At 40.5% G+C, this 144,179-nt stretch overlaps 1 protein-coding gene and 2 pseudogenes across 1 annotated transcript; 1 reads left to right on the top strand and 2 right to left on the bottom strand.

Annotated features, from left to right (window-relative positions):
- Positions 1 to 21,743: 21,743 nt before the first annotated feature.
- Positions 21,744 to 22,021, bottom strand: LOC142100174 (zinc finger protein 706 pseudogene; annotated as a pseudogene).
- A 33,284-nt stretch (positions 22,022 to 55,305) lies between these two features.
- Positions 55,306 to 117,527, bottom strand: LOC142100173 (protein FAM3A-like). The gene is made up of 9 exons (XM_075184117.1): positions 117,433 to 117,527; positions 116,644 to 116,712; positions 105,816 to 105,860; positions 103,824 to 103,956; positions 89,661 to 89,719; positions 88,643 to 88,693; positions 83,799 to 83,880; positions 65,992 to 66,118; positions 55,306 to 55,999 (listed from the first exon to the last, which is right to left on the bottom strand). The coding sequence occupies exons 2-9, from the start codon at positions 116,654 to 116,656 to the stop codon at positions 55,925 to 55,927; spliced, it is 585 nt and encodes a 194-aa protein (XP_075040218.1). The 5' UTR covers positions 116,657 to 116,712; positions 117,433 to 117,527; the 3' UTR covers positions 55,306 to 55,924.
- LOC142100171 (zinc finger protein 706 pseudogene) lies at positions 68,364 to 68,641 on the top strand (annotated as a pseudogene).
- Positions 117,528 to 144,179: the final 26,652 nt, after the last annotated feature.

Here is a 144,179-nt window from a genome sequence, read left to right as displayed (position 1 = left end):
CGCCGAATAGCGACGACTTGCAAAAATCAGAAGTTATTGTCGTTTCCTTCAACATCCAATTTATATCCACTATCCAATTTATCAACTGCTATAGCTTGGGATGTACTAACCTTTTAAAAGCTGTGTGCAGGCAAGACTTATAGAAGCATAGCCATGATCATGTTACTATTTATAGCATAGAAATGCAAGTTTATATTTTTTTTCAGTGTAGGACTGGCCGAAATGGGAAGACTTTGACATAAATTGGTCAGCTTAGCATGTATTGCAACATGTGGAACAAAACATTCCTCATTTTTAATACAGAATATAGCTTTACTGTAGAGTACAGCTTGAAAAACATTAATAGTGTCTTTGGTGAGTGCAGAGGATCCTATGAATTTTTGCGGCACCACAATTTTTAGTTCTTGATACTCTTCAATATTTAATGTTTGTGGTAAACTGCAATACTTTGTTGTACTTAAGTAGCTTTCCATTACCAGTTGGAGGATCTGGAAATGTTGGGGGGAAAAGAATGTACAGTATGCTTAAAAGAAAATTGATATGACAAATGTAATTGCATTGCGTAATTATGTTTTATGCAAAGCCATAGCTAGACATGTTAGATAGGGCGTCAAACCATGTGTTACTCTCTTCTACCTGTTCATGCAACTTTAACTACCTGGTGCTGCTGTGCTGTTGGTATCTTAAGCTCAGTTGCTGCTTGGCCATGTACTGTGATATTGGGGCCCTGTTTGGAAAAGAGATCAGTACTATTCACCTCCTGGAAAGCTTAGTAATGAGTGAACTCTATAGTTCTCCCTTTCCCCCAACCAATCCAGCATTAGATTAATAGTACTCACATGTATCAATTCCACCTCCTTTACCATAACCAGCACAACATTAAATTAATCAAGTTTTTTTATTTAATAAATAGGCCTCCTCTCCCCCCAACTAGCTCCAATATGACATTAATAGCATTCACATTTTGTAAAACTGCATATTTTCCCCCTAAACAGATTGGCATTAAATGAATAGCACACACACTTAATATTTAGACCGACTTCCCTCCAATCAACCTGACATTAAATTAATACTGTTTATGTTGAATAAATAATAGATGTATTTTATATTATTTTCTCTGAGTATGGCGGTAAGGGATTTGAATTATTGCCATTGTTTGTGAGGGTGATGGGGAAAATATCTTGAAAAATTTTGTACAGTGTCTCTCTCGCAGTCCACAGATTTTCTTTGACTCCTGGTTTATTGCTTCTTCTGGACTATAATAATGCTTTCTCAAGATTACACCTCAGGGTGAGCTAGATCTTGTGACCTTGGTCAAAGTGCTTAAGGGGGCATGGGTTAGATGCAAGTAGTCTTCAGAAGTAGCAGGAGAGAGTTGGGAAAATAATTTCTTTATGTTTAAGTACAAATGGGTCATCTCCATTGTTTCTGTGATACCTCTTATAATAACCATCTTAGATAATTAACAATAGTTTTAGAAGTATGGATATGAGTTGGAAATAAGGGGAACCCTGTTGCTAAAATAGATCTAGTCAAACAGGAGCTCAGTGCAGATGAAACTTGTCTCAGTGTCCACCAAGCAACGGCCCCTCCTGTCTTCATGATTTAGTTTAATTTAATGTAGATTAACATATTCATTGCATACATGTGTTATACATCACAGATAGTTATTATATCTGGACATTATAAAGCACTGCAAAAGAATATTGTAGGATGCCAGCACATAAGGGTTACTGTTTACATACATTTTGTGTATTATTAGAACCATATGGAAAATTATATTTCAGGAGTTTAGCTGTAAGATTACAAATTAATCAAAGCTGATCATTTCCACACAGCATCCTAACATGTCTTGCATGGATGCACAATGCAAGGTACATATAATTTCATACACAATCTATAAGCTACCATCTGTGCCTTGCTGGTGATTACCATACCATGTACATATCTATATCACATTATTCTAGAAGTGAGTTAGTGTTATGTTTCTGGACTCTTTAATTCTACCTCTAACTTTTAATTGTGATTTGTCTTTTAGCAAGTATTTTATTAGCAGTAAAATGATGTTTTTCATTTACATCCCATTTAATCCCACCTAACTCCCAATGATATAGAATGTAGGAACAGACACATCACTTTCTTGTGCCTAATATTTCCCAATGCGATTACTAGAAGGCAGGGTGGAAAAATGCTTCTTAACGTGGATGTATGTCTAAATTGCAATTATCCAGGCAATTCAAAGTAAGCAAAGGCCAGTATTCAACCTAGTTTCCTATGTCATCTGGGCAACCCCCTCCCTACATATATGAACACAAATTGTATAGTCATCGATTAATTTGATTTTGAGTTGCAAATGTGAGCAACCTAAATCCAAGGGATGAGCGACAGTACCGTAGTTCATTTTGATCACTTCTATAGACAATTCAGGCAAGATCCTGACATTCAGCAATGGACAAGCAGCTGGATCACTTCTGGCTTTATTGTGGCCCAACTGTGCAATCGGAAGATAACACACAGCTACATTCATAGACACATTATTTGGCATTACGCTGACACTTTGGGATATCTTGCCAAATGCCTGATATGAAATGTAATACTGCAACGTGTGCAGCCAGCTTAAAAGCTCCCTCAGTCTGGTAACAAACTGTTTTATTTAAAAAACAATCCTAGTTCAGAATGTCCTTAGGAGAAAGAGGATGTGTATGTAGTCCAGAAACTGTGTTATTTTAGTTAAGATGTAACTAGTATGTTCAGATTCTGTTGTGGGATACAGCAGTTCTCAGGGATGTATGTGACAGTAATGGTTCAGACAGGGCCAGATAGATTGCCTTCATTATTTTAGGGTCAGATATTTCTAGTTTTGCCCACCAACATTATTTGTGCTTATTATATTACCAATATATTAATTAATTTTTTCTTTCATTTACAATTCCAGTCTAGTCAGTGACGCGCTACGTAACACTGGAATAGGACTGAGTTTGGCCCTAGTAAATGGTAAATAATAAAAAAAAAAATCTATATAATATTTTTGACTTGTTGTGATATATTTTGTCTTAACTCTCTGAAATATAATTTTTTTTTTTTTAGAGTCAACTGAAACAAAAAGATCTGGCTTATTCACAGTCTAGCCTCTAATAAAATAAAAATGACCGCTATGGAAACTTTATGACCAATATACTGAGCTCTCCTAGAGAAGTTTATTTATAAGGCAAAAATGAAAAAATGATGCTGAGATATTTACTGAGGATCCTGGTTTGAATTCTGCTGCGTGATTTTATCTGCTATAGACAAATCACTTTTATGACCCACTGTCACAACTAGGAAAAAATTAGATTGTAAACTTGTAGTGACTGCTTCCAAAAAGGTCAACTTTGCATTAAAAGGTCGCTCAGTTTACTCTAAAATCAGGTTCTAAATCCTAGGGCTCACCTTATCATTAGGTCCCCAAATGTGTAGATAAGGCCAACTTTTGATATTACAGTTTACTGTGTTGATAAATGATCCCTTATCAATGTAATTTAGATAAAAAATATTGCTGGGACAGCTGTTCTTACCTTAGATTCTATACCTATTTGTTGTTCCGTTTGGTATTATGTGGATGGATACTGGTGCCGGGCCTCTGTTTCTTCCTATAGTGTCACAGGTAATATGGCTTTTCCCCCTGAGATATATCGACCCCTTAGTGCTCCGGGTTTAAGGAAGAGTATTCACAATAAAATGTACTTTATTTTAATTTAGGATTTATTTTGGCCTATGTGAATTCAGCAGTCACCTCCAATAGTCAGTCAGATATGACTTAATAGTTACTGCAGATCACACTCATCCGAGAACCTCCTCCATATCTGCAGTACTATTTAATGAATACACATGAACTACCCATAGTGAAGGATGCCATATTTTGGACTGAACTAATGTGTATGAGACTACATCTATCCCTAGGACATAACTGAATTTGCAAAACATTTAAAAAAAAAAAAGCAACACTGATTGTTTCAAAAAAGCGTTATATCAGGATTTTATGTTATGTTTTCCTTTATTTTTAGTCAGCACAGCAGAAGTTTTAGGATCATGCTATTTTAACACGTTCGTTGGTGGTAAGTAAGAATTTATTTTATATTACACCTATCTGACATGTGTAGCTGCCATTTTGTATGTGATTATGGGGGCAAGTTAATTAGGTGCAAGTTACCTTTCAACTAATTTCACTGTATGTAATGTGCTTGGGAGAAATTCAATTACAGGATCCGTGGTATTGACCCAGCCTGGAAATAGGGGTCAATTTCATTAATTTTTGCTTGCACTTACTACAAGATAGGACATATACTCCCAGGAGAGCATACAATTCTCCTGCATCCAACCCACTTCCTAGTGAAGTCAGCCGGACGGGAGCCTCAATGACACGATGTGCAGTGAATCGCGTCATTTTGGCCTTGTCCCCCGTGACAAAATATTGATTCTGTCTTTGTGGCGGGTCCAAAATGACTTGATTGATTGGACCGTGCCCCACCTTCTTCCACCATCCCAACACGCCCCCTGTCTAGGATCATCCGAGTCTCCATAACTCACTGTTGGCATGTATGATGTAAAATAACTGGTGATCTACTATTGTGAAATGCAGAATGGTAAAAGTTACCAAGAAAGGCTCCCATATCTGTCAGGTGTAATTGACAATTTGCCACTAAACAGCTTCAATGAGAGCCCCAGTGCTTGTAGGCTCAAGACACAGAAGATCCAAGCCTCCATTTCATTTTCCATTCTAAAGCTCTGTCTCATCAACCTCATGTCAAGCCATGGCCCATTGCGTTTTGTCATCAAGATTTTGTCAGCAGAATGGCTTGATGTTATGGGGGTCAATTCATACAGCACTGGGCCAGCTGTCCACAAATCAAAACTCAGTGTATTTTTATAATGGGAAACATTCAGTTTTCGAATTAACAATGAAACAAAATGTTAGAAAGTAAATATTTTTCTTTATTAAAAAAAACTTTCTATTTGTACCCTAGTTCTGTTGCATATTTCTTAGGATCAAGACCCCCTACTCTCTAATGACATCATTACGTTTCTGTTAAGATGCACACACTCTTATTAATTCTTCTAGCTTTTACAGCTCTTTTTCTACAATATTTTTAAAATAAAATTATTTTTTATTTTTAATTCTTTTTCATAGAAATTACTTTCAGTGGTCACTTTATTAGGAACACCTGCTCGTTAATGCAAATATTTAATCAGCCAATCATTTGGCAGCAACTCAATGCATGAAAGCATGCAGACACTGTCAAGATTTAAATAGATCACAATTCTTCTCATTCTGGTGTTTTAAGCAACTTTGACTGTGGAATTATTGTTGGTGCCAAACAGAGTGGTTTGACTATCTCAGAAACTGCTGATCTCCTGGGATTTTTAGGCACAACAGTCTAGAGCAGTGTTTCCCAACTCCAGTCCTCATGCACACCTAACAGCTCATGTTTTCAGGATTTCATTAATCATGCACAGGTGACTTAGTCTACTTGGCTGTGTCAGTAATTTTCCCACCTGTTTCCACCAACAGAAATCCTCAAAACATGATCTGTTGGGGGTGCATGAGGACTGGAGTTGGGAAACACTGCTCTAGAGTTTAGAGATTGGTGCAAAACAATCCAATGAGCCTCAGTTTATTGGGAAAAAATGCCTTGTTTATAGAGAGGTCAGTGGAGAATGGCCAAGTTTGTTCACGCTTACAGGAAAGCAACTGTAACTTAAATGTAATGTAAACATACATTACAACTGTGGTATGCAGAAGAGCATCTCTGAATGTAAAGCACATCAAACTCTTGAAGTGGATGGGCTACAGCAGCAGAAGACCACATTTGGTTCCTCTCCTGTCAGCTATGAACAGAATACTGAAATGGGCATTAGGCACATGCTCACCAAAACTGGACAGTTGAAATGCAACACCTGTGGGGGAACAGGACAGATGCACACAGATATCTTAACTTCCAAACAATGACCACCTTCAGTCCGCTTCAGATTCACCACAGCCGCTTTTCATCTCTGCACCGTCTTTTTCCCCTTTCTGGCAGACCAGCAACTGAACCGCCATCCGATCACTCGCCTTCTGTATGGGGAGAAACAGAAACTAAGTCCCATGCCTTCCAGAAAGGGACCGTCCAAGGCTACGGCAAGGAGAAGAGACCTTCACTCAACCCCCATTCTGCCAACACCTCGTTTTGCACTCGCCAAGGGCACGGGACTACGAGTATTGGGGACCAGGAACAGTCCCGCCCCAAATACTCCACTCACCCCCTCGGTGAGGGCCTAACCAGAAGTAGGAATTGAGAGCGATTCTAACCCGGGGCACTCCAACTTCCGGTCCCTGCTCTCCTGCTTCACTCCGTCACCTGTGGAAGACAGAACACAACACGTCCTTCGTCTACTCTACAGGTGAGGCTAAATATACCACCCAAACAACTAATGCTAGCTAACAGGCGCCCTGACTCTACAACAACTAATGGTGGGTTAACGCAACTCCGCTAAGTACTGGGTGTAGTGCACTTTCTAGACCTCCTCCCTCTACATGCGGGGAACACCAGCCGGTGTTCACCTTCTACTCCAGGGCTGACCCTGTTCCTCACCCAGGTCGTACCGAGAAGACTATCTTCTCAATATGGAGTCACTCACAAAATCCAAAGGACCAGTTGCCACCTGAACGACCGGGGCTCACTGGAGCAACGCACCAACAGAGTAGCGGCTTCCGATCGGAACCATCAGTGGCCACTGCCGGAACTCGAGATGGTCGGGTTCACCCTAGTGGAACACCGCCCCATTTTGGAACCGCCAGGTAACCTGCCAGAACACAGACTGCGACACCCAATTGGAACCACGGGATGCACCCCTGGAACTCAAAAGGGCTGTGCTGCACTGCCAGTGAGGTGCCCAATTACTGCCTCAGGAATTCTTGTAACCCCAGGGACCTACGGGACGGGAAGACTACCATGTGTCCTAACCCTCACTACGTGTGTCCTCTAACCACCCCTTGTACCCACAGACTCAGAGTATCACAGGATTACAGTAAGGAAACAAGAGCATACCTTTAATGGGGGCCTGACGTCTTGCACCTGGAAGGAAACATACACAGCACAACCAAACACAATACATGATACTGTATTTCACCACACAGGCTCAATAACACTTTTCTACTGTATATGGAAGGCTGACAACAGAAGGAACTTACCTCTACTCCCTAACCAGGTGGTTTTGTAGAGCAGTAACAGGAGCCTCCTGCTCAACTGTTGCCTCAGGACTATCACCTGAGATCCACTTACACCTCTGGGTCCTGCACCCTATTCTAACTATGGACTCTCACGCCTGCTCTAGCTCCAAAGGCCTTGTGCCCTGACTCTAACTACTGGGGCCTTCTGCCCCTCTCCATACAGGCCCTTGTGCCCTTAACTACCTCTTTACTATGGCGACCTCTTTACTATGGACTCTGAGCCCGACTAGCTAGAGCCTTGTGCCCTTCTAATTCCCTACCCATACCTAGCTGTGCCAGGGCCCTGTGCCCATTAAAGTGCCATGGGCCTAGTGCTCGACAGTGCCCAGTGGCCTTGTGCCCGACCTAACCACACAGGATATACTTACCTGCTCTGCGCTGGATACTCAGCTTGTCCCAATGCCTTCTTATCCAGGTCTTCCAGACCATCCAGCTGACGGCGCCAGGATTGGCCCACTCATCCGGCCGCCCATTGACCAGCAGGGGGAGGAGAGCCCTGATTGGCTCACTTGCCCTCTGCTGCCGGGACCTGCGGAAAAGAAAGAGAAGTAATCACCGCTGGAACGCGGGACCGGTGAGTAGATTTTCTTCTCTTCTGTCTCGCTCCATGTATTTATCCTGCCTTGTGTCACTTGTGCAGGCTGGTGATGGAATAATGGTGTGGGGAATAATAAAATACTTTTTATTAGGCCACTTAATATCATTGAAAATTGTTTAAATGCCACAGCCTACATGTGTATTGTTGCTGACCACGTGCATTCATTCATGGTTACAGTCAACCCATCTTTTTATGGCTACTTCAAGTAGGATAATGCACCATGTCAAAAAGCACAAATCTTCTCAAGCTGGTTACATAGATGACAATGAGTTCAGTATGCTCCAATGACCTCTACATCACCAGATCTAGTGAAAAGGGAGATTTGCTTTATGAATGTGCAGCCAACAAATTGCAGCAACTGCGTGATGCGATCATGTCAACATTGACCTGAATATCTAAGGAATGTTTACAGCACTTAATTGAGTCCATGCCATGAAGAATTCAGACTGTTCTAGGGCAAAGGAGGGGTTCTTCCCAGTACTTGAAAGGTGCACCTAATAAAGTGGCCACTGCGTGTATATTTCAGTGAATGTTTTTTCTTCCAATCTATTTTCATTGCAAAACTCTTAATGTTGCTCTGTCATAAATATTCACCAGGTTCTGGCGGGAGAGCTGACTCTGTGTGAGGGCTATGATGTGGAACATTGAGAGGTAAAACAAATTTGAGGCTTGGATAGCCCATGTAGAGTCTTGGGCCTACAAGTATTGTAGTTATCTCCAGAGCTATGGTGTTGAACTTCTGGGAAGAAAATTTGAAATTGGAAGTTACTCCTGACAGAAACAGGAGCCTCCAGAAATTGCTTTCACTGATCTGCACTCTATAACAGCTTTTATATACAGTGGCATAACTACAACTCTAGCAGACTAATGTGCGAAATTGCTACTAATGCATTTGGTACTCTGCCCTATTGGGTACTGACTGCAGCAGACATTGTAGTAGGCATGGTGCAATAATGGTGTGGTAGGCATGGTGCTATGATGGTGTGTAGTGGGCCCCATCACTATTTTGCAATGGGACCCAGACATTTTTCATTATGCCTCTGGTATATAATACATATATTTTAATTTCAATCTCTGCCATTTTATTCGTTTGTAATCTAATTATGTGTTTCTTATTTTTCAAAGATAAAAATCTACCTAATCTCTTGTCGTCCTTGGCAAATGGTACCTTGGTGTTTGCTGGAACATTCGATGAACCATCCTATAAGTGAGTAAATTAGTGTGTGAAATGTAATTATATGCCGTCATACTTAAGTAAGCTTTTTTCTAAGATAGATATGCTTTTGAAGTTGTATTACCCTCATGAGACACTCAGGAACATTTATGATAACTGTTTCACAGATAGCCATTTACAAGAGCTTGTGCTGAAACCAAGAACCAATCACGTGTTAATTCATATAGTTTTGAAAACGAAAGCAGGCTTTCTTCACCGTTACCCATGGAACAATTTTCACAAATGTTCTGCATGTTATTTGTGACAGGATGGACTGCCTATGCCACCCTGTCTGCTGTGTTGCTGGGGACCGGTTGGGCTTGCCTTGCCAAAGCCACCTTTCTTTATCCTAAATGCACCCTCTAACCGCAATAGGAGGGGTTTAAGCTACTGCCACCACTGGACTCCTTTGCAGCATCCAGGACCGCGTCCTTCTGAGTAAAATTTAGCTGCTAGTGTAGCACCTTCTGATACTTCTGGGCTGGTAACCCTGACCTCTTGCCTTCAGATCAGGGTTGCTGTGGGTGGTTCCCTCTGGCCTATCACACTGGCCAGAGCTGCCGGTAGCAGGCAAAGCATTGGTACTGGAGTGCTGGGTCCAAACCTTAGAACAGCCAGATAACGTAGTAGATTTTTTCTAATCTGCAAGCCACAGGAATTACACTCCCACACACTTCAAATTTGCCACCACCTATTGAATACGGGCAATAGGACCCCAATATACTGTCCCACACTGGAACACAAGGCTTCTAGTTGCTCACAGACTAGCAAAACCCACACCAGCAAGCAAAGGGTTAACTCTTCACACCTCCAGACTGTTACACAAATATAAATGCAGGCACACACAGCTTGTTAATGTTAAATGTATCAACAAATCACACACTGGCATTCAAAGGGTTAACTTGGCCAAGCTATTTTTTTTAACAGGCTAATGGATTAGTTAGAGTATCAAGGACGCAACATATTAAATTATAGATTTAATATACAAAAGTACAGGGCATTCAGATATAAATAAAAATAAGGAATAAACAATAGAGTTGCATTCAGAATAGCACTTACTTGAGTTGCCTAATCTGTGCCATGGGAATTGGCTAGGAAGATAGACAGCTTATCAAAGTGAATTCATGACCCCTTTTCTGTGTCTAGTCTCAGCATTTTAAAGACACCTTTACATCCTGTCCCTGCCCCCAGGGGGTTGTGGACTGTGACATTTTTTCAATCACCATTTGCATGTTGTCTGATTTACTACTCAATTCTGTTATGTGACCTAGCTTTTCTGTGGAGCGTCACACAGAGCCAATTTTATTATTAATAAATCCCTAGAATCTGTCCATCTTTTGATATCAAATAGCCCTAAATACAGTGTATTTGCAGAGTTTACACTCATTTCCTTCATTTCTCTGTGGGGCAGAATTCTGAATTAAAGATATGAGCTGCTCTTCATGATGCTATTGAGGAATATGTGGTTGATCACTACTTTTATTTATTTTATGTGGCATATTATAAAACTGAATTCTTTTTGTCTATATCACATATTGCCTATGTCAGCTCATGGCCTCTTTGAGCCAGACCACATGCTGAGCGGTACCTAAACGTCTATTCAGGTGACACAACCAGTCTATATCTCACCACAGGAACTCTTTGAAGCTGCCCCAGGTGACACTCCTATCTTCTCACACTGGAATGTGCAAAGCCATCAAATATATTTACATCAGACTCTCTGTCTTCACATTTTACACTTTAGCTAAACTTATCATTGGATTCATTTGATATAACATATTTACACTGCCGATATGATTTATCCCTTATAAATAAATGTAAGTACTCTATGTTCAAGACAGTGCTTCATGTAGTTTTCCCATAATTTAGCCTGGAGGGGTTTAACACCTTTTTACATTGCTACTAGCGGTGCCACTACGTCTAAAGTTTTCTATTGAATGTTTACCATCAGGATATAACATTTCTATTATCTTGCTTTTAACACAATCTAACTTGCAATATTCATCTGTGATCATTTGCATCCTGCGTATTGCAATCCTAGGGAGTCTACCAGCAAGTCAAATGACCACTGCCTGTTCTTTCAGGCAAGGCAGACGTGTTGGACACTGCACATGAAAAAACTTAATTAACATGAGATTACCTGTCTCCAGACACTTGCAAGACCAAAACATGACATCTGTCTCCGATGTCAATACATTTCCATACCAAACACATACCAATATAGAAAGATAAGTACATTTGCAATGATATACTGTACATTGGTGCACCGCGCTAATAATTTAAATATATTTATACGATAAGTTATTTATAAGTGATCCTTACAAAATATTCAATTCAGTGGTGAAAAATGATTATAGTTTTCTCACGGTTATTGTGCAATATATGGTAGAGATGTGCGCAGATCCCCGTATATTTTGGTTTTAGTTCTAAAACCATCTGCATGTTTTGACTTTGGCCAAAAATCCTCATGTATTTTGGTTTGGGATCTGGATTTCATAAAAAATTGTGAAAAACAGGTAAAATCATGTAATTTTCAGTTGGTTTTTGTTTCTCCATTGCTATTTATATCATTAACAAGTTAACCCGTGCATGATACTCATGCATTCTAGTCAAATCAAGTTACTTAAGGTGTTAAAAAGGTTCTTGTCATGCATTTGGGCCATAGCCCAGGCCTCAACCACCAACCACTCCCTACTGTCACCCCCGGCAACCACCAACCACTCCCAACTGTCACTTCTCCTTCAAGAAATATATATATTTTTTTTTTAAATCTTTATAAACACTTTTAACAATTAACAAATTAAATTAGCAAATTAAAAACATCTTAGTATACCAAATTTCAGCCCTTTCTGAATTTTTTTTTTCACACACACTAAGAATTTAGTAGGTCAGTGTATAACTCCGCCCAGCAGGTGGTGCTGCAGCTTGGTTTTATTTTTTCCACACACACACACACACACACACACACACACACACACAGACAGACAGACTAACACACGCCACTAGACATTTATATTATAGATATTCATTTACAGTCTATTTTGTAATGATCTCTTCACAACTGTCAACATTTTCACCAATATTGGTCAAATGCTGCAGCGAGCTGGCTGACTAATATTAGTGATAGAACAGGGGCACAATACATGAGAGTTCAATAAAATATTCAACCCCTTTGAAACATAGTGGTGCAGCAGGGGCAGACAGGATGGCAGTTTATTGGCGAAAAGAAAGAACTGTTGCACTAGACCAGACTAAAATTTATGTGGATCCTGCCAGATCTACTTCCCTTGTTATTTTCAATATTGATTGTTGGGAGGTGCTACCATATAACATTGAGATTACAAGAAAAAGAGAAGTGAAAAATGTGTATTTGAAAATGGTGCTCTTGTCTGGCCAATATGTATGTCTTACTCTGTTCAGAATGAGTGACACTTTTTTCGATGTACAAATTCCAAAGATATATTAAAATATTTTTTTTATTAATGATTCAAAGATAATAAAATTGGATAGCAGCAAAAATACTATTAAAAGTGTATGTGGTATATTAAATAAACACATTAGGACCCAAAAAAGGTTACTATAATAAATCCTCTTATTTGATCATTCTTATTGTTACTAGCGGGGTCACCCAACGTTGCACCAGTGTGATGTGTAATGTGTAGCAATTTATATAAGCCAATTATTTGGTAAATAGACCATAAATTGTCACGGGCACTAGGAGTCTTTACCCAGGGATCACCAGGTGGTAAGCTTACCAGAGCAATGTAGATGGTAATAGTGTACTCTGGTAGCAGGGTGATCACGGAACAGGCAATAGTAGATGATGAGATGCTCAGGAAAGTCTATGACTAGCAGCACTGGTAATATGGAGGTAATAATACACGAGGAACTGTATGGACAAGGGCAAGTGGAGGTAGTCAGTGGTCTGCGTTAGCAAGTTGTACCACTGCTATAGTGAGGAGGAATGTCCAACAGAAACGAGGAGGTGATGAGAGTCAGCGGTCTGCGGATAGCAAGTGGTACCGCTGTCTGAGTGAAGGAATGGAATCCAAGTGGAGGTATCCGGGAAGTCAGTGGTCTGCGGTAGCAAGTTGTACCACTGCTATGTGAGAGGAATGGAACAGGTGATACCGGAACAGGAATCAGTGGTCTGCCTTCAGCAAGTTGTACCACTGAAAATATATGTGAGGAGGTGTACGGGGAGAGACTGCAACACAGGATGTACACGGGCACATTAAACACGATCCACAGTAATATGCACAATATATATAAATGACTGAACAGGTCTGCAAATGTAGGAAGTCTCTGAAGTAATCCAGCACAAGGTAACACAGTCAATGATGGCAAAAGACTCAGCGGATTGCAGACTCCAGAGGAGAACCAACACAGTCCAGCAAGATATGCAATACACCAGCACAGTCAATGAGAAGTATGCATACCGTGGTTCAGAAGGCAGTCAGATAGGAGTGCAGTGATACCTGGGCGGCAGGAGGCCGACAGGATGAGAAGTCCCTGGATGTAAGAGGCAGGAGTCTAGTAGGTGCAGCGCACAGGTAAGTAGACCAACAGGGACACGAATCCACAGGAATCAGTAAAACATGGAACTGGACTCATGGAGGACCCAGGAGAATGGAGATGATCTAGCAGAGGAGTAGCTGATGAGATACGAATCCAATGCTGACAGGAGGGTAGAGACCAGGGGAAACAGGAAGGCGTGGAGAGCGGATCAGCAGTAGATGGACGATAGGACTGGCAGCGGCAGCAGAACTCTGCGGACCCACGGGAGAGATGAGATGAGGCTGACGTGCACAGGAGCAGCGGATAGGAATCAGCTAGCAGTCACGATGATGAACACAGGCGAGTTGCCAGCTGGAGGCTGTAGTGCACGGAGGCAGCGGATAGGAATCAGCTCACGGTCACGATGATGAACACAGGCGAGTTGCCAGCTGGAGGCTGTAGTGCACGGAGGCAGCGGATAGGAATCAGCTCACGGTCACGATGATGAACACAGGCGAGTTGCCAGCTGGAGGCTGTAGTGAACGGAGGCAGCGGATAGGAATCAGCTCACAGTCACGATGATGAACACAGGCGAGTTGCAGCTGGAGACTGCAGTGCACGGAGGCAGCGGCTAGGAATCAGCTCACAGACTTGATGATGAACAGGTGAGTGGATAAGGAGAGAAGGCTGTAGTGCACGGAGGCAGCGGATAGGAATCAGCAAACAGTCACTATGGAATATAATAGCGTTGAAGCGGTATAGGAGACTGTAGTGCACGGAGGCAGCGGATAGGAATCAGCAAACAGTCACAATGGAATATAATAGCGTTGAAGTGGTATAGAAGACTGTAGTGCACGGAGGCAGCGGATAGGAATCAGCTCACAGTCACGATGATACAGTTGATGGTAGAAGTGGTTTGGGAACCACAGTAGTAGAAGTGGTTTGGAAACCACAGAGGTAGAAGTGGTTTGGAAACCACAGGAATCAGCAGCGCTGAATACACGAGGAAACACAGGAACACCTTCAGAGGCTCATGGGGAATGAGACTCCAAGATCAGGCAACGTGGTGTTGACCACAGGTGCTTAATATAGGGAGTGTTGCCTGATCTGCCAATTGAGTTAAAGGGACATACACTGAAGTATAGGAAAGGGCTGCGCATGCGCAGACCCTCAGGATGGAGGACGACCACGGTTCCTAAATGTCCGGGAAGAGGCACTCACGGTCCGGTGAGTGACATAAATGCTATTTAGAAGATACAATTTGTTGCATTGTCATTATGTCGTGTTGTGGCGAGGTTTCCTTTCAGCAATGAAACAATTGTTGTGACAGGATGGACCGCTTATGTCACCCTGTCTATTGTTGCTGGGAACCAGCTGGGTTTACTTTGCTACCGTTCCCTTTTGTTATTCTAAATGCGCCCTCTAACCGCAGTAGGAAGTGCTTACAAATGATGCCACCACTGGACTCCTTACCGGCATCCAGTACGGGGTTTCTTCTGGGAAACTGATGCTGCTAGTGTACCCTGTTACTGGTGTACCTGGGCTGGTACCCCTGACCCCTTCCTATGGATCAGGGTTGCTGTGGATGGATCCCCCCTGTCCTATCACACTGGCCAGAGCTGCTGGGTAGCGGGCAGAGCAGTGGTACTGGAAAGCTGGGTCCAAATCTCATAACGGCCGGGAACAGATTAGAGTTGGGTCTAATCTGTAGGTCACAGGGATAGAGAAGTTTCCAAGCAGGTCTTTGAGGCAAGTGATATTTATTTGCTCACCGTGGTTGAAGGTACCAGTGAGCAGGTCTGATGAAACAAGAAGTACAATTTTCAATACAAAACAGTGCTTTTTATACAGTTTTGGACACAGTCTCACAGGGTAAGCCAGCAGGGGAGGGCTGGCAGACTTTAGCCAGGGCGGCAAGCACACAGCACTGGCCCATTAGTAGTGGGCCATCCTTAAAGGGTGGTTTTTGTAACAATATATATTTATCTATTTAAAAAGAGGCTATTTTAGTGTTTCTTAATCCATATATATATTTTTATGCCCAGGCCCCATGCTGGATTAAGGCTCTGGGGGGCCTGGTCACTTTAGACAGGGTAACCCCCTATTATGTAGTATAGTTTTAGACAAATACACAGACAATACTGTGTACACTACTGTTAGGTGCGCACACTTCTGCCTTCACGAGCAGTACACAGTAAAGCGGGACATACCTCACAACTGACCTAAGGGAAACAGTCACCCAAATTCGGGACTGTCCCACTAGATTCAGCACAGTTGGCAGACTGTCCTGCTCTCTCCTACCTGTTCTTGACAGTTCCACCACTTGTGGGTGCTGGTTACTTTAGCTCATTTGCTGGTTGTCTGGATCCTGGAATATTGGAGGCCCATTTGGAAAAAATAGTACATGAAATTTAGAAAACTCCAACTAGTCCCAGTGTTAAATCAATAGCACCCACGTTTTATAATTAGGCCTCCCTCTAGCCACAACATTAAAATAATAATATTCACATTTGCTAAATAAATCTCTTTCCCTCCAGCCAGCCATGACATTAGATAGCAAACACATTTAATATATAAACCTATATCCCTCCCTCTAAACAGCCCCAGCAATGATTTAAATAGCATTTCCATTTAACAAATTTTATTATTTCCCACAACAATCACAAGCATTAAAAAATACATACCGGTAATCACATTTAACAAATAGACCTAATTTTTCACAAAAAGCCCACAATCAATAAATAGCTCCCAAACCACCCCAGCATTAAATTTAATGTCCAATTACCATATTATAAATTCACTAATTCACTATTAAATTAAATTGCCCCACCATCACCCCACAAATAAAATAGCACCCAATAATTAGCCCCGACCTGCACTCCACAATTAAATTAATAGCCTAACTCCCACATTATATTAAGACTCCCCCTTCCTCCCACACTCCATTCATTTACTGCCCCCCCCCACACACACACTACATTCATTTGCTGCCCCTCCCACACACACACACACACACACACACACACACACACACACACACTACATTAATTTACTGGCCCCCACACACACACTCACTACATTCATTTACTGGCCCCCACACACACACTCACTACATTCATTTACTGGCCCCCCCACACACACCCACTACATTCATTTACTGGCCCCCACACACACTCACTATATTCATTTACTGGCCCCCACACACACAAACTACATTCATTTACTGCCCCCCCCCCCACACGCACACTACATTCATTTACTGGCACACACACACACACACACACACACTACATTTATTTACTGCCCCCCACCCCCACACACACACTACATTCATTTACAGCCCCCCCCACGCACACACATTACATTAATTTACTGGCCCCCACACACACACTCACTACATTCATTTACTGGCCCCCACACACACACTCACTACATTCATTTACTGGCCCCCCCACACACACTCACTACATTCATTTACTGGCCCCCCCACACACACCCACTACATTCATTTACTGGCCCCCACACACACTCACTATATTCATTTACTGGCCCCCACACACACATACTACATTCATTTACTGCCCCCCCCCCACACACTACATTCATTTACTGGCACACACACTACATTCATTTACTGCCCCCCCCACACACACACACTCCATTCATTTACTGCCCCCCCACACACGCACACACATTACATTAATTTACTGCCCCCCCCCCCACACACACACACATTACATTCATTTACTGCCCCCCTCCCACACACACACACGTTACATTCATTTACTGCCCCCTCCCACACACACACATTACATTCATTTACTGCCCCCTCCCACACACACACACACTACATTCATATACTGCCCCCCCCACACACACTACATTCAATTACTGCCTTGCCACACACACAGTACATTCATTTACTGCCCCAACACACACACTTCGTTCAATTACTGGCCCCCACACACACAAACTACATTCATTTTCTGCCCCCCCACATTAATTTACTGCCCCCACACACACAAACTACATTCATTTACTGCCCCCCCACACACACTACATTCAATTACTGCCCACCACACACACAGTACATTCATTTACTGCCCCCCCCACACACTACATTCAATTACTGCCCACCACACACATACAGTACATTCATTTACTGCCCCCCCCCACACACACTACATTTAATTACTGCCCCAACACACACACTCTGTTCAATTACTGGCCCCCACACACACAAACTACATTCATTTACTGCCCCCCCCCCCCCCCACACACACACTACATTAATTTACTACCCCCCCCCCCACACACACTACATTCATTTACATGCCCCTCCACACACACACACAGTACATTCATTTACTGCCCCTCACACACACACTGCATTCATTTACTGGCTCACACACACATACACAAACACACACACACTACATTAATTTACTGGTCCCCACACACACACACATTACATTCATTTACTGGCCCCCACACACACTCACTATATTCATTTACTTCCCCCCCCCACACACACACACACACACACTACATTCATTTACTGGCCCACACACACATACACATTACATTCACATTCATTTACTGTCCCCCTCCCCACACACACATTACATTCATTTACTACCCCCCCCCCCCCCCCCCACAAACACTACATTCATTTACTGCCGCACACACACACTACATTCATTTACTGGCCCCAACACACACTACGTTAATTTACTGCGCCCCCCCCCACACACACTGCATTCATTTAGTATGCCGACACACACCTTAATTTAGTATACTGTCTCTCACACACACACACACACACACACACACACACAGCTTAATTTAGTATACTGACACATACACACAGTTTAATTTAGTATACTGTCACACACATTATTTTAGCGCACACACACACAGCTTAATTTAGTATACTGTCACACACACACGGCTTAATTTAGTATACTGACACTCATAGCTTAATTTAGTATACTGACACTCATAGCTTAATTTAGTATACTGACACAGCTTAATTTAGTTTACTGACACACACACAGCTTAATTTAGTATACTGACACATAGCTTAATTTAGTATACTGACACACACACAGCTTTATTTTAGTATACTGACACACACACATACACCTTCATTTAGTATACTGACACACACATTATTTTAGCGCACACACACACATGAATTTAGTATACTGACACACACACAATTAATAATACTACAAACCCCCACTTACCTGGTTCCATCCAGGCGCACAGTATAGTCTCTTCACTCATGGGACGGTACCTGTCACATGGTGCGCGTCCCATGTGACAGCAGTGGAGGCACACACGTAATGGAAGGCAGGGAGGGGGGACAGATCAAAGGATCCGCGACCAATGAGAGAAGGTGGCTGGTCCCAGGTGAGGGACCAGCCACCAAGTAGAAACTACGGACCGACCCAAAATCATCTTTTGTTGTCCGGCCCAGCCCGCCGCTGTAAACAATATCAAAAATAAGTACATTTGTAATTATATATATAAGGGCCCTGCGCTTTATCCTTTAAATAAATTTATACCTTAAGTTATTTATAAGTGATCCAGTCACACTTGTTTACAACCAATAAATGATGTTTTCACTATTTGTCACTCTATCGCTTTGTTGTATTGTTGATATGTGGTCTAATAGGCTACTTTTTCAATACAAAATAACTATATAAGATTGGCAACTTTACCTTGAGAGCTGTGTAAGATATTCGCAAAAAGATTGCACTGATGTTGCCCATTATACATATTGAGTGCAGTTGTACATGATAAGGCTACTTTATAAGACTTGATAATTAATACACACAAAATAATAGGTAAGTGGATATAAAAGTGTATATTGACAGAGGGATATGTGAGATTTATAGGACTTATACTGTACTGGTAATACTGACCTAATCTGGAAAATCACACAAACATTTCATGAGTCCTGCAGAGCAAGTCTTTATTTTATGATTTTATTTTACTTTTTCTTTACTTATTTACTTACTTTATTTTATATTTTGCCTTTGGAGACCAATGTATACAATTGAGTATTTTAAGATGAAACTAATAAAAATGATTGTATAAAAATAGATGGACTGGAGTGCTCAAAAAACAAACCCTTTCTTGTGGTTTTTACCACAAGTATATGAAATTATGCAATTACTAAGTTTAGTTGGATGAGCACCCCCTCACTTTACATTATGTGTTTATTTAGAATATGTTTTAAGTGAGGTACCCAATCCCTAGAGCGGATCTAATTTTATCTTTTGGTTCTTTTTTTTGTTTGTTTTAACTAAGAAAGAAACTAATTTATTTTACTACATAGCGCTGCCCCTCTCCACTGGAACCAGCTCCCCTGCTCCATCAGAACTTCCCCCAACTTGTCCAGCTTCAAACGGGCCTTAAAAACCCACCTTTTCCTTAAAGCCCTCCAGTCCCCCACCTAATTGACCTCCTCCCGGTGTCCCCCTAGCCCCCTCCCACTCCTGCCCTCTCTTCTGTCCCCCTCTTACCTCCCTCCTTTTCTTTCTCCTCTCCCCTCCTCTCTGTCTCAGCCTCCGTTCTCCCTATTTCCTACTCCTACCATTGCGTCTCTGTCCGTCCTACCCTCCCCTTAGATTGTACGCTCCTTCGAGCAGGGCCTCCTTCTGTTCTCCACCACCTTAACTCTGCTTTCCAGCTCCTTGTCTCTTCCGTGAGGTTCCCCTGCCCTTCTACCCCCTTCTCTACCCCGCTGGGGGCTCTCACCTCTCATCTAGCTGTACATCGAGCTTCTGAGTTACTGTGCTTTTTGTTAACTGTACAGTGCTGTCCCACCCTGTATCGTGTTTCTGTCTGTCTCTGTACGGCGCTACGGATTCCTAGTGTCGCCCTATAAATAAAAATTAATAATAAATAATAATTATGCATTGTATTTTCAGATATGACACATTGAGGGGTATTTAATTGTTGCTCCGGCCACCGAAAGAACGAGCGCGTTAAAACTATTATCGTTTATACGGTAGTTACTTGCTGAATTTCATCTCGCAGCTCCCTGAGCTGCAAGATGAAATTCAGCGAGTAAACTACCGTATTAACGGTTTTTATGCGCATGTTTACCGTATAAACGGTAATAGTTTTAACGCACTCATTTTTTTGCGGTCCGGAGCAACAATTGAATACCCCCCCATAGTGTGATGTGGGTGAAATGATGTTAAAGGATAATTTTTATTAATTAAAGATTATATAATGAAAACAATTTGCTAACAGTACAGTTCAAAACTATTAAGTCCTGGAATATAGAGCATTGACATTACCGTTTTCTTATCCTATATCCTATATCATATTGCATTATTTTAGCCTTATCTTAAGTATTTCCACAAAGTCTATTCTCAACGTAACTTCTCCTTGAAACTTAAAAGAATGAAATGTGTTTAAGAGGTATTTTGTTTAATATACTGTACTATTTGAATACTGTATTTTTGTCATACAGGTGGTATGTACACACCCTATGAGCTAAATGATCTGTTTCCAATTAGGAGACACTTGTGAATAAACAAAGATAACATAACCAGTTTTTCTGAAAGCAGCGTGAGTTGTTATAGTATAATAGTTCTTGTTGCCAGATCTGATTCTATCTTGTTTGGACCTGGTGATTATTTCTGGAATTTTATAAAATATCTTTATCCAGTACAGCCCCAGCATAGACTAGATCAGGGATAACGATGTTAAAGGATCGTTATAGGCATCTGCATTGGAATGCAATAAACAAAAAACAAAGTTACGCTGCTTAGATGAAATATGTGAATGGAATGACCCAGTGCGTGCTAATAAAATGCAGAAAAATAAATAGGAAACATCCAAGTTGCTTTTGGTTACAGCGCTAAGGAAACAGTTTAAGACGGCACTTGGTTTAAATGTGCGTCCAATTTAATCTTCAAACCAACTCATAGCCCATCAGCGCAAGAGAAAGTGGACAAATATGGGGAAGAAGTGTTCCCTTTGTTGAAGAATAAGAAAATAATCAGAGTATAACCCATGTGTAATTGCATATAAAAATCCATACTGTGAATTTTAGTAGTTGCTGCAACATCAAAGACCAAATATTCCCAAATCACTCATCTGTGACTTAACTTAAAGGTATGCCCAGAATTTGAGAAGTGTCTTTTAGAGATGCCCAACCCACTTTATTCAGTGCATTCATCAGCTGAGGGTATATCTTTACTTATGTTACGCTTGCACATCCGCTAGTTCTGGAGGCATTGGAGTCTTAAGGTGTTTGCTTTCAAAGTGCTGCTTGAAGGTTTTGGGATCTGGCATCTGTGTCCTGCACACAGGACATGTGAAGACCAGTGCTGCTTAAGCAGCAACTTTCTGATAACTTACATGTTTCTTCTTCTCAGCCTGTTTCTTGGCATTCTTCTGTTGGGCCTGCATCTTTTGCTGCCCACGTGCCATACTGCCAAGTCACTATTTTCCCTCAAGGCACCGCTGTCTGTGGCCTCTTCTGTCACGATATCCCAATCACGCAGTGCCGCAACACCAGGTGGCCTTCTCTTTTTGTTCTAAGGCTTAAGTAGCCTGCAGAGATTCTAAATCAAACTGTATTTGTTCAGTGATATGTATGATATTTACCATTTTCCTCAAATGTTACTAAATCGGGCTATGAGTTGAAAATATCATTAAAATATACACCTCTATTCTTTGCTGGCATGATTTGAGGTTGCAATCTTTAAACTGCTACTGTGTTATTGGCACTATATAGGTAACATTGAAATGAATAAAACTGATTCAATGAAACGGGTGGTTGTAGAACACCTATCCTGTCTAGACTCAGGTAGACACTCTATAACTGTGCTGCCCTAATCATAGATAATGTTCTTTAGTTGTACGGCCCTACACATCCGGTGATAAAAGATATAATTATTAAGATTTCAGGAGGATATTAGCTCCTAGAATGAAACGTCAACGCGCATTTCGCTGTCAAGCTTAATTACTCTTGCTTCAGTTGGTGTCATGGCAGGTCATTTTTTTAAGCTGGTGCAGTGATCTACATGCATCACCTTTAGCAACCCCCTTTCCCATGCAACCAGATAGGTTCGCCAGTACTCTGTTGTCCCCAGGACTACTTAACTAGTGATAACTTAATTTAGGTAGGTGGGCACCACAGATCACTTGTCAGTGGGATTCTGAGCAGAGATTAGTTATACAGGATGTATCTGAACCACATAAGGCAGATATACTGAGTTGCAGTAGGATGTAGTACCAATCTCCACCAGTACCCTCATATAGGACACCATACTAGTTCCTAAGAGCTCCTGCCGCACATGAGCACTTACCGGCAAATCGATAATATTTATAACATTGGGATTTCCAAGGCCTAAATGGGGGGCCCGATCTCCCTAGGAAATCCATTCCCGTGCTGACAAGCTTAGGTTTGGTATGGCATTATGGCAGGGGGACTCTAAGCTGCAGATTTCGCTGCTATAGTGCCACCAACCCAGGCTGGCACACCCTAGTGCCAGTAATAGTACATTTGGGAGGCAACACTAGGTTTGGATAAACTATGTGGGGGGGAAGGGACACATCGTTTTATGTTGTTGTTTTTTTATATTTATTGCTGTTTTATTTTTCAATTTATTGTCTTATTTTTTACATCTATTTATTTATGTTGACATTTTGAATGTCAACATTACAACTCTGTAGATATTATGACAGCATTGTGAACACATGTTACATGTGGATAAACCATGTTACAATGCAAGGGGTGCAAATTAGTTTTATTTTGCACATAAGATATATGTCAGTTTTCTTCATGTAGCACATAAATATTTGATAGCTTATTTGTACACTGAAATTTAAAGTTGATCTAGGATATGCTCTACCCCAGTTATAAATCTGTCCTCACATTTTAAATTTACCTCCCCCTCCAAAGCAACATGGTTTTGCCAAGGTTCAAAGTTATTCAATTTTTTTGCTTTACTTTCCTTAATCAATCAGGCCCAGTAATTAAGTATAAATAAGTATAGATAAAGCAATTAAATAATCCTTATGGTTATAACCAATCAAGTTAATTTAAAGTAAGTTTTAACTCTGAATGTTTTTACTTTAGTCTGGACAGCCAAACCAGAGCGTTATTTGCCAGCCTTGGAAGTCAATATTCCAAATCAATCGCTAACCGAGACGGCTGGGTCTTTGCTGGTGGAAAAGGAATAGAGAACTTTACTGCCTTTGAAAAGGTACTGTAAACATGTTCTTGGGTTGACTTATAGGTGAGTTCAAGAGATGAGATACCAGTAAACTCTGTGAACAAGATTATCCTGAATTTGGAAAGATACAGACACAGGTACTTGTAGTTAATAAAGAGGACAAGTCGGATTTTCTGTACAAATTAATTTATTTCCATCGTTGTTTTATTTAACACTTTATCTAAAATGAAAATATGACTTGTTAAAATTCAGTCAAATATAGAATGTATGGGATGGGCGCAAAGGGGAAATGGGGAATAAAACATAAACAATGGATGGATCTTATGACGGGTGTATGAATAGTATGACGTAATTAGAAATCGACAATATACATAAATGTTGCTGTGAATTTTTGTCACATATAAGATTAATAGCACTATAAACTTATAGCATATATGAAATCTGTATCATAAAAATAGCATAAACTGAGTGCATAGATTACCCACTCATACATCATCTGTATGTCTTAGTGTAAAGAGATGGTAATGGTGACAACATATATTGTACAATAGTGATATGGAATGTTCAAACTTCAAAATGAATGTACCAAGTCTGTATCAAGTAGTGATCTAAATTCCCACTCCATAAGAGGGTAAATCCTCCTTGTAGATAGGATTCCAAACGTGCTTTGATCTAGTTGTCCTCACATCCCACCATCATGTATGGCAAATCGCGTGCATATATGAGATAAACGATATAAGGGGAAGGAGGACAAAAACAGCACCTGATAGTGTAGTATATCTTAAAAAAACAATTTATTTATAAAATACACCTTAAAATAAACTCACATTTGAGTTAAAAGACAGCTCATCAAAAGGTATCTTTGGTAGAGGCTTTCTATCTACGGGCTGGCATCCACTGACCCAATAGCATTTCTGTCCCGCTGCGTGTGTAAAACCTCGATGATCGCAAAGCTTGATGATAGCAAAGCTCCTGACCTTCCGGGAACTCCCGTGACGTCAGGAGCCGTGTCTCGTCAGTGACTGGTTCCAACGCGTTTCGTCACTATTAGTGACTTCATCAGGGGGTGTGGTGTTATTCCGAAGGCTTACTATTTATAGTCTATATTCAATGGGTCGTAATGAGCAGCTTGATGTGCATAAATAAACATGTATTTTCAACCTAAAAGCGCATAGTAAAACGCCTAAATGCTATACATTTACAATGGTAAGTATTTTGTTGGTGAACAAATTAATATAGACATGTGGCGATACACACAGCTAACACATGAAAAAGTTGACATAAAGATTTGAAGGAACATGCATTCTCATTCTAGGAATATATTATAGAAAGCCTGAATACACTTCATTTATAATAGTTAATATTACATTTCTAAGCATGTAAATATAATAAATCAGATCTCACATAGTTCAAAAGAGAATTATCATAAAAGTGGAGAGGGGAATATCCCCAAGTGATCATGATATATAGTTACTATTCCTAAATATCTTTTAATGAAATAATACTAATTCTATATTGAGCAAACTCCATTGGGTTCTACAATTAAGAAACCTTCTTTTCCAAAGAGAAAGCTATCGCTATGCAAAAGTACTAAACCCATAAAAGAATTTATATAAAACAGTACTAATATAAAATATCAAATTAATGAGAATATGTCATGTGAATCTATGGGAGTCGTATAGCTGATAAACTGTCCATGTGGATTGCAGTACATAGGGCAAACTGTAAGAAAATTTAAAACACGAATTGCTGAGCATATCAGGAACATTAAATTAGGAGTGGAGACACATAGTTTGTCCAATCATTTTAAAGAAATCCACAATAAAGATCCATCAGGGATAGAATTCTGGCTATTAAAATGTCTCAAAAAAGATTGGAGAGGAGGAGACTTTGAGAAAAGACTCAATCGTGAAGAGACAAAATGGATCTTCACCATGAACACGTTAGCCCCATCAGGTCTGAATCTAGACTTCGAAATTGCCTCATTCTTGTAGTTACTATAATAACAAACTATGGAACACTACTGTTCATTTTAGTTTGCATAGCGATAGCTTTCTCTTTGGAAAAGAAGGTTTCTTAATTGTAGAACCCAATGAAGTTTGCTCAATATAGAATTAGTATTATTTCATTCAAAGATATTTAGGAATAGTAACTATATATCATGATCACTTAGGGATATTCCCCTCTCCACTTTTATGATAATTCTCTTTTGAACTATGTGAGATCTGATTTATTATATTTACATGCTTAGAAATGTAATATTAACTATTATAAATGAAGTGTATTCAGGCTTTCTATTCTATACAGTCTAAATTCCCTAACATACACACACAGACAGAGAGAGAGAGAGACTAGGGTCTAATTTGATAGCAGCCAATTAACCTACTAGTATGTTTTTGGAGTGTGGGAGGAAACCGGAGCAACCGGAGGAAACCCACGCAAACACGGGAAGAACATACAAACTCCACACAGATAAGGCCATGGTCGGGAATTGAACTCATGACCCCAGCACTGTGAGGAAGAAGTGCTAACCACTTAGCCACCGTGCTACCCTACAAAAGAAAATATAGAAGTATAAATATGACTGACAAATATGGGGAACCAGAGGGCTAGAAAAAGTATATGTTTTTATAGTCCACAGTTTGAGAAACGAGGTGCAGACTGTTTGAGGTGATATTAATACCTCGTTTCACCACGTATATGATGATTTGAAGGTTGATTTTCTTATACAGATGAAGGGTAATATTTTTAACAATGTAATAGTACTGTGATGGGTTCATCGTTGGCTCTGTCTTATGCCACCTGTTACATGTTTGAATTTTAGTGGAAACTATTTTTTAAGAATAACATCAAAGCATATATTTTATGTTATAGGCATTACATTTATGACATTATTCTTTTTTTGGATTGCAGTGGCTATTCACCCAAAATTATTTGTAAATTTAATTAATGACGTAGCTCAAATACAGAGGACGTCATTGGTAAAGTCTGAAGTTCAAAAGCAGAAATGTGATCATAATGTGTTTCCAATTAGTTACATTTATTCAAAAACATCCAAGAACACTGCACAGTCATCAAGAAATGATAGACTTTGGTATAATCAAATCATCTTTAAAATCTCTGAACTCATGTAGATCAATATTAGGCTACAAGCGAGGAAGGAACCTCAAGGACATGTTGGTCCATCCATAGTTCCATTTACCAGAGGACATATTTCTATTTAAGGAACTGAATATCAGATGCAAGGCATGTTTCAGGTGTGTTCACTGTACCACCTGCTAGTTTTTAGGGATAGTTTTCTCCAACACATAGAAGGATTTCAAGTACCTGAAGTAGATCTGTAGTGCCTGGGTTAGCTATAGTCTGCTTAGAAGATAAACTTTTTCCAGATGCTGTAATAAATTATGGATGGATTCTTCTTCCTAGCTTGTGAAAGCAGTTCAGTTACCTTATTGGATTGCCTTTCTGTTTGAACAGCACATGCTCAGTCTCCAGCCCATAAAAGCAAGAGTGTCCGGTTCTGGCTGACAAATTGGGCCTTTACATAGCAGATATGGCTGAAAATGTAGCGTTAAGGGCTGCTCCCAGGATATCAAGGACCATGGCTGGCAGGGCCAGAAAGGAAGAACCACTATTAGGTCCACTTCCTTCCTCCTGATTTGACTCCATACTTGGCAAATGAGGGGAAAAGGAGGGAACACATACCCATATTGATGAGCCAAGGTCTCATTAAGGTGATTGTTTGAAAATATTTTCAGCTGTTTGCACCAAATACTATGTTGTGTAACATTGCTTTTCAGACAGCTCTCAATTCTAGGATGTTTATAGTGAGATTAATTTTGTCTGCATACTTAGTATCACTATTTTGTTGCAGTATCCGTTCTGTGGGCAAAAATGCTTCGTTTAATGAGAGCGATCAAAGGAGAATGGCCAGATTGGTTCAACCTGACAGGAAGGCAATAGTAATGCTATTAACCATGTGTTAAAACAGTGGTATGCAGAAAAACATATGTGAATGCACATGTCGAACCTTGAAGTGGATGGGCTACAGCAGTACACTGGGTTCTACTCCTGTCAGCTAAGAACAGGATATTTATGCTACAGAGGGAAACCAGTGCACCAAAACTGGACAGTTGAAGACTTTAAAAACAAAACCTGGTCTGACGAATTTTGATTTTTGCTACAAAATGCAGATGGTACAGTCAGAATTTCATGAAAACAACCTGAATTCATGTGTCTATCCTGCCTCATGTCAACAGTGCAGAGTGGTGGTTTTTTTTCTGCAAGAGCTATGGCATCAGCAGCAGTTTCAAGGAGAGCCCTATACTTACACCCTTGGGTAGCAGACACCCAGTCAAATAACAATCCTCCCAGCTGTAGGATACTTCCTTCATGTAGTTAGCGGCCACATGACCACCTTACATGAATAGATTGTGTGTATGGGGGGGTGGGATTGTTTTTAATAGAACATTCTGTTTCATCCTTAGTAGTTTAAATGGCAGAAAGTGCACAGCCCCCCTTCTGGCTATAGCGTTTCTGCCTCGTGAAGCTTTCAGTCCTCTGTGACTGACCTTTTGCAGGACTCTGGAATTCCCTGTCTGGAATTCCTTGTCTGTCTGACCCTTGGCTACACTACAGGATCTCCATAATTGTTGCCCGCCCTGACCTTTGGCTTGTCTTATTGGATCTCCATGGATGCTGACCGCTGCATTGTACCCATTTATGGTTTTGTGGATTCATTCAGTCGTTCAGCAGGAGCCTTAACACATAGAATTTCAGGATTCTTACTTTCGTAGAGCGCAGGAAATTTCTCAGATTCTGGATAATGGGTCATCATGAAGGAGTCTGCAACTGGAGCTCTTGAAGACATGGGATCACAAAAAGTTCCCATTGAATCGAATAATAAAATTGTCAGAACACACCAAGAGATTTCTGTCTGGTGGACCCAAAATAAGTGACAAGAGAAATGTCAGTTGCAGAGCCAGAGTAGTTGATACAACAGAATCCAGTGCAAAAGGATGGGGAGCACATCTTCAAGAACAAAATATGACAAGGTGTGTGGTCACAGAAAGAAAGGAAATTACACATAAACTTCTTGGAAATGAGCAGCTTGGAAAGCCATCCAGAATTTACTGTACCAAATACAGGGAAAACATCTAAGAGTATACTCAGACAACAGAACCCTGGTGGAACTAGAAGCAGAGCAAAGATAGCAGGAATTATGTTTTGGACAGAAAAGAATGTAAAGGCGCTATCAGCATTACATGTAGCAGGCAAGCAGAACATAGTAGCCAACTATCTCAGTCACACACATATCCATCCAGAAGATTGGAGTCTAAATCAGGAGGTTTTCCAATTATTTCAGTCAGAACTTTTGTGGTTGTATGGAACCTCTATTTAGTTCTCACTATGCTTATGGATAACCCCAGTCAACCACTATAAAATGTGCTGGTGAAATGGGTGACTTTAAAATTGTTATTTTTAGTAGTTGTGACTTCTGCCAGGTGTATTTGGGAGTTATAAGCACTATGCTGAAAGGAACCTTTTCTGAATATATATTTAGATAGAGTGGCTTTGACAGCCAATCCTGCTTTTCTACCAAAAGTAGTATATACTTCTTGTAGTGCTACCAGCTTTCCTTCCACAACCTACAGATGAGAAAGGAAAATAAGCTGCATTCACTAGATCTGACCAGGGCCATTTTTATATTCTTGTCTAGAACACAGGAGTTCAGCAAAAGAGAACAACAGTTTGTGATACATGTAGGCCAATGTAAAAGATATGCTGCATGTAAAATAAACATGTCTAGATAGATAAGATAAGTGATCACACAGGTGTACAAGAGGAGTGGACAACCAGTACATGAAATACTGAAAGCCCATTCAATATGAGTTGTAGCTACATTTTGGGATAGGAAGGCTCAGGCATCTGTGACAGAGTTCTGCAATTCAGCTGGATGGACATCTTTCCATTACTTTTCCAGTCATTAGTACTTTATTTAATCTTCGGGATAGTCTCAATTTGGCAGACATATCCGTAAGTCAGCAATGAAATACATTCTTTACGAAGCACATTGTGACTGATCGGCTCTTTGCTGCTGTCCCCCTGCAGGGGCGCACGGAGAATTGTCGGGGGGGGAGGGTTTCCCCCGACCCAAAAAACAAACAAACAAAAAAAAAAAACAACCAACCCGCGCGAGAGCAGCTCAGTTTAGGCAGCGCTGTCCTATACAGCAGCCGCGGCGGTGCTGTATACACTACAGCACCGCCGCGGACGCTTCTTTGACAGCGCTGCGGCTGCTGTATAAGACAGTGCCGCTATAGTGGCCATTTAGTTAGCGCAGGGGGGGTTTCTGGAGACTCAGAAACCCCCCCTGCGTGCGCCACTGCCCCTGTGCGCTGCTTGGGTCCATCCCATAGTAAAAGTTGTCGTGGAGGAGTGAAGGGGTAAAATGTGAATTATATTACCATTAATTCCTTTTCCTCTAAGTACTTCATGGCAACCTATTGTATTCCCTCCGAAGTTGTCTTTATATGTTTCAGAAGACCGCATGGAAGTACTCAAAAGATGTGGAGGAAGGGGATGAGCTGGCTTATATACTCTCTCTGAGGGGGTGATTTTGTTAGACCTATTTTGAACTAAACAGAATGGAAACAACCCCATAGTGAAGGCTGCCACGGAGTACTTTGAGAAAAAGGAGTTGACAGTAAGATAACTTGTGTTTTTCCTTATATGTGACAGATAACTACTTGTGATGTGAGCCACACATAGTGTGAACAGAGAATCTAATGCTTTGATATATTCAATAGCAGAGCACTATAATGAAATATTTTAATTACTGCAAGCGCATTGGCCAGTCATACAGTTCTTATGTTTTGCCATTTAGCTGTTTTTTTTTGCTAATGAACATTTCTTTACATATACATACATATATATCATCATCATCATCATCATCTATTTATATAGTGCCAGCAAATTCCGTAGCGCTTTACAATTGGGAACAAACATTAATAAAACAATACTGGGTAATACATACAGACGGAGAGGTAAGAGAACCCTGCTCGCATATATACACACGGACAACATTTTTGTATTGTACGCTCCAAATTAACCTGTCACAGTTTTGGCTTATGGACAGGTATTTTAGTGCAATTTAATTGTAGCCAAAATTAATTGGCAAAGACAAAAAATGACAATAGAAAAATCGCTTAGCAAACATTTTTCGTAAATATTGGCCTGAATTCCTGTGGATAGGCTCAGACTGCTTCATAATATCCCTCCATATTCTACATGTTTGGCCCAATCTGTGCATATTGTATGAAGCTAGGAGGAAAATTATTTGTTTGTCTAGACAAATTATAGTATTGCTAGTTTGAATATAATGAAAACAATGCTTATTTATCAAAACTACCTATTGTACTGTAAAATTAAATAGATATAAAAAATGATTGAGAAAAGTAAAGGATGGTATAAACAAAGACACCGCCCAATAAAAATGAAATGTGGCTTTTTCACTGTATAATTGACATACCTTGCTTGATTTTGGTTTCAAATGCAATAAATCAAACCCTATCCCTACTAGCCATGCAAATCTAAGCTCATAAAAATTTCAGCAAAAAATATGAATTCTGAAGGTTATATTGTACCAAGGGGACCTGGGAAATAGACGCATTTTAGCCTATATTAGTCTAGTGCGCACTAGCTGGAGCGATGCTAGAATATTGGTTGCTATAGTTACAGCACTATTATTCCATTTGGACTATTTGGCCAATTGATTCAATTAGATCCCCTCCCCTTCCCATAAAAACTAAATGTATTGGCCTAAATACCTACTGCATCTAGAATTTCATAATTCCTCTTTTGCTCTCTCACATACTTAATGTGAATTATTTGAATTAAAATTAGAAGGAATGTTGAACTTGTTCAAGGTGTGATTTTTGAGGCGGTGGGATTGCTGTGGCCAAATTTTGGGTTTGATGTTTATATGTTCAAGTTGGAAAAACAAAGTTTCAGTTCGCATCATGTAGTTAAAGCAAAATACATTAAAGTAAAGTAAATTATAACATGTTGACTGAACTTAAATGGCTACATGTTATGGTATCTTTAATTTGAACAGCGAACAATACTGTGTTTGAACAGAAAACCGTTAAAATTACTAAACAATGTAACTATTTTAGCTTGAAAATGGCCAAAACTCATCTGTCTTGCTCGAACTTAGCTCATATTTTTTAGTAGATGTAAGAGAGACCTATAAATAAAAATAAAATTCACAGATCCTATTTGTTTCTCCTGTATATGATAAGTTAGAGGTGTGAATTTACATTGCAAAATTTAAAATATGACACAAAATATAATTTCACATTATGTTTCCTATACAGTACATCAAGAAACCTGCTAACAGCGGCTGGCCTGCACAGATAACGATTGAAGGCTGCATTGAAATGAAATAGTAGAATGAATGATATATGTGATTGTAACTGTGATTTGTTAGGACCTAGTACTGTTCAGATCTATTGGGATAGTTGTTTCTATGTTGATATACATATTATTTTAGTAATATTTAGTTTACCAAGGGATACATTGATGATCTTGTCATGGTCTGGAAGGACACAATGGAAGATCTTTTATGTTTTATGGATTTTGTTATTGTAAACTATTTTAATCTCAAATTCACACACAGTATGTAATCAGTTTTTGGATTTACTGCAAAAAATAAAAATAAAAACTGTATAAAAAAATGTGGACACGAACAGCAACTTGCAATTTTGTAAAATTAAAAGGAACTTAAGTGACACTTAAATTTGTGATGAACAATTTGTACTTTACGCAAAAAGAGTTTGAGATAGAAGTTATCCAGATGCCCTAATCCAAGAGGCTATTAATAAAACTAGGAACCTAGAAAGATGGAATTTGATGGAATATCAAAATAAAGCATGGAGATCCCATTCATTATGAGAAACGTATGCTAGAAAAGACATTTCAGAAATACATTAAATGCACATTAGGATAAAGATAGATCCGAACTTGAATGAACTGACCAAAAAAAAAAAAATCTAAATTTTTTTAAAAAAAGTTTAAAAGTGATAATTAAAACTAGAAATAACCCTATATCATGGCAGAATAACAGGGTACTCTATAAGTATGGTCATTGTAACATTTGTAAATATGATGAGAACTCAAAGAAAAAAAATTCTAATTTCAACAACAACAAAGGAAATTCCGATTAAGGGCGCTTTATAGCTGTATGAAAACCCATGTAGTTTACTTTGTGGGATGTACATGTGGCCTTAAATACTTTGGCAAAACTGAACATAATTTATAACTGAGAATACAGGAACATATACGTAATGTTAAAAATAATGTAGATAATCATTCAGTTCCTAGAGACTTCTGTGGGGAAAAATAGAAGGAATTGACTAATTATTGTTCCAGATAAAATTGATTAGATTTTCCAACTAAATACACTATGGACATAGGGGCTCAATGAATAATTTGAAATAACTGTTTTTGTTTTATGTTTCTTTTATGTAGTTCCATTATTTTATTTGATTTCATTAGATTTTGGAGATAGGGTTTCTATGATAAGGCCACTGAAATACAGAAATGTTTTTGTTATATGATGTAATCACCTTTTACAGATTTTAATAGCATTTAAAATATATTTTAGGCTTATTTTATGTTTAACATACCTTGTACTATTTATTTTATTTACCATTACCTAATTAGGTTATGGTCATTGAAGTGTAACCCCCTTTTCCTCTTTTTAGTATTAAGGAGCATTATTGATTTAATTTATATGGGTGTTTTATTCTGTGCAGCATTGTGACTGTTAGTTGGCTATCTTAATATGCATAGACTTCTATTATATAACACTTGTGGACTTTCCATTGTATACTAAGGAAGCAGAGACACACTTAGCTCTAAATTAAACAGGAAAACCTTCTTTGCCTGCTTTATTTAATTTACCAAAAGAAAGAAACAGATAGGAATTTAATACAATGCTAAGCCAGCCATCAACTCACATGGTTTACTGCATGTTTAAAATATAGGGATTGATGCAAAGTGGGATGTATGGCAGGTAGCTTAGCATATCTTGTGTAAAATTGCACTGCACATGCCCATGAAGTGGGCGCACTCACATGCATCTATGCAAACTTGCACAAGTATGTAACTTACAACCGCCTGCACCTTGTAGAGGTTGGGAATGGGGAGGGAACAGGCCTTCTAATGTAGGGTGAGTACAGTAAAGATGTGTTTATGCAAATGCAGCTTATGTAGACCTGCAACAACACGCATGTACGTCTGTTAGAAGGCATGTTCAAATATATACGTTGATGAGGACTTTTCATAAACTAGGTGCATAAGCAGCATATGGATGAAATATGCTATTTTTCCGTAGTCTTTTATATAAAGTACTTTATGTCCAGTTTGCCAACAACAATGGATCAGCACCACAGTCCACTGACGTTTATGGTATAGGTTTATACTATGGATACAACTGTCATCAAAATCCCCTCTTTTAAATGTGCCCCCCCTCCCCCTGATCATCACAAATCCGAGAACTTTCCTGCTTCCTCGAAACTGAAATAAAGGCAAAAGGTCATTGTAGTGCCGTCTGATCTAGTGGGTTTTGGAATCCAAAAGTACCTCCCTACAGTGGCGATCCAGCGCCATTTCTCAGACAGACACAGGAGGGGTCACTCTCCAGTCTCCAGTGAGAAAGCACTGTGCTTGCCACTCTCCATTGGCATTGCTCACACAGAAACAGGGTTAGCAGTGTTCTTGTCACTTTCCAGTACCCATTGACATTGCTCAATGCCTTTGCTCACACAGAAACAGGAAGGGTATCAGTGTTGTTGTCACTCTCCATTGGCATTGCTCACACAGAAACATGAAGGGTATCAGTGTTGTTGTCACTCTCCATTGACATTGCTCACACAGAAACAGGGGTAGCAGTGTTCTTGCCACATTCTAGTCTCCAGTGACATTGCTCATTGCCGTTGCTCACACAGAAAGAGGATAGCTAGCAGTGTGCTTGTCACATTCTAGTCTCCAGTGACATTGCTCATTGCCGTTGCTCACACAGAAAGAGGATAGCTAGCAGTGTTCTTGCCACATTCTAGTCTCCAGTGACATTGCTCATTGCCGTTGCTCACACAGAAAGAGGATAGCTAGCAGTGTGCTTGTCACACTCCAGTTTCTAGTAGCATTGCTCACTCAGAAACAGGGGTAGCAGTGTTCTTGTCACTCTCAGTGCTCATTGCCATTTCTCATACAGAAACAGGGGTAGTGTCACTGCTGACAAGGCTGGATATTGGATACCTAGGCTCTGCTGGGCACTCACGGGCACGGAGTCTAACAGGAAGGTGGTTTTCACCAGGCACCCCCGCAAGGAGATATGGTCTTAATGGCACCAAACCTGCAGGTCGCGGTCCCGCATGCGAGTGGACAGCAGAGTGATGTGTAGGAGCCAGGAGATGCTAGGAGGCAGACACTGGTACCAGCAGGTAAGTGGTAGAGACACTGGAACTGTGGTAATACAATGTCGGCCGCAGAGGTGGATGCAGCGGTTGTGACTCTGGACTACAACAGAGGAGTCACAGGAACAGTAGAAGGTTGAGAGGCAGTAGAGAGAGAACCGAGGCTGACATGATGTAGTACTCAGGAGGTGGTAACCGAGATACTTGAAACAGTGGTAATTCTATACTGGCCACAAGCTGAGGACAGAAAGAGGTAACTGTGATAACTCGGGACAATAGTTGAGGAGTCACAGGAACAGTAGCAACTCTGATAGGTAGCAATGAGAGAACAGTAGCTGTCACAATGTAGTACTCAGGAGATGGTAACAGATACTTGGAACAGCAGTAGTTCAACACAGGGCACAAGCTGAGAGCTGGCTTTTAGGAACAAATACAAACTACGAGGAAGAAAGGAACAAGAACCACAGGCTGCAGGAAGTGAGCTTAAAGAACAAGCATCAGACAGGTAAATCCAGGAGCTTTAAATAGTGCTCCATAATGAGGGAAGAGAGGAGGTCTTGAAGGAGAACATCACTCTCAAAATAGAGATAACTATTCGTATCCACTGTTTTGATATAATTCTTAGTTACAACTATATTCCCTACTCTTGACAGGACCAAATCTAGGTATTTTATTTTCAGCCATGCTTGGCTGTTAATTTCAAATTGTAATAGTTGATATTGATATATGTGAGAAAATAATTTAGTGAGCCTGTATCACCATTCCAAACCACTATATCAATGTATCTCTTTAAACATTTTTATATGGTTCGAGTAAGGATATATTCTTCTTCCCAACTGACCATTAGTAGAGTCGCAAAGATTGGTGCGAAACTTGTAGAACTTAGCAGAAGAGGTCTTCACCTGTAGCAGCCACCTTTCCCATAGAGACTGGTCATGCACACAGGTACTCAGATGCCCCCAGGACTTACACTCAGTGTAGTACAAGTTTATGGTCACACGGTAGCACTCGGGTACAGGAGGTAATACACGGGGTAGCGACAGGCCAGAGGTCTGCAGACTGGACAGAGATGATAACGTTGGACTGGCCTGGCAGAGCACAGGTGGAAACGTCTGGTACGAGCTGGGTCAGGGCCACAGGCAAGGGCTCAGGGTCCTGATACAGGCAGAAGGTCAGGATCACAGGCAAAGGTTCAGAGTCCAGGTATAGGCAGAAGGTCAGGATCACAGTCAGAGGTTCAGAGTCCAGGAACAGGCATACACGGGAAAACAATCCAAGGTTAAACACCAACACAGCATAGAAGCAGGTAGCAGACTGGAACAGAATGCTATAACCAGCAGTGAGGCTCAGTCCTCACTGCCTTAAATAGTTCGAATAGCCAATCAGGACAAGGCTCTGAAAGTATCCCCAGGACCTGCCTAAATAATTAATAGCAGTGGGGCCAATGAGAACTAGAGTGCCCAGCTGTATAATCAAATCAGGCTGCATCATAAACAATTAATCAGCCATGGAGAGCTGGGTCAGAACAACCGGGCGTGGCGGCAGAGAGCTCCAGGCGTCCCGGCTGTTGCCTAGGCAACCAGGAAGAGAAAGCCGGAAGTGACGTCCGGAAGTGAAGAGATGGCCGGGATGCCAGCAGCAGTGGTGAGAGTCGTGTCGATGCCCGCGGCCACCAAGGCTGCGAACAGGCAGTCCGTCCCACACATCTGGAGATAAAAGGTGTCTATGAATTTAAAGCTGTGTGTTGAAAAAGTACAGAATGAGTTCACAGTAGAAGTCTCTATGGGCTAGATTTACTAAGCTGCGGGTTTGAAAAAGTGGGGATGTTGCCTATAGCAACCAATCAGATTCTAGCTTTCTTTTATTTAGTACCTTCTACAAAATGACAGCTAGAATCTGATTGGTTGCTATAGGCAACATCCCCACTTTTTCAAACCCGCAGCTTAGTAAATCTAGCCCTATGTGTGTGTTGGTACGAGTAGGGTCAGTGTTTAGAAATGGCCTACAAGCTGTGAAACCTTTTCTATGTTCAAATGAGGTATATAATGGTTGGACATCGATAGTGACCAAGATGTAATTAGAGTGATATTCAAAATGTTGGAATATTTATAACACACTGGTGTTGTCCTTTTAAATACGATTCTAATTTGGCAAAATATTTGCTTAAAAATGATAAATCTATTTTGAGATATATGAGCAGAGTGATTCAATACCTGCTGCGATGGGTCTACTTGGGGGATTGATCAAAGTTTTGTGGATTTCTGGTAAAAAATAAAAAATGGGAATGATTGGGTTAGAAACCATCAAATACTGGTACCCATCCATCTCATGGAGTCTTTTTACTAAGATGACTCAAGGAAACCTATTCATTCGTTGGCTCATTGCATAACTTAGTATATGAAGATTCATCTTCGAGGATCCTAAGGGCTTCCTTGATGCAGTCACCTCTGTTTAATAATACTACACTGCTGCCTTTATCAGCCTGTTTGACAACCAGCTCTTTGTTATTTTGAACATTTTTTTATGGCTAGCGATTCCTTTTCAGCAAGGTTATTATTGTGTGGATTTTCGTAATTATAGTTACATAAATCTTTGACAACTAATACGTGAAATAGGTAAATGTGGCAACTTTTGGGTTCTAGAGGGTAAAATTTGGAAACAGATTTAAGTCCAATTTTTGATTTATTTTCATAACTGTTCTTTTCTTGCACAATGTCTTTTTAGAGTCAATTTAGTAGTGAAGGTGTTTATCAATATACATTTGAAATGTATTCTTTTTTTTTGTGAGGGCAAATGTGAGTCCCTTTTTTAGTAGGGAGTATTCATGTTTAGTAAGGTTATGGTGGGAAAAATTAAAAATGCCACAATCTAGTGGAATCTGTCACAACTCTGAATGATTTTGTAGATCCCTTGCCTCTGTTTAGATGGGACTTGCCCAGGAGTGCGGAGTCTAACGGATAGGTGGTATTCACCAGGTATGCTCGCAAGGGAATATGGACTCTGCTGCTCTTATTCCGCAGGTCGCGGTATCCCAGACAAGAACTTACAGAGGGTAGTGGAGGCAACACACAATGAACAATGAGGATGATGATATTCACAGGATTAAAAGTTCACGGCTCACAAGCATCGCTAGTAATAATAACAACACTGAAGAAGGTAGTAATGCTGCATAGTAATGTATTGGCTGATGGTACAGTAGATTGAAGAATATATATCGGCAGATACTAAACACACGGCAAATTGGTCAGAGTACAAAATGCAGATATATCATGCTACTTCATAGTTGGTAACCCTTGACAACGACATGGCACGAGTAAAACAATAGTTCAAACGCAAGGATGATGAATGGAGAATGCTTGGATCCAATAACATAACACACGGCAGATAGAAATGAATCACTGGTACAGCAATAGTCCAGACAGAGTGATAATGTAGAACTGGCTGATCCGACAACAATGATGATTCAATGTAGCAAGTGGTTTACTGGTATCACGGTAATTCTCTTTATAAAAAGCAATAAGCGTTGAACTTGTTAGTTCTACAGATGACAATCCCAAATGACAAGAATGAGCATAAGTACATCAGACAGTTCGTTACCTAGAAGTAGCAGAGGAGCGAAGTGTATCCGAGCCGTGCGTGGAACTACAGATGACAGGTGAGTTCAGCAGGAGACACATCAATGAAACGTAGCGATGCTGAATCAGCCGGGTTGATATGGAAACTTGAGCCGTAAGAATAACCACCGGTGCAGCAAGTAATTCGCCGTAGAAGTTCAGCGTGCAGGTGAGCTGCAGAGTGGAGTCTCAGATGAGCCCAGCGTGGAACTACAAGGGACAGGTACCTTCAGCAGTAGGTTATCAATGAAGTAGTAGCGATGTACACCGGACGGGAAGAAACTGAATCTTGAGCCGTAGGATTAGCCACAGGTGCAGCAAGTAATTCACCATAGAAGTTCAACATGCAGGTGAACAACAGAGAGGAGTTTCAGCAGTAGACAAACAGGAGGACAAGTACTGAGAGCCAGATCCAAATGTAGACTGAGTAACACAAAGAACAGGCAACTAGCCAAGGACCATGGATAGTTTAAATAATACTCCAGAACCAATGAGAATCGGAAGGAGGTCCAAAGCAAGGTAGCAAGGAACACCTGTGTAAAAATAGTGTCTCAGAAGCAGGAGTAAACTCAATCACGTTCCTAGAGGAAAGTCACAGCGCCGGCACCTATCTCTGGGACCGGCGTGTGACAGTATCCCCCCTTTTAAAACTGGCCACTGGACACTTAGCGATAATCTTCCTTGGGAATTTGATATGAAATTTCCGTAAAAGTGCTGGAGCGTTGATGTCAGAGGCATTTACCCAGGAACGCTCTTCAGGGCCAAAACCCTTCCAGTCCACTAAGTATTTTATCGTTCCTCGAACCACTTTTGAATCCAGAATTTGGGTGATCTCAAAGTCCTCTTGTTGAGAAAATTCCAGTACAATTGCAGAAGAAGTAGTAGCTGAAAAACGAATAAGAATCAATGGTTTTAATAAAGATATGTGGAAGGAGTTTGGGATATGGAGTGCTGGCGGGAGCTTTAATTTGAAAGAAACTGGATTGATGACCTTCAAAATCTTATATGGGCCGATGAATCGAGGAGCAATGTCACTGGGATCTGGAGAGTGACAAGAACACTGCTCCCTCTGTTTCTGTGTGAGCAATGCCAATGGAGAGTGACAAGCACATTGCTACTCCTCCGGTTTCTGTGTGAGCAAAGGCATTTAGCCATGTCACTGGGGACTGGAGTGTGGCAAGAACACTGTTACCCTTGTTTCTGTTTAAGCAGTGGCAATGAACAATGTCACTGGAGAGTGACAAGAACACTGCTAACCCTGTTTCTGTGTGAGTAATGACAATAAGCAATATCACTGTAGAGTGACAAGCACACTGCTACCTATCTTCTTCCTACGCGAGCAATGGTACACAGCAATGTCTCTGGAGAATGGCAAGAACACTTCTACCCTTCTTGTTTCTGTGTGAGCAATGGCAATAAGCAATGTCACTGGAGACTGGAGAGTGACAAGAACACTGCTACCCCTGTTTCTGTGTGAGCAATGTCACTCGATACTGAAGAGTGACAAGAACATTGCTACCCCTGTTTCTGTATGAGCAATGTCAATGAGCAATGTCACTGGAGACTGGAGAGTGACAAGAACATTGCTACCCCTGTTTCTGTATGAGCAATGTCAATGAGCAATGTCACTGGAGAATGAAAAGTGATGAGAACACTGCTACTCCTGTTTTTGTGTGAGCAGTAATCGCACTGAGCAATGTCACTGGAGACTGGAGAGTGACCCCTCCTGTGTCTGTCTGAGCAATGGCACTGGAGAGTGACAAAAACACTGCTACTCCTGTTTCTGTATTGGCAATGAGTTATGTGACTGGATAGTGACAAGCACACTGCTACCGCTGTTTCTGTATGAGCAATGGCAATGAGTTATGTGACTGGATAGTGACAAGCACACTGCTACCTATCCTCTTCCTGTGTGAGCAGCAGCAATGAGCAATATCACTGGAGACTAGAAAGTGAAAAGAACACTGCTAAACCCTGTTTCTGCGTGAGGATTGTCACTGGAGACTGGAGAGTGACAATAACACTGCTATCCCTGTTTCTGTGTGAGCAGGGCCGCCATCAGGGGGGTACAGGGGCTACTCCTGTACCGGGTCCGGCGGCAGGGCCCCCTGTCTGGCCCGGGCCCTCACTGCCCACATTTCTTTTTTTTTAACTTTTCGCGTGCTAGCACCAGCCGGGGGGGGGGGGGGGGGGGGGGGGGCGCCGCTGGTGCTGGTGCTGGTGCTGGTGTTTAGGGCGGAGCAGGGTAGTGGGAAAAAAAAAACCCCACATACTCACCTGTGATGACAGCACTGGCGTCCCTCCTTCTTTCTCCCTGCACTATTTACACTGACTGTCAGGCGTGACATCATCAAGTCACGCCTGACACTAAGTGAGGAACTGTGCAGAGAGGAACAAGAAAGAAGACAGAAGACAGTAGAGAAGAGAGGGAAAAAAGGTAATACAAAGGTAAGTAAATAAAAGTAGAAAGTCACACCATGAGGAAAAAGTAGGGAAGAGAGGCACAGACACCATGAGGGAAGAGAGGCACAGACACCATGAGGAAAAAGTAGGGAAGAGAGGCACAGACACCATGAGGAAAAAGTAGGGAAGAGAGGCACAGACACCATGAGGGAAGAGAGGCACAGACACCATGAGGAAAAAGTAGGGAAGAGAGGCACAGACACCATGAGGAAAAAGTAGGGAAGAGAGGCACAGACACCATGAGGGAAGAGAGGCACAGACACCATGAGAGAAGAGAGGCACAGACACCATGAAGAAAAAGTAGGGAAGAGAGGCACAGACACCATGAGGAAAGAGTAGGGAAGAGAGGCACAGACACCATGAGGGAAAAGTAGGGAAGAGAGGCTCAGACACCATGAGGAAAAAGTAGGCAAGAGAGGCACAGACACCATGAGGAAAAGTAGGGAAGAGAGGCACAGACACCATGAGGAAAAATTAGGGAAGAGAGGCACAGACACCATGAGGAAAAATTAGGGAAGAGAGGCACAGACACCATGTGGAAAAAGTAGGGAAGAGAGGCACAGACACCATGAGGAAAAAGTAGGGAAGAGAGGCACAGACACCATGAGGAAAAAGTAGGGAAGAGAGGCACAGACACCATGAGGAAAAAGTAGGGAAGAGAGGCTCAGACACCATGAGGAAAAAGTAGGGAAGAGAGGCACCAACACCATGAGGAAAAAGTAGGGAAGAGAGGCACAGACACCATGAGGAAAAAGTAGGGAAGAGAGGCTCAGACACCATGAGGAAAAAGTAGGGAAGAGAGGCACAGACACCATGAGGAAAAAGTAGGGAAGAGAGGCTCAGACACCATGAGGAAAAAGTAGGGAAGAGAGGCACAGACACCATGAGGGAAGAGAGGCACAGACACCATAAGGAAAAAGTAGGGAAGAGAGGCACAGACACCATGAGGAAAAAGTAGGGAAGAGAGGCACAGACACCATGAGGAAAAAGTAGGGAAGAGAGGCACAGACACCATGAGGAAAAAGTAGGGAAGAGAGGCACAGACACCATGAGGAAAAGTAGGGAAGAGAGGCACAGACACCATGAGGAAAAAGTAGGGATGGGGAGAGGCACAGTATGAAGAAAAAGGGGGGGGGGAGCAGAAAGTCACCGAGTGATGGAGAGGGGGGCAGGAAGGCACAGTGTGATAATGGGGAGCCAGGTGAGGGGGGAAAAGCAGCATGGAGGGCGCAGTGTGATCATAAGGGGACAAAACATGGTGATGAAGGGGCACAGTAATGTGTGTGTGTGATGGTACAGGGGGCTTGTGGCAATATAGTGTGAGGTAGGTGGTGGCTAATTAATGGGTGCAAGTTTGTTTGTGGGGTAATGGTTGGGCAATTTTATAGTGCAGACTATTATTTTAAGATGGGGTGGTTTGGGGGCTACTGAATGTGGGGGAGAATGAGGCCACTCTATTAAATGTGACTATGAATTATTTAATGTCAGTGATAAGTATATTTCTGAAATGTAAATACTATTAATTTATTGCTGGGGCTGTTTGTAGGGAGGGAAATAGGTTTATTTGTTAAATGTGAATACTGTTATTTTAATGTTGGGGTTGGAGGAAGGCCTAATTATTAATCGTGGGTGCTATTGATTTAACACCGGGGCTGGCTGTCATTTTCTAAATGTAGCCATTTTTTCTTTACAAATAGGGCCCCCAACATTCCAGGATCCAGACAAGCCGCAACTAAAGACACCTGCAGCCACAGGTGGGGAAAGTGAGAAGAACAGGTAGGAGAGTCTGTGAAATGTTGTGATTCTAGTAGGGACAATGCCAATATTTGGTGAGTGTGTGTGTGTATATGTATATATATATATATATATATATATATATATATATATATATATATATATATATATATATATATATATATAAAGTGGCCCCCTTAATTTTCCTGAGCTTAACTGATTAAGTTCAGTGATTTTTTTTTCATTGCCATGGGCCTCCTTTTCCCCTGGGCCCCCGGGCACCTGCCCATCGTGCGCAGTTGGAAAAATGGCCCTGGTTCATTGTGGGGGAGGTGGTCATCGGGGGAGGCCCTGCCTGCTTCATTTGTACTGGGCCCCACGATTTCTGATGGCGGCCCTGTGTGTGAGCAATGTCACTGGAGACTGGAGTGTGGCAAGAACACTGCTACCCGTTTCTGTATGAGCAATAGCAATCAGTTATGTGACTGGAGAGTTACAAGAACACTGCTACCTGCCACGCTCTGGTCCTGCATACGGGCACCTGTCTCGTTACCTGCCTCTCACAGACCATGAAACCGGCATATCCTGGCATCAGACTCACACCATACGTTACTCTGCAGTCAGATGCGCAGGTGCAGAGTCTGTTCCCCTTCAAGACCTCTTCTCTTCTCTCATTGGCTATGAGATTATGGAGCACTATTTAAAGCTCCTGGATTCACCTGTCTGATGCCTGTTCTTCAAGCTCACTTCCTGCAGCCTGTGGTTCTGGTTCCTGTCTTCCTCGTAGTTTGCATTTGTTCCTAAAAGCCAGCTCTCAGCTTGTGCCCTGTGTTGAACTACTGCTGTTCCAAGTATCTCTGTTACCATCTCCCGAGTACTACATTGTGACAGCTACTGTTCTCTCATTGCTACCTATCAGAGTTGCTACTGTTCCTGTGACTCCTCAACTATTGTCCCGAGTTATCACAGTTACCTCTTTCTGTCCTCAGCTTGTGGCCAGTATAGAATTACCACTGTTCCAACTATCTCGGTTACCACCTCCTGAGTACTACATCAGGTCAGCATCGGTTCTCTCTCTACTGCCTCTCAAGCTTCTATTGTTCCTGTGACTCCTTTGTTGTAGCCCGAGTCACCACCGCTGCATTCACCTCTGCGGCCACCTCTGCAGCCGACATTGTATTACCACAGTTCCAGTGTCTCTACCACTTACCTTCTGGTACCAGTATCTGCCTCCTAGCATCTCCTGGCTCCTACACATCACTCTGCTGTCCACTCACTTGCCGGACTGCGACCTGCAGGTTTGGTGCCGTTAAGACCATATTTCCTTGCGGGGGTGCCTGGTGAAAACCACCTTCCTGTTAGACTCCGCACCCGTGAGTGGGCCTAGCCATGCCTAGCAGAGCCTAGGGATCCAATATCCAGCCTTGTCAGCTGTGACACTACCCCAGTTTCTGTATGAGCAATGGCAATGAGCAATGTCACTGGAGAGTGACAAGAACACTGCTACCCCTGTTTCTGCGTGAGCAATGCTACTAGAGACTGGAGTGTGACAAGCACACTGCTAACCTTCCTGTTTCTGTGTGAGCAATGGCACAGAGCAATGTCACTGGAGACTGGAGAGTGACAAGAACACTGATCCCCTGTTTCTGTATTAGCAATGGTAATGAGCAATGTCACTAGAGAGGGACAAGAATACTGCTACCCTTCCTATTTCTGTGTGAGCAATGGCAATGAGCAATGTCAATGGAGACTAGAAAGTGACAAGAACACTGCTAAACAATGTTTCTGTGTGAGGGATGTCACTGGAAACTGGAAAGTGACAAGAACATTGCTACCCCTGTTTCTGCATGAGCAATGTCAATGAGCAATGTCACTGGAGAATGGAGAGTAACAAGAACACTGCTACCCCTGTTTCTGTGTGGGCAATGTCACTCGATACTGGAGAGTGACAAGAACACTGCTACCCCTCCTGTTTCTGTATGAGCATTATCAAAGAGCAATGTCACATGAGACTGGAGAGTGACAAGAACATTGCTAACCCTGTTTCTGTGTGAGCAATGCCACTGGAGAGTGACAAGCACAGTACTACTCCTCCGGTTTCTGTGTGAGCAATGTCAATCGAGACTGGAGAGTGACAACAACACCGATACCCTTCCTGTTTCTGTGTGAGCAAAGGCATTGAGCAATGTTACTGGGGACTGGAGTGTGGGAAGAACACTGTTACCCTTGTTTCTGTTTAAGCAATGACAATGAGCAATGCCACTGGAGAGTGAGAAGAACACTGCTACCCCTGTTTCTGTATGAGCAATGGCAATGAGCAATGTCACTGGAGACTGGCAAGAACACTGCTACCCGTTTTTGTGTTAGCAATGCCACTGGAGACTGTAGAGTGACAAGCAAACTGCTACCTATCTTCTTCCTGCGTGAGCAACGCTACACAGCAATGTCTCTGGAGAATGGCAAGAACACTTCTACGCTTCTTGTTTCTGTGTGAGCAATGGCAATGAGCAATGTCACTGGAGACTGGAGAGTGACAAGAACATTGCTACCCCTGTTTCTGTATGAGCAATGTCAATGAGCAATGTCACTGGAGACTGGAGAGTGACAAGAACATTGCTACCCCTGTTTCTGTATGAGCAATGTCAATGAGCAATGTCACTGGAGAATGAAAAGTGACGAGAACACTGCTACTCCTGTTTTTGTGTGAGCAGTAATCGCACTGAGCAATGTCACTGGAGACTGGAGAGTGACCCCTCCTGTGTCTGTCTGAGCAATGGCGCTGGATCGCCAATGTAGGGAGGTACTTTTGGATTCCAAAACCCACTAGATCAGACGGCACTAAAATGACGTTTTGCCTTTATTTCAGTTTCGAGGAAGCAGGAAAGTTCTCAGATTTGTGATGTTCAGGGGGAGTGGGGGGGGGGGGGGCACATTTAAAAGAGGGGATTTTGATGACAGTTGTATCCATAGTATAAACCTATACCATAAACATCAGTGGACTGTGGTGCTGATACATTGTTGTTGGCAAACTGGACATAAAGTACTTTATATAAAAGACTAAGGAAAAATAGCATATTTCATCCATATGCTGCTTATGCGCCTAGTTTATGAAAAGTCCTCATCAACGTATATATTTGAACATGCCTTCTAACAGACGTACATGCGTGTTGTTGCAGGTCTACATAAGCTGCATTTGCATAAACACACCTTTACTGTACTCACCCTACATTAGAAGGCCTGTTCCCTCCCCATTCCCAACCTCTACAAGGTGCAGGCGGTTGTAAGTTACATACTTGTGCAAGTTTGCATAGACTCATGTGAGTGTGCCCACTTCATGGGCATGTGCAGTGCAATTTTACACAAGATATGCTAAGCTATCTGCTAGGGATGAGCGCACTCGGATTTATGAAATCCGAGCCCACCCGAACGTTGCGGATCCGAGTCGGATCCGAGACAGATCCGGGTATTGGCGCCAAATTCAAAAGTGAAACTGAGGCTCTGACTCATAATCCCGTTGTCGGATCTCGCGATACTCGGATCCTATAAATTCCCCGCTAGTCGCCCCCATCTTCACTCGGGCATTGATCAGGGTAGAGGGAGGGTGTGTTAGGTGGTCCTCTGTGCTGTTTAGTTCTGTGCTGTTTAGTTCTGTGATGTTTAGTTCTGTGCTGTTTAGTTCTGTGCTGTTTAGTGCTGTGCTGTTTAGTGCTGTTTAGTGCTGTTTAGTGCTGTTTAGTGCTGTGCTGTGCTGTGCAGTATCAGTCCAGTGGTGCTGTGTGCTGTGCTCTGTCCTTCTGAGGTCAGTGGTGCTGCTGGGTCCTGTGCTGTGTCCTGTTCAGTCCAGTGGTGCTGTGTCCTGTGCTCTGTGCTTCTAAGGGCATAGTTATTTCCCCATTATTCCCAAGTTTTTAAAAAATAAAAAAAAAGTAAAAAAAAATAAAAAACAAAAAATTAAAAAAAATATATATAATTATAACCAAATGTGCAAAACCAATCCAGCAGTATAAGTCCATTGGTACTGCAATATTACCAAGTTCACACATTCTGCAGTATCAGTCCAGTGGTGCTGTGTCCTGTGCTCTGTCCTGCTGAGTTCCGTAGTGCTGCTGGGTCCTGTGCCGTGTCCTGTTCAGTCCAGTGGTGCTGTGTCCTGTGCTCTGTGCTTCTAAGGGCATAGTTATTTCCCCATTATTCCCAAGTTTTTAAAAAATAAAAAAAAAGTAAAAAAAAATAAAAAATTAGAAATTAAAAAAAATATATATAATTATAACCAAATGTGCAAAACCAATCCAGCAGTATAAGTCCATTGGTACTGCAATATTACCAAGTTCACACATTCTGCAGTATCAGTCCAGTGGTGCTGTGTCCTGTGCTCTGTCCTGCTGAGTTCCGTAGTGCTGCTGGGTCCTGTGCCGTGTCCTGTTCAGTCCAGTGGTGCTGTGTCCTGTGCTCTGTGCTTCTAAGGGCATAGTTTTTTCCCCACTATTCCCAAGTTTTTTAAAAATTAAAAAAAAGTAAAAAAAAATAAAAAATTTAAAAAAAAAAAAAAATATATAATAATTTAAACCAAATTTGCAAAACCAATCCAGCAGTATAAGTCCATTGGTACTGCAATATTACCAAGTTCACACATTCTGCAGTATCTTGTGCTACATATAATGGAGACCAAAAATTTGGAGGATAAAGTAGGGAAAGATCAAGACCCACTTCCTCCTAATGCTGAAGCTGCTGCCACTAGTCATGACATAGACGATGAAATGCCATCAACGTCGTCTTCCAAGCCCGATGCCCAATCTCGTAGTACCGGGCATGTAAAATCCAAAAACCCCAAGTTAAGAAAAAGTAGCAAAAAGAGAAACTTTAAATCATCTGAGGAGAAACGTAAAGTTGCCAATATGCCATTTACGACACGGAGTGGCAAGGAACGGCTTAGGCCCTGGCCCGTGTTCATGACTAGTGGTTCAGCTTCACCCACGGATCTTAGCCCTCCTCCTCCTCCCCCTCCCTACAAAAAATTGAAGAGAGTTATGCTGTCAGCAACAAAACAGCAAACAACTCTGCCTTCTAAAGAGAAATTATCACAAATCCCCAAGGCGAGTCCAAGGGTGTTGGTGGTTGTCAAGCCTGACCTTCCCATCACTGTACGGGAAGAGGTGGCTCGGGAGGAGGCTATTGATGATGTAGCTGGCGCTGTGGAGGAACTTGATGATGAGGATGGTGATGTGGTTATTGTAAATGAGGCACCAGGGGGGGAAACAGCTGATGTCCATGGGATGAAAAAGCCCATCGTCATGCCTGGTCAGAAGACCAAAAAATGCACCTCTTCGGTCTGGAGTTATTTTTATCCAAATCCAGACAACCAATGTATGGCCATATGTAGCTTATGTAAAGCTCAAATAAGCAGGGGTAAGGATCTTGCCCACCTAGGAACATCCTCCCTTATACGTCACCTGAATAACCTTCATAGTTCAGTGGTTAGTTCAGGAACTGGGGCTAGGACCCTCATCGGTACAGGGACACCTAAATCCCGTGGTCCAGTTGGATACACACCAGCAACACCCTCCTCGTCAACTTCCTCCACAATCTCCATCAGATTCAGTCCTGCAGCCCAAGTCAGCAGCCAGACTGAGTCCTCCTCAATACGGGATTCATCCGAGGAATCCTGCAGCGGTACGCCTACTACTGCCACTGCTGCTGTTGCTGCTGTTAGTCGGTCATCTTCCCAGAGGGGAAGTCGTAAGACCGCTAAGTCTTTCACAAAACAATTGACCGTCCAACAGTCGTTTGCCATGACCACAAAATACGATAGTAGTCACCCTATTGCAAAGCGTATAACTGCGGCTGTAACTGCAATGTTGGTGTTAGACGTGCGCCCGGTGTCCGCCATCAGTGGAGTGGGATTTAGAGGGTTGATGGAAGTATTGTGTCCCCGGTACCAAATCCCCTCGAGATTCCACTTCACTAGGCAGGCGATACCAAAAATGTACAGAGAAGTACGATCAAGTGTCCTCAGTGCTCTTAAAAATGCGGTTGTACCCACTGTCCACTTAACCACGGACATGTGGACAAGTGGTTCTGGGCAAACGAAGGACTATATGACTGTGACAGCCACTGGGTAGATGCATCCCCTTCCGCAGCAACAGCAACAGCTGCATCAGTAGCAGCATCTACAAAATGGCTGCTCATGCAAAGGCAGGCAACATTGTGCATTACAGGCTTTAATAAGAGGCACAACGCTGACAACATATTAGAGAAAATGAGGGAAATTATCTCCCAGTGGCTTACCCCACTTAGACTCTCATGGGGATTTGTGGTGTCAGACAATGCCAGTAACATTGTGCGGGCATTAAATATGGGCAATTTCCAGCACGTCCCATGTTTTGCCCACACCATTAATTTGGTGGTGCAGCATTACCTCAAGAGTGACAGGGGTGTGCAGGAGATGCTTGCGGTGGCGCGCAAAATTGCTGGACACTTTCGGCATTCAGCCAGTGCCTACCGCAGACTAGAGGCACATCAAAAAAGCATGAACCTGCCCTGCCATCACCTCAAACAAGAGGTTGTGACGCGCTGGAACTCCACCCTCTATATGCTGCAGAGGATGGAGGAGCAGCAAAAGGCCATTCAGGCCTACACAGCCACCTACGACATAGGCAAAGGAGTGGGGATGCGCCTCAGTCAAGCGCAGTGGAGACTGATTTCCGTGTTGTGCAAGGTTCTGCAGCCATTTGAACTTGCCACACGAGAAGTCAGTTCCGACACTGCCAGCTTGAGTCAGGTCATTCCCCTGATCAGGCTGTTGCAGAAGCAGCTGGAGAAAGTGAGGGAGGAGCTGGTAAGCCATTGCGATTACACCAAGCATATAGCTCTTGTGGATGTAGCCCTTCGTACGCTTTGCCAGGATCCGAGGGTGGTCACTCTTTTAAAGTCAGAGGAATACATTCTGGCCACCGTGCTCGATCCTCGGTTTAAAGCGTATGTTGTGTCTCTGTTTCCGGCGGACACAAGTCTACAGCGGTGCAAAGACCTGCTGGTCAGGAGATTGTCCTCTGAAGAGGACCGTGACATGCCAACAGCTCCACCCTCATTTTCTTCCACATCTATGGCTGCGAGGAAAAAGCTCAGTTTTCCCAAAAGAGGCACTGGCGGGGATGCTGATAACATCTGGTCCGGACTGAAGGACCTGCCAACCATTGCAGACATGTCTACTCTCGCTGCATTGGATGCTGTCACAATAGAAAAAATTGTGGATGATTACTTTGCTGACACCATCCAAGTAGACATGTCAGACAGTCCATATTGTTACTGGCAGGAAAAAAAGGCAGTTTGGAAGCCCCTGTACAAACTGGCTCTATTTTACCTGAGTTGCCCCCCCTCCAGTGTGTACTCGGAAAGAGTTTTTAGTGCAGCGGGGAACCTGGTCAGTGAGCGGCGAAGGAGGTTGCTTCCTCATAACGTTGAAAAAATGATGTTTATAAAAATGAATAATCAATTCCTCAATGAAGTACAGCACTGCCCTCCAGATACTACAGAGGGACCTGTGGTTGTGGAGTCCAGCGGGGACGAATTGATAATGTGTGATGAGGAGGAAGTACACACTGTAGGGGGAGAGGAATCAGAGGTTGAGGATGAGGACGACATCTTGCCTCAGTAGAGCCTGTTTAGTCTGTACAGGGAGAGATGAATAGCTTTTTTGGTGTGGGGGCCCAAACAAACCAATAATTTCAGCCAAAGTTGTTTGGTAGGCCCTGTCGCTGAAATGATTGGTTTGTTAAAGTGTGCATGTCCTATTTCAACAACATAAGGGTGGGTGTGAGGGCCCAAGGACAATTCCATCTTGGAACTTTTTTTTTGGCATTATATGACCAATCAACAGTCGTTTGCCATGTTCAAAAAGTAAAACCAAATGTAAAAAAATTCAAGAAATTAAACCAAAAGTAAAATACCGTGTCATAATTTAAAACAAGAGGTATTGACATGCTCTAAAACTACTGTATTGTTGTTTATATTTTATAAACACTACACTTGAAAGCTTGAGTCTTTCAATAGAAAAGTAACTGTCCATTGCACGAATATTTGCAACAGGGACAATTTTAGGGTTAAGAAAGTCAACTAATAACACTTCGACGCTGTCTGTCTTTATAAACACTACACTTGGAAGTTGGAGGAGGTATTGTGGCCCCGGCACCAAATTTACTACCGGGGCCACTCCACTGTGCAGTCCATATTTAGGTGTATCAGATATTAAACAACGGTGACAGTTGATGCCCAATTTTTTAATTATATTGTGGCCTCGGTACCAAATTGTGTACCGGGGCCACCACACTACGCAGTCCAGATACTTGTTTGGTGGAATTCAGACCAGTTGAGGGTTTTATTATTATATTGTGTGGACCACTCTATCTATACCACACTACAACTCTATACCACTCTATTTCATACTTTAATTCTATTTCATACTTTAATTCTATTTCATACTTTAATTCTATTTCATACTTTAATTCTATTACTAATTAATTACCATAAAGAGGAACAAAATAAACCAATTTTACCAAAAGTATAATATGACTTAGACTTACAAACACTACACTTGAAAGATCGTGCCTTTAAATGAAAAAGTCAGTCTTCATTGCACGACTATGTGCAACAGGGACAGTTTTTTGGGTTTACAAAGTCAAACAATAACACTTTGACCCTGTCTGTCTGGGATCTCAATGACGAATTGTCTGTACCATGTTTGGAGGAGGTATTGTGGCCCCGGTATCAAATTGGGTACCGGGGCCACCCCACTATGCAGTCCAGATACTTGTTTGGTGGAATTCTGACACGTGGAGGGTTTTATTATTATTATATTGTGTGGACCACTCTATCTATACCACACTACAACTCTATACCACTCTATTTCATACTTTAATTCTATTTCATACTTTAATTCTATTTCATACTTTAATTCTATTTCATAATTTAATTCTATTACTAATTAATTACCATAAAGAGGAACAAAATAAACCAATTTTACCAAAAGTAAAATATGACTTAGACTTACAAACACTACACTTGAAAGATCGTGCCTTTAAATGAAAAAGTCAGTCTTCATTGCACGACTATGTGCAACAGGGACAGTTTTTTGGGTTTACAAAGTCAAACAATAACACTTTGACCCTATCTGTCTGGGATCTCAATGACGAATTGTCTGTACCATGTTTGGAGGAGGTATTGTGGCCCCGATATCAAATTGGGTACCGGGGCCACCCCACTATGCAGTCCAGATACTTGTTTGGTGGAATTCTGACACGTGGAGGGTTTTATTATTATTATATTGTGTGGACCACTCTATCTATACCACACTACAACTCTATACCACTCTATTTCATACTTTAATTCTATTTCATACTTTAATTCTATTTCATACTTTAATTCTATTTCATACTTTAATTCTATTTCATACTTTAATTCTATTACTAATTAATTACCATAAAGAGGAACAAAATAAACCAATTTTACCAAAAGTAAAATATGACTTAGACTTACAAACACTACACTTGAAAGATCGTGCCTTTAAATGAAAAAGTCAGTCTTCATTGCACGACTATGTGCAACAGGGACAATTTTTTGGGTTTACAAAGTCAAACAATAACACTTTGACCCTGTCTGTCTGGGATCTCAATGACGAATTGTCTGTACCATGTTTGGAGGAGGTATTGTGGCCCCGGTATCAAATTGGGTACCGGGGCCACCCCACTATGCAGTCCAGATACTTGTTTGGTGGAATTCAGACACGTGGAGGGTTTTTTAATTATATTGTGGCCTCGGTACCAAATTGTGTACCGGGGCCACCACACTACGCAGTCAAGATAGATAGATGCGTATTGCGTATCATAGATAAAGTACATTCAGTGGTGTGGGGCAAATTGAAAAATATTCAAAATGCACTGACATTATCAAAAACAAGAGGTTGTCACACGCTAAAACTCCAACATGTATATGATGGAGAGGATGGAGGAGCAGCCGTATGTGTAGTGTAATGCAGATCTGTTGAAGGTTTTTTAAATATTTTATTGTGGTGCCCAGTGCCCACTCCTCTACGCAGTCCAGGTACAATTATTGGTGCGATTCATAAAAGTTCAGGGTTTTTAATTTATATTGTGGTGACCCACTCCTCTACGCAGTCCAGGTACATTTATTGGTGCGAATCATAAAAGTTCAGGGTTTTTAAGATATTGTGGTGACCCACTCCTTTACGCAGTCCAGGTACAATTATTGGTGCGAATCATAAAAGTTCAGGGTTTTTAATATATTGTGGTGACCCACTCCTCTACGCAGTCCAGGTACAATTATTGGTGCGAATCATAAAAGTTCAGGGTTTTTAATATATTGTGGTGACCCACTCCTCTACGCAGTCCAGGTACAATTATTGGTGCGATTCATAAAAGTTCAGGGTTTTTAATTTATATTGTGGTGACCCACTCCTCTACGCAGTCCAGGTACAATTATTGGTGCGATTCATAAAAGTTCAGGGTTTTTAATATATATTGTGGTGACCCACTCCTCTACGCAGTCCAGGTACATTTATTGGTGCGAATCATAAAAGTTCAGGGTTTTTAAGATATTGTGGTGACCCACTCCTCTACGCAGTCCAGGTACAATTATTGGTGCGAATCATAAAAGTTCAGGGTTTTTAATATATTGTGGTGACCCACTCCTCTACGCAGTCCAGGTACAATTATTGGTGCGATTCATAAAAGTTCAGGGTTTTTAAGATATATTGTGGTGACCCACTCCTCTACGCAGTCCAGGTACATTTATTGGTGCGAATCATAAAAGTTCAGGGTTTTTAATATATATTGTGGTGACCCACTCCTCTACGCAGTCCAGAAAGATACCTTGTTGCAACGTTTTGGACTAATAACTATATTGTGAGGTGTTCAGAATACACTGTAAATTAGTGGAAATGCTTGTTATTGAATGTTATTGAGGTTAATAATAGCCTAGGAGTGAAAATAAGCCCAAAAACTTGATTTTTAAACTTTTTATGTTTTTTTAAAAAAAAATCCGAATCCAATACCTTAAATCCGAACCGAGACCTTTCGTCAAGTGTTTTGCGAGACAAATCCGAACCTCAAAAATAACGAAAATCCGGATCCAAAACACAAAACACGAGACCTCAAAAGTCGCCGGTGCACATCCCTACTATCTGCCATACATCCCACTTTGCATCAATCCCTGTATTTTAAACATGCAGTAAACCATGTGAGTTGATGGCTGGCTTAGCATTGTGCGAAATTCCTGTCAGTTTCTTTCTTTTGGTAAATGAAATAAAAGCAGGCAAGGAAGGTTTTCCTGTATAATTTAGAGCTAAGTGTGTCTCTGCTTCCTTAGTATACAATGGAAAGTCCACAAGTGTTATATAATAGAAGTCTATGCATATTAAGATAGCCAACTAACAGTCACAATGCTGCACAGAATAAAACACCCATATAAATTAAATCAATAATGCTCCTTAATACTAAAAAAAGGAAAAGGGGGTTACACTTCAATGACCATAACCTAATTAGGTAATGGTAAATAAAACAAATAGTACATGGTATGTTAAACATAAAATAAGCCTAAAAATATATTTTAAATGCTATTAAAATCTGTAAAAGGTGATTACATCATATAACAAAAACATTTCTGTATTTCAGTGGCCTTATCATAGAAACCCTATCTCCAAAATCTAATGAAATCAAATAAAATAATGGAACTACATAAAAGAAACATAAAACAGAAACAGTTATTTCAAATTATTCATTGAGCCCATATGTTCATAGTGTATTTAGTTGGAAAATCGAATCAATTTTTATGTGGAACAATAATTAGTCAATTTCTTCTATTTTTCCCCACAGAAGTCTCTAGGAACTGAATGATTATCTACATTATTTTTAACATTACGTATATGTTACTGTATTCTCAGTTATAAATTATGTTCAGTTTTGCCAGAGTATTTAAGGCCACATGTACATCCCACAAAGTAAACTACATGGATTTTCATACAGCTATAAAGCGCCCTTAATCGGAATTTCCTTTGTTGTTGTTGAAATTAGAATTTTTTTCTTTGAGTTCTATCATATTTATAAATGTTACAATGACCATACTTATAGAGTCCCCTTTTATTCTGCCATGATATAGGGTTATTTCTAGTTTTAATCATCACTTTTAAACTTTTTTAAAAAAATTGTTTGATTTTTTTTTTTTTTTAGGTAAGGTCATTCAAGTTCGGATCTATCTTTATCCTAATGTGCATTTAATGTATTTCTGAAATGTCTTTTCTAGCATATGTTTCTCATAATGAATGAGATCTCCATGCTTTATTTTGATATTTCAGCAAATTCTTTCTTTCTAGGTTCTTAGTTTTATTAATAGCCTCTTGGATTAGGGCATCTGGATAACTTCTATCTCTAACTCTTTTTGCGTAAAGTACAAATTGTTCATCACAAATTTGAGTGTCACTTAAGTTCCTTTTAATTTTACAAAATTGTGAGAATTGCTCACTTTTAAATTGCAAGTAGCTGTTCGTGTCCACATTTTTTATATATATATATTTTTTTTTGCAGTAACAATAAGGCTATTGCCCTCTAACACTAAATCCAAAAACTGATTACATACTATGTGTGAATTTGAGATAAATAGTTTACGATAACAAAATCCATAAAACATATAATATCTTCCATTGTGTCCTTCCAGACCATGACAAGATCATCAACATACCCCTTGTTAAACTAAATATTACTAAAATAATAAGTATATCAACATAAAAATAACTATCCCAATAGATCTGAACAGTACTAGGTCCTAAGAAATCACTGTTACAATCACTTATATTATTATTCTACTTCTTCATTTCAATGCAGCCTTCAATCGTTATCTGTGCAGGCCAGCCGCTGTTAGCAGGTTTCTTGATGTACTGTATAGGAAACATAATGTGAAATTATATTTTGTGTCATATTTTAAATTTTGCAATGTAAATTCACACCTCTAACTTATCATATACAGGAGAAACAATTAGGATCTATGAACTTTATTTTCATTTATGGGTCTCTCTTACATCTACTAAAAAATGTGAGCTAAGTTCAAGCAAGACGGATGAGTTTTGGCCATGTTCAAGCTAAAATAGTTACAATGTTTAGTAATTTTAACCGTTTTCTGTTCAAACACAGTAATGTTCGCTGTCCAAATTAAAGATACCATAACATGTAGCCATTTAAGTTCAGTCAACATGTTATAGTTTACTTTAATGTATTTTGCTTTAACTACATAATGCAAACTGAAACTTTGATTTTCCAGCGTGAACATATAAACGTCAAGCCCCCAAATTTGGCCACAGCAATCCCAACGTCTCAAAAATCACACCTTGAACAAGTTCAAACCTCTCAAACTGGCCACATTACTTCTAATTTTAATTCATATAATTCACATTAAGTATGTGAGAGAGCAAAAGAGAAATTCTAGATGCAGTAGGTATTTATGCCAATACATTTAGTTTTTATGGGAAGGGGAGGGGATCTAATTGAATCAATTGGACAAACAGACAGTCTAAATGGAATGATAGTACTGTAACTATAGCAACCAAGATTCTAGCATTGCTCCAGCTAGTGCACACTAGACTAATATAGGCTAAACTGTGTTCCATTTTCCAGGTCCCCTTGGTACAATCTAACCTTCAGAATTCATATTTTTTGCTGAAATTTTTATGACCTTAGACTTGCATGGCTAGTAGGGATAGGGTTTGATTTATTGCATTTGAAACCAAAATCAAGTAAGGTATGTCAATTATAAACTGAAAAAGCCACATTTCCTTTTTTATTGGGCGGTGTCTTTGTTTATACCATCCTTTACTTTTGTCAGTCATTTTTTATATCTATTTAATTTTACAGTACAATAGGTAGTTTTGATTTATAAGCATTGTTTCATTATATTTAAACTAGCAATACTATAATTTGTTTAGGCAAACAAATAATTTTCCTCCTAGCTTCATACAATATGCACAGATTGGGCCAAACATGTAGAATGTGGAGGGATATTATGAAGCAGTGTGAGCCTATCCACAGGAATTCAGGCTAATATTTACGAAAATGTTTGCCAAGAGATTTTTCTATTGTCACTTTTTGTCTTTGCCAATTAATTTTGGCTACAAGTAAATGGCACTAAAATACTTGTCCATAAGCCAAAACTGTGACAGGTTAATTTGGAGCGTACAATACAAAAATGTTGTCCGTGTATATATATGCGAGCAAGGATCTCTTACCTCTCTGTCTGTATGTATTATCCAGTATTGTTTTATTAATGTTTGTTCCCAATTGTAAAGCGCTACGGAATTTGCTGGCGCCATATAAATAAATGATGATGACATATGTATGTATATGTAAAGAAATGATCCTTAGCAAACAAAACAGCTAAATGGCAAAACATAAGAACTGTATGATTGGCCAATGCGCTTGCAGCAATTAAAATATTTCATTATAGTGCTCTGTTATTGAATATATCAAAGCATGTGATTCTCTGTTAACACTATGTGTGGCTCACATCACAAGTAGTTATCTGTCACATATAAGGAAAAACACAAGTTATCTTACTGTCAACTCCTTTTTCTCAAAGTACTCTGTGGCAGCCTTCACTATGAGGTTGTTTTCATTCTGTTTAGCTCAAAATAGTTCTAACAAAAACACCCCCTCAGAGAGAGTATATAAGCCAGCTCACCCCCTTCCTCCACATCTTTTGAGTACTTCCATGCGGTCTTCTGACACATATAAAGACAACTTCGGAGGGAATACAATAGGTTGCCATGAAGTACTTAATGGTAATATAATTCACATTTTACCCCTTCACTCCTCCACAGTAACTTTTACTATGGGATGGACCCAAGCAGCGCACAGGGGGGCAGCAGCAAAGAGCCAATCCATCACAATGGGCAGCGTAAAGAATGTATTTCATTGCTGACTTACGGATATGTCTGCCAAATTGATAATATCCCGAAGATTAAATAAAGTAATAATGACTGGAAAAGTAATGGAAAGATGTCCATCCTGCTGAATTGCACAACTCTGTCACAGATACCTGAGCCTTTCCTATCCCAAAATGTAGCTACAACTCATATTGAATGGGCTTTCAGTACTTCATGTGCTGGCTGTCCACTCCTCTTGTACACCTGTGTGATCACTTATCTCATCCATCCGGACAGATTTACATGAAGCATATCCTCTACGTTGGCCTACATGTATCACAAACTGTTGTTCTGTTTTGCTGAACTCCTGTGTTCTAGACAAGAATATAAAAATGGCCCTGGCCAGATCTAGTGAATGCAGCTTATTTTCCTTTCTCATCTGTAGGTTGTGGAAGGAAAGCTGGTAGCACTACAAGAAGTATATACTACTTTTGGTAGAAAAGCAGGTTTGGCTGTCAAAGCCACTCTATCTAAATATATATTCAGAAAAGGTTCCTTTCACCATAGTGCTTATAACTCCCAAATACACCTGGCAGAAGTCACAACTACTAAAAATAACAATTTTAAAGTCACCCATTTCACCAACACATTTTATAGTGGTTTACTGTAGTTATCCATAAGCATAGTGAGAACTAAATTGAGGTCCCACACAACCATAAAAGTTTTAACTGAAATAATTGGAAAACCTCCTGATTTAGACTCCAATCTTCTGGATGGATATGTGTGTGACTGAGATAGTTGGCTACTATGTTCTGCTTGCCTGATACAATCCTGATAGCGCCTTTACATTTTTTTTCTTTCAAAAACATAATTCCTGTTATGTCTGCCATCATTGCTCTGCTTCTAGTTTCACCAGGGTTCTGTTGTCTGAGTATACTCTTAGATGTTTTCCCTGTATTTGGTACAGTAAATACTGGATGGCTTTCCAAGCTGCTCATTTCCAAGAAGTTTATGTGCAATGTCCTTTCTTTCTGTGACCACACACCTTGTGCTCCCCATCCTATTGCACTGGAGTCTGTTGTATCAACTATTCTGGCTCTGCAACTGACATTTCTCTTATCACTTATTTTGGGTCCACCAGACAGAAATCTCTTGGTGCGTTCTGACAATTTTATTGTTTGATTCAATGAGAACTTTTTGTGATCCCATGTCTTCAAGAGCTCCAGTTGGAGACTCCTTCATGATGACCCATTATCCAGAATCTGAGAAATTTCCTGGGCTCTACCAAAGTAAGGATCCTGAAATTCTATGTGTTAAGTCTCCTGCTAAACGACTGAATGAATCCACAGAACCATAAATGGGTACAATGCGGGCAGTGAGCATCCATGGAGATCCAATAAGACAAGCCAAAGATCAGGGCGGCTAACAATCATGGAGATCCTGTAGTGTAGCCGAGGGTCAGACAGACAAAAGACAGGTAACTTCAGAGTCATGCAAAGGGTCAGTCAAGAGGAGGACACAGAGGACTGAAGGCATCACGAGGCAGAAACACTATAACCAGAAGGGGGGCTGAGCATTTTCTGCCATATAAACTACTAAGGAACTACCAGAATGTTCCATTAAGAACAACCCCCCCCCATACACACAATATATTCATGTAAGGCAGTCATGTGGCCGCGAACTACATGAAGGGAGTATGCTGGCTGCCTTGCAACCAGCTGCAGCTGGGAGGAGGAAGACGGTGACTCACTACAGTGTGAGCCATCCTGAACAGTGGCTCATGACATTACTCTCCCTTGAGGAGGGCTTGAAGCATCGAACTGCTTATAAAAGACTCTCCTCTAAGCATGTAGATTTTTTGCAAAAATTCAGAATCTCCCCTCAGGTCCATAGCCTTTCCAATGGATTAAAATTGAAGCCTTGAACCATCTGGAAGCCAAAATCCTTTCTACTTCATATTCTTGGTGACCAGTGATGACTTCCAGAGGAGTTTAGGATGACAGCCGGACCTAAAAAATATTTAGGAAAAATTGACTGGATCTCCTTGAGAGAATAGCCCCAGCTTCAACATTGGAGGTGTCCATCTCAACAATAAAAGGTAAATCAGGATTAGGATGGCAAAGCACTGGAACTGTAGTGAACCCTTTCTTGAGATCAATGAAGGCATCCAAGGCCTGAAGAGACCAAACAGATGCATTAGTTCCCTTCTTGGTAGATGCAGTGATGGAGGCAACCAAATTTGAAAAATAATGAATGAATCTAATATAATAGTTGGCAAACCCAAGGAATCTCTCCATGGCTCTGAGGTTAGTAGGCTGAACCCAATGCTGAATGACCAGGAGTCTCCCTGAATCAATGGAGAAGCATTCAGAAGAAATTATGTAGCCTAAAAATTATATCTTAGAGACCACAAATTCACATTTTTCCAGTTTAGCAAAGCACTGATGTTCCCTGAGCAACAGATATGGCAGAAAAATAAATAACTTTCAGACGATCAAAGCTTGATGATGACATGACTGTGTGCGCTTGAGTTTGGCACGCCCCTACAGTAAAGTCACTGGTGTTTCCTGAGTTTCTGGAGGACTTTCTGAACATAAGTATGCTGCTATTCTAAAGAGGAGTACACAAGAAAAGATGCGTTTCGATTTGAATCTGGGTGGAAGTACATTTTGCCTAAACACTAGCTTGCCATATCTTAACAGACACATCAGAAAGCAGAATACGCACATGTATTTGTGCAATATAAAGTCAGAACGCATTAAAAATATATATATTTTGGAAATTAAATGAACAACTTTTAATACTATAGTAATTTATAAAAAATGTGTTTACAATTGTTAATTTTTTTTTAACACTAAATATATAAATTAAGATGTTCTTAATGCGTACTGTACATACAATGTGTTTTTATAGAATCTTTGACTTGCATACACATGCAAGCTCATTGCTATCTAGTGAACATGTAGCTGGTGCAAATGATACGGCTGAAACAAGTATATTGATGAGAAACCCATGACTTGTATTGGCTGCCTCTGTGTAGGAAAGCCCTTGGCCTGCTCTTACTGTACATTGCCTACTACCACATCTGCCCCTTTCCACCCCCATTCCATCCTTCAAGTCATAGGCAGGTGGTGTTTGCTTTCGGTCATGAATTGTGTTCATTGGTACATGCACAGAGTGAAATCACACAAGATACGGTACGCAAAGGGACTTATGTATGGCCCTTTGTGTAGAATATTGCTTTCTAGGCTTCTAACTCTCTGCTTCCTTGAACTGCTGATGAGATGATGGAAAAAATTTAGCTCTGCGATCTTGTAGCAATCTGATTTCCCACCAAACAACTTATATATCATAGTAACTAATTTCTCTCCAAAAATAAGAACTCTTTCAATGATTAGCCAGATTGTGATTGGACTGGGTGTCTGCTACCCAAGGGCATAAGCATAGCGCTCTCCTTGAAACTGCTGCTGATGCCATAGCTCTTGCAGGAAAAAAAAACAAACTACCACTCTGCACTGTTGACATGAGGCAGGATAGACACGTGAAGTCTTCAACTGTCCAGTTTTGGCAAGCTTGTTCCCCTTTGTAGCATCGATATCCTGTTAGCTGACAGGAGTGGAACCCAGTGTGGCCTTCTACTGCTGTAGCCCATCCACATCAAGGTTCGACATGTGCATTCACAGATGTTTTTCTGAATACCACTGTTTTACCACATGGTTAATTGCATTACTGTTGCCTTCCTGTCAGGTTGAACCAATCTGGCCATTCTCCTCTGATCTCTCTCATTAAACAAAGAATTTTTGCCCACAGAACGGATACTGCAACAAAATAGTGATACTAAGTATGCAGACAAAATTAATCTCACTATAAACATCCTAGAATTGAGAGCTGTCGGAAAAGCAATGTTACACAACATATTATTTGGTGCAAACAGCTGAAAATATTTTCAAACAATCACCTTAATGAGACCTTGGCTCATCAGTATGGGTATGTTTTCCCTCCTTTTCCCCTCATTTGCCAAGTATGGAGTCAAATCAGGAGGAAGGAAGTGGACCTAATAGTGGTTCTTCCTTTCTGGCCCTGCCAGCTATGGTTCTTGATATCCTGGGAGCAGCCCTTAACGCTACATTTTCAGCCATATCTGCTATGTAAAGGCCCAATTTGTCAGCCAGAACCGGACACTCTTGCTTTTATGGGCTGGAGACTGAGCATGTGCTGTTCAAACAGAAAGGCATTTCCAATAAGGTAACTGAACTGCTTTCACAAGCTAGGAAGAAGAATCCATCCATAATGTATTACAGTATCTTGAAAAAGTTTATCTTCTAAGCAGACTATAGCTAACCCAGGCACTACAGATCTACGTCAGGTACTTGAAATCCTTCTATGTGTTGGAGAAAACTATCCCTAAAAACTAGCAGGTGGTACAGTGAACACACCTGAAACATGCCTTGCATCTGATATTCGGTTCCTTAAATACAAATATGTCCTCTGGTAAATGGAACTATGGATGGACCAACATGTCCTTGAGGTTCCTTCCTCGCTTATAGCATAAGATTGATCTACATGAGTTCAGAGATTTTAAAGATGATCTGACTATACCAAAGTCTATCCTTTCTTGATGACTGTGCAGTGTTCTTGGATGTTTTTGAATAAATGTAACTAATTGGAAACACATTATGATCACATTTCTTCTTTTGAACTTTAGATGTTAGCAATGATGTCCTCTGTATATGAGCTACGTCATTAATTAAGTTTACAAATAATTTTGGGTGAATAGCCACTGCAATCCAAAAAAAGAATAATGTCATAAATGTAATGCCTATAACATAAAACATGAGCTTTGATTTTGTTATCCTTAAAAAATAGTTTCCACTAAAATTCAAACATGTGACAGGTGGCATATGACAGAGCCAATGATGAACCCATCACAGTACCATTACATTGTTAAAAATATTACCCTTCATCTGTATAAGAAAATCAACCTTCAAATCATCATATATGTGGTGAAACGAGGTATTAATATCACCTCAACCAGTCTGCACCTCGTTTCTCATAAACTGTGGACTATAAAAACATATACTTTTTCTAGCCCTCTGGTTCCCCATATTTGTCAGTCATATTTATACTTGTATATATTCTATTTATAAGTAGTTAAAATGTCTGCTAGCATGGTTTTCTTATGTTGCAAACTAGTCCATTGTCTCAGCCTAGGCAAAAAGGATTATTGTCCAACAGTCCTGTATGAATGTACATCACAACAGGGGGGTCTCTTGTCTTTGTTTAGCTGTGTGTCTGTGTGCTAGCATAGGGAAAAGGTAACCAGATAGATGTCTACATTATATATTTAAATGTAATGTCTCTGGATTGTAACCTTACTTGTTTAAACTACTTCTGCTGTATACCTGTCCCTAATTGTATCAAGAGCAAATCATCTGCTATCTGTGAAGGGGTAAACACAGAAAAGGACCAATTAGGCAGGTCCTGGAACTCGAAGGAAGGTCATTTCTGCCTTTAAAAATCAAATCCAGAGAACAGCAAATTGGCATTCATTACCCAGTGATAGCTTAAGTAAGGCTGGCATTGAGGCCCCGGTCTCTGCCCTGACAAGAAAGGGACAACCGGTCCCTGGAGTACTTCCCTTGCCCTGATCTACCTCTCCAGGTCTTCGGAAGCTGTGTGTCCATCAAAAGCAGCGTGACAGTGACTCAGGACCACTGCCTTACTGGTAGCCTCAAAGGAGAGAGGGGGGAGAAGCTTGGATGGATGGACAGCAGTCCCTGAAAGTGGCTAGAATACTAGTAAGGTTTTTCCAAAATACCCTGTATGTTGTATGACTGTAATCTTATTTTTAGCAGCTTATTATTTAAAGACGTTTATTGCTGTTTGGTGCTACCATTTTGTTAAATAAACTTATTTATTTTATTTTTGGATATTTTCCTGGGTGATTTTGAACCTTGGATAGGTATCGGGTAGGCCAGCTGTGCGGCGCAGAGGGTTACATTAAATCCGGTATCATCACAATATATATCACACAAATGTATAAATAAACTGCTTCAATCCCCTCATGGTATGGGATACAGGTGTAGAGGTTGGTGTCATCTAAGATGACTATTACTAGATCTTCAAGTAGAGATATTATCCCCGGACTGAGATTCTTGTGAACCTTATGTAAAGTGTAAATAAAGGGTGTTTAATGATGTGTTACAGACAAAAACCTAAAACCAGAAAACAATCAAAATATGTTCCAGACATTCCTTCAACAGGAAATCCACTTTACATTTAAAATCTATGTCACAATTCTAGCAGATAGTGGATTCAATTTCGTCTACCTGGATTAGTGCTGGCAGTAACAGAGGAGCGGACCAAGGACCCCTGCAAGGAGGTTTGGACTTTGCTGCAGGTAAGTTTGCAGATCACAGCCCTCTGTGCTGCCTCCAGGCAAGACGAGCTGATATTATCTGCAAGAGATTAGTCAATGTACCCAGGACTGGTACACAACGGACTGCCAGGATGCCAAATCAGGAAACCAAAGAATTGTCAGAACAAGCCGGGTCAGCAACAATCGGGAATACACAGTACCAAACGACAGGCAGAAGAACAGTCAGGAACAGTCCGGTTCAGGATACACAGGAATCAGCCACAAGTTGCACAGGAACACTGGAGTACAGATATGAGCCTAATACTCTGGCACAGGCCTGTGCACTGAGCAGGTTTAATTAGCTGAGCTGAAAAGCAGGATGGGTCACAGGACAGAACACATGATCCCAGGTTCAGAGCGCTTAAAGAGCTATGCGCCTTCTGTTGAGCAATATATTATTATGACACAAGGTTCTGAGTCTGGAGCGGAGGGATGAATAGAATGAGTGTGCTGGACAGAGGGTTTAAAGAGCAACTGCCGGACTTTGATGTGTCTAAAGATTAATTTTTACAATTTGTCATAAATGCCACTGTGAGCAGTGTTTCAGCAAAAATTCAACTCTATATGCCTGCAAAACAATTGCTCTACTTTGTCTGCCCATTGAATAACTTCTTTAAAAAAGTTTGGATACATATTGGTATCAGTAGCAGTAACTTGCTGATCCAGTTGGCGCAGGAACGTTTTATGGACAGGTTTTTAGACTGCAGGTTCAGGACATAACACCTATAAATTCCGAAATGATGGGACAGGATTTGTCAAAAAATATCTAACACATAGGGAACTGCCCATCTTAAGTGTGTCCACCTTCCTCTGAAATTGTGACAATGTAGTGGTCAGGATGAAATTCAACTCCTCCGCAAAACTTTAGATTCCACTGCGCACCACACCTGAGAAAAGTATCATCATCAACATCATCATCAACATTTATTTATATAGCGCCAGCAAATTCCGTAGCACTTTACAATTGGGATATAATTGAATATTTTTATTTCATATTACTAGAAGCTTGTTTTAGACTTTATCCTTACCTTTTGGGTTGTAGTTATTAGAGATTAAGTGCTGATTTGACAACTAGATTTCTATTTGTGCTTGTTTTACACTGGGTGGGTCTTTGTGACCATCATCAGAAGGGCTTTGCTGTGACTGTGATGTGGTTTGAGAAAAGAGTTTATCCAAACTCTGAAATGTTGCTGCATATTCCACTCTACTGAGTCTTGGTAGCAGGTGAAGTGACACTAAGTAGACGTGTTTGTGCCCATTTTTTGTTTTATTTTATCTATATATATATATATATATATATATGTGCAAGTGCACTTGCAAACTGACTGTATACCAAAAGCGATTGTTTTCTCTTCTAATATATAAAGAGATAATACACCTATTTTAGCAAGTCATATTTTCATTTTAGATAAAGTGTTAAATAAAACAACGATGGAAATAAATTATTTTGTACAGAAAATCCGGCTTGTCCTCTTTATTAACTACAAGTACCTGTGTCTGTATCTTTCCAAATTCAGGATAATCTTGTTCACAGAGTTTACTGGTAGCTCATCTCTTGAACTCACCTATATGTCACCCAAGAACATGTTTACAGTACCTTTTCAAAGGGAGTAAAGTTCTCTATTCCTTGTCCACCAGCAAAGACCCAGCCGTCTCGGCTACCCAGTGAATTGGAATATTGACTTCCGAGGCTGGCAAATAACGCTCTGGTTTGGTTGTCCATACTAAAGTAAAGACATTCAGTGTTAAAACTCTAACTTTAGATTAGCTTGATTGGTTATAACCATAATTATTATTTAATTGCTTTATCTATACTTATTTATATTTAATTACTGGGCCTGATTGATTAAGGAAAGTAAAGCAAGAAAATTGAGTAACTTTGAACCTTGGCAAAACCATGTTGTTTTGGAGGGGGAGGTAAATTTAAAATGTGAGGACAGATTTATAATTGGGGTAGAGCATGTCCTAGATCAACTTTAAATTTCAGTGTACAAATAAGTCATCAAGTATTTCTGTGTTACATGGAAAAAACAGACATTATATATCTTATGTGCAAAATAAAACTAATTTACACCCCTTGCCATTGTAACATGGTTTTGTCCAGGAGAAAACTTACTCATTTTGTTGCCTTACTTTTCGTAATGAATCAGATCCAACTATGCTGTAATGCGAAGTCTGTAATGCAATGTCTCTCATAAATAAAGATTTTGTGCAATTCCGTAAAACAGGCAATCCACCTAGTATGTCAAGATCATTATGTAAATTGCCTTTCAGATGAACAGGTTAACATTTGACAAAATGTTATGTAGTGTAAAACAAGTTGCTATTTTGCTCAATACATAGATTTTCATATTGAGAACGTGTGGGTAGGACGTTTCCTGAAATTGTGTGCTCATAAAAAGGGATGCAGAGGGTTGGACAGGGTGAAAGAAGCAATATATATTGAAATAGCTGTGATTTTAATGCACAAATCTTAACAGTTTATTTACATATCAGTCTGCTGGAAATGTGTTCCGATAAATTTAGTGTGAGAGAGTGAAGGGTAACTACTTGTGATAATATGAGCTGTGTATGACATGTCTACATTCATAATGTCGACGTTCAAAATGTCTACATCACAATATTGACAGTCATAATGTCTACATGTTCATAATGTCTACAGTTAAAATGTTGACATACATAATGTCAACACATTCAAAATGTTGACATGTAACATGTGTACACAATGCTGTCATAATATCTACAGAGTTGTAATGTTGACATTCAAAATGTCAACATAAATAAAAAGATGTAGAAAATAAGACAATAAATAGAAAAATAAAACAGCAATAAATATAAAAAAAACAACAACATAAAACGATGTGTCCCTTCCCCCCCACATAGTTTATCCAAACCTAGTGCTGCCTCCCAAATGTACTATTACTGGCACTAGGGTGTGCCAGCCTGGGTTGGTGGCACTATAGCAAAATCCGCAGCTTAGAGTCCCCCTGCCATAATGCCATACCAAACCTAAGCTTATCAGCATGGGGATGGATTCCCTAGGGAGATCGGGCCCCCCATTTAGGCCTTGGAAATCCCAATTATCGATCTGCCGGTAAGAGCTCATGTGCGGCAGGAGCTCTTACAAACTAGTATGGTGTCCTATATGAGGGTACTGGTGGAGATTGGTACTACATCCTATTGTAACTCAGTATATCTCCCTTATCTGGTTCAGATACATCCTGTATTACTAATCTCTGCTCAGAATCCCACTGACAAGTCATCTGTGGTGCCCACCTACCTGAGTTAAGTTATCACTATTTAAGTAGTCCTGGGGACAACCGAGTCACGGCGAACATATCTGGTTCCACGGGAAAGGGGGTTGCTAAAGGTGATGCATGTAGATCATTGCACAAGCTTAAAAAAAATGACCTGCCATGACACCAACTGAAGCAAGAGTAAATAAGCTTGACAGCGAAATGCGTGTCGACGTTTCATACTAGGAGCTAGTATCCTCATGAAATCTTAATAATTATATCTTTTATCACCGAATGTGTAGGGCCGTACAACTAAAGAACATTATCTATGATTAGGGCAGCACAGTTATAGAGTGTCTACCTGAGTCTAGACAGGATAGGTGTTCTATAACCACCCGTTTCATTGAATCAGTTTTATTCATTTCAATGTTACCTATATAGTGCCAATAACACAGTAGCAGTTTAAAGATTGCAACCTCAAATCATGCCAGCAAAGAATAGAGGTGTATATTTTAATGATATTTTCAATTCATAGCCCGATTTAGTAACGTTTCAGGAAAATGGCAAATATCATACATATCACTGAACAAATACAGTTTGATTTAGAATCTCTGCAGGCTACTTAAGCCTTAGAACAAAAAGAGAAGGCCACCTGGTGTTGCGGCACTGTGTGATTGGGATATCGTGACAGAAGAGGCCACAGACAGCGGTGCCTTAAGGGAAAATAGTGACTTGGCAGTATGGCACGTGGGCAGCAAAAGATGCAGGCCCAACAGAAGAATGCCAAGAAACAGGCTGAGAAGAAGAAACATGTAAGTTATCAGAAAGTTGCTGCTAAAGCAGCACTGGTCTTCACATGTCCTGTGTGCAGGACACAGATGCCAGATCCCAAAACCTTCAAGCAGCACTTTGAAAGCAAACACCTTAAGACTCCAATGCCTCCAGAACTAGCGGATGTGCAAGCGTAACATAAGTAAAGATATACCCTCAGCTGATGAATGCACTAAATGAAGTGGGTTGGGCATCTCTAAAAGCCACTTCTTCAATTCTGGGCATACCTTTAAGTTAAGTCACAGATGAGTGATTTGGGAATATTTGGTCTTTGATGTTGCAGCAACTACTAAAATTCACAGTATGGATTTTTATATGCAATTACACATGGGTTATACTCTGATTATTTTCTTATTCTTCAACAAAGGGAACACTTCTTCCCCATATTTGTCCACTTTCTCTTGCGCTGATGGGCTATGAGTTGGTTTGAAGATTAAATTGGACGCACATTTAAACCAAGTGCCGTCTTAAACTGTTTCCTTAGCGCTGTAACCAAAAGCAACTTGGATGTTTCCTATTTATTTTTCTGCATTTTATTAGCACGTAGTGGATCATTCCATTCACATATTTCAGCTAAGCAGCGTAACTTTGTTTTTTGTTTATTGCATTCCAATGCAGATACCTATAACGATCCTTTAACATCGTTATCCCTGATCTAGTCTATGCTGGGGCTGTACTCCATGCAAATCATACTTAAATTTGTCTTCCTAACTTTGTCAATACTAAACACTTTGTACATTGCCTTGCCATCTCCAACTGTATCCAAGGTAAAAGCCACACTATACAATTTAACCTATTTTTTTTACTGCCGTTGTCTTAAAAAAAAAAAAAAAGTGTAACATCCATTATTGCTATTCTAGTGATTATGGAAAATATATTTGTTTGTTTTGTTTCTGGGACAGATTTTTTGATCTTTCAGAGCAATACAGTATTTGATTTATGGCATTACTTTATTATGTTACTTTCTGCTGAACCACACTTGTGGGTAGAGATGCTCACTGACCCCCGTGTTTTGGTTTTGGTTTTGGATCTGGATTACCTTCGTGTTTTGGTTTTGGCAAAACCGCCCTTGCGTGTTTTGATTTTGGTTTTGTTTGGTTTTGTTTTGCTATTTTTGAAAAAAATACAATTTTTTTGGTCTAAAATAACCTAATTTAGTGCTCCACCATTTTCTTGGATAAGTGAGGTCATTCTAAAGATAATAAATTATGCAAAAACAGTTTAATCCCTGGTAGGCCATCCTTAATTCTAACCCTTGCCTGCAAATTATACAGACAAACCTGGTTGTCTTCCCCCTCTTTCGTCTTTGGGTGTATATATCACCCTCCACTTGTAGTTAAATAGAAAAAAATCAGCCTGCATTGACTGTACGTTAAATAGAAATGGACAAAGGCAGTTTTGTGTCAGTCTCTATAGCCCCCCCCCTCCACTTGTAGTTAAATAGAAAAAAAGCAGCCTGCATAGACTGAACAATATAAAAAAATAAATGGACCTAGGTAGTTTGGTGGCTGTCTATGACCCCCTTCCCCCCGCCCTCCACTTGTAGTTAAATAGAAAAAAAGCAGCCTGCATAGACTGTAGAATTAGAATATAAAAAGAAATGGACAAAGGCAGTTTGGCATCTGTCTGCATCAGACCCCCTCTCCACTAGGAGTAAAATAGAAAACTATTCAGCCATTATAGACTCTAGAATATAAATAGAAATTGAGAAAGGCAATTTGGTATCTGTCTGCATCATAATCATCAATATCATCATTAGCGCCCTCGTCACCTACACAAATCTCCCCCTCATCCTCTTCTAATTCCAAAGTGGCCTCCTCAATTGGTGTATCACCGGCTACACTCGGGCTGTTAAGGCACACATCTGCAGAACTGCTGAAAGGGCCCTTCTTTATGGGTACACTAACAGAATGCTCACGATTACACATACCACTGGTGGATGGACTCTCAACAGGGATTGGTGTCATTTCTGATTCTGAGCATACATTATCCTCTAATGCCTTACTGTTTTCTTGCAGCTCGCCTTTCATGCGTAACAGTAGTTGTGCACCACTTTTAGACTTCAAATTACTTGGTTTTGCTTGCTCACGAGTGACCTTACAAGAAGCAGGTTCAGTAACATTTTTAGATCTGGCAGTAATAGAGAAAGGCGAAGGCATCATTCTTTCTTTGCCACTGCGTGTGTAGAATGGCATGTTGGCAATTTTATTTTTTTCGCCATTTAACTTTTCATCAGTTACAGCTCTTTTTCTCTTCAACACGGTTACATTTTTTTTTTGTGTGTTTTTTTCCCTGACTTAAAAAGACTATGTACTTTTACGTAGGCTTTACCAGATGACGTACTGGGAACACTATCATCAGGACTGGTGCCAGCACCTGCTTGCTGATTCTGCTCATATGTGGACTGCTTTGAATCCATTTTAATGAGCCCAAACCACTTGTAGTGCAAAAAATTGTATAGATAATGCTGCTAAATATGACTTTTGGCAGCCAGAAAAATTATTGTTTCACACTGGGGAATATGGGACACCCCAAAGCACTTGTAGTGCAAAATATTGAAAAAAAACAACAAAAAGCCTCCTCTATCCTCCTCTAACAATTGCTAATAGAATTGCTAGCAGAATTTTAATAAAAATTGAAAGAATAAAGCATACAATTATTGCTCTGTCCCTGCTCTAATACAGCCTGTGACCTAACCCTGCTCTCTCCTTCTGTCAAATGGCGATGGATTGCTCTGGAGGCTGGTATTTATGCATTTCAAATAACGCGAGAACCGAGCCCCGAGATCCGACTACATCACAATGACGTTTTGCCTCGATATTGATTCCGAATGGGCGGGAGAATATCGAGCCTGCTCGGCTCGGTACTTGGATAGGCGAAGTTCGGGTGGGTTCGGATCTCGGGGAACCGAGCCCGCCCATTTCTACTTGTGGGGAACTACTTTTGCCAAGTTTGAGCTGTCTCTCTAGTCTTGATATTTTGTATAAGAAAAAAGTAGTGTCTGATTAATTCACCAAATACTTTTTTTTTATTGGACAGCATCATGAAACCAGCAGTCTGCTTTACATATATTTTGTTACCAGGATCTCTCATTTTTGTAGTGAAATCTGAATGTCTAAATTATTTAATATCTATATTACACCTATGTGCTAAGTTTTCTGTTAAAGCAAGTAAGGAGATTGTGGCTGGATATTGGTAACTATGGCCAGACTAAATTAAAAGAATTGGGTCTTGTTTTTGTATTGTACGTTCCAATCGATCTGTGAAGTAACTCCCAGGAAAAATTTAAATAACCAATTTTAGAATTTATTTGTGGCTTGTACATATAATAAATATGTGGTATTTTATGTCAATAGGATAGTGGAAATTGCAGCTTTTCAACATCACAATTACTCCTTTGGGTGTTCTTTATAATCCCTGAAAAACTAATTTCTCCAATTTATTGTGTCTCAAATAGACTAAACTGGTTAAGGCAATGAAAACCTCCATATTCAGACATTGGCTTCAGAGTGAAGTCACAGGGAAAGTCTACTGTGTTTGAGCTGTGTTCTTTCATTTATTGTGGTAATGTTGATTTAAAGCTGAGCACAAACAGTTGATCCCTCCACTCTGCCCAAGTTGCCAAGATTTATTGCCAGTTTAGCTACAAATACAGTTGGTGAAATTGGATGACTTCTGGCATTCTGGGGCCTGTACATGTGTCTGAAGATGACCACTCACAAGGCAAATAGCGGTCATGTTCCAACTGTATTTATCAGCATGCCTGATAATCATCCAATCTATTGCCCGTAGCAAGAATTTTTATTTAAATTCTATTCACTACCACAAAGGCAACTCAACAATACTTGATCTTGTAAACTATATAACACTAAACTGTAAATATTAATTCAAAATATATCCCAGACATTCAAGTACTACGTATTTTTCACTTAAAATCACTGTTGCACTTTTGCTCTATTGTCTTGAATTGACATTTAAACTGCCTAACTTCTTTCATTATGCCCTGAATACTATACAATAGCCAGTGGGGACATGTTGAACATGGTTTTAAAAAGGTTATGTAATGGATAAAAATATTTTATGAAATTCCAGAAATAATAACCAGATCCGAACAAGATAGAATCAGATCTGGCAACAAGAACTATTATACCATGGCAATTCTTAAGTTCACGCTGCTTTCAGAAAAACTGGTTATATAATATTTGTTTATTCACATGTGTCTCCTAATTGGAAACAGATCATTTAGCTCATAGGGTGTGTACATACCACCTGTATGACAAAAATGCAGTATTCCAATAGTAAACAAAATACCTCTATTAAACAAAATACCTCTTAAACACATTTAATTTTTTTAAGTTTCAAGGAGAAGTTACATTGAGAAGCCACTTTGTGGAAATACTCAAGATAAGGCTAAAATAATGCAATATGACTTAGGTTAAGAACACGGTAATGTCAATGCTCTATATTCTAGGACTTTATAGTTCTGAACTGTACTGTTAGCAAATTGTTTTTATAATATAATTTTTAATTATTAAAAATGACCATTTAAGATCCTTTCACCCACATCATACTATGGGTCATATTCAATTGTTGGCGTTACATGTAAAAGTAACGCGGCGCATGCACTGTTACCATCATTACGGTAATAGTGCACGCAATTACCATTATTACGGTACCTTTAACGCTGGATTTAAGCTTGCAGCTCAGGGAGCTGTGAGCTTCAATCTGGCTTAGTATTACCGTAATAACGGTAATACTTTTAACGCCGTGGGAAACGGCGACAATTGAATATGCCCCATGTGTCATATCTGAAAATACAATGCATAATAATCCAATGCTCTATATAGTAAAATAAAGTAGTTTCTTTCTTAGTTAAAACAAAAATAAATAACAAAAAGAGAAATTAGATCTGCTCTAGGGATTGGGTTCCTTACTTAAAATATGTTCTAAATAAGCACATAATGTAACGTGAGGGGGTGCTCATCCAACTAAACTTAGTAATTGCATAATTTCATATACTTGTGGTAAAAACCACAAGAAAGGGTTAGTTTTTTGAGCACTCCAGTCCATCTATTTTTATACAATCACTTTTATAAGTTTCATCTTAAAATACTCAATTGTATATACTGATCTCCAAAGGCGAAATATAAAATAAAGTAAGTAAAGAAAAAGGGAAATAAAATCATAAAATAAAGACCTGCTGCAGGACTCATGAAATGTTTGTGTGACAGTATAAGTCCTATAAATCTCACATATCCCTCTGTCTGTATACACTTTTATATCCACTTAGCTATTATCTTGTGTGTATTAATTATCAAGTCTTATAAAGTAGCCTTATCATGTACATCTGCACACAATGCATATAATGGGCAACATCAGTGCAATGTTAGTCTTGTGTGTCACACATGTTCACCAGGTTTAGTGCACATACTTGTTTGTATCAGCTTGAATGCTTTATTAAGTGCACACACTTATATCAACTTTGTTGTCTTACACACTAAGAAATAGTTGTAGCGGGGAATAGGGTCTGATACATACAAGATACAATTATCATTACTGTATACCTAGATCCTTATAGAGGAAGCAGCATCTATATATAATTGGTGATTGCATGCATATATTCCCTATTGATTAGTGAGTTATCATTCCTCCATAAAGCACATTGCAAATGCCAAGTAGGCACTGATTCAATCTCTGGCAATCTTGCTATTGATGTGCAGTGCTGCTAAAATAATCCCTGAGGAACTAATCACTCTTAAATACTCTAACAAGGCGCTAAGGGATTCTCATGTGAACCCTCTTCCTATATGCCCCTCATAGTATTACATACACTATTTTAAACCGCATAAGATGCCACTGAACACGGGCAGCCGGCCCCTGTAGCTTCCAGGCCTTCAACATCACCAGGATGTATACCAGACACGTGTTTTGCCGTAAGGCTTATTAATGGGTGTTGTGAACATAGAGAACTTACAGTTATAGTTGTGGGGAATAAGGCCTAAATCAGAACTGCAGTGTTTATTTGATATATCAACTGAATCCATTGATAAATTCAGCTACTATGGTGTAAAATGCAAAGTTAGAAGGACTGTTGTATGTTTATTTGGTGACTCTGCACATCCCAGTGTTGGAAGATAGCAGTATCACATGTGGCAGCTTCAAAGGCCCCTGCGGTGAGCTATTTCCTGACACAAGTTAGTTTTTTTGGACACCGGAATAGACTTTATGGAGCCGTTCACAGCGTGACATCCTTTCAGACAAAGGCAGCATTTGAAGGCTCCCTATACAGGTATAAATAAATATGAACTTCAAAGAAAATGTCTTTGTATTTCATATTTTGGGGAATCTTTGTGCTACTACATACTGAGGAGCAGAAATCACACCCGGGTTGTGAATTATTCTTACTAGCGGTACCCGGGAACAGCTATAATCACATGGCTTTGGGAAAGGGGTGCCCCATTGCTATAATTCCATCATGTTTGGTATTTAAATGTGTGGGAGATTATGACTGGTTTATTGAAGGGGGAGTTATGTCTTTGGGATATATTTGTGAAGAGTTACCAAAGGTCAAAACTTTTGGAATATTTGTGAGCAATCTATAGTGACACCCAGGGGACATCCCTGCCACCCTATTAGCATCAACACTGCCCCTGTAAAGGCCATCACATTTTATTTTGCTTAAAAAAACCTGTGTTGTGAAGGGGCAAATTATCAGTTTCTTGGGGATCAATCTAATTGAAGGACTGTCCATCTTTTCTGCCTACCCCCAGGAATACAGATTATTATACGTAAATTATGCTCTGTACTTTCATCCCATTTGTTTTTATAACTGTTTTCAATTTTTTATTTCTATGTAAAATCTTTTATCTAATTGTTTTTTATTATCTGTAAGCATTGTACCTTTTGTATATTAAATCTAACAATTTAATAGTTTTGTCCTTATTGCTCTAACCAAATCCATTGGCTATGTAGAAGAGAGAGATTGCTTGGCAGGGTTAACTCTTTAGATACCAGAGTGTGAAGGGTTAACTGTCTATCTACCAGAGCACCAAGAGTGTGCAATTAAATAATTAAGTCATAGGTTTGCTACGGGCCTTATACGCAGCTGGTGGCAGTTTGCAGAGAGGTGTGGAAGCAGGTGTCAGTGTTGGAAAAGGGACCTTAAATCTGTAGCCTTAGAAAAAGAGGTGAGTGTGAGATTTGGTCTGAATCCAGTGTGCTCCCTTATAGTAAGCTTCAAAGTCACAAATCCGCAGAGAGCGGTTTGTGACAGACAGGGTAAGGCTGGCAAATTTCAGCCCGGTGGACAAGACTCGACTCAGCAGCCTATTTTAAAGTAAAAAAATGCAGGTGGCCCAGTGAACCAGCCCATGGTAACACACTATGGGCTATGGGACTGGCCCGGGGGGGGGGGGGGGGGGGCGTATCCCGCTGCCACCCAGCCCAGCCTGCCCCTGGTGACAGATAAAGAGGATCAGAAGCTGACAAAATAGAGGTGATATATTGTATGACTGTTGGAATTGATGATAAGATATTAGGTCAGGGAGTAGCCAGAGGGTGTTATCCCTGACAATGGGAATCACTAATTCGCTTGTAACTGATGTGTTCTATACGGCGCTCAGGCAATCATATTGTAATCGGATTGACACTAATCTAAGCCAATCCTACCTTCTTTCACATTCAGCCAGTCATCATAGTGAAATTTGATTGATGTAAGTTTGAGCCAATCTTTTCCCTTCTATTTTGATTGTAGTCTCCTTAGTGATAATACACATCAAAGTCCGAAAATGGTAAGAGAACACAGTGGATCATCATGATATACACTAGATTAAATTTTTGGGAGAAATGGATTAATATAAAGTATTTACTGTTATCCTAAATAAAATTGAATTAGTGGTAGGATCATCCTCGCAAAAGGGTCAGTGTAGTGGCTAATGCTCACATGATTAGTTCCAGTGCATCTGACGATGTACATGATTATTCTTTAATGTCTCATTATATTGTACTCATTATAGTGAATAATCTTAAAAACGGTAAGTGACTAATAATGGTGAAACTATTTGAACTTGTGAATAAAATGAAATATGTGTAAACAGCTAACTAATAAGACACCTCATTGGGTGATTAGTGTATGTGTGTTGTTTTGTGACCACATCCTGAAAACTTATGATGAAAATTAATCTCTGAGCACGTGATACACAGTGATATTGCTCATGATATATATTGCACCCTGATTGAGCTAAAAATAAAGGAATTATAATAATTATATAGTGTATCAGAAAAACGCAGAATGGTGAACAAAAATAGTAATCATGTGAGCATTAGCCACTACACTGACCCTTTGCGAGGAGGAACCAATCACTAATTAAATTTTATATAGGATAAAAGTGAAAATACTATGTATTAATCCATTTCTCCAAAATATGTAATCTAAAGTAGTGTATATCATGATGATCGGCTGTGTTTTCTTACCATTTTCGGACTTTGATGTATATTATCACTAAGGAGACCACAATCAAAATCAAAGGGCAAAGATTGTGTGGTGGCATCTTAAGCGGTTTAGTAATTCTTTCCGGAATAGTGTGTGTGATAATATGAAGGGGGCATATGGGCAGCACGATGGCTAAGTGGTTAGCACTTCTGCCTTACAGCACTGGGGTCATGAGTTCAATTCCCGACCCTGGCCTTATCTGTGTGGAGTTTGAATGTTCTCCCCGTGTTTGCGTGGGTTTCCTCCGGGTGCTCCGGTTTCCTCCCACACTCCAAAAATATACTGGTAGGTTAACTGGCTGCTAACAAATTGACCCAGGTCTGTCTGTCTGTCTATGTGTGTTTGTTAGGGAATTTAGACTGTAAGCTCCAATGGGGCAGGGACTGATGTGAGTGTGTTTCTCTGCGGAATTAGTGGCGCTATATAAATAAATGGTGATGATGATGATATGGGATGAGGGTTTACATGAGAATCCCTTAACGCCTTGTTAGAGTATTTCAGAGTGATTAGATCCTAGGGGATTATTTTAGCAGCATTGCACTTCAATAGCAAGATTGCCAGAGATTGAATTAGTGCCTACTTGGCAATTGCTATGTGCTTTATGGAGGAATGATTACCCGCTAAGAAATAGGGAATGTATACATGCAATCACCAATGATATATAGATGCTGATTCCCCTGTAAGGATCTAGATACATAGTAGTGATAATTCTATCTTGTGTGTATCAGACCCTATTCCCCGCCACAACAATTTCATAGTGTGTAAATCACCAAAGTTAATATAAAGCATTCAAGCTTATACCAGTATGTGCACTAAATCTGGTGAACATGTGTGACACACAAGACTAACATTGCACTGACATTGCCCATTATATGGATTGTGTGCAGATGTACAGGGCCATCTTTTCCATTGGGCACGATGGGCAGCTGCCCGGGGGCCCCACGGGCAAGGGGGCCCCATAGGCACGGCTCTTAATGAGAATAAATAATCCTGCAAAAGAAACCTGCAAAAAAAACCTTCAAGGGTCACTGAGCAAGTACATCTATCTATCTCTATCTATCTATATCTATATCTGTATATATCTATATATCTATAGCTATATCTAGGGGCCCCAGTGCACTGCTTTGCCCGGGAGCCCATAATATTGTTAAGATGGCCCTGCAGATGTACATGATAAGGCTACTTTATAAGACTTGATAATTAATACACGTAACATAATAATAATGTGTATTGACAGAGGGATATGTGAGATTTATAGGACTTACACTGTACTGGTAATACTGACCTAATCTGGAAAACCAAACAAACATTTCATGAGTCCTGCAGCAGGTCTTCAATCACAATCAGAGATATTAAATGTAAATTAATCTCACTGTGGTTGGGATATCGAAAGCTAATGTAGCCAGTACCCTCAAAGGTAATGCTCACTTGAAATCTTTGTATAATATTTGTATTTAATAAACCTTTCCCATCAAGATAATCATTTTTAGAGCACTGTTCAAACCCATTTATAAGAGTCAAAGCTTAATTATATAAGATGGACTGTAGCTTAACCTGCATGATAGTGGATTGAATCACAATTATACAAGCTACTTAAGCTTCATATATTACAATTACTATAGTAAAAATCACAATTAGAAACACTGAATGCAAATCAATCTGAATATAAATCAATCTCTCTATGGCTGTGATACCGAGAGAGAACGCAACTGATAGTTTTCAAATGTAATGATCCTTTGTAATCATTTTACAGTATTCATATTTAATAAATCTATCCTAAGAAGATAGGAACTACTTGAGGACTGCCCAAACCTACTAGTGTCCACAGTAAGCCATACAAAAATCTAAGGTGAACAATTAATATACTATAAAGATATGTTCACAGCAATCCTATTACAAGAATTCTAATTCTAAAAAATATTTAAGATGATATGCATGCCATAATCTCATATATATATATATATATATATATATATATATATATATATATATATATATAAGAAGAAGCTTTCTTGTTTCTTTAATTTTTTGCGAATATCTTACACAGCTCTCAAGGTAAAGATGCCAATCTTATACAGTTGTTTAGTATCGAAAAAGTAGCCTATTAAACCACATTTCAACAATACAACAAAGCGATAGAGTGACAAATATTGAAAACATAATTTGTTGGTTGTAAACAAGTGTGACTGGATCACTTATAAATAACTTATGGTATAAATTAGAAAATAGACCTTTTAATGTGTCAGGGTCCAGCACCTGATGACACGGGAAGGTTTAATTAGACTTGCTGTTAGATTTCCTGTGTCTAAAACAAGATGCAGGAGATCACAGCAAGTATTAGGATATCACAGATAAGTGTAAATATTGTTAGCTTTGTATTGGATGTAAATCCATGTTTGGGTAACCACATTGCATCCTGATACTAAAAATGGCTCAGACCTCAAGGGGCTGGCTTACCCTATGAGGCTGTGTCCAAAACTGTATAAAAAGCACTGTTTAGTATTGAAAATTGTTCTTCTTGTTTCATCTGACCTACTCACTGGTACCTTCAACCAGGGTGAGAAAATAAACATCACTTGCTTCAAAGACCTGCTTGGAAACTTCTTTATCCCTGTGACCCACAGATTAGACCCAACTCTAATCTGTTCTCAGCTGTTATGAGATTTGGACCCAAGTTTCCGGTACCACCGCTCTGCCCGTTACCCAGCAGCTCTGGCCAGTGTGATAGGGCAGGGGGGATACATCCACAGCAACCCTGATCCATAGGAAGGGGTCAGATGTACCAGCCCAGGTACACCAGTAACGGGGTACACTAGCAGCGTCAGTTACCCAGAAGAAACCCGTTACTGGATGCCGGTAAGGAGTCAAGTGGTGGCACAATTTGTAAGCCCTTTCTACTGCGGTTAGAGGATGGATTTGGGATAACGAAAGGGAACCGTGGCAAAGTAAGCCCAGCCAGTTCCCAGCAACAACAGACAGGGTGACATAGGCGGTCTATTCTGTCCCAACAACTGTTTCACTGCTGGAAGGAAATCTCGCCACAACACAACATAATGACAATGCGACAAAGCAACAAATTTTATCTTCTAAATAGCATTTATGGACAATTTACCAAATAATTGGCTTTTATAAATTGCTACACATTACACATCGGACTGGTGCAACGTCGGGTGACCCCGCTAGTAACAATAAGAACAATCAAATAAGAGGATTTATTATAGTAAACATCTTTGGGTCCTAGTGTGTTTATTTTAATATACCACATTAACACATACACTTTTTTAATAGTATTTTTGCTGCTAACCAATTTTATTATCTTTGAATCATTAATAAATTATTTTAATATATCTTTGGTATTTATAAATTGAAAAAAAGTGTCACTCATTCTGAACAGAGTAAGACATACATGTTGGCCAGACAAGTGCACCATTTTCAAATACACATTTTTCACTTCTCTTTTTCTTGTAATCTCAATGTTATATGGTAGCACCTCCCAATAATCAATATTGAAAATAGCAAGTAAAGTAGATCTGGCAGGATCCACATAAATTTTAGTCTGGTCTAGTGCAACAGTTCTTTCTTTTTTTGCCAATAAACTGCCATCCTGTCTGCCACTGCTGTACCACTATGTTTCATAAGAGTTGTATCCTTTATTGAACTCCCATGTATTGTGCTGCTGCTCTATCACTAATATTAGTCAGCCAGCTCGCTGCAGCATTTGACCAATATTGGGGAAAATGTTGACAGTTGTGAAGAGATCATTACAAAAGAGAGTGTAAATGAATATTAATGATATAAATAGTAATGGAGAAACGAAAACAACTCAAAATTACATCATGTTACCTGTAAAACCAAAATACAGGGATCTGCACACATCTCTACCATAAATTGCACCATAACCGTGAGAAAATTAAAATAATTTTTTCACCACTGAATTGAAAACTTCGGCTGGATCACTTATAAATAACTTATCGTATAAATATATCTAAATTATTAGCACCGTGCACCAATGGACAGTATAACATTGCAAATGTACTTATCTTTCTATATTGGTATGTGTTTGGTATGGAAATGTATTTACATTGGAGACAGATGTCATGTTTGGTGTCTTGCAACTGTCTGGAGACATGTTAATTAAGTTTTTTCATGTGAAGTGACCAACACGTCTGTCTAGCCTGAAAGAACAGGCGGTGATCATTTGACTTGCTAGCAGACTCCCTAGGATTGTAATGCTCAGGATGCAAATGATCACAGATGAATTTTGCAAGTTAAATTGTGTTAAAAGCAAGATAATAGAAATGTTATATCCTGATGGTAAACATTCAATAGAAAACTTTAGACGTAGTGGCACTGCTAGTAGCAATGTAAAAAGGTGTTAAACCCCTCCAGGATAAATTATGGGAAAGCTGCATGAAGCACTGTCTTGAACATAGAGAACTTACAGTTATTGATAAGGGATAAATCATAACAGCAGTGTAAATATGGTATATCAAATGAATCCATTGATAAGTTTAGCTAAAGTGTAAAATGTGAAGACAGGGGGCTGGATTTACTAAGCTGCGGGTTTAAAAAAGTGGGGATGTTGCCTATAGCAACCAATCAGATCTCAGCTTTCATTTATTAAGTACTATCTACAAAATGACAGCTAGAATCTGATTGGTTGCTATAGGCAACATCCCCACTTTTTCAAACCCGCAGCTTAGTAAATCTAGCCCAGAGAGTCTGATGTAAATGTATTGGATGGCTTTGCACATTCCAGTGTGAGAAGATAGAAGTGTCACCTGGGGCAGCTTCAAAGAGTTCCTGTGGTGAGATAAAGCCTGGTTGTGACACCTGAATAGACGTTTAGGTACCGCTCAGCATGTGGTCTGGCTCAAAGAGGCCATGTGCTGACGTAGGCTATATTTGATATAGACAAAAAGAATTCAGTTTTATAATATGCCACTTAAAATAAATAAAAGTAGTAATCAACCACATATTCCTCAATAGCAGGATGAAGAGCAGCTCATATGTTGAATTCAGAATTCTGTTCCACAGAGAAAGGAAGGAAATGAGTGTAAACTCTGCAAATACTTTGTATTTAGGCGTGTTTGATATCAAAAGATGAACAGATTCATAAGGGATTTATTAATAATAAAATTGGCTCTGTGTGACGCTCCACAGAAAAGCTAGGCCACATAGTAGAATTGAGTAGTAAATCATACAACATGCAAATGGTGATTGAAAAAATGTCACAGGCCACAACCCCTGGGGGCAAGGACAGGATGTAAAGGTGTCTTTAAAATGCTGAGACGAGACACAGAAAAGGGGTCAGACTTTTCGGGGAAATCAATGCACTTTGATAAGCTGTCCATCTTCCTAGCCAATTCCCATGGCACAGATTTGGCAACTCACGTAAGTGCTATTCTGAATGTAACCCCTTTTATTTTAAACTGTTTTGCTTGTGTATGTCAATCTATTAATTGTTTATTCATTACTTTTCTTTATATCTGAAGGGCCTGTACGTTTGTATATTAAATCAATAATTTAATATGTTGCGTACTTGATACGCTAACGAATCCATTAGCCTGTTAAGAAAATAGCTCGGCCAAGTTAACCCTTTGAATGCCAGTGGGTGATTTGTTGATACATTTGATTAACAAGCTGTGTGTGCTTGCATTTACATTTGTGTAACAGTCTGGATGTTTAAAGAGTTAACCCTTTGCTTGCTGATGTGGGTCTTGTTAGTCTGTGAGCAGCTAGAAACCTTTTGTGCCAATGTGGGACAGTATATTGGAGTCCTATTGTCCATATTCAATAGGTGGTGACAAACTTGAAGTGTGTGGGGGTGTGAGCGTTGTTTGGGGCGATTCAGTAGGTCTATAACCTGTGTGATAGGTAAAGAGAGACTGTGGGCTGGAAACATGTGTCCTCATATAGCAAACACCCCAAAGTCACGGCAGCTGGGAGCATGTTCATGACAAGCACATAGACTGGTTAGAGTGGCAGGAGGCTGGATTACCTCCTGCCAGGGTATCTGGATAAAAAGTGGACTGTTGGATCATGTAATGCCATCTGTACCTGTCTGAATACCTCTAGTACCTCACACTAGTGAATTTAACTGTCCTTATTAGGACACTTGAGCTAATAAAACATCACTGCTGCAACAACCTGTTTTGGGTACTATTTATCCTACTGTAATTCCTGTGACTTGCAAATTAGAAAAAATCCAATACATTATCTGGCTGTTCTAAGGTTGGGACCCAGCACTTCAGTACCAATGCTTTGCCTGCTACCGGCAGCTCTGACCAGTGTGATAGGCCAAAGGGAACCATTCTTAGCAACCCTGATCTGAAGGCAAGAGGTCAGGGTTACCAGCCCAGGTGTACCAGAAGGGGTTACACTAGCAGCTAAATTTTACCCAGAAGGACGCGGTTCTGGATGTCTAGTGCTGGCAGCAGCTTAAACCCTTCCTACTGCGGTTAGAGGTTGCATTTAGTATAGAGAAAGGTGGCTTTGACAAGGCAAGTCCAACCGGTCCCCAGCAACACAACAGACAGGGTGGCATAGGCAGTTCATGCTGTCACAAATAACATGCAGATCATTTGTGAAAACTGTTCCATGGGTAACGGTAAATAAAGCGTGTTTTCATTTTCAAAACTGTAACATGTAAATGTGAATTAACAGGTGATTGGTTGCTGGTGTCAGCACAACCTTTTGTATATGGCTATTTGTTAAACAGATATCATTAATGTTCCTGAGTGTCTCATGAGGGTAATACAACTTCAAAAGCATATCTATCTTAGAAAAAAGCTTACTTAAGTATGATGGCATAATTACATTTCACACACTATGTTAGTTACTTACTTTCTGGATGCTTCATCGAATGTTGCAACAAATACCAAGGTACCATTTCCCAAGGAAGACAAGAGTTTAGGTAGATGTTTATCTTTGAAAAATAAGAAACACATTATAATTAGATTACAAACTAAGAAGATGACAGAGATTGAAATTAAAATATATGTATTATATACCAGAGGCATAATGAAAAATGTCTGGATCCCATTGCAAAATAGTGATGGGGCCACTACACACCATCATAGCACCATGCCTACCACACCATCATAGCACCATGCCTACTACAATGTCTGCTGCAGTCAGTACCCAATAGGGCAGAGTACCAAATGCATTAGTAGCAATTTAGCAAATTTGTCTGCTAGAGTTGTAGTTATGCCACTGTATATAAAAGCTGTTATAGAGTGCAGATCAGTGAAAGCAGTTTCTGGAGGCTCCTGTTTCTGTCAGGAGTAACTTCCAAATTCCAATTTTCTTCCCAGAAGTTCAACACCTTAGCTCTGGAGATAACTACAGTGCTTGTAGGCCCAAGACACTACATGGGTTATCCAAGCCTCAAATTTGTTTTACCTCTCAATGTTCCACATCATAGCCCTCACACAGAGTCAGCTCCCCCCCAGAACCTGGTGTATATTTATGACGGAGTAACATTAAGAGTTTTGCAATGAAAATAGATTGGAAGAAAATACAATCACTGAAATATACACACAGTGGCCACTTTATTAGGTGCACCTTTCAAGTACTTTGCCCTAGAACAGCCTGAATTCTTCATGGCATTGACTTAATAAGGTGCTGGAAACATTCCTTAAATATTTAGGTCCATGTTGACATGATAGCATCATGCAGTTGCTGCAATTTGTTGGCTGCACATTCATACAGCAAATCTCCCTTTTCACCAGATCTGGTGATGTAGAGGTCATTGGAGCATACTGAACTCATTGTCATCTATGTAACCGGCTTGAGATGATGTGTGCTTTGTGACATGGTGCATTAGCATACTTGAAGTAGCCATAAAAAGATGGGTTGACTGAAACCATGAAGAGATGCACGTGGTCAGCAGCAATAGACATATAGGTCATGGCATTTAAACAATTTTCAATGATATTAAGTGGCCTAATGTGTGCAAGAAAATATTCCCCACACCATTACTCCATCATCAGCCTGCACAAGTGACACAAGGCAGGATAGATACATGAATTCATGTTGGTTACATCAAATTTTAACCCTTCCATCTGCATGTCGCAGCAAAATTCAAGATCTGTCAGATCAGGAAATGTTTATCCAATTTTCTATAGACATGTGCCCCGCTGCTGTGCCCACGAAGAGCGTGAAGATATGCCCGCTGCTGTGCCCGTGAAGAGGGTGAAGACAGAAGAGAAGAAAATCTACTCAGTGGTCCTGCATTCCAGCGGTGAGTACTTCTCTTTCTTTTCCGCAGGTCCCGGCAGCAGAGAGCACGTGAGCCAATCAGGGCTCACCTCCCCCTGCTGGCCAATCGGCGGCTGGAAGAGTGAGCCAATCCTGGCTCACCTCCGGCCGTTTGAATTATTGGCGCTGCAGCAAGCCAATCAGCACTCGTGGCAGAGCCGAGTGACGTTAGCGCACCGACAGCTATTTAAGCCGACGGGCGCTGCCATTTTGCCAGGAGTCAGACGACGGAGATCAAGAAAAGAGGATGTGGAGCGGAGAGCTGTGCGATCAAGAAAAGAAGACCGAAGACGACGGCGGAAGTGGTAGGGTGCCCTTGTGAGGGCAAGGATCTACCCTGTCACTAGAAGACAGCACTGAAGTCGTAGGTGGGGAGCCATTGCAGAGGCTAGGAGCGCCCCCACCCAGAAGACAGCCTCGTTGAACAGGAGAAGAGGCATTGGCTGGAGGGTCTGTAAGACCAAGAGAAGAAGGCGTCGGGACAAGCTGAGTATCCTTCACAGAGCAGGTAAGTATATCCTGTGCGGTTAGGTCGGGCACAAGACCCGTGGGCACTGTCAGGCACTAGGCCCTTGGCACTGTAGTGGGCACAAGGCTCTGTCACAGATAGGAATAGGTAGGGAATTAGAAGGGCACAAGGCCCTAGCTAGTTGGGCCCAGAGCCCATAGTCAGAAGGGCACAATTCCCTGTAGTTAAGGGCATAATGCCCTGTAGTCATAGAAGGGCACAAGGCCCTAGGCTCTGTCACACATAGGAATAGGTAGGGAATTAGAAGGGCGCAAGGCCCTAGCTAGTCGGACTTAGAGCTCATAGTAAAGAGGGCGCAATTCCCTGTAGTTAAGGGCACAATGCCCTGTAGTCATAGAGTTGCGCAAGGCCTTGTGTGGAGAGGGGCAGAAGGCCCCAGTAGTTAGAGTCAGGGCACAAGGCCTTTGGAGCTAAAGCGGGCTTGAGAGTCCATAATTAGAATAGGGCGCAGGACCCAGAGGTGTAAGTGGATCTCAGGTGATACACATTTAATGAGGGTGTGGTGGTTTTGTAAAATGTTTGTTATGTGGAACTACAGGTCCCAGCCAGCCGTGGATGTCAGGGCATGTTGGCACTTGTGGTTCTCCAAGTGCCAACATGCCCTGGCTGCCGTGGGTATGCCGGTGCTTGTAGTTATACAAGCAGCAGCATGCCCACACTATTTTGGGCAACCTGACTGGCTGGGACTTGTAGTTCCACAAAACAAAATGGCGCCAGTTTGTTTTTTTCACTATTTTTCGCAGTTATTACCCTACTACCCACAGCCCATAGGGGTAGGAAGAGCCCTAGTGCTATCAGCACTGGGCTGGGTGTCCCTAGGGGGGGGCCCGCTCGTTTTTTTTTTGGTGGACCCCACTCCCTAGGGAATCCAGCCCAGCGCTGAACAGTCTGGGGTTGGTTAGTCATTATGGCAGGGGGACCCCTGCCGCGTGTCCCCCCTGCTATAGTGCCTCCAACCCCGGCTGGTTTGCCTAGTGTTGGTTCCATGAAAATTGGGGGGACCCCACGCAAAATTTTTCCCTGATTTTCACGGAACCAGCAGTAGTCAGGCAGCACTAGGGTTAAGCATGAATAGAGGGGGACCCCACACTTTTTTTTTTTTTAATTTTGATCTATTCTTTACAGTTTTTACAGCTGTATAACAGGCAGTGTAACAGTGATGTGTTTACAACTCGCTGCTTCAACACAGGAGAGTTAGCTAAACACGGGAGTGTTTACATCGCAGCAAATCGCCAGAGATGACCAGCGATTTTGAAGATCAGGGTGAAAATCGCAGCTTGATACATTTCAAGTTTTTTTTACTAAAATCGCAGGTTATCACCCATGATTTTCCGCGATTTTAACACGCTGGTAAAATCTTGATTTATTTACCTAAAGGTAGTCTTCCCGTCCCGTAGGTCCCTGGGGTTACAAGGAATTCCTGAGGCAGTGATTGGGCACCTCACTGGCAGTGCAGCACAGCCTTTGTGAGTTCCAGGGGTGCGTCCAGTGGATACCAGGAGATCAGCAGTTTCTGAGATACTCAAACCACTCTGTTTGGCACCAACAATAATTCCAACAATAATTCCAACAATAATTCCACAGTCAAAGTCACTTAAAGCACCAGAATGGCAAGAATTGTGATCTATTTTAACAGCGACTGAACAACTCGACAGTGTCTGCATGCTTTTATGCATTGAGTTGCTGCCACATGATTGGCTGATTAGATATTTGCATTAACGAGCAGGTGTTCCTAATAAAGTGACCAATGAAAGTAATTTCTATGAAAAAAAATAAAAAATTATTTTATTTAAAAAATATTGTACAAACAGCTGTAAAATCTAGAAGAATTAATGATGAGGGTGTGCGTATTAACAGAAATATAATGATGTCATTAGAGGGTAGGGGTCTTGATCCTAAGAAATATGCAACAGACCTAGGGTACAAATAGAAGTTTTTTTTTTAATAAATACATTTTTTTACATTTTGTTTTCATTGTTCATTTCTTCTAATTTATTTTAATTCCAAAGCTGAATGTCCATGATAAAAAATACACTGAGTTTTGATTTGTGGACAGCTGGCTCTGTGCTGTATGAACTGACCCTCATCACATCAAGCCATTCTGCTGACAAATTCTTGATGACAAAACACATTGGGCCATGGCTCGACATGAGGTTGATGAGACAGAGCTTTAGAATGTAAAATGAAATGGAGGCTTGGATCTTCTGTGTCTTGGGCCTACAAACAGTGGGGCTCTCTCTCATTGAAGCTGTTTAGTGGCAAATTGGCAATTACACCTGACAGTTATGGGAGCCTTCCTGGGCAACTTTTACCATTCTACACTTCACAATACTAGATTAGCAGTTATTTTACATCATATATGCCAACAGTGAGTTATGGAGTCTCGGAAGGTCCTAGACAGGGGGCGTGGTAGAATAACAGGAGAAAGTGGGGCATGGTCCGATCAATCAAGTCATTTTGGACCCGCCCCAAAGACAGAATCAATCATTTGTAACGGGGGAAAGGGCCAAAATGACGCGATTAACAGCAAATCGTGTCATTGAGTCTTCCGTCCTGCCAACTTCACTAGGAAGTGGGCAGGATGCGGGAGAATTGTCTGATCTCCTGGGAGTCCAGGAGACCTACCCGGATTTCAGGAGAGTTGACAACTATGTTTTACATTCATCCAGTATATGTCCTATCTTGTAGGGAAGTGCAAGCAAAAATGAATGAAATTGACCCCTATTTCCAGGCTCGGTCAGTACCACGGGTCCTGTCATTGAATTGCTCCCCAGCCCATTACATACAGTGAAATTAGTTGAAAGATAACTTGCACCTAATTAACTTTCCCCCATAATCACATACAAAATGGCAGCTACAAATGTCAGATAGGTGTAATATAAAATAAATTCTAACTTACCACCAAAGTTCGTGTTAAAATAGCATGATCCTAAAACTTCTGCTGAGTTGACTAAAAATAAATGAAAACATAACATTTAATCCTGATATAACGCTTTTTTTGAAACAATCAGTGTTGCTTTTTTTCTTTTTAAATGTATTGCAAATTCAGTTGTGTCCTAGGGATAGATGTAGTCGCATAGACATTAGTTCAGTCCAAAATATGGCATCCTTCACTATGGGTAGTTCATGTGTATTCATTAAATAGTACTGCAGATATGGAGGAGGTTCTCGGATGAGTGTGATCTGCAGTAACTATAAAGTCATCTCTGACTGACTATTAGAGGAGACTGCTGAATTCACATAGGCCAAAATAAATATTGAATTACAATAAAGTACATTTTATTGTGATTACTGTTCTTTAAACCCAGAGCACTAAGGGGTCGATATATCTAAGGGCAAAAAGCCATATTGCCTGTGAAACTATAGGAAGGAACACAGATCCGGCACCAGTATCCATCCACATAATACCAAATGGAACAACGGATAGCTATAGAATCTAAGGTAAGAACACCTGTCCCAGCAATATTTTTTATCTAAATTACATTGATAAGGGATCATTTTCTGTCAAAAGTTAGCCTTATCTGCACAATTGGGGACCTAATGATAAGGTGAGCCCTAGGATTTAGAACCTGATTTTAGGTTAAACTGAGCGACCTTTTAATGCAAAGTTGAGACAACCTTTTTGGAAGCAGTCACTAAAGAGTTTACAATCTATTTTTTTTCCTAGTTGTGACAGTGGGTCATAAAAGTGATTTGTCTATAGCAGATAAAATCACACAGCAGAATTCAAACCAGGATCCTCAGTAAATATCTCAGCATCATTTTTTCAATTGCCTTATAAAGAAACTTCTCAAGGAGAGCTCAGTATATTGATCATAAAGTGTCCATAGCTGTCATTTTTATTTTATATTTCAGAGAGTAAAGACAAAATATATCACAATAAATCAAAAATATTATATAGATTTTTTTTTATTTACCATTTACTAGGGCCAAACTCAGTCCTATACCAGTGTTACGTAGCGCGTCACTGACAAGGCTGGAATTGTAAATGAAAGAAAAAATAAATTAATATATTGGTAATATAAGAAGTACAAACAATTTCTGTGGGTACAACTAGAAATATCTGACCCTAAAATAATGAAGGCACTCTTTCTGGCCCTGTCTGAACCATTACTGTCACATACATCCCTGAGAACTGCTGTATCCCACAACAGAATCTGAACATACAAGTTACATCTTAACTAAAATAACACAGTTTCTTGGACTACATACACATCCTTTTTCTCCTAAGGACATTCTGAGCTAGGATTGCTTTTTGAATAAAACAATTTGGGTGGGTGCTTGCTTGGAGTTGGCACAATAAAGTTTTGTTTGAAGTGCTGACTATATCCTTTATATGTCCCTCCTACAAGCCAGTTTAGTACTGTGCCCGAGGAGAGACACTTAACTAATTTTTCGGAAGATTAATAAACATAACCAAAGATACAGTAACTGAAAGATATAGACAGAATTAGTCAACACATAACTGAAAACATGGCAGGAAAAAGGCCCAGTGCTGGGAGGGCACCCAGTGTCCCTTATGGAATCAGAGAAAGATAAGTAAATATTGTTTTCTCTTTCATCCATAGGGGACACTGGAAGTCTTGACAATGGGGACGTCCAAGAGCAACCCTAACGGCAGGGACAGCCCTGGGACCCCTGCAACACTGAACGGCCAAATTGAGAGTCAGAAGCCGACAGGGTATCAAATTTGTAGAAACGCAGGAAGGTATGTCGACCCGACCAAGTGGCTGCTCTACACAGTTCCTCAATAGAAACCCCTCTAGCGGCTGCCCAGGAAGGGCCCATGGATCGAGTGGAATGAGCAGCAATAGATGGTGGAGTTCATAGTGAAGCCACATAAGCCTGATGGATAGTAAGACGTATCCAGCGTGCCAAGGTCTGCTTAGAAGCAGGCCACCACCCTGGACGTACTGCGTCATATAATACAAACAGAGCATCTGTCTTGCGAACCGTTGCCGTTCTTTCCACATATATTCTTAGCACCCTAACCACATCCAGGAAACGCACTGATGGACAATTATCCTCCAGGATAGGTACCACTATTGGTTGGTTAATGTGGAAAGCTGATACAACCTTAGGAAGAAAACCCAACTTTGTTCTTAATTCAGCCCTGTTATTGAAAAACACTAGATATGGAGACTTACATGACAGGGCACTGAGATCTGAAACTGGCCTTGCTGAAACTAAGGCCAATAACATGACCACCTTCTATGAAAGGTATTTTATTTCAATTAATTCCAAAGGCTCGAACAGGGAGAACTGGCGAAAGGATAATACCAACTCCAAATCCCATGGCATAGTTGGAGCAACAAACGGAGGTTGCAATCTCAAAACCCCTTGTAAGAAGGTCTGAACCTCCAGGAGAATTGCCAGTTTCTGTTGAAAAAATATAGATAAGGCTGAGACCTGCACTTTCAAAGACCCCAATCCTGCCTCAAATTCTACCTGTAAAAATGAAAGAAACCTGGATGTTTTGGCCGAGATACTAGAGATGCTCACTGACCCCCGTGAAGTGGTTTTGGTTTTGGATCTGGATTAGCTGCATGTTTTGGTTTTGGCAAAACCATCCTAGTGTGTTTTGGTTTTGGTTCTGTCATTTTTTTTGAAAAATTGCTAAAATGTGCTAAAATCCCATAATTTTGCTCTTTTTTTGATCCTACATTATGATTAACCTCAATAACACTAATTTCAAGTCATTTCCAGTCAATTTTGACCACCTCACAGGTCACAATATTATTTTCATACACTTTTGGACAAATACTGCAGCTATCTGGCTGGATGGTAAGCGACAGAGCAAGGACTCAAACACATGGCAGTTCCTACCACATCTAGGACACATTGGCACAAAGCAGTGACAGAAAAGAAAAGTGGGGCAAGATGGAATTGTCCTTGGATCATTAAACCAGCTATGGTTCATTTGATCACTACACCTGTTTCTTGGACAAACACTTGATGAAACAGCAGCAAAGTGGAAGGTAATACATATACATGTCTATTTAGACATCCATGCTTACATTTCTTCTGCAAGCAACGTTGTTCTTTGTTAATAAAACTGTTGTCTTTATATCGTTCAATTTTTTTTAAAATAATCCTCCACCCTTCTTTGAATGTTGATAATAAGATCAGTTGGAGTTACAGCACAGGTGTCACTAGTTCTGGTCAATACTTTTACAGTAGACAAGACCAGATTCTGGTCAATACTTTTACAGTAGACAAGACCAGATGTCAAAATGTTGTGATGAGTCATCTGCATCATCAATTGGTGTCTAAGAATTTTGCTAAGCACACAACAATATATAGCACATGTAGGTAACATTGGCATACAGCGGTAGCTGAGCAAAAAATGGTGCAAGATGGAATTGACCTTGGGCCCTCCCACGCACCCTTATGTTGGATCTTAAAAAGGACATGCACACTTTAATAAACCAAGCACGTCAGCCACAAAAGTGTCACTCCTTGTGGCTGAAGTGCTTGGTTTGTTTGGGCTCCCACAAAACTAGGTAAAAATGGCTTTAAGCCACCTAAGTTAACAGTGGTGTAAATGAACTCTACTATGGCAAGATGTTGTCGTCATCCTCATCCTCACCCTCATCAGTGTGTACATCATCCTCCCACATTATTAATTCATCACCGTTGGAATCCACCGTTACAGAAGTCTCAGTATTTTGATGTAATTGGCGGGAAAGGCCTTCCTCGTGGAACTTGAAGTTCATTTTTATGAACATCATCTTTTCCACATTTTGAGGAAGTAACCTCCTACGCCAATCGCTGACAAGGTTCCCGGCTGTGTTAAAAACTCTTTCCGAGTACACACTGGAGGGTGGACAGCTTAGGCAGTGCAAAGCGAGTTGGTACATGGGTCTCCAAATTCCCTTTTGTTCCTCCCAATATGTAAAGGGACTGTCTGATGTGTCTATTTCTATGATGTCATAAAAATAATACTCCACCATCCTTTGGATGTTGATAGTAGGATCAGGTGGAGTTACGGCAGAGGTTTCACGTTTTTTGGTCAATTCTTTTAGACCAGACGTCAAAATTTGGTGCAGAGTCATCTGCATCATCCCTGGATCTCATGGGAAAGCAGAGATTTTTTTCCTTGCAGCAATTGAGTGTGAAACTGAAGGAGGAGACGCCGTCCTGTCACGCAACACTTGAGCTGTCATCTTGCTCTCCAGGAGCTCCTTGCATCTCTTCAGATCTGGGTCAGTTGGAAATAAAGAGAAGACATAGGTCTTAAACCGAGGATCAAGCACAGTCGCCAAATTGTAGTGATCCGATTTCAAGATTTTGATAACTCTTCGATCCTGGTGAAGCGAATAAAGTACTTGATCTACAAATCCGACATACATAGCGGAATTGCTTTGTTTAATCTCCTCCTTCAGTTTCTCAAGCTGCTTTTCCAAAAGTCTAATTAAGGGAATCACTTGACTCAAGTTCGCAGTGTCTGAACTCACTTCACAGGTGACTACTTCAAATGGTTTCAGCACCTTGCACAATACGGAAAGTATTCTCCACTGCGCTTTACTAAAATACATCCCTCTTCCTTTCCCAATGTCATGGCTTGTGGAGTAAGCGTGGATGGCTTTTCGCTGTTCCTCCATCCGCAGAAGCATATACAGGGTGGAATTCCACCTTGTTACCATCTCTTGCATCAGTTGGTGGCAGGGCAAATTAAATTGCTCTTGCAGCTGCTGCAATCTCTTACGCGAGTTGCCAAATGCCGGAAATGTCCAGATATTTTACGGGTCACAGACAGTATCTCCTGCACGTCTCTGTCATTTTTTAAAAAGCTCTGCACCACCAAGTTTATTTTGTGAGCAAAACAGGAAATGTGATGGAATTCACCCAGCTGTAATGCTCTGACGATATTGGTGGCATTATCAGAAATGACAAGTCCTGAGGAGAGTCCAAGCAGGATAAGCCATGTTGCAATGACATCTTAGTTTTTGTAACAGATTGTCAGCTGTATTCCGCTTAGTGAAGCCGGGGATACACAGAGTAGCTGCCTCTGACAAATGTGACGTACTTGGGTACATGCTGCTGCTGTTCCTGCTGGTGAAGGCGAATCACCAACCCCGTGGGCTGTCACAGTCATATAATCTTTCGTTTGCCCATTTCTGCTTGTCCACATATCTGTGGTTAAGTGTACAGTGGGTAGAATGGCATTTGCAGCCCAATAATAACATTTTTACGAACCTTCTGGTAGAGGGGAGGAATAGCTTTTCTACTGAAATGGTGTTGTGATGGAATTTGGTAATGGGGACACAAGACCTCAAGTAAATGTCCAAAACCAACTGCATTAATATTGGATATTGAATGCAGATCTAATACGAGCATAGTCGACATGGCGTCTGTGATCTGCTTTGCGACTGGGTGACAGCTTTCATACTTGCTTCCTCTTGCAAAGGATTGTTTAACAGTCAATTGTTGTAAACTACTAGTAGTCATCTTCTTGTTCTTCTTCTGGGATGAAGATTCAACCCCAGCAGCAGCAACAGCAGTGGGACTAACGCTCAAGATATCTTCTGAGGAATCTAGGATAGTGGAGGAGTCATCTAGCCTTAGCAACTTGGATGCAGGACTAACTCTGATTGCTACTGAACAAAGCTGTGCCAACATACATCTTCTCTCTTGTCTCAATATATCTCCCGAACTCGACAACTTCGTTCTGCACAAGATCTGCGTCTCTCGTCTACACTCATTACATTCTCCCATTCCCAGTTACAGGACTTTTTCGGGCTGCACCCAATCTATGGAATTCTCTCCCTCGCACAATAAGACTCTCCTCTGGTCTACAAGCTTTCAAGCGTTCTCTGAAATCCCACCTCTTCAGACAAGCTTATAATATTCCTCAACCACCCTCTTAACCTCACTACATTACCCTATTACCACCCTTTACACAATTTAATACATGACAACTACCCCCTGACCAACATTGTTGTGTGACAGGATCATTTAGCTTATGAGTCACTTTTACCTTTGCAGTCTGGCTGGGCCGACTGCAAATGTAGACTTAACCTCATGTGTCAAACTCCCATTGTCCAATAGATTGTAAGCTTGTGAGCAGGGCCTTCTCACCTCTTTGTCTGTTTTACCCAGTTTGTTTATTAGTTTACTATGTTTGTCCCCAGTTGTAAAGCGCTATGGAATATGTTGGCGCTATATAAATAAATGATGATGATTATGATATTGATGAGGACGGTGTTGTGGGTGTAGATTGCAGGCGTCGGGATGTAGGTGAGAGAAGGGTCCGAGCTGATGATGGACTGCTGCTTGCTATTTTATTACCATAACTTTCAGATTTTCCCAACACCTTGCCATGAAGTTGTGTCAAATGGCGTAACATGGATGAGGTTCCTAGATGGATTAGGTCCCTATCTCAACTGAATGTGGCTTTACATACGCTACAAATGGCTAGACAACTGTTGTCAGGATCTGGGAAAAAATAATTCCACACATAAGAGGTGGATTTTTTGGTCTTATGTCCAGGCATGACAATGGCCTTCTTCTTATCACATGCAGGAACTGCTTCCACCGGTGCAGGACTAACACAAACAACATCATCCTCATCAACATCCTCATTAGCGCCCTCGTCGGCTACACAAAAATTCCCCTCATCCTGTTGCAATTCCAAAGTGGAATCCTCAATTGGTGTATCACCGGCTACACTCGGGCTTTTCATGCACACATCTGCAGAAATGCTGAAAGGGGCCTTCTTTATGGGTACACTATCAGAATGGTCACGATTACACATAGCACTCGTGAATGGACTCTCCTCAGATATTACTGTCATTTCTTAATCTGAGCATACACTTTCCTCTAATGTCTTACTGTTTTCTTCCAGCTCGGCTTTTACATGTAAAAGTATTTGGGCACCACTTTTGGAGTCCAAATTACTTGGTCTTGTTTGGTCACGAGTGACCTTACAAGAAGATGCCTCAGTAACAATTTTAAATCTCGCACTCATAGATAAAGGCGAAGGCCTCATTCTTTCTTTGCCACTGCGTGTGTAGAATGGCATGTTGGCAAAAAAAAAAAAATTCGGCAGATAACTTTTCCTGGATTACAGCTCTTTTTTTCTTTACCACGGTAAAAGGTGTTTTTTTTTTTTTGTTTTGTTCCCTGACTTAAAAAGACTATGAACTTTTACATAGGCTTTACCAGATGACGTACAGGAATAACTATCATCAGGACTGGTGGCAGCAGCTGCTTGCTGCTCCTGCTTTTCTGTGTACTGATGTGAATCCATTTGGATAACACCCTACTCTTTTTGGTGCAAATTCAGAAGAAAAGTCTGCAGGACTAGTATTTGTATTTCAGCAATGACAATTAGCAATGGAGCTCTTGTCTTTGGGTGTATATAACACCCTACACTTTTTGGTACAAATTCAGAAGAAAAGCCTGCAAGGACTAGTATTTGTATTTCAGCAAAGACAATTAGCATTGGAGCAATGGAGTTCTTGTCTTTGGGTGTATATAACACTGTATATACTCTTTGGTGCAAATTCAGAAGAAAAACAAGCAAGGACTAGTATTTGTATTTCAGCAATGACAATTAGCAATGGAGCTCTTGTCTTTGAGTGTGTATAACGCCATACACTTTTTGGTGCAAATTCAGAAGAAAAGCCTGCAAGGGCTAGTATTTGTATTTCAGCAATGACAATTAGCAATGCAGCTCTCCTTTTTGTGTTACCTATATAACACTGTAGAATTTTACTGCAGAATTACATCAACCCTGTAAGCACTATTATTTGCATTTTTCTGCAATGAGATTTAACACTGGAGCTATGGAGCTCTCCTGAATGTCACTGATTACTTTCTTTAACACTGCTACCACCCTCCTCTTTCAATTCTGTAACTTTCCCTGCCCATCTGCTCTACACTCTATGCTACCCCTTCTGTATCCCTCTCTCAAATGGCGCTAGATCGCCAAGGAGGGCAGTATTTACAGATTCCAAAACTCGTGAGATCCGATGACGTTACGATGATGTTTTGCCTCGTTTTGGAATCTGAAAAAGTGCGAAAGTACCGAGCCGACTCTGTACTTTTTTTTACACCAACTATATCCATAGGCATTTTTTCTATATACAGTGCCCATGTGAAATGACAATTACTAATAAAAGCCTTTACCATCATTAACTCTCAATGAACCTGATATAATTTTTTCTCCTGGGTAAAAGATGCAGAAATAAGCATAGGAGCAGGTTACATAGATACATATGATTACATCTTTACCCACATAAGGCCAACGATAACGGCCATATCATTATGTATGGAGAAACTTTTCAGACTTCTTGACCTTTTTGTGGGGTACAGTGCCCTTATTAAATAGTGGCAGATATATATCTCTGCCACCACCAATCTGAAAAAGCTCACAGAACCTTTCCCGCAGAATATGGGACATCTCTAGAACACAAGAAAGTGTTCCATAGTATATATATACATATATATATATATATATATATATATATATATATATATAACAGCAATCTACATGGGGCGAATAATAACCCTGTGATAGTTATAAGGGTAGCTATATCTGCTATGAACCAACACTGTGATTAGACACAATATATTAAATTCCAGTGGTCCTGTGTACAAATAAAGAATCCTATTAGAGATTATAATAATTCTCACGTATTAAATTATAATACGTATCTGATATTGAACAAGGGCAACCGGCTTTCCATATGGGTCATTTTTATCTCTCTAACACTTAATTTCAATCTTTTCACTCTATATTTTTAATTCGCCGACTTGTGTGACATTTGGTTATTTATCTAACCCTTTTTAATAATAATTACTAATAAAGTTGATTTTATGGTAAAAATTCCTTAGGATAGGAAAAACCTCACATACTACTATATTCAGCTGATATTCATTATCAGCTGTATTTCTTTGATGTCCACCCGTGCATCTGGACAGGTATCCCTCCAAATCTGGCGCAAAAGACGGGCTCCTACTCTGGAATCCCCTAGGTAGAACTGGAGTCCGTCATGCAGAGGGCTTAGCACTGGATCTACTCCACTGCAAGGAAGATGCAGCGGCAGTACGACCTCTGCCCCTGAATCCTCTATAAGACATGGTAGCTCCTCTGAACCTACCCCTATGTCTGGAGGATATCCGAAAGGACCGAAAAGATTGTGCAGCATAGTTTTTACGTGGATTTGTAGTAGCTGAAGGTAAAAAAGTGGACCTTCTTTCATCAGAGGTAACTTCTCACCATCAGATTTATCTGATTGTAACACACTGGGCAAAACTCTCTTTTTAGCTGCAGGACCGGCCTGAGACACAGCCGGAGCCAAAGACTGTGTTAAATGTTCAACCCTGTGAACCAGAGATTGAGCCCATTCAGACTCACATTGGGACCTAGACGCTTCTCTTTCGTGCCTAGAAGCGGATAACTCAGCAAATTTCACAATATTGCACAAGATCACCCTGCCACAAACTAAACTTAGTTTTACAAGTTCTGCATACTACAGATTTTTCACAAATCTTAGCTGCCTCCTTCCCTGCTATGCTTGACATACAACAAAAAACAGGGAATATAGTGAAAGATAAAGCAGGAGAAGCAGATAGAGAGGATATCAGCTGTAATATACACATACCAAGTACACACTGCGTGTATATTCAAACAGCATCGGGTCCTTGTACTGTGACATACTCACAGTTTCTGCTAACTCACTGCTCTATCCCCATTGTTCAAGGGCTCTGAGAGTGATCCCGGATGTTCATGCTGAGGAGAGACTACAGAGTGCCTCTCCGGAGCTAGCGTGCTGGAGAGGAACTTTTTATCTTCACAGCCACCAACAACATGCTCCACCACTTCCGCCCCTTAGCACCTGTGAACACAGCCTGCCCCGTCTTTCTAATACCGATCCTCCCACTAAAGGATGAATCGGCTATACAATACCCGCTGCCTGACTTCGCCGGCTTGCAGGGTTTATCCGCGGTTACCAGACGCAAGCCTGGACACAAACAAGCGTCCATAAGTTCCAGTAATCTAGTAGTTCCGAGTGTTACTCACTGTACAGGTCCCGAGAAGACGTCAGCCGGCTGCGCTCCCCGTCACTAGTAGGTCTGCTTCTGTAACTTTTTCCGGATTCCTGGGCGCATGCACATATCCCAACAGGTCCTTTCTGCTGTGTATGACAAACTTGTCAACCTCCGTATCATTCAAACAGGGCTAAAAAACGTGAACCATCCTTCTTATCAACGCGTTTCACCCGTGCTCAGATGAGCTTCCTCAGGATAAATGAATGGCATTGAGTGTTACTCAGTGTACACTAGGCCAATAATCAGTTTAAAGATCATCTTTGTATCTGGAGAAGGTACATAGATGATATCCTGTGTATCTGTAAGGGCAATGAAAAGACGTTACAGGAATTCATTGCATATATTAACAACAATGAGCTCAATCTGGTATTCACAGCCCACTCCCGTAGGACCAAGGTAGAGTTCTTGGACCTGGAGATATATACTGATTATAATTGTTTAAAAACTAAAACGCTCACGAAGCAGGTGGACGGCAATACGTTTATTCCTGCAACCAGTGGTCACCATCAGATGTGGCTCAAAAATGTGCCTAAAGGCCAGTTTATGAGGGTGAGGAGGAATTGCTCAGAATTGGGAGATTTTAAAAACCAAGCAACCCTCTTGAAAGATAGGTTCCTGGATAGGGACTATGATCCTGAAACAGTAGAAGAAGCGTAACAAGAAGTTCTTAGATTACAGAGAGATCCTCTACTTATCCATAAGGTAAACTGGGTTAGAACACTTAGCGATCATTACTGATTTTAATGAGTAGGCCAGGTCTTTTGAGAAGATTGTCAAAAAACACTGGCATGTACTTAGGAAGGATGAAAAATTAGCGTGCATCCTCCCAGGACATCCGAAATTTGTTTGTAAAAAGGCTCCCAACCTGAAGAATGCATTGGTCAAGAGTTTTTTTTACCTCTAGACACTAAAAGACAGGAGAGTACTTGGTTGAGGGAGGGTGATAGTGGTTTCTACTTTTGTAATCGTTGCCAGGCATGCAAGACCACGGGGCATAATACTACAAAGCCTGTTAGGTCACTTGTATGTAAAGATACTGGCAAGGAATATGCTATCAAGGAGAAGATTTCCTGTGACACGGCTGGTGTTATCTATTTGCTGGAGTGTCCGTGTGGCCTCCAGTATGTGGGACGTACCATACGAAACCTACATGTTAGGCTATCTGAACATCTCAGAAACATTAAGGGGTCTATTTATCAACGGTTTTTCCTGTGTTAAACACCCGAAAACAACAGTTTTCGGGTGTTTACCGTGAAATTACTGTGTATCATTGAAGCATTGCAGCAGATATCTCAGATATCTGCTGCTTTGCATTTCCTATCGGTTTTCTGAACACTCCCCATAACAGTGTATGGGAAGTGCTCAGAACCGCTATGTATTAAAGGCTAACTAGAGAAAATGTTCTCTTTTTTTACATGTTAATGTACGCCATCTGAAGCTGGCGTACATTAACATATCTGAAAACTTCCGTGCTGTCCAGCTCTGATCTGAAGAGCAGAGCTGCACAGCGCATGTCTGGAGGGATCATGTGATCCCTCCCTGTCACTCATCCTACAGTTTGCCGTCTAGGATGCTAGTGCGCATGCACCAACTTTTCAGTCGGTGCATGCGCACTAACAAAAAAGGAAAAAAAAAAGAGAAGATCACCGCAGCCTTTAAACTTGAGAAAAGACTGCGATGATCAGGTGAGTCACTTCTCAGGGACAGCAGGTTATCGGCACTGCTGTCCTTGAGAAGTTTTTTAATACATAGCCGTTACTTTTCAATCCTTATCAAGGAGATAAGGATTGAAAAGTAACAAGTATAAAAAACGAAGGGTCATAAATAGACCCCTCTGAGAGAATGTGCATAGCCTATCAGACCACTACTCTATGTACCATAAGCATGACCCCACCACACTAAAGTTTGTAGGGATTAAGAAGGTTCAGAAGAATTGGAGGGGGGGTGATTTTGTTAAGAAAATCTCCAAAGAGGAATCCAAATGGATTTATGAGTTACATACCCTCTCTCCACTGGGTGTTAACCTTGATTTTGACTTGGGAGTGTTTTTGGACAATTGATGAGAATAGCCTTCACTCTTTAGTCAGGTGGGGGTTAATTGGAGTAACTATTTCGGATTTTCTCATGTTTTTTATATCATTTACTCTTACCTGCTTTTTCATAATATACCATTTATGGGTTTAGTGTTTATGTGCGTTTTACCTTTATGTGACTGTTGTCATCTGTTAATGAAAGTCTGAAGTTTATTCATGTTTTTTCCATTTTTGGTTTTGTATTTGTGTGTGGGGGCGTGTCTCTATTGTTGTATTTGAGGTATGTCTTTTGTCCCCGCCATTTCCTATTGGTAGTTTGGACTCAGGTCTTTATATATACTTCCTGTTTTTTCAATGCCATTCATTTATCCTGAGGAAGCTCACCAGAGCGCGGGTGAAACGCGTTGATAAGAAGGAATGTTTCACATTTTTTAGCCCTGTTTGAATGATACGGAGTTGACAAGTTTGTCATACACAGCAGAAAGGACCTGTTGGGGTATGCGCATGTGCCCAGGAATCCGTAAAAAGTTACAGAAGCAGACCTACTAGTGACGGGGAGCGCAGCCGGCTGACGTCTTTTCGGGACCTGTACAGTGTGTAACACTTGGGGCTAGATTTACTAAGCTGCGGGTTTAAAAACGTGGGGATGTTGCCTACAGCAACCATTCAGATTCTAGCTTTCATTTATTTAGTACCTTCTACAAAATGACAGCTAGAATCTGATTGGTTGCTATAGGCAACATCCCCACTTTTTTAAACCCGCAGCTTAGTAAATCTAGCCCTTGGACTCTACTAGATTACCGGAATTTATGGACGCTTGTTTGTGTGCATATTACCTCTTTTTGTATTCCACCTAGTAGTGCATATCTATGGCATCAGGATTGTTTTTGGCTGACAGTTCTTTCTCTCTTTTTCGGGACTTGTGTTTTTTTTTTCCAATAATATTTTTTATTAAAGCTTTTAATTACAGGGTACATACAAAAAAGGAAAAAAATACACACATTAAAGCGCAAAGGGGATGAGGGGGAAGGGAGGGGGAGAGGGGGAGGAGATAGGGAGGCAGTGCAAATCAATACATATCAATAGCATAAAAAAAAAGTATAAATCCCAACATCTGAACAAATTACAAATTATTGAATACGTAGCCTGGGTAGCCACTTCCAGATATTACTGTGACGGATTGTGGGGGGGCATCAAAGCGATTGACTAAACTAAAGTTTTGGAGATATATTGATTCCAATCAAACCATTTGATGTGGGGAGAGGAGGCAGAAGAGGTGTGTGGTACTCCCATAGTTTCCACGTCACAGCTTAGCTGGACATTAGAGATTATTTTAGCTATGGAGGGTAACGTAGTTGATTTCCATGCTTGGGCTATCACTGCACGGGTAGCAATGAAAATATGACCTATGACATATCGTTCCCCTAATAAAACTTGTGGAGGAAAAAGGTGTAGAAGTGCTACTTTTGGAGTATTTGGGATCGGAGTTTGGATAACTTTAGATACCAAGGTCTCCTCTGCCCAGAGGACACGTGCCACGGGGCAACTTCAGAAGACGTGAAATATGTCCCCTATTTTGGGACTTGTGTTTTGATATACCATATAGGATACCGTCTGCATCTTTCTGGAGGATATTGGAGCATGTTAATTGTTCTGCTCCTAGGACTCATTCATTGGCAATTTTTTATCTATCTCATGCATGCTTATGTTTTTTGTTTTTTTTTCAATTCTATTTTTTTCACACATGATTTTTATTGCTATTTTCATTTTTATTTTTATCTATATTTTTGTCTGCAGACTTTCCTTGTTATTCATTTATTACTGTGTTTTTGTGTTTTGTGTATATTGTGTTATTTAGTTGTGGGATAATTTATTAGCAAATACAATTTTCTTTATACATCTGGTCCTCAGTTTTGGTCTTTGTTGTTTTGCTGTTTTTTTGTTTTTTTTAGTTAGCGCTGGGGAATCATCTGTTCTTCATATATTATATATTTGGAGAGGAATAGGGATCGCCTCCCCGCTCCCTATAGTTGGCAGCTTGTTTATTACTCTGGTATACTCCCTTCCTTTTTGTGAATGCTACAAGTTAAGACATCTACCCTCTGGACTACATAGGGCCTATTAGTGTGGGTAGCATTTTGCTGCACATGCAGGCAGAAAATACCTGCCAACCGGATTTATGGGCATTCCAAAAAATAACATGAATGATTTTCTTTATATTTTTGGTTACATGCAAATCGTTTTGGTGAATACAAAAGCTTTAGAAAATAACATAAACAGAAACTAAAGCATTGCATGTTCTGATGACAGGCCATTACTCAGCTGTTAAATATATAAAATATATAAAACTATAAGTTTGGAAAGATACAGTTAAAAGGTCGGCCAAGTACTGTATGACACAGGAGGACAGAAAGGGCCTGGAGGGTAAAAAGATACAGACTGACAGAAGAAAAGAGGGCATATGGGGAGTATTTTGCATAAGTGACACCATATACCAGCGGAGGAACTGTTAACACAGCCGGGGGGAAGCTTCTACAGGTCCCATGATGTGAGGGGGGGGGGGGCCTGGCAATGGCTGGACACAATCCTAAGGCCCGTGGGCTAGACCTACACACATGCTTAGAGGCTCCCCCAGTGCTCCTTTCAGTGGGAACCCAGGAGGCTGGTAATGGGGTCAGGTGAAGCACTGTTCTAGCACTGCCATAAACCATTATACTGTCTACAATCTTCTAAAAAGAGAATTGTCTGCAGACTACAGAGAGGATCAAGGGAGAGAGTACTAGACCTCAGCTGTCTGTGTTAATCCAATGGCTCTTTAAGTGGGTGTGAAAATTGCAGCAAACAAAATTATTGGTAGCTATGTTAGTTGACTACAAGATGCTTTATACAAATAGAAAACCACAGTGAAGACAAAACAAGATAGCATATAGCAAAGTTACCGTGACATCAACACAGAAGAACTTCAATGATATCTGAAATTGCACTTACGTTGCATTGTCCACACAGATTTTAGGGCCAACCTTATTAGTTTGTCCGCCAGTCACTTTAAAGGTCATGTAATTATTTGGACAATCGTTCACATTTCCACACTTGTACGTTATTGACTGGCCTGAAATGAGCACTGTGGAATAAAACCAAAAGAAAAAAAAAATCAGGAAAACAATTAATATTCAAAACCCCAAATTATCCTCATATCTTATAAAACTAGATAAGATCCTTCTAAAAGAAGATACTCATATGACCATACAAGCACACACAACCTAACAAAAAAGAAGTACAAGTGAAATATCTATAAATAGTTAAGTTTTCTCCTATACAAAGCCATGTTACAATGCAAGGGGTGCATATTAGTTTATTATCTTGCACATAAGTTAAATACTTGCTGTTTTTTCATGTAGCACACAAATAATTACCTTTTTTTTTTTTACACTGAAATTTAAAGTTGATCTAGGACATGCCCTTCCCCAGCTAAAATTCTGTCCCCACATTTTAAAATTAGCTCCCCACCAATGCAACATGGTTTTGCCAAGGTGCAAAGTTATACATTTTTTTGCTTTTCTTTCCTTAATGAATCAGGCCCATTGTGTTTTGGAACCACTGCATTATTAGCAGCTTGCAGATGTACCATATTTCCCCAAGTATAAGACGCACCTTTTTCCTCACAATTTTGGGTAAAAAAAAAAAAGGTGCGTCTTATACACTTCCAGCGCTATTACCAGAATGAAGAAGAAGGGATCTGGTGTGAGGATAAGAGAGAGGAGTCCCCGCTAATTGGTAACAGCGTGTCCCCGCTACGGTAATCAGTAAAAGGACCTTCAGGCACCTCCCACAGTCTCTGAATGTCTCGGAGCTGTCAGTCACGTGACCGACCGTTCCGATGACTGCCGATAATTTCCGATGAGCCCAGCGTGTTTGTAGTCTGTAGACAGTAGTCTGCACAGCGTTGATGACAATAGACAAGTCACGTAGACATGCTCTTGTGACTTGTCTCTTGTCAACAACACTGTGCAGCGGTGCTCATGTCACTGAATGTGGGACTTGTTATTGTAAGTTCCTCTAGATTGTGAGATCTCTGACAAAAATCTGAAAGAGTCTTTTGATTCCTCCTGCTGCACACTGCATGCTGTAATAATAAAACAGCAGTGAAAGTACCATTCCTATTTGCTATTTGCTAAAAACGTGATATGTAATACATCTTTTTTTTAATTTTGGGCCCCAAAATGAAGGTGCGTCTTATACATGGGTGCGTCTTATACGGTAATGTTCCCAACACTAGAGAAATAAATGCAGTCATTAAACTCTGCAGCATTTTAACAGCTCATAGGTGTAGTGTTTTCCCCACTGGCATAGACTAGTAATTCAAAGAAAAGGCAAGCAACTCTGTGTCAATTTTGTTGCAATCAAATACAGTTCAAAGCGATAGTTACAATATAGCAAAGACACAGGTCTTTAGTTTGGCAGCTTCCATTCATGGCTTAAATAGATGTCTGTTAGCATCCACACTGCAAATAACCTTACGCATTTCTCCACCTTAATAATTTGTGGTTTGGTTTTTTTTTACAGAAATCTATACATTCATAAAACAATGCTATTTATACTCATGTTAAACAATCAAATAGAAATATAATTTTATTTTAATGTTTTTTTCAAAAGGTAGATGTAAAATAAATATATTTGTAGCACTGGCGTCATGGACAGGCTTCGCATGCGCAGTTGAGCGTCGTAGTTACTGGTTGCTACATGATTTAATATTAATAAAGTAAAAAAAAAAAGGCTGCAGTTTTCTTGAGTTATATATGTATTTTTGGCATATATTAATGCTATTTAACAAAAGTAGATATTCTTCACCGTTATTATTTGTGAAAAGGATACTACAATTCATCCATTGACACCTGGTGACTTCTAATATCCTTTTATAATGTAAACAATGGTATATATGATTCACTAGATGTGTTTCCCTAAAGCCCTTGGCTGACTTACCAAATGACAGCAGCATGAGCCGAATCACCATGATCCATATAACATCTGTGTGCAAGAGAGACACGATTAGTTTAAATACAGGCTGTGTTTGTGTGAAGATAATTCAGGAGACCTCGAGCAGCATAAGTTTTCCATAATTCTTTATTTAGCTACTCAGCATGGATAATTTAGTGCAAATAATGTCATTGTTATAGAGTAGGCTATGCAAGGATGACAATGTTTACTACATTGATGACTTACAATATGATGCTAATTTTATATCTATTTTTCTACTGGATTCATCTAAATTTTACACAACTTAAAGAAACACTAACCTCCAAAACTGAAATTTTCAGATATGAACCATAATGGTAAAATATATTGTTCAGTGCTTTTTGTGCACCAGTCAGGAGAGCCGAGTTATTCAGGAGAGGAATAATTGCACCAGGAGAACGCACAGGATGTCTAAGTACAGTAAAAATTCCAAGGCGGACCTTGAGATACTGTGCCAAGCAAAGTAGTAAGAAATTACTTACACAGCGACCAGGAGCGAAATAAAAAATGCGCTGAAGTCCTGGGATGTGCAGTACAGGTCAGCAGATGAGGAAGCTGACTGCGACAGTGACCAGGAGGAGACGTTAACTCCAAACCTAGAGGTACCTGCAGTAACATCCCAGAACACAGCACTTGTTTCAAGCAACAGTCCCCATCCAGAGAGTGAACCAGTGGCGCAAATTCAACAGCGTGATGAGGGTAACTTTTCTGTACTAATGCAGCAGCTGGGGTCCCTGGGAGACAAAACAACTGAGGCAGAGCGGTTGCTTATCATATAGTTGTGGGGTAATCGGTGGGCACCGCCTCCTGCAGCGGCCGTGAACAGTCATCTGTTGCAAACAGATTGGGCTCTCTCCACTTTACCAAATTTGATGACACTGTTGGAGATATTGATGGACATTTGCAGGTGTTTGAAATGTCTTGTAGCCTCCACAACTTGCCAAACAGGAGTGGGTAAAGTATCTGGTTCCCATGCTACAAGGTCATGCAGTAGAAACTTATTGCAAAGTGGCCCCAGAAGACTGTGCGGACTATGACGTGGTAAAACAGGCCCGCCTTAAGCGCTATGTTATTACCTCGGAGACCTACCCTCAGAAGTTTTGGAACTTGGCTAAAAGCACCCATATCAGCCATGAGGAATTTTCCTACCAGTTGTGGCAATTGGCAATAAGATGGATTAATGGATCTGGCGCCTAGTCCTGGGAAGAATTAGTGGAATTAATTTGCAGAGAGCAATTCCACCACCGGTGCGCACTGGAGGTGAAGGAGTGGGTATTGGACCGTGGCCCAGCAACCCTGCAAAAAGCAGCCCAGTTTCGGATCAGTATGTGGCAGTGAGGCCACACTGGCAGCAGTGCCAGTTTAACAGCCAACCCCAAAGGACTGTACAATCAGGGGGACACCCCTCTTCTACTCGCCCCCAAAAGCAAGTACCTAAACCCTTCGAGTACCATTCGCCAGCCACCGCCACGTCCTCTCCCTGGGAGTTATCAGAGACTACCGGAGCCCAGGCTGGAGAAGAAGTGTTACAACCGCTGGAAAACCGGTCATTTAAGGATGGACTGTCCCACAGCCCCAGCACCCCAGACTCTTGCCACTAATTCAAGTCCTGTGGCCCAGTTGACTTGCTTAACTGGTGAAGGTGAGCCATTAGTGTCTGTTTCCACCCCTGCCAGCCCAATGGAGTGTGGCGTGTCTGAAGGTGACTCAGCAGAGTGAGTAACCTGTGTTCAAAAGACCCCCAAAAAACATGTGGAGGAACCTGCAGCCGGTCCAAGTGGGACCCCTGCAGGGAGAAGGACTGAGAGACTCACGGTCATCCATAACTGTATTGATTCTGCTGCAGTATTGCAGGGTCGCACTGCAAAAGTTACGTGGGAGATGGACTGGAGAAGGAAGTGCCTGTAGCAAGGGTGTATCTGGACTGCGAAGATGACTGAGAGTTGTGAGATGTTGCCGTTATGGATGGCCTCTCAACTGACGTGAACTTGGGCAACGATGTTGGGGTGGAATTGTGACCGAATTTCTCAACTCTATTACCCAGAACCAAATTGCTAAATTACAGTATTCAGAATTTACACATGCACAACCCAGCCCAGAGGAAAAGCCCACAGCTGCTATTTCTTCAGGAAACAGCCAGCCCTTTGCCTCTGGAAACCCTACGTCCCCTTGCAACGCAGAGGATGTTGTCTCTTGCCAACCTGATCTTGTAGGGGTACCCAGTAATGCTTCTGTCCCTAGCAGTATGCCAGCTCCAGTGGTGAGTATAGCTGACCACAGTGACCCCCCTTTCACTGACTCCACTTTGACTGACCCTAGTAACCCCAACATAGCGTACCCTGACTTAGACGATAATGAGGGCCGCAGGAAAGAGTTCAGGGCAGCTCAGCTCTCTGATCCTTCACTGGAAGGCATGAGGCGCCAGGCTGACGACAGCCTTCCAGCAATGGAGGTGGGGAGTGTGACCTGGTGTAAAGGGTTGTTGTACCGTGTAGCTAGGAAGGTAGATCATCATCATCATCATCATTTATTTATATAACACTACTAATTCTGTAGCACTGTGCAGAGAATTTATTCACATCAGTCCCTGCCCCATTTGAGCTTACAGTCTAAATTTCCTAATATAGACACACTCACACACAGACTAGGGTCAATTTTTTATAGCAGCCAATTAACCTATCAGTATGTTGAGTGTAGGAGGAAACCGGAGTACCTGGAGGAAACCCACGCAAACACAGGGAGAACATACTAACTCCACACAGATAAAGGCCATGGTTGGGAATCAAACTCATGACCCCAGTGCTGTTAGGCAGAAGTGCTAACCACTAGGCCACTGTGCTGCCCAAGATGGGGATAGACCAGTCCGGGAACAAGTTCACCTGGTGGTACCACGGGGCTTTTGCGTGCAACTGATGTCAGTTGCCCATGAAATCCCTATGGCGGGACATCAGGGAAAGGACCGAACACTGAAGTGCCTGACACAGAACTTTTTTGTGCCCAGGAATGTCAGATGACGTCCGGCCCTACTGTACATCCTGTGATGTGTGTCAGTGTCTTGGGTGCCCTAGTGCTCGTGCTCCCCTCAGGTCCTTGCAAATTAGATTACCACCGGTTGAACGAGGTGACCGTGTCTGATGCCTATCCCCTGCCCCAAATTGACGCTCCATTAGACTAGTTAGCTGGAGCAAAGTATATTTCCACCTTTGACTTGAGGAAGGGGTATTGGCAGATACCGCTGACCCTCGAGGCTCAGTAACGGTCGGCATTCATCACTCCATTTGGCCTGTTTGAGTTTAAGTCCATGCCATTTGGGATCAAGAATGCGCCAGTCACCTTCCTGCGTGTGGTTGATTACCTGCTGGAAGGGTGTAAGGGCTTTGCTCAGGCTTACTTGGATGACATTGCCATTTTTAGTAAATCCTGGGAGGATCATCTGAAACATGTAGGGCAAGTATTACAGAAAATTCAGTGGGCAGAATTGACCAACAGAGCAGACAAGTGTCAAATAGGGAAGTCAGAGTTGCAGTACCTGGGTCATCGAGGGGGGAGGGGGGGTTAAACCAGAACCAGCTAAGGTTGATGCAATCCGAGACTGGCCCCGGCCTACAACCCAAAGACAAATACTGGCCTTCTTAGGGACCTCAGGGTACTACAGACGTTTCATCGCAGACTTTAGTACTGTAGCAAAGCCCCTTGCAGAACTCACTAAGAAGAAACTCCCCAAAGTAGTTGACTGGACACCCACTTGTGAGCTGGCATTTCAGTTGTTAATGGAAACCTTGGTCCGTGCTCCAGTACAGTTGACGCCCAATTATGACAAGGACTTTAATGTGCAAACTGATGCATCACAGTATGGACTGTGAGTAGTACATAGCGAGGTGGGGCCAGATGGGCAGGATCACCCTGTGGCCTATTTGAGCAGAAAACTGCTAAAGCGGGAGGTGGGGTATGCCACAATTGAGAAGAAATGTTTGGCCATTGTTTGGGCAGTGATAAAACTTCAACCTTATTTGTATATACAACATTTTACAACACACCTCAGGGGTAAATGGCAGATTGTTGTTCTGGAGGCTTGCCCTTCAAATTTATGACTTTCATATAATTTACGAGCAAGGAAAGGCTCCCAGCAATGCAGATGGACTGTTTCAGCAGGAAGAGCCGGATCCCCCGGGTCACTTCCGGTAACCTTAAGAGACTGTGGAACCAGGAACAAAATCGTGGGGACATTATTATTTAATTGCAAATGTACTTGATATTGTGTGTATTTTGGTAAAGGAAATATCTTTATTTCTGAGACCAGGAGAGGAAATTTGTGTTTGTTTTAACATTGCTAGAGGAAATGCATTATTTTTGAGATGTATACCTGATGCAATAAGCCTTTGATGAGGAAGTATTTTGTGTATTTTGGAGGGAAATGACTTGTTTGAGGTTTTGTAACTTTTCTTTGAGAATGTGTATTCTGCAGCTGTCTGAAGAAAGGACCAATGTTAATCTCATGTTAATTAGACCTTTTGATGTGAGGGTCCTGCACCTGAAGGCACAGGAAGGTTTAATTAGACTTACTGTTATATTTCCTGGTCTAAGACAAGATGCAGGAAATCACAGCAAGTTCTAGGATATCACAGATATGTGTAAATATTGTTAGCTTTGCATTGCATGTAAATCCATGTCTGGGTAAACAAATTGCATCCTGATTCTAAAAATATCTCAGACTTCAGAGGGCTGGCTTACCCTGTGAGGTTGTGTCCAAAACTGTTTAAAAAGCACTGTTTTGTATTGAAAATTGTATTTCTTGTTTCATCTGACCTGCTCACTGGTACCTATAGACCAGTGTGAGCAAATAAACATCACTTGTTTCAAAGACCTGCTTAGAAACTTCTCTATCCCTGTGACTTACAGATTAGACCCAACTCTAATCCGTTCCCGGCTGCTCTGAGTTTTGGACCCAGACTTCCGGTACCATTGCTCTGCCCGCTACCCTCTACTCTCCTGGGTCCTCTGATGACGTCCCGGCCGTTGCTACGGTAACCGGGACGTCACTTCCGGTTTCCATGTCCCGGTTGCCTGGGCAACAACCGGGACGCTACAGACTCCCTGTCGCTGCGCCGCGCCCGAGACACACAAAAAGGGAGAGAGGAGGCACCAGAAAATATGGGGAGACACAGAGAGAGGGAGGAAGGGGGCACCAGAAAATATAGGGAGACACATATAGAGAAAGGGGACAGCAGAAAATATGGGGGAGACAGAAAGACAGAGGGGGTGCACCAAAAAATATGGGGAGAGAAGGGGCTACAGAAAATGGGGGAAAGGGGCAGAAAAATTCAGAAATCCACACAATTTAAATACCATTAATTTAAAGGGACTTAAGGTTTGTGCAACCATGTATTTTATTAGTATTTGCTCACTATTTGCCTCTCCCCTGTTGCTATCTATTAGTATAATTAATTTAAGGCTGCAGAATACTTTAACACATAAGCAAAGGTAATCTAAATGTGACACATACAGCATTAAGCTGTTTATTTAAAATTGTGTGGGCAAGAGGGCATGTGAGAAAAAAACTGTCTACGGCACCTAGGACAGGGGTGTATATGAAAGAAAAGCTAGTGGGCAGGGGGCATGTAAGAAAAGCTGATGGAATGTAGGTAGCGTGTGACAAAAGCCAATAGGTACAGGTGGCATGTGTGAGAAAAGCTGGTGTACAGCGGGGGACATGTCAGCGTGTAACTGGTGATTTTTTTGTTTTTGTTTTGTTTTGTTCTGAAATCTAAGATTTGGAGCTTCCCCCTAGATATCCTGTGTTTAGTTCCTGGGCAACAGTGAAACCTGGATAGCATTCTGCATCAGACATCAGTACATCTGGACAGCAGTTCATTTGGACTGCAGCCTTACCAACCAGCTAGGAGGTAAGTTACTATTTTTATTTTACAAATGTCAAGTGTGTGAAGGGCTAGGAAGTGGAAACTGGGGAGGGGCGGTAGGATGAAGTTTTGCCTAGGGCGCTGAGAAACCTTGCGCCGGCCCTGATCTCTGACCTTTACGACCTCCTGTTATCATCAAAACAAATCCCCACCCAATATTTGATATCCAATGGGAGTCTATCCTGGTCAAGGTCCCGGATGAGGAAGCTTTGTCCACAATAAGAGTAAAAATCTCTAAATCTTCTATCGCCACATTTTAAGGAGAATTCATATGAAGTATATTACAGATGTTACCTGGCTCACACCACACTACATAATATATATTTAACTTTGCTTCCCCTCAGTGTAGGAGAGGCTGTGGCAGTATAAGTACCTTACAAAACATATGGGGGTAAATGTATCATACCCCGTTTTTTTCAACTCGCCGGGCGAGTTGACAGCTAGGATTTAAAGCGGAGCTAGCTTGTAACGGCAGCGCTTGTCCTGAGATAGAAGTTTTTTGGGATGAAATCACAGATATTGTAAGCAAAGTGACCAACATTACAATCTATAAGAACCCCTGGTCTTTCTTCCTGGGCCTCCTGATAGTTGACCTGGATCGACAGGCAGATAAGCTAGCAGTCCATGTCATAAATGCAGTCAGATACCTAGTAGCCTGTCATTGTAAATGTTCTTGCAATTGGTCATTAGCAAAATTAGGCAATTGGCTAAAATAGGAAAAAATGACAGCATACCTCAAAAATAACTCCCAAAATCGTTCCTATTGAATGTATATTGAACCAGGTCAGTAATATACAGCATTTGTTATACATTAATGTCAAATAGTGCTTTTACTTGCTGTGACTGGATCACTTATAAATAACTTATGGTATAAATTTATTTAAAGGAAATAGCGCAGGGCGCTTATTTATATAATTGCCAATACACTTATTTTTGATATTGTGTATATTTAGATATAGGAAATCTTTATTTCTGAGACCATAAGAGAAAATTCGTTTTTTTCTGTTTTAATCTTGCTAGAGGAAATGCATTATTTCTGATGTATATATCTTACAATAAGCCTTTGTTTAGAAAATTATTTGTATATCTTGGTATAAGCAAATGCTGTGTTTATGGTTTGCAACTTATCTTGGGGAAATCTTTTCTTTGGAGGAAATGTGTATTCTGTTGTAACTGTTGGATAAAAGCACCCATGCTAATCTCATGTTGATTAGACCTTTTGATGTGAGTGTCCAATACCCCTTAAGGGAAAGGAAGGGTTAATTAGACTTGCTGTCAGAAGTCCACTGTGTCCAAAATAAGAGGCAGGGAATCACAGCAAGGGTTAAGGATATCACAGATAAGTGTAAATATTGTTAGCTTTGCATTGCATGTAAATCCATGTTGGGGTAAACAAATTGCATCCTAATTCTAAAAATAGCCTGTGAGGCTGTGTCTGAAACTGTATAAAAAGAGAGCCCTTGTAAACTGAAATGTATCATTCTGATGTTCCATCTGACCTGACCAATGATACCTTTAATCAGTGGAACTGTCCTTGTCAGGACACTTTAACGAAATAAACATCACTCTCTGCTTTAAAGCCCTGCTTGACAACTTCTTCAATATTGCTGTAATCCTGTGACCTACAGATTAGACCCAAAATCTTATCTGTATCCGGCTGTCTGAGGTTTGAAACTATCTCTCCAGTACCACCGCTCTGCCACTACCCAGCAGCTCTGGCCAGTGTGATTGGCCAGTGGAAATCCATCCGCAGCACCCTGATCCATAATAAGCGGTCAGGGGTACCAGCCCAAGTGTACCAGTACATGAGTACACTAGCAGCGACAGTTACCCAGAAGAAACGTGGTTCTGGATGCCATAAAGGAGTCCAGCGGTGCCAGCAGGCACCTCCTACTGTAGCAGGAGGGGTGTATTCGGAATAGCGAAAGGGGATGGTGGCAAAGTAAGCCCAGTCGGTTCCCAGCAACAACAGACAGGGTGGCATAGGCGGTCCATTCTGTCACACTTGCACTTTAAAGGAAACTACACTACTCTAGTAAGTGTGGCAAATTTTCATTTGTTTTACTATCATTGTCCAGCAAAACAAAGGCAAATCAGGCACACTGCACATAGAGAAATTTTTAGCTGTTTATTTGAAATGCCCACCATAGTCAGATTATTGTTAAATTTTGCATATGTCCTGTCTGGCTGTATTAAACAACAGACTTGCCAACTCTCCCGAAATGTCCGGGAGACTCCCGCATTTTGCGAGAGTCTCCCGGGCTCCCGGGCGAGTGTGGCAATCCCCCGCATCTGGATAATTCTGCCCACTTCCTATTGAAGTGGGCAGAATTAAGTCCCAAACGCCGCGATTCCCGGTGAATTGCGGCGTTTGGCCCCGCCCCCCGCTGTCAAATGACGCATTTTGCGTCATCACGTCATGGGGGCAGGTCCAAAATGACGCCACTTGGAGCCCCGCCCCCCCGTTACGCCCACCTCCTCTGCAGGCTCCCGGATTTCACCAACAGAAAGTTGGTAAGTATGATTAAACAATCAATGTTAAAGAACCTCACAAATACAGACGTTACCTTGCATAATTTAACAATAAGGTATTTGTAGAACATGCATTGTGTAAAGATTATGTAAGGGAAAAAGAAAAGTGAGAGAGTAGAATGATAGATGACAATTAGATATAAGAATCTAATATCTGCCAGTAACTTTAGCACCTGTTCACAAACTGAAAAGTAAACTCCTACCCTATACTTATGCAAAGCCTAGGAATGTTTTCTCAACGCAAAACTTAAATGAAATAGTCAATGTATCCCAGACATTACATAAATAGCATTTCCACAAAATCCAGCAGTAAATAATTGTGCATAGAAATGTAAATGTAAATATTTTGATCTTGTGCTTGTTTAGTCCTCTGCGGCATGATTAAACATCACAGGAATTTTAACATAAATGCCTCTACAAGAGAAGAACCAGTTCCCTGTTGTAATAAACAATTAGCTGACAAGAAGTTGGTGGTCTCTAAACCTCTATCTTGTTTGTGGTGGGATAAATATTCTGTAGGGCAACTTAATGCCACAAATTACCATTATTTTATAGCGTTAAAAATGCACAATAGTGCATAGTGTTTAAAAATGCACATGGTGGTAGGGGACATCTGTAAATAAGGCACATTGCACTGAGCACTTCTATTTTTTAGGTAGAGCTATTTATCCTTTGCTGAGAAGGCTCCCTGCTTCTGGGGGGAACTGAAGATTTAGTTCCTCAAGGGGAGCTTCAACCTATCAAGCCTTACGGCGGAGGTGGGCCTGAAGAACCTTGTCCCCTAAAGGGCCGTAAGGCTCTGGGGGTCAGTGATATCAAGGGGCAACCCCAGCTTCGAGGAAGGGGAGCCTGAAATCCTTCTCTCCCTAGGGAGCCTTATGGCTTCAGGGGATGGAGGAAAACTGCCTTTCCCTTTAATAAAGACCCTGCATGGCACAGGTTGATTGGAGCGCACATCTTAGGCTTCCATTAGCACCCTATACCCTGCTGTGGATCTCATTCAAAGTGAGATCTCCATCTGCTCAAGTCCCACCCACAACTTTATTTTGGCTAAGCATATGTGACTAAAGTACGTGAGCATATCAATAAATAGGCATTGCCCATACTGACAACCCAGTCTTCCCCCCTGGACGTGATCACAAATCTTTTAAATTGTGGAACAATCAAAATATAATAATTCCTGGCTGACATTACCTTATTGTAATTTTTCACAGAATTTACAGAAGTACAAGAACGTTTCTATCTCCCTCACGACTGCTTATTTCAGTTCTTTACAACTAGGATTCTGTATAATTCAATCCTTGCACTAAGAGCACTATCACAGAGAACACCCTAAGAAATGCTTGTAAATGCAAATCTAAATCCAAGAGAACAAATATCATCCTTCTACTGTTTGCTATTTGATAATCACCTAAGTCCAACCCGAAAAAGATATCTATGAAATAAGAAGGGAAGCGGGCATGGAGGAGACCTTAGAGATATCCTCAAGCCCATAACCACATTAACAGGACATATCCTTAATGCAGCAAAATGCTCAGTCGTCTCTAATTAGAAAAAAAACAACCCTGCCACTATAACAGACGGTAATCAACAGAATATTACAGGTCTCCTGCTTTCTATACATTTCACACATTTCATACAATTGTCCCATCAAATTCAACACTACATGGTCCCCTGGCTTCACTACTATGAGAACTCTGATCAAAATCTTTAATCTTGCCGGGACTCAGTTTCTAACCTGTTTTAGCTAACAGTCATAAGTGTCAGATCTTTTGGGCATGACAACCTGGAACTCTCCCACCCACTTATCCCCCTATGTTATTCATGCCACGCCTAGGGGTATATTTACTAAACTCCGGGTTTGAAGAAGTGGAGATATTGCCTATAGCAACCAATCAGATTGTAGTTATCACTTATTTAGTACATTCAACAAAATGACAACTAGAATCTGAATCTGAATCCACTTTTTAAATCCCATAGTTTAGTAAATATAGCCCCTAATATAAGATAATTGGTCAGATCTAAACTCAATCCATACCTTCCTATAGGTGAAAATGAAAACTTGCTAAAATGCAATTATGTTGTCATTTTAACTATGTTAATGGTCAGTAAAGCTTACCCCCTCTCTTTTCTTTATTTTGAATCCTTTTCAATCCAAAATATGTGAATTTTAGGCAAATGTTCTATATAATGTATTTTAAAAAACACAGGTCCATCAATTTCAACCTTTCATAAATGTGTAATTTTTTACAGAAATGGCGAAACACAACCAACTTAAAATGTCTTATTACAATATTACACAAGTGAACATGTTTAATTTACTTTCATTCAGTAACAAATCTTACCTATCCGCTTCATATTTTTGCAGCAGGTTGGGAAAGCGCTGATACAGATTTTCTAATTTATTGATTACCCTGAAAGATAGTAACTGCAAAAGTTTACATGTGGTCATTTACTCATTCATTTCTCCTTAAAAGATACTATTTTCTTGCATTCCGAAATGTGCACTTCATACTCAACTAAACACAAATAGTGAAAACAAATAGCTCATATTTACTTTTTAGACATTGCTATGTACTCCTCAGAGCACTGATTCACAGAAATATACAGGATTGATGCTACTGTTACAAATATAGGAGCTAAATATTCAAATGAAAACCTGTTTGGAGGTACAATATACACAATTGGCATAAGTCTACGTAGGAGGCAATACCAAGTTTTAAAGATTTATCCCTGGAGCTTTTTGTCCCTAGAAATGTCCATTTTTCTATATTTACCAACTGCACAATACAATTCCTATTTTTTAGCATGATAGATATGGTTTTTATTATCTATTTTTATTCTATAGACTTTAAAATATTTATTGTAAAGGAATATAAAAAGAACACTTATCGCATTCAGTAAGCATGAAATAATGGGGATTGGAGACATATCACACATGATATAAATAAATATATATATATATATATAAACAGTATGTGCACTGGTTCAGCAGTAAGAGTACCCATAGAATAATATTTGTAAATGTTGGCAACTATAACCGTGTAATCAGCTTGTAAAATTTTAAGTTAGTGATGTGCCGAAGAGCAACTTGATGTAACCCAGTGGTAGTGTGGTGCTGTAGGGTTACTTACGTTGTGTTTCCTTCAGAGGGAAGCAGTTGTTGGAAGATGTTTCTCTTGTATTCAATGCTCCTGTTCTTTGTTCGGTAGATTTCTCCTGGAGTAACTTTGCACTGTGGATAGCAGATGGAAAATGAATACCAGAATGTGGGTGATGTTTTGAGCACCAAGTGTTGTATGGTGGTGGTGATGATTTCCAAGTTCTTATTTTAGTTCCTGCTTCTGGCATTTATACCTTTTTTGTTTGCATATCTCTTTTGTTTTTGTAGGGCCTATGTTTTTAAACCTCATTTGCCTACCATAGCTCTTTTTCGTGCAAAAGCTATTCTGCTTATCAAAAAAAAAAAATAAATATATATATATATATATATATATATATATATAGATATATATATATATATATATATATATATATATATATATATATATAGATATAAATATATATATATATATATATATATATATATATATATATATATATATATATATATATATTGTGGCAGAGAGGTCTATTTGCCACACTGTTCCTGCATAGGGACAGGTGAGGTCATCATCATCATCGCCACCATTTATTTATATAGCGCCACTGATTCCGCAGCGCAGTACAGAGAACTCATTCAAATCAGTCCCTGCCCCATTGGAGCTTACAGTCTAAATTCCCTAACACACACACACAGACAGAGAGGGAGAGGGACTAGGGTCAATTTTTGATAGCAGCCAATTAACCTATCAGTATGTTTTTGGCGTGTGGGAGGAAAGCGGAGCACCCGGAGGAAACCCATGCAAACATGGGGAGAACATACAAACTCCACACAGATAAGGCCATGGTCGGAAATTGAACTTATGACCCCAGTGCTGTGAGGCAGAAGTGCTAACCACTTTGTCACCGTGCGGCCGATACCCGATAATGACAACATGAAAAAAGTTATTTTTGAGCATTTGGCAAAGTTATTGAAAATAGAAAACTAAGAAATCACTGGTAGATGAGTATTCACAGCCTTTGCGCAATACTTTGTTGATGCACCTTTGGCAGCAATTAAAGCCTCAAGATCCCTCACTGTCAATAACACCACAATTTCCTCAGTCTCCCAAGCCCGCTGCCTTGGTGTCACCATTGGCTCAGCTCTCTGCTTTATTCCTGACATCCAGACCCTCTTCCAGTCCTGTCGACTCCACCTTAAAAGCATTGCCAGAATACGCCCTTTTCTTACTCAACACGCTACCAAAACTCATCCATTATCTCATCATCCCCTGTCTTGACTTTTGCAACCTGCTGCTATCTGGCATTCCTGACAACCATATATCCACACATCAATCCATCCTAAATTCTGCTGCATGACTGATCTTCCTCTCTCACCTCTCCACATCTGCTGCACTGGCTCCGTGTGTCCTCCAGAATCAAATTCAAATTACTCACCCTTAACTACAAAGCCTTCAACAACACTACCCCTGCATACATCTCAAATCTCATATCAAAATACTCTCCCTCCCGTCTTCTTAGATGTACCTCTGACCAGCGCCTTATCTCATCTCTGGTAACCACCTCTCACTCCCGTCTACAAGACTTCTCCCGTGCTGCTCCCCACTTATGGAATTTCCTACCATGCTCAATCAGACTTTCCCACAGCCTTCAAATCTTTAGATGCTCTTTGAAAACCCATTTCTTTTTGAAGAGGGGACCTTATCCTCGATAACACTATTCACACTAATGCACCCTCACAACTATCACAATCTCCACTCTGAGACACATTTACTTCTCTTGTTTCAGCTGTGCCCTCTTCCACTTAGAATGTATGCTCTCTAATGAGCAGGGTCCTTAATACGATTTGTTTTCGTGTCTGCATTTATTTTGTCTATGTTTATTTGTTGTATGTTACCGTTTTATGTATGCACTGTTTTCCCTACTGTACGGCACTGTGGCGCCTTACAAATCTACGATAATAAGATGCTATTAATATGTCAACATGCAAACGAACAGATCCTTCATATTGTAGAACCGCATGCAGATAGTCACGCTACATGTTTATGAGAATGTAAAAATATTTCTTTATTGCTTTTGCATATTAAAAATGTTTACACTGCTCCCCTCAGGAAGCCAATTTTAGGTCTCTTCTTCCCTAAACTTTTTTCTTGGTTTAATACACTTTGTAAGGACAAGTATAAGGACTTGACAACCTGCTTACCTGTCTCAATCAGTAAATTGTGCATATGCTAGGAGACTGATTAACACATCACCTATCTCTTGAACAGTAACCATCAGAGATACGTAATTATCTAAAACACAAAACTGTATCCCACCATAACACCCCTTTTTATTAAGAACATTAATGTATACAATGTATAATCCTTGAAAATCTCTAAGAGACAATCATATTATACTGGAACTGGCAAGGGTAAGAATCCATATGAGAAATACACAATCATATATAACACATCTCCTGACGTGTGGTAAACAAACCTAATTAAGATACATTAATATTGTTGTATTCAGTGCTGTTAATATCCAAGGATATTTTGAGCAAGATTATATACTCCAGCCTGATCTAATAGTGTTATCACAGTGTTGTGCTTATGTGTAATTGTGTTAATTTAGCATCACAGTAAAAACTATAAAAGCTGCATGCATACTAATGGACCTTAAAGGTTATAGGATAAGGACAGAATATATAGAATCTCTCGGAATAAATTTGGAGATCTGAATCAGTTAGAACATATAGTAGATAGAATGTTGTAAATATACAAAGAGATCAGTAAACATGTTATGTATCTCCTAAAAACAAAGATTTCAGGCGTCTGTAACAATGAGAATTTCCCTGCTATAAATAAATTGCATTAAGGGCATGGCTATGATTTGTAAAAAGCCCAAATATCAAGTCAAATTTACGGTGGGATTAGCAAGGGCAAGAATTTAGTGGAAAGATATACTGGGGGGGATTGAATTCCCCACCCAGAATAGCACAGTGATAAATATATTACCGTTAATACAGTAATTTTAACCCTGCTTTCTGCTCGCAGCTCCGGCATTGAAATTACCCTTCTACCATTATGGTTGTTAAAAATTTGGTGAATATAGACTAAAAATGTTATGTTGGTCTGAACCTGTATAAGTATATTATTTCCAAAACCACCACTCATAAAATTAAATAATGCTTTATGATTCATGAACTGTTTAAAATTTCTATAATTGACACATACTATCCGTATGTGAACTAGAGCTTGAATACAATAAAGTCTAACCTAATATACCACCTGACTATCCGTAATTATTTTAGCATCAGAAAATATGGGTGAATAGGAATTCATTTAAGGGTATTCACCTATAATTTTGGGATATATCCACACCATATACATTCAAATAAGCTACATTCCTATATTCACTCACCTCTGACTTACCTTGGCCTCTTTTCAACATTACATCTTACCTATCTAAAAGCTTCTTCAGTGTCTCTACATCTGACAAACTCCCCTCTACTCTCTCTCTGTTAGAGTCTCTCAAGACTCTGTTCATGGCCCTTGACTTTTCTCTCTTTATATATCCTCTCTCAGTAAACTAATACACTCTTTTGGCCTCTAGTGAAACTTCTATGTATATGACACCCAAACCCACCTCTTCTCTCCCAACCTCTTTAAACTACCTATGTGTCCAACTGCCACTTCTATGTCGCAGCATGGATGTCCCAACACTATTTAAGGCTCAAAATGTCCAAAGTAGAGCTCTCAAATTTCCCCCATCCTAGCATCACAGTTAATCCGTCTAACCTCCATCAAGGTTTATAATAGTTTCCAAAGCCCTATGTCTTGGTGCCATCCTTGACTTCACCCTTAGCTTCACTCCACAAATTTAGTCCCTGGTGCTGTCTTGTTCCATCAATATTCACCTTTCTTCTCACTGCGGACATTACCAAAATCCTTGTTTCATTGTCTCCTGCCTTGACTGCTGCAACTTTCTACTATCTAGGCTTCCCCTCAACTGACTGCCTCCTCTATAATCTTTCTTAATGCTTCAGTGAGACTGATCTTTCTCTGGGTTACTTTTGATTTACCTCAATTGAACATAGAAAAGGTACTGCAGCTTGTATGCAATATCTAGACCCTGAACTTATTCTCACCAACACACATAGAGAGTTCATCTGTGAACTCATTCTGTACTTTTTCAACACACAACTAATTTAAATTCATAGACACACTTTATCTCCAGGTGTGTGGGACTGCCATGGGGAAGATATTCGCACCAAGCTTTGCGTATCTACTCATGGGCAGTTGGGAAGAAGAACATATCCTTACTCAAACCATATAAAAATGCATAAGAGATACATTGATGATATCATAGTGGTTTGGGATGGCGATACAGACTCACTAAATTCTTCCTCACATATATCAATGTCAACAATTGCAATTTGAAGTTTATAGCCAAGCATGACGTGAAAATAGAATATCTAGATTTGGTCCTGTCAGGAGTAGGTAATAAAGTTGTAGCTAAGAATTATATCAATACAGTGGATACGAATAGTTATCTCCATTTTGAGAGTGGGAGTGTGTAAAGATGGAAAACTAACATCACATATTTCCAATTTTATTGGATAAAAATAAATTGTAGTTAGGAAATGCATATATGGAGAGCGCTTTAAGAATCGAGGCTACCCAGAGAATTTGACCACAGGAGCCATTACTAAAATTGCGGGGGTTAATAGGATCGAACTGTTAAAATATCCCAATGAAAACAATAAGAAAGATAACATTGCTTTTATTATACAATACAACTGTTGTGAGAACACAATAACGAAACACAGGGACGTTTTGAAGATGGACCCAGTTTTGACAAAAATCCTTCCAGACAAACCGGAAATCCTCATTAATAAAAAAAAGAATCTGAACGACACCTTGGCACCGAGCATGTTAACTGAAGCTACAAAACAAGATCAGTAACATTTATTGAATGTAGATGTTTTAATAAATGCAACATTGTAATATTTGTAAATTTGCCAGCACTGATAAAAAGGTCTTTTGCAATTTTGACAACAGTAAGAGGTTTGACATTAAAACAACTTATGAATTGCCTATCAATACCAGTTAAATACCTATTGGAATGCTCTTGTGGGTACAAATATGTAGGAAAGGCAAAAAACCCTCTGAAATTAAGGATACAGGAGCATATCAGGAATACTAACAATCAGGTGGGAAAGCGAGCGAGAGAGAGACAGAGAGAAAGAAAGAGAGAGATATGAAAGATATGAACAGTAAACCATTGTGCTCAGTATAGTATTAGGAATGATCAATGTAGTGAGACCATTCACATCAGTAAATCAGTGCCTTCTTAAAGGCGGCTGCCTTCCTTCGATGTGTCGGGTGATATTACTTCACAGCATTATCCCCAGTCATCTCCAAAGTAGTACCAGAATACAAGAGTGGAAACACCACATAGTGTAGTATATTTTCAAAACGCAGATTTATTCAAGATTTATTCAATATGATCACATAATATGTACACTTATAGTTTAAAAAAGTAAGTAGCTTATCTGTAGTACAAGTTGGCTTGACACTAGGAGGTATATTTATTAAACTATGGGTTTGAAAAGTGAAGATGATGCCTATAGCAACCAATTAGGTTCTAGATTTTCATTTTGTAGAATGTACTAAATAAATGATAACTAGAATGTGATTGGTTGCTAAACGTAACATCTGCACTTTCAAAACAGCAGTTTAGTAAATATACCACTAGATGTCTCTGTTCACCTCCTTGCTGGATAGGTCAGGAGTAGTGGTGATCCAATTAACCAAAATAAACAAAAAGCAAACAAACTCTAAAAGATATAGTAATAGTAATGTGTGTCTCAACGCGTTTAGTTTGTATACGGCTTCTTCAGGAGGATTTGCAATAAGAATGAAATGTTCCATATTTTAGAGTCGATTATGGGTGCCATTTTGCGCATGCGCGAACGGCGGAATCATTGAGATCCATTCAATGCCAATCAGGAGTAAGTATGGGTTAAGCAGTGAGTGCTCTTCTTAGGCTTAGAAGACCTGTCAAGTCTTCTTAATCCACTTTTTGCAATATAGTTTGGATACTACCACAGCCATATTTAATTTATTCACTACTGCTGCAGCAATCTTTAAAATGGGCATACAATACTCATTTATATAGTATGTCTGATGAAACGAGGTATTAATATCACCCTAACCAGCCTGTTCCTCGTTTCTCACAAAATGTGGATTATAGCAAGTACTTTTTATAGCCCCTGCTTTTGTTCCCCAGCTCAACAGAGTACAACTGCAGTGTCTAATTACATGTGGATAGGGGGACATTGTAGCTCTTTGTAAATATGTATATTGTTTATTGTATATTTTTGATGTGGCAGGGAGGTTGTTATTTATTGTCATTAAATTGAAGCCAGGGGGATTATGGGTAGGGATCAGGTTACAAGATAGTGGAGAAGGGGGAAGGCTAATTAGTTCTCACGAGACTACTCCAGAGGTTTGGTCTACAATCTTGCAGGGGAGTTTCTGTGGAAATTAGACCCTAGATATCATGAGCCACTCCAGGGGAGAGGTGATATTCATTGTGAGATTTGATTCATCAAAGGTGCAGTGTAGCTGGTTTTGAGTTTTCGTTCTCTACAAATGGTATACAGCTGTAGCTAAGAAAAGAACTCCATGGGCCTTTAAGTCAGGACCATCCATGTGACTAACTCCTTAAGCTAGAGGGGTAAGGGGCAGATAATGTGGTAAACCTGCCTGGTATTTATTTACTGTTCGTATATAATAATCTAGTGATTGTTTGTGTTACAATAAATATATTGCTTTACTTTCTAACTGCATTTGCCTGAGTGACTAACAAGAACTTTAGAAGGTACTGGGTAGGCATCCCTGTCTTAGGAAGGCACATGTGGGTGACCAGCCAGAGTGAAGTGGGTAGAATTGGGTCAGAAAACCTGGTATCTTCACATTTTTGGTGGCAAGCAGTGGGGACATTCAGTACCAGGTCCTCTCTGGGTAGAGTTGCAGGGGAACAGTATTGTGATACATTCCAGGGATCTGCAAAGCAGCTAGCACAAGAAACCAGTAACCGCATTATCCTGAACTTACTCCTAAGTTTAAAGTTAAGCTTTAAGGTAGAAAGTGTCACGAGAAGCGTTGTGGGCATTAGGCGAGGGAAGATGCCGCCATTCTCTCCCTCGCAAAGTAAGGCTTTCCTCTAGTCTCCAAACCTTCAAGCGTTCTCTGAAAACCCACTTCTTCAGACAAGCTTATGATATTCCTCAACCACCATCTAAATCTCCCGTATTACCACCCTCTACACAGCTAACACAAGACAACAACCCTCTGACCAACATTGGTACACACACAGCCCACTCAGTACTTTTACCTTTGCATTCTAGCTGGTCCAGTGTGCAATACGATGTAACACATGTCCTTGTGTTTCAATCTCCCATTGTCCCATAGATTGTAAGCTTGCGAGCAGGGTTCTCTTACTGCTCTGTCTGTATGTATTACCCAGTATTGTTTTATTAATTTTTGTTCCCAATTGTAAAGCGCTACGGAATTTGCTGGCGCAATATAAATAAATGATGATGATGAAGTCCCGATTTGATAAGGAGAGGTGGACCCCGCCAGTGGAGAACGGAAGATGAAACCGTGTCTCAAGAAGGGGAAATCACAGTGATGTGATCCCTGGAAGTAAAATGTGATCCCTGGCGCTCTGGGAAGAAGAGAGCAGATCACATCCCAGTGTTGAAAGAGTTCCCAAAAGAAGAGATGAAACAGTTCAGTGCACCCATGGGAACGGATTTCTGGTATGAAGGACTGTGGTAGTGTCTGCAGGATGGGCATATGTTGCACCACCCCACCAAAATGCAGCACATTTTGAATTATAGGGATGAGGAGTGCCCAACGATTATTATGTGGAAAGGAGCCAGGCTACAGGAGAAATTGAACAACCTGTTGGATGTGTTCCTAATGTTGAAAGAGGAAGTAAGTGCCAGGAATTTTCGGATGAACCAGAATGGGATGATTTTACAAATGAAGTTATTTGTACTATACAGAATCTGACCAAGGGAAAATCCAGTGACAACTATAATCAGCAGTACAAACAAGACGAAAATAGACTGTTACATCACAGAGACTTGCCTGACGAATCCCCTGCAAATGTACTAATAGAATTTGTCCCATTGGCAGATTCTACAGATCCACTAGAGACAAAGAGTATGGAGGAGTTGATAGTGGAATGCCAGATCCGTGGTGTACCATACCTGTACTGCATGCACAGGGATATCCTCAAACGTCTTTTAAAAGATCAGGAGAATCCCATCAATGCCTTTAGTGTCTATAGGAAATGAATGCTCACTAGGTCCCCACATACCTCTCTGGAAACAAATTCAATGCCTGCAACAGAGTTTTGAAGAAGTAGAGGACAAGGTATGGTCACAAGGACTTACTGACACTGAAATGTGGCAGGATCAGTGTTATCGAATGAATACTGAAAATGTCAATTACAATATCTTTTGTCGCATTCTAAAAAAAAAGGACTGCTCCGTCTGTTAATCAGGGGAGGTCCATTCTAGAGGATTATACACAGCTGCCCAAACTACTATCTTGGGGGGAGACTGGAGAAAAACTGCTTGGTGACTACACCAGAAAGGATTAGGAGAAATCCTCCCATTTGGTGACTTGGATGGAAAAGAGCTACCATGTAAGTATCATGTAGTAGCATTTTCTGATAATTTGTCAGTGATATTGGCCCCTGAGACTGTGTCTAAGTTAGAACAGAATTGCAGAAAAGGCCAGTTATCCACCCCTGTTGTGTCTGAAAATGTTTTATCTAATGAAGTAATGCAGGATACCGCATGTGTGCTCTCTGGGGCAAGTGATGTACAGCTGTACCCAACTGTGACAGAAGATAAACAAATTTGCTCAACATATGATCTCATCAGAAATCATGATTACAGACTGTATGACAGAATTAATGGGAGAGGATAAAGTAATTGTCATGTCAGGGGCCACTGCCATGGGGCCCTGGGAAAACTCCTATACTTTTCCCCAAACAGAAATAACAGATGAGGAGAAGTTGGCAGAGTGTGAGCCTGAGGGGGCACTGGCACATCAAGAATCACCAGCCTCAAAACTTTTGGAGCACCCTAATCCAGCTTCAAATCAGAGGACCCAGGACCCCATACCAGAGGCCTGCACTGGACCATCCACTCTGGTTTGCTGCCAGGAGGACAAGTCTAGGCCCAATGAGGATCCATACTACCCCGATGCACCAGAGGCGAGGGAAGTAGTGCAACAGTTGAATGTGGTAGCAGGGAGGGGAGATGCACTTCTACATACATAGAGGGGCACCCACAAGTGGTTTGGGAGGGGGACAGAGGATTCCCCAGCAGCAAAGAATTATTTGAGCCCCCACATTTGCCTTCCACTGTGCAGTTGCCCCTTGAGTGTTTGGGGGAGCAGGATTGGATCTTTGTTAGAAACAGCTGGACAAGGAACCCCAAAGTTTTCCTGCCCAAAGGCAATTTTCACTCCAGTTTGTGGGAAAGGGGAGCATAGTCCCCAGAAAAGGAGGACATGCCAAGGAACTATTTGCAGTTGGGCATTTAAAAGGTGGACAAAGCACCCAAGGGATGTTGGACTACAACTCTCCTACCACAGATGTGTGCTCAGGAGTGACCCAGATTTATTGTTGTCTCATCTTATGACACAGGGCAGCAGAAAGACCCACTCCAGCTGGGTGGGATGATATGCCCGCACCCATGGGACCCTGGTGTGAGATTGAGTATCTGTGTAATGCTGTCTACTTTACCATTAGAACCAGGTAAAACCACAGTAGGCCAGAGACTTTGGACTTTGGGGAGAAAGGTTTACAAAGGGCAAGGGAGCTACTGGGGAACAAGGGCTAAAAAAGTGGGGGAGGAATGTGGTGAAATGAGGTATTAATATCACCCTAACTAGCCTGTGTTTTGTTTCTCACAAAATGTGGACTATAGCATGTACTTTTTATAGCCCTTGCCTTTGTTTCCCAGCTCAACAGAGTACGACTGCAGTGTCTAATTACAGGTGGATAAGGGAACATTGTAGTTCATTGTAAATATGTATATTGTTTATTGTATATTGTTGAAGTGGCAGGGAGGTTGTTATTTATTGTCCTTAAATTGAAGCCAGGAGGGTTATGGGTAGGGATCAGGTTACAAAATACTGGAGAGGCTAATTAGTATCCATTGTTCTCACAAGACAACTCCAGACTTTTGGCCTGCAATTAGACCCTAGATATAATGAACCACTCCAGGGGGGAGGTGATATTCATTGTGAGATTTGATTCATCGAAGGTGCAGTGTAGCTGCTTTTGAGTTTTCATTCTCTACAAATGGTATACAGCTGTAGCTAAGAAAAGAACTCCATGGGCATTTAAATCAGGACATTCAGGTGACTAACTTCTTAAGCTAGTGGGGTAAGGAACAGAAAATATGGTAACCTGCCTGGTATTTATTTACTGTATAAAAATCTAGTGTTTTTGTTACAATAAATGTATTGCTTTACTTTCTAACTGTATTTACTTGAGTGACTAACAAGAATTTTAGAAGGTACTGGGTAGGATTCCCAGTCTTAGGAAGGCACCAGTGTGTGGCCATTGATTTTCAACAGTGTCTCCCTGGGCGCTTGAAACAGAGGGTACAATGAGTGATAGCAAAAACAGATTTATTGGGGGCAGTAAAATGGGTAACAGCCCTTCAGTGTATTTTCAATCAATTTCTGGGCCACATACTGACTGAATGGTCTCAGGATGCTTTACTGTTGGCATGACACAGGACTGATCATACCGCTCACCTTTCCTTCTCCAGACAAGCGTTTTTACAGATGCCCCAAATAATCTGAAAGGGGATTCATCCGAGAAAATGACTTTACCCCAGCAGTTCAATCCCTGTTCCTTTTGCAGAATATCAGTCTGTCCCTGATGTTTTTCCTGGAGAGAAGTGGCTTCTTTGCTGGTCTTGTTGACATTGGCCACCCTCCAAAAATCTTCGTCTCACTGTGTGTGCAGTTGCACTCAAACCTGCCTGCTGCTATTCCTGAGCAAGCTCTGCACTGGTGGTGCCCCAATCCCTCAGCTGAATCAACTTTAGGAGACGGTCTTTGCGCTTGCTGGACTTTCTTGGGCGCCCTGAAGCCTTCTTCACAACTATTGTACCTCTCTCCTTGAAGTTCTTGATGATCCGATAAATGGTTGATTTAGGTGCATTGTTACCAGCAGCAATATTCTTGCCTGTAAAGCCCTTTTTGTGCAAAGCAATGATGACTGCACATGTTTCCTGGCAGGTAACCATAGTTAACAGAGTAAGAACAATGATTTCAAGCACTTTTAAGCTTTCAGTCTGTTAATTCTAACTCAGTCAGCATGACAGAGTGATCTCCAGCCTTGTCCTTGTCAACACTCAACTTTGTTAAGTATAGAATCACTGACCTGATGTCAGCTGGTTCTTTTGGGGCAGGGCTGAAATGCAGTGGAAATATTTTTGGGATAAAGTTCATTGTCATGGCAAAGAGGGACTTTAAAATTAATTGCAATTCAACTGATCACTCTTAAAGACATTCTGGAGTATATGCAAATTGGCATCATAAAAACTGAGGCAGCAGACTTTGTGAAAAATGACGTGTGTCATTCTCAAACCTTTTGGCCATGACTAGAATTCCAGAGCAAATAAATATAAAATGTCTACTATAAATTACATAATAAAATTGCACCCTAAAAATACATAATAAAATATAATATGATATATAAACAAAATGTTGTTTTAGAACATTAGGAACCAGTAAATAATGCCATGATAAATCCCAGTTGAATATATAAAGGTCTATCAATCAAGATTGAGAAAATCTAAAAGCAATCTATAAATAAGGGGCAATTTCATAGCCCTCAATAAATCCATTGAGGGTAAGCATATTAAGGTGGTATATCCAGAGCAATTCTAGTTTAGATCATTTATTCTAGATATCCCCTACTCTGGGGCCCAACTGGATATGTTCAAGTGCCTTAAAAGTGATCTGACTTGGATCGAAATTATGTTTATAGACGTAAAGTGCTTAAAAACTGACCAACTTTCTACCTTATTCTTTATGTTCTGAATACGTTCCTGGATTCAATGTTCTTGCTTTTTTAAATTAGATATTTTTTATTTGTTTTTTCAAACACATACAAAACAAAAATAACTGAGAAAAATACTAGTACAAAACAAACCATGACATTCTTAAATTGTAATGTTTCTCACTTATACTAGGCAAATTCACATACAAACCAATAAAGTATTTTTTTACAATAATATCGATAGGTTTATTTTCCCAGGATATGTTACAGTTTTCTGGATTCTAAGTTTTAGCGGTCGTTTGGCCTTCCTAACATATTTAAGACCGCACGTATATTCTAAAAGGTACACAACTGTAGTTGTCTGACAGTTCATAAATTGTTTAAAATGAAGAACCTGGAGTTGAAGGAGCACCTGTGTGGCGGTATGATTCACAAAAAGGAAATCAATACGTGTGTAGAGGCAATGGGGTGCACAAAAGTTGCAGAGTTCATAACCCACTATGCATCATACATGTTGTGTAAGGCGAGTTGAGACTGTAACTTACGAGATTCCACAATGTGGCCTGAGGAGCTGTGATCTGTAGAAGACTGGTCCAGGGTTGGGTCAAGGACAGGACAGTATTGAACCTACAATCGACATGCCTGCGGGGTCTTAGGGAAGACGTTGGAAAAAGTCAGTGTAAAAAGCACCCTGCTCCCCAATTTGAGTGTAAACTGATGCCAGGATTATTGTCCAAAGTGCTTAAGAAGGTCTAGTCCTTGTTCTGGTGTCTTTATGGCGTGATTACGGCTATCCTTGGTGACTATTAGCTGGAAGGGGAAGCCACACTTGTATTGTAAATGGGAAGTACCGGCATTTACAATTTATAGCAGAGGAGAGTAGAAAAATAAGATGTGAGGGCTACTATGATCTCAGTGTGTACATATATATATATAAAAAAACAAAAAACAAATAGGGAGGAGCGCCACATAGTATAATACTGTATATAATAATAATAATAATACAGAATGGTGTACCACAAGTGATGAGGGAAACTGCTGGAGCTGTTTGCCAGCAGCAATCTCCGTTACTACAGGAGTGAGTCTATATGTGATTTTATCCCCTCCAGAGGGTGGAAATATTATACCAGTAAGAAGAAATTTATTCCATCTCTCCTGGGACTGCTATGGGACATTCAGACTACTTAGATGGCTAACACTTGTGCTGTATTTGGTGGATCCATAGGTATTGGAAAAGCTGTTGCAAAGTTATTAGTTCAAAAAGATCATAAGGTTGCTGTTATATCAAGAAACTTGGATGTAGCCAAAGCTACAGCTGGAGAGATTGGAGCTCACCTGGTTCTAAGCTGTGATATCTCTAAAGAACAAGATGTCCAACGCACATTTTATCAGATAGTGAAAATTCTCGGCACTGTTAATTACCTGGTCAATGCTGCAGACATAAATAGGATACCACTGAGTATATATGAAGTATCAGATCCTATAATTGTTGTGTGAAACATCCACCCTATATATACCCAAGGGGTGAAAAGGTCCAACTTGATCTGCGGAGACATCGTTTACACCTACAGATAAGCCTTAAAGATTTTTTATCTGGTATGCACATTATATACTGGTGTGGTGTGGGTGTTCCAGAGTGCAATTGATCATCTATTCTACTGATTCACCCTTACTATCTGAGTGTTACTTTATCATCTTCTCTATACCCACATGGTTGATTAAGACTCTGACTTGTGGTACACCATTCTGCATTACTATTATATACAGTATTATACTATGTGGCACCCCTCCCTATTTGTTTTGTTATAGATTTATTCCAGTTCACCATCTGGCTTTGTGGGAATTTGGCAGCTGCCGGAACATAGGAACTTCATTGTCTAATTGGACATTATTTGAACTTTTGTGTCTTTTCAGAGTTACGAGCTGTACTATCTATTGTTTTTGTTAATATACATATATATATATATATATATATATATATATATATATACATACACATATATACCCATACACACACATGTATATACACACACACACACAGTGAAATAAGTATTGAACACATCAACATTTTTCTCAGTAAATATATATTTTATGTGGCTATTGTAATGAAATTTATCAGCAACAACACTTGCACTCCGCACATGCAGAGAAATCAAACCATAGAGGTCCAAATCTTAAGTTTTAAAGAAAGGGAGGTGCAAAAAGGCATGAAAAGCCAAGACACCAGCCGGAATCTATCAGTAATTAGAAAGCAATCCTGCCAGATGGTTCAGTTAAACTAGTGGCCTATAAAAATGTGTCTCATTAAGAAGGTGTCGCACAAGAAACATCTCATGATGGGTAAAAGCAAAGAGCCCTCTTAAGACCTTTGCTACCTTATTGTTGCAAAGCATACTGATGGCATTGGTTACAGAAGGATCTCTAAACTGCTGAATGTTCCAGTGAGCACTGTTGGGGCCATAATCCGGAAGTGGAGAGAACATCATTTCACCATAAACCGGCCATGACCAGGTGCACCTCGCAAGATTTAGGACAGAGGAGTGAAAAAAATATCAGAAGAGTTGTCTAAGAACCAAGGACCATTTGTGGAGAGCTTCAGAAAGACCTGGAATTAGCAATTACAATTGTTTCAAAGAAAACAATAAAATAATGCACTCATCCACGCAGGACTCCTTTGCTCAAGAAAAAAACATGTTGAAGCTCGTTTAAAGTTTGCTGCACAACATTTGGATAAACCTGTGAAATACTGGGAGAATATAGTGTGGTCAGATGGGAACAAAATTGAACTCTTTGGATGCCATAATACATGATTGGATGAGAAATAGCACTGCACATCACCCCAAAAACACCATACCAAACAGTGAAGTTTGGAGGTGGGAACATCATTGTGTGGGGCTGTTTTTCTGCACACGGTACTGGCATATTGCATACAAGTTAACCCGTGCATGATACTCATGCATTCTAGTCAAATCAAGCTACTTAAGGTCTTAAAAAGGTTCTTGTTATGCATTTGGGCCTAGCCCAGGCCTCCTCAGGGGAAGAGCGTTACTTCCCGACGCAAGCGGCCTTTTTAATGTGTGTTCATGAGGTAAAATTACCTCACGAAAATGAGTTTGACCCCTCAACTCGTAAATTTAGCCTTTACTACCCCTCCCACGGGGGGAAGGGGGGATGATGGAAGTTAACTGACTTGACTATTCTAATTTTTTTGTCAAATAATGTCAGTATACCAAATTTCAGGTCAATTGGATGAGCCCTTTCTGAGAAAATAGTTTTTTACACACACACACACACACACACACACACACACACACACACACACACACACACACTAACGCACGCCTCTGCACATGTGTGTTCATGAGGTAAAATTACCTTACAAAAATGAGTTTGAGCCCTACCAAATTTCAGCCCTTTTTCAATTTTTTTTCCCACACTCACTAAGAATTTAGTAGGTCAGTGTATAACTCCGCCCAGCAGGTGGCGCTGCAACTTGTTTTTTTTTTTCACACACAGACAGACAGACGCCACTAAGCATTTATATATTAGATCATTGAATAAAGGATGAATGGAAAAATGTACTGAGACATTCTTAGTAAAATTCTGCTGCCATATACCAGGATGCTGAAGATGAAACGAGGGTGGACATTTCAGCAAGACAATGATCTCAAACACACAGTCAAGGACACTTTCAATTGGTTTCAGAGAAAGAAAATAAAGCTGCTAGAATGACCCAGCCAACATACTGGCTTGAATCCAATTGAAAATCTATAGAAAGAACTAAAGATCAGAGTTCATTGAAGAAGCCCACGGAACCTTGAAGATTTGAAGACCATTTGTGTTGAAGAATGGGGCAAAATCATGCCTGAACAATGCATGCGACTAGTTTCTCCATACAGGAGGTGTCTTGAAGCTGTCAGTCCCAACAAAGTTTTTGTACAAAGTATTAAATGCATTTCAGGAAGCGTGTTCAATACTTTTTCCCTGTGTCATTTCACATTATTCTACAAAACTTAACTTATGGACATCTATGGTTTGAATTTCTTTGCATGTGTGGATTGCAAGGTTTGTTGCTGACATTTGGTGTAAATTTCACTCAATAGCCTCATTAAATATATATATTTACTAAGAAAAATGTTGGTGTTCAACACTTATTTCACCCGCTATATTATAAACTATACATCTATCTCTATTCACAAGTTTTGCATGGAAATTTTCCCAGAAATGACATTTTGCCTACTTTTCAGATCCGAAACTGGTGCGCAAGAAAGAGTCATGAGTCGGTATAACTTGGATCCACATCGTTAAATCTTGTTGGATTTCACCAAATCCGAACAGCTCATCTCTAATTTATATATATAATTTGTTGTTACAGGTGTTAGTGGCGCAGCTACATTTATAGTTGCAATAAATAATATAGCATGCTTCAGGGGTTATTTAAAGTTATATTTTATATCACTGTACTTTATTAAAGAAATGTATTCCCATGTAGGCTGGGTAATTTGAATTTATGCAAAGTACAGTAAAATTTCATGGTTGTGTTGTAAATGATGATGAAAGGGTGCAGAAACATTTACATGCTGTGAATATCAATATTAACATTTTTATATAAATCAACTTATATTTTAGGTTTAGTTATCTTTTAATTTGAATGATTTGTAGTTTGTCATTGAACTATACTGAGAGTTTATCGCTGCCTAAAGATCTATTTTAGAACATGTTTGGTCAATTTACATTGTGAAAATGGAACAAGCGGCCTGATTCATTAAGGATCTTAACTTGAGAAACTTCTTATTTCAGTCTCCTGGACAAAACCATGTTACAATGCAAGGGGTGCAAATTAGTATACTGTTTTGCACATAAGTTAAATTCTGACTGTTTTTTCACGTAGCACACAAATATCAAATCTAAATGTCAGTGTACAAATAAGCTATCAAGTATTTGTGTGCTACATGAAAAAACAGACAGTATTTAACTTATGTGCAAAACAGAATACTAATTTGCACCCCTTGCATTGTAACATGGTTTTGTCCAGGAGACTGAAATAAGAAGTTTCTTAAGTTAAGATCCTTAATGAATCAGGCCCAAGGTTTGGACATGTAACTTCTGAAGCACATGACAATTTAGATTAATCAGACTCATTTATAGTTTTATTCATAAGGTAGACATGAAACAAACAGAATGACCACTGGGAGGCAGGGTGAAGTCTGATGATTTACCTGAAAATAATGGCACATTACGTAGACAGTGCTGGGACACCTATTTAGACTCTGAGAATGTATAATTCTGTGCTTTGTTTATCAGCTTCATACATACATGACCAGATAAATTATTGAAAGCTTTTAGTATCGGAATAGAAAGTATTAGGAATAGATGCCCAATATAAATCCAGCTATAATTATAGAATTAAAGTACCTGAATAATTTCTCATAAACCACATCTTCCTGGGTCTAAAGAAGCTGAAATAAAGCAACTCTTAAAATACTTGATTATATTGGGGATTAAAATCCTGCCTGAATGTAAAGAACAATCTAGTTAAACCGTATTTCACAAGGACATTTTTCCCATTACTCCAATTAATTTTAACTTAAAAGGTTTATTTGATGCATTCCTCAGGCTAGTAATGTTACTTTGTTGTAGTAATTCTGAATATGTAAATCAGGTAATAAATAATAGCAAATTACTATTAACGGAGTTGATTTAAAACATACCACCTGGGATGCGTTGACTGCCACCTCCTGCCACTAATGCATTATTCAACAGACATTACCAGAATTTACATTCTCAGTGGAAACTATTACGTGTACACTTCGTGTAGGAAAAAATAGGAAAAATTTCCTTAAAGAACCAGGAGAAACCATGGTCAGATGGATGGATATTACATTGACCCTAATGGTAATGAGGAAAGAACAACGCAACACTTTTTCTAAATCTGTTGTAGGCACATGATGGGAAGACAGGTTAATCTATGGCCTAAAACCAATATCAATTTACACATTCCATATAGTGACAGTCTCAGGATGAATAAGTTGTTCATATGAACAATAAGGATATCTTCCAACAACTGGTTATAAGTCTCATGGGATATTTATTTTAGGCCATAGATTTACCTGTCTTCAGATTGCGTATCTACAACAGATTTAGAAAAGGTGTAGCGCTGTTCTTTCCTCATTATATTGACATATTGGAGTTTGGACACTCCATGACCAGCAGCTTCCCAATCTATATAGTATGAGTAACCCATAAGGAGTACTAGAGCACAATAATCTGTATTGACCCTAATGGTGCCTGTGTCCGTTCAACTAGACCTGTTGTGTTGCCATTAGCAAAATCACTGTGGTTTTCTGTTTGTATAAGGCATGTTGTAGTCAACCAACATAGCTACCAATAATTTTGCTTTCTGCAAGTTTCAGGCTGACTTGAATAGCAATTGTTACAACACAGACAGCTGAGAACTCTCATCTCTCACTTAATCATCTACCCCACTATCCTTTAATACCCTATCAGCATCCACATAATATTAAAAACCCTACAAGAGCCCAAAAAAACTTACCAGCTTTTGAGTTCGAATGGTGTCTCCATTGAGGGACAAGTCCTTCTCCCACCAGCTCAATTTGGTCTCTCAAGTATAAGGATAGGGAATGGATGGGAGGAGGTCAAGAGAGAGAAAGGAGGGGAGGAGTGAAGTTGGGCAAGAGAGAGAGAGAAGGGGAAGAGTGAAGAAGGGCAAGAGAGAGAGGAGGGGAGGAGTGAAGGAGGAGGAATTAATAGCACATAGAATAATGTGACTAGTCTAGGCAGAGGGATCCGACACCAGTAGCAACAATGGCTGTGGGGGGAGAAAAATAGTTAGAGTGCGCCTCCTGTATTTTTCACACATGGAGTACCATAATGTACTCAGCGTTGAGTGCCTCAGAGCTGCTCTGACTAACATTGTCATTGTGATAGTCGGAGTAGCCATGATCCACTCATCCTTCACATCTGAGCCAGCACCCCATCCATACCCCCCCCCCCCCCCTCAGCATATGTTGCCTGTACTGCCATAGTATTGGCCCTGGTTTTATGTGTAAGAATTTTTTTTCCAAGCTATAAGTTAAAATATGTATTCACTTTCCTTGATGCAGGAAGTAAATTTCAACCACATGCAACTATCATTGTGCACAATTAGTTGTTTTCCTGTTTCTTCGGTTGTGATCAGCCAGACAAACTTTTTAAGAGCTGGGATTGAAGGAGGATGAAGTCTGTTCCAGTTTTTGCTATAAAGCTTTTGGCAGCTAGTTGCATATGGAACATCAATTTTTTTAGAATGTTTATTTAGTTTTAGGGAACTAAAGGAAGCAGTGTCCAGGGATATTTATTAGACATGTTCACTGACTCCCGTGTTTTGGTTTTGGTTTTGGATATCTATTTTTTTGCTAAAATCACATAATTTGGCTTTTTTTTTTTTGTTCCTACATTATTATTAACCTCAATAACATTAATTTCGAGTCATTTCCAGTCAAGAACACTTCTACCCCTCCTGTTTCAGTATGAGCAATGGCACTGGATAGTGTGAAGAACACTGCTACCCCTGTTTCTGTGTGAACAATGGCACTGAGCAATGTCACTGGAAAATGGAAAGTGACAATAACACTGCTACCCCTCCTGTTTCTACCGCTTAGTGAAGCCGGAGATACACAGAGTAGCCTGCCTCTGACAAATGTGACGTACTTGGGTACATGCTGCTGCTGTTCCTGCTGGTGAAGGCGGATCACCAACCCAGTGGGCTGTCACAGTCATATAATCTTTAGTTTGGCAAGTTCCGCTTGTCCACATATCTGTGGTTAAGTGTACAGTGGCTTTTTCCAGCCCAATAATAACATTTTTACGGACCTTCTGGTAGAGGTGAGAAATAGCTTTTCTACTGAAATGGTGTCGTGATGGAATTTGGTAATGGGGACACAAGACCTCAAGTAACTGTCTTTCTAAAACCATCTGCATTAATAGTGGATATTGGATGCAGATCTAATACGAGCATAGTCGCCATGGCGTCTGTGATCCACTTTGCCACTGGGTGACAGCTTTTATACTTGCTTCCTCTTGCAAACGATTGTTTAACAGTCAATTGTTGTAAACTACTAGTAGTCTTCTTCTTCTTGGTCTGCTACTGGGATGAAGATTCACCCCCAGCAGCAGCAACAGCAGCAGAAGTGGGACTAACACTCAAGAATTCTTCTGCGGAATCCAGGATAGTGGAGGAGTCATCTAGACTTAGCAACTTGGATGCAGGAAAAACTCCAATCGTTACTGAGGGTATTGATGAGGATGGTGCTGTGGTTGTAGATTGCAGGCGTCGGGATGTAGGTGAGAGAAGGGTCCCAGCTAATGATGGACTGCTTGTTGTTATTTTTTTTATCATAACTTTCTGGTTTTCCCAACAACTTGCCATGAACTCACATGAAATGGCGTAATATGGATGAGGTTCCTAGATGGTTAAGGTCCCACCCTTGACTGACTGTGGCTTTACATACACTACAAATGGCTAGACAACAGTTGGCAGGATTTGGGTAGAAATACTTCCACACATAAGAAGTGGCTTTTTTGGTCTTATGTCCAGGCATGACAATGGCCTTCTTCTTATCACGTGCCACAACTGCTTCCACTGGTTCAGGACTGTGACAAAACGAGTGTGATATGTGAATTATAGCAAATACTTTTAATAGCCTTCTTTTGTTTCCCCAGCTCACCAGACTATAACTGCATTGTCCAATAACATGTGGCTAAGGGGACATTGGAGTTCAGTGTACATATGTATATTGTTTATTGTATATTGATAACTTGAAGTAGGTTGCTATTCATTGTCTTTAAAGTGAAGCCAGCGGGATTATGGGTAGGGATCAGGTTGCCATGTGCCTGAAAACTAATTAGTGTCCATTGTTCTCACCAGGCTAGTCCAGACAGGCCATCTAACAGGGGAGGTTCTCTGAAAGGACAGCTCATCTTCACTCCCCTGTCCAACCCCCCCCCCACCTTAGTCCAGCACTGACCAATGGTTAAGTAGAATAGACGCAGGGGTTTGCCCAGGGAGGGGAAAGACTGTGGAAATTAGACCTGTGATATATAAGGAACAACTCCAGAGGGGAAGGGTGTTCATGCTTGGAGTTCATTCAGGAAGGTGCAAGATGGAGTTTTGAATTGTCGTTTTCTAACTCGAGTCTATATATGCAGCTGAGAGGGATCCATGAGTCATGAAGTCTGGACAGCAGGTGAATCGATAATAAGGAAGGAAGCGCACTACAGGGTCTTATAAGTAAGCAGCAGAATAGCAGGGAAATCCAACCTGATATAATACATAAATACAAAGTATTCCGCGCTATACCTAAATAATGGATATGCCGGGAGCTATAAACAAAATGGTTTTATCAGATATTACAACAATTAGTCATGTGTTAAATGCACAAACATATACAGTAAAATACATAATTCCATATGCAGGTTAAAACATGTATGGATAATGGTCACAGACCTAGGTGTATTCAGTAGAGAACTGATAAGTACAAGGAAAATGTCCAACAAACAATCTTAATAAACAGACAGATAAAATAAGTACAATATAATGGCTGGGTTATAGTCCTGGAGGATATCGCGGTCCGTTGAAACTTGACTAAATGTCCAAGTTGTAAAAGAATTGGTCACAATACTTGCGCTTAGTAGTGGTCCAGATACCCAGAGATTGTCCTGTAAATCCAGTAGATGGAGTTGGTAGTGTGCAGGCGGTCCGAGCGGCGGTGGACAGCAGGTGACTATATCTCCTTAAGTTATTGGGGTAAGGGACAGATGATGTGGTAAATCTGCCTGGCATTTATTTACTGTGTGTACATAATATTGTAGTGTGATTTGTATGACAATAAATATACTGTTGTACTTTTATAACTGCATTTTGCCTGAGTGACCATACGAATCCTAGAAGGTACTGGGTAGCGCTGGGCCAGATAAACCCGGTATCTTCACATTTTTGGTGGCAGCAGTGGGATCACTCAGTCCCAGGTCCTCTCTGGGTAGAGCTGCAGGGAAACTGTATTGTGATACATTCCAGGGCTCTGCAAAGCAGTTAGCACTAGAAACCAGTTACTACATTATCCTGAACTTGCTCCTAAAGACTTTAAGGTAAAAAATTGCCACGAAAAGCGTTGTGGACTTTAGGCGAGGGAAGATGCCGCCTAAGTGCCGATTTGATAAGGGGAGGCGCACCCCGCCAGAGGAGAGCGGAAGATGGAACCGTGTCTCAAAGAGGGGAAATCACAGTGAGGTGATCCCTGGAAGTAAAATGGGTGTGAGCTCTAGGAACAAGAGAGAAGATCACAGCTCAGTGTTGAAAAAGTTTCCAAAGGAAGGGATGAAGCATTCCAGTGCAACCAGGAGAAGGGTGTACTGGGATGAAGGACTGTGGGAGTGTCTGCAGGATCCGGATATGGATGTGTTGCACCACCCCACCACAATGCAGCACATTTTGGATTATTGGGATGAGGAGTGCCCAAAGATTATTATGTGGGAAGGAGCCAGTCTACAGGAGAAATTGGAGAACCTGTTGGATGTGTTCTTAATGTTGAAAGAGGAGGCAAGTGCCTGTAATTTTCGGGATGAACCAGAATGGGATGATTTTACACATGAAGTTATTTGTACTATGCAGAATCTGGCCAAGGGAGAATCCAGATACAACAATAATCAGCAGTACAAACAAGACGTAAATGGACTGTTACAGCACAGGGACATGCCTGATGAATCCCCTGCAAATGTACTAATATAATCTGTCCCATTAGCAGATTCTACAGATCCACTAGAGACAATGAGTATGGAGGAGCTGATAGTGGAATGCCAGATCCGGGGTGTACCTTACCTGTACTGCACGCACAGGGATATCCTGAAACGTTTGTTAAAAGATCAGGAGAATCCCATCAATGCCTTTAGTGTTTATAGAAAATGGATGCTCACTTTAGGTCCCCACATACCTCTCTGGGAACAAATGCAATGTCTGCAACAGAGTTTTGAAGAAGCAGAGGATGAGGTATTGGCGGCAAGGATTTACGGACACTGAAATGTGGCAGGATCAGTGTTATCGAGTGAATACTGAAAAATGCCAATTGGAATATCTTTTGTCACACTCTAAAAAGATGGCTGCTCAGTCTGTTAATCAGGGGGAGGTCCATCCCAGTGGATTAAATACAGTTGCCCAAGCTACTATCTTGGGGGAGACTGGAGAAGAACTGCTTGGTGAGGATGTTGTACCTCTGACTACTCAGAAAGGATTAGGAGAAATTCTCCCATTTGGTGACTTGGATGGAAAAGAGCTACCAAGTAAGTACCATGTAGTAGCATCTTCTGATAATTTGCCAGTGTTATTGGAACCTGAGACTGTGTCTGAGTTAGAACAGAATTACAGAAAAGACCAGTTATCCATCCCTGTTGTGCCTGAAAAGAATTTGTTTAATGAAGTAATGCAGGATACCGCATGTGTGCTCTCCGGGGCAAGTGATGTACAGCTGTACCCTATTGTGACAGAAGAGAATCATAAACTTGCGCAACATATGATCTCAGCAGAAATCCTGTTTACAGACTGTAGGACAGAATTAATGGGAGAGGATAGAGGAATTGTCATGTCAGAGGCCACTACCATGGGGCCCTGGGAAAATTACACTTATGCCTTCCCCTATGCAGAATTGGCAGATGAGGAGATGTTGACTGAGTGGGTGTCTGAGAGGGCACCAGCACAGCAATATTCACCAGCCCCACCAGCTTTGATGCATCGCACTCCAGCTCCAAATCTGGGTATCCAGGACCCAACACCAGAGGCCTGCACTGGACCATCCACTTTGTTTTGCTGCCAGGAGGACAAGTCTGTGTCCAATGAGGATTCACACTACCCCGATGTGCCAGAGGCGAGGGAAGTAGTACAACAGTTGGATGTGGTAGCAGGGGAGGGGAGATGCACACCAACATACTTACAGGGGCACCCACATGTGGTTTGGGAGGGGGACAGAGGATTCCCCATAAGCAAAGAATTAATGGAGCCCCCACGCTTGCCTGCCACTGGGCAGTTGTCCCTTGAGTGTTTAGGGGAGGGGGGATTGGATCTTTGCCAGAAACAAACAGACAAGGTGCCAGAAAGTTTTCCTGCCACTTGGCAGTTTTCCCTCGGATATGTGGGGGAGGGTAGCATGGCCTCCAGAAACAAAGGACAGGCCAAGGGACTATTTGCAGTTGGGCAATTAAGGGTGGACAAGGCACCCAAGGGATGTTGGACTACAACTCTCTACCATGGATGTGTGCACCGGAGTTGCCCAGTTTTATTGTGGACTCATCTGACTTTGGTGAAATAGGTGTTGACTTGTCTGTTGTAAGGTCGTCTAAAGAAGATTTGGAGAGCAGATTTGCAGAGCAGTGCTTGTGGTTCGGCCAAGGGTTCTTGATGTGTGTAGAATATTGTGGTGTCATATTAAGATACAGAATGGGAAGCCACATCTGTATTTTATATTATGTCTCTGAGTATGGAAGTAAAGGATTTAAATACTTGCATTTAATTGTCAGGGTGATGGGGGCTATATCTTGAAAAATTTTGTACAGTGTCTCTCTCATAGTCCACAGATTTAATGTCTCCTGGTATATTGCTTCTTCTGCACTATAATAATGCTTTCTCAAGATTACACCTCAGGGTGAGATAGATGTTGTGACCTTGGTCAAAGTGTTTAAGGGGCATTGAATAGATGCAAGTGGTCTTCCGGAGTTGCAGGAAAGAGTTGGGAAAATAATTTCTTTATGTTTAATTCCAAATGGGCCAACTCCATTGTTTCCGTGATGCCTCTTATTCTTAGATTGTTCAATCTGGCTCTATTATCCTGGTCCTCTTGGTGCTCCTGGAGCTGTGATATGTTCTGAGCATTTGAAGAAGGACCATATCTACTTTTTGTTGGTATGAGACCCCTTCTTTTTCTTTCTTCCCTAATTGGGCCGGCCTTTCTCCAATAGATGTACTTTTAGTTTTTAGAGTGTGGACAGTTTGTTGCATTTCATGGGAAGGGATGTTGGTGAGAGCTTAATTCAAGGTCAATTGGCAGTAGGTGAATGTAGTAAGGCACTATTATAGGAGATATCACATCAGAGGATAGGAGGAGGTGATTTTAAGCATTAAAAGATGTGTTCTGTAACCAAGTTTATATAAATAATTATTACTTATAAGATAGATTCTAGTTTTCCTCTAGAGTAGATATTTCTGTGTGAGAGCATAATGTTCTATAAAATGGTTGATGATTAATAAATAGGAGGAATTCTGTATAGGTAGATTAACTTTTTCTTTTAATTGGATTTTCTGCAATTTTGTAATTAGCCACACAAGGGCAGCATAATTCTGTTCTTAGTTCAGAAGCAGCCCTTACAATAAGCTGTTTTGTGTCAAGATTGCAGATCTGAGTTCAAGATAATTGTGAATAAGTGAGTGATAAATGCAAGGTAATTATGGACTGACCCCTATGGCTCAGTATGATAGAGATGATTTTAGACAATGGGTAGTAAAGCCCACAGATATTTAGGGGTAGTCATCACTTCAACAAGGGTTCAAATGCCTGTTCTCACTACTGTTGAAGTCCGAGCAGGAATATCTTATATAGCAGCTGGTTTCTGGTGCTATGTCTCATGGGGCCTAGAACTCAGGTAGACATTCAATGATCTTCGACCTAGGAGTTCAGATGTTGTCAATATTAAGGATAATAACCTTCTTAGATGATTAGTAATAGTTTCAGCATTAGTTGGAAACGAAGGGGATCCCTATTGGTAAAATATACTTTGCTGAACAGGAGCTCAGTGCAGGTGAAACTTGTCTCAATGGCCGCCAAGCCACGGCCCCTCCTGTCTTCATGATTTAGTTTAATTTAATGTAGATTAACACAGAAACTGCAAACATGTGTTGTAAATCACAGATGGTTATCATATCTGGACTTTTTAAAGCACTGCAAAAGAATGTTGCAGGATGCCAGCACATGAAGGGTTACTGTTTACATACTTTTTTTGTATTATTAGAACCATATGGAAAAATGTATTTCAGGAGTTTAGCTGTGAGGCTACAAATTAATCAAAGCTGATCATTTGCACACAGCATCCTAACATGTGTTGCATGGATGCACATTGCAAGGTGCATATAATTTCATACACAATCTATAGGCTACCATCTGTGCCTTTCTGGTGATTACCAAACTATGTACATATCTATGTCGCATTATTCTAGAAGTGAGTTAGTGTTATGTTTCTGGACTCTTTAATTCTACCTCTAACGTCTAATTGTGATTTGTCTTTTAGCAAGTATTTTATTATCAGTAAAATTATGTTTTCATTTTCATCCCATTTAATCCCATCTAACTTCCAATAATATAAAATATAGGAACAAACATCAATGTGCCTAACATGCGATTACTAGAGGGTGCGGAGAAAAAATGTGTCTTAACATATGTTTGTCTAAATTGCAATGAACGGTTATCTAGGCAATTCACCGTAAGCAAAGGCCAATATTCAATCCAGTTTTCTATGTCATCTGATCAACCCCCACCCCCAGAATATAAGCACAAATTGCATAGTGATTGATCAATTTGATTTTGAGTTGCAAATGTGAGCAACCTAAACCATAGAGAGGAGAAACATGACCATTGTTTAATATGTGACA

This window comes from Mixophyes fleayi, chromosome 8 (assembly GCF_038048845.1).
Source record: "Mixophyes fleayi isolate aMixFle1 chromosome 8, aMixFle1.hap1, whole genome shotgun sequence".
In the NCBI taxonomy this organism is placed as follows: domain Eukaryota; kingdom Metazoa; phylum Chordata; class Amphibia; order Anura; family Limnodynastidae; genus Mixophyes; species Mixophyes fleayi.
The sequence above is the reverse complement of the archived record's forward strand: the minus strand, read 5'-3'. Positions and strand labels throughout refer to the sequence as shown.

Coding starts and splice junctions, on each gene's coding strand:
- LOC142100173 (XM_075184117.1), bottom strand. Junction 89,720..103,823: donor ATCTGTGTGGACAATGCAAC/GTAAGTGCAATT, acceptor TTACAATTCCAG/CCTTGTCAGTGACGCGCTAC. Junction 56,000..65,991: donor ACTTTACTCCCTTTGAAAAG/GTACTGTAAACA, acceptor TTTCCTATACAG/TACATCAAGAAACCTGCTAA.